Raw genomic sequence first — 132941 nt, forward strand, 5'->3', positions numbered from 1 at the left:
AATTACACTACAAGAACTCATACTCTAAAATAAGGGAAAGTCAGAAACTCTAGAAACAAGTTTTCTCACCATTTCATTCATGTGCGTCACATCCAATAACATGATGTGGAAGGTCAGTCAGTCCGTCCACTAGGAGGCATCCTGAGTCAACACTCAGACGTCACTTGATGTTTGAGATGTGTGAGAACAGGGCTGATATAATATCGGTTTATTCTGTGTGTGTGTGAGTTGTTCACTGTGGATACTTATGTTTTCCCTCCCCACGTACAAACAGCACTATATATCCTGGATGCCGTACCTGAGCATGGCCTGCATCTTCACCTACATCCTCAGCTTCGGCATGGGGCCAGGTCAGTGTCGCTGTTATCCCAGTTTCCATTCTTCACATAGTCTCATAAACATGTTCATCACTGTTTCTCTGTCTAATAGTTTATGTACTGTCATGTATTTACTGTGTGATTGTGATTTCATCCTTTCTTTTTGAAGTAACGTTGATACTTGTGTTGTGTGTCTGTGTCAGCTGGAGTGACCGGTGTTCTGCCCACTGAGCTCTTCAACCAGACGGCTCGGCCTGCAGCCTACATGATCGCCGGCTCCATGATGTGGCTCAACCTCTTCATCATCGGAATGATCTTCCCATTTCTGGTGGTCAGTCTCCCACACACCACCTATCAACATTCATTCATCCACCTGCTAACATTTACCAACAAACATGCTAATAATAACCAAAATATCATATACTTTGTTCCAAAAGTTTACACTCAACCTGGAACAAACTGAATATATACTTGGTATATAAATAGAACAAACCTCCACATTGTGCAAGTTGTATGATAGATACACTGAAGGCAAATTTGGAGCGTTAGCAACCAAACACAGAAATGAAGAATAATCTTCTCACAGCGTGGCTGCTGCTGGGTCGGTGACAAATAAGGGTTGGCAAGATGAGCAATTCAGAAATATCTTGTTAACATGTACATTTTGTATTCATGCTGTTTTTATGCAATTCAAAATGACATATGAACGTTTTCTAACAGAAGTTAGACTGAATGCCCCTAAAAATGTCAAATGGTGTAACCACAAAAGAATGATACATATTAAATATTTGATCAACCTACACTGGATTATACATTCCTCTGAAAAAATTAAATTGAAATAGATCTGTTTTGCTGTATTTCTATATATTTGAATGTATTTTGTCAACACTGGGCAGGACATATCCTATAAACACAATTTTCTTCTAAATAATGTGACAAATTATGTCAAATTTGTCAAGAAACATTTTGTTTGCATTGCAAAAGTGAATGACATTTATTCCACACTTGAGTCCAGATTATTCTGAAAAAATACCATTTTCACCACTTGACACTGGGTTGCATCGTGTCATTGACCCTTCTACAACCCACATCCACAATCTGACAAATCAGAATATGACATAAAACAACACAGAACACACCGGCCAGTTTTATAAGTCCTGTGTGGGACAGATGACGTAACATAACATAACATAATGTTTGTTAATGTTGTCTTCTATTGTATGTGGTGGGTCATGGGTGTATTGCTTCTATTTTATTTGAGTGTTGCTATATTGTTCATGTCACACAGATATATTATACTTACGAGTTTTAAACTTTATTGCCATTTGTGTATGTTTTGGGTCATGTGACCAGAAGGTAGCCTATATGAACACACCCAGCAATGCCAGAGGCGAACCTGACGACGCTATAAGCGAAATGCGTTGCATAGAGCATAGAGTTTATCAGTGTGCGGTGGTCGTTCTTCTCAATCTATAACATTATGTTTTTTCTGTTTTTATTGCACTGCTGTGAGTTGAAATTATCAAAAGCAATATCGTAGTATATTACGACACAGATTACAAAACCAGATTTAATTCGACACACCCCCACACAGTGTGACAGTAGACATACAAAACAGTCTGAAGGACTTCCTGTTTAAATCATAATGATTTACTGGGACCAGGGGTGAGGAAGCGCACAGTAACATGTAATAGAAGAATATTCAATTCAGTGAAAAATGCCATTACAAAAATGCTTAAAATATATTAGTGCATTTAATAAAGTTTTGTGATTTTTGTAAAATAATATCCAGCTTTATTCCTCACCTGGCTTAGACATGGTTTTCAGTCCAAAACACAGAAGCAGCAAGAACAAAAATCAAGACAGATGTGACATTCACAAAACAAAAGAGACCGGCGTGCTCGACTCTCAGTCTGAAAATACACCGGGTACAGACCCAGAAATCACAAAATGGAAAAGCACTCACACACTCAGCACTCAGCACTCACAAATCACTATTTCAGCTCTTGGCTTTCTTCAGCGTTAATGAGCAAAGTTGGTGTAACCCATATAGAAACGTTTCTATATCTATGGTCTAACCCACATAGCGGTCCTGCTAGGTGACTTTAGAATGCTAGGGTTGTCATGGTGACAATAGAGTAGACCAACGTTTCCTGGACCTAACAGCTGGTGTGTCTCTGATATTACGTCTTGACTTAGCTATAACGCTACAACAGTTTGGACTGGTGTGGATAAACTGACAGGCAGCTAAATGCAACATTAAATACTTTGAAATGAGCCTCAACCGGAGGAAAGGATCAGGTTTGTCTGGATTAGGGGTTAGGGGAGATAGGGTCATCTGATGTTGTTGATTTTGTTGTAATTTTATCAGCCATGATTTCAGCTGTCCTCTGCCTCTCCCTTACAGAGCGAGCTGAGTGAATACTGCTTCGTGCCTTTCGGAGCCGTCTGCCTGTTGTCTGCGCTCTACGTGGGACTGTTCCTGCCAGAGACCAAAGGCAAATCTCTGTCAGTCATCACAAGTGAATTCCACAAACTCAACTACAAAGGCCAAGACAAGCAGTGTCTGCCACACACTCAGGCCCAGTACCAGCTGGGTGAAGTGTGTCACTCCACGGCCTTGTAGACGTTTTCTCCTGAAACACACGCTCACGTACGTCTCACTTTGACCTGACCTGCTTGAACCGGTCACGTGCAGTCTGACAGTAATGGGGGAATGTTCGCGTTTATATTAGATCTACTACTATAACTCCTTTATCTGGAGTGTGTTTTCTATTGTCATTTAAAGGAATTGCCTTCACATGTAAACATGTTTTATGCTAATGTGTCACTGATTAATATGAAACAGGGGCTAATAAAAACCTGCAGCGTATTCAGCCAACAGAAATCAGATTAAAGTGAAAAATAAGCAGGTGGTCGACAGGGACACTTGCTCCTGCCATTTCTGAAAAGGCCTCTGAAAACACATCAGGCACTTATTTATACAGTTGTTTTTAAATACATGTAGAATAAATGTCAGCTCAGTAAATAAACAGTGATTTTTTTTTGTCAGATGTTTTAAATTTTTTCTTGTTTAAAAGAATATTTCAACATTTCTGCAAATTTTCCTATTGCCATAAATCCCTATAGTCTTAACAGTAGGTTCATCTTTAATTGTCGGTACAAGTTGTTTTTAGATTGGCAGGGCAGAGACGCAAGCTTTTGAAGTCACTCTGCCGAGCAGCCTGGAATGTAGTTCCGGCTACGCATTTGCCTCGAAAACAACTCTGTCTCGTAACGTTCCATTAGTACTGAGGAAAAGGCGAAAATACCGCCCGCCGTGCAGAGCTCGCGGCTCTGCCCCGCCAATCTAAAAACAGCTTGCACTAACAATTAAAGGTAATGAACCTACTCTTAAAACTATAGGGATTATGGCAATAGGCGAATTTCCCAAAATTGAAATATCCCTTTAACTAAGCTATATAAGGTTTGCTATTGCAACATAGCCAATAACAGTTGTGTACTTTTGCTGTGAAATTTTGCAAGTTAAACATCAAACTTTCTTCTTTTACTCAACAAGGACTCTCTCCAGTGGTGTAAAACATCCCTGCTTCTTTTTCTATCACTTCTATTCTTCTGATGTTGGCAATGTAGCAGAGGGAAAACTTATAGTATACTAATAGCTTACTGTTTGGTAGGTCAAAGGTCAGAATAAGCTACAGGGCTTTGTCCTGTGTGTCCAATGCTGCATTTTGTCAGTAAGAATTTATGTAAACTAAAACCATGTTCACTTGCACCTTATTAAATACAATGTGTACCTGCAGCATTGTGCACACCTCAATCAATAAAACTGCTACTGTGATATTGAGCATTAAGTGACAAGCTTTTTGCACATAAATGGGAAATGTTGACTATGAGAATCATTAGGGGTCCAGGCAGTGGATACTGCCAGGAACCCTATTGTGTTTGTGTTGGTCTTCTTATTTTTCTCTGTTAAAAGTGTTTGTTTGAAATTCTGTTCTCACAATCTAAGATCAAAGTGCATTAAATATGAGATCAAAGAGGAAAAAAATCACAACAACTCATGCACATGTCCTGTTGAGCTGAGATATTTCAGCACATCACTGTAACCCTTTCTCAACATGTGAGACTGAACTTTGAGGAAATGTGTATCAAATAATACACAAGAGAAGACATCAAGAATGCAGCAAGTCCAACAGTTTTATCTGATGTCATGAAATTATTAGAGCAGGGCAACTTGATTTTGAATATTTCACATTGTAAATAAAATGATCCATTCAGAAAATATGCATAAGTGTGACCATTATTATTTCAACTAGTGTAATCTTCAGTAAAATATCATGCTGTTAAAGTAAAACCCTGTGAATCCAAGATCCCATGTCATACTATGAGAAATGTTTTACAAACATGTGAAACTTGAATGAACTTGATTATATTAATAATATGCTACAGAGGAAATTGACAATATTTCTATGTAATGAAATGGTGCAGCCACAGGACTCTTGTGTGAATCTTGTGTTGGTCCCTTTTGCTACAATGTATCCTGACAGCTTTCTATCAGAAGCAGCATGAACTTGTTCAGCAGTCTGAGCAACAGTAGCTGGTCTGTTGGATGGGAGCACATGGGCCAGCCTTCTCTCCCCACGTGTATCAATCCGCTTCACCACTGTTCCTTCCTTGGACCACTTTTGATAGATCCTGACCAAACCGGACTTCTGCTCACCGAAGGTAACGCCATCATATTGACAGTTGTAGACAGATTATCCAAGATGGTGATAATCTTGGATTCAAAACTGGGGCCAGCTGCAGCTAGGACTGTAAACCCAAGTTTATTATAGCTTTAAAATTGTAATTAGTTTTTATTTTTATTTAGTTTTTCAGTTAGATTTTTTTATTATTATTTATTATATTTAGTTAGTTCAACAAGTGATGAAGCAGTTTTAGTTTAGTTTTTATTTTGAGGAATTTACTAGTTTTTATTTAGTCTTAGTTTGACTTTTAGTTTCCGAGGCATTAGGAGAAGCCTCTGTCAGACCTGAAATTTAGGTTATGGTTGTTAGGGTTGGACGTACTCCAAGTCATCCCATATTATGCTGTGGTGTTTTCTTCCTGCAATTTTAGTAATCTCTAAGAAAACTATAACTAAGCTAATGTTATCTGACATTCAGTTTAGTTTTTCATTGTTCATTGTAGTTTTTATTTTTATTTCATTTTACTAAATTATTTTTTCACTGCCAGTTTTAGTTTTAGTTGACTGTTATAACTCTGCTGTAGCCTCTGCATATTGGGCATCTGCTCAACCCACTGAGTTTATATGGTGCCCGAAGCACATTATTTTCTGTTGTGCAGTGTTATTGATTAGGATCTACAAGTCCCATTGTTGTGAGGGCATGATATGTGCATTAGTGTTTGTATAGTCGATTCACCAGTGGTCGCACAACACAGCGGCCCTAGTGAAGAGAGGACAACAGCTCCTGCATTTCTTGTGTCAGCTGAGGAAAGCTTGACTCCCCACTCGTATCCTCACCACATTCTACCGAGGAAACATTGAGTGCATGCTGACCAGCTGCATATACTATATATGTCTGGGCTGCAGGCTGTAAAGGCTGTGTATAACTAAATGACAATAAAGAACTATCTATCTATCTATCTATCTATCTATCTATCTATCTATCTATCTATCTATCTATCTATCTATCTATCTATCTATCTATCTATCTATCTATCTATCTATCTATCTATCTATCTATCTATCTATCTATCTATCACTGGTCTACCCTGATAGATATATTCTCAAACTTAGTAGTTCATCTGGAATGATGAGCAAGACTATTTGCCACACATCTTGGGTCAGATGCCTGAGGCATTAGTTTGAACTTACTGTAAGCATGACCTGAATAGGCCATAGGATGTCTGTAACAACATCTATTGCACGTCTGTCCGTCCTGGGTGAGGAATCCCCCCTCTGTTGCTCACCCTGAAGTTTCTCCAATTTTTCCCTGTTACAGTTAAAGGGTTCTCTATGGAGTTTTTCCTCAGTGGATGTGAGGGTCTAAGGGCAGAGGATGTTGTTATGATGTCATGTGAAGCCCTTTGAGACAAACTGTTTGTAAAAACGGACTATACAAATAAAATTGCCTTGCCTTGCCTTGCCCTTGCCATGACGCAGTTTACTTCTTTGTGCATTGAGAATTCTGGCTTTGAGTGAAATTGCAGTGTTTTAACCGAGAACTGCAGTGAGGGTGGTCGTCTGGACAAGATGAAAACGTGAAGTGCGTCTGCCATGGGCGTGTAGTCTGTCGCAGGTATCTCTTTGTATTTTCATAAGTTTTAGGGTGCCTATAGTAATCACTATGATGTCCTCGTCTCACTATTGTTTTTGTAATGGTCTAGCCATGCTGAGTTAATTACAGCTCCTTTATTAGCAGCTACTGGAAAGCCAGCATTGTCACTCACAACAGTCTTCCAATGTGGAGGTGTAGCATTTGTCTGAGTTCAGTTTTTATTTTAGACGTTTAATTTCTGCCTCTGTTGCTTTGCTTTTTCATAATGAAATGTGTCAATTTGTGCTCTTAGTTTTTTTCATTTCTTCTGATCATAGTCTTTCTAAACTTTAGATGTTCTCTAAAGTACATTCCTGCTTACCTGCTTATCTACCTCTACACCTGAACATCCCTGTCCTAGTGAGTTGTGAGCTGAAACTTTCCCTCCCATTGGATTTCTACGGTCTCAGATGGATGTCTTGATCCGTTCTATATTATGTGTCTATATGGGATGTTGTGTTACATAAAGGGGAACTATGCAAGTCCGGTCTCTTTTCTGCTATTTTGCTAACCCTCCTCTGGACAGTTGTTTTTACTGTAATGAAGCCATCAAGAAATCAATCCATGGAGCAGTACATAACGTTATTTATCATATACTATGTTACAGTGTGTATATTTGTGTAATCTTATTTGTTATAAACAAGAGGTCAAGTCAGGGTCACAAAACTGTAGAGGAGGAAATATGACCACATGTGTTGATTATCTCCACAATGTATTCTGTCGCTCTGGTGTTAAGATGAGTAAGTAATTATTTGTTCAATCTGACTCCATTTAAAAAGAACTTTTACCATTAAATATTGGTGAGAATTAATAGTTGAAGCCCTGTAGTGCCACATTATGTAATAATGCCGCATTTTGTAATAATGTAATACATTTGTTTTCAAATTTTGAGAAAAAGCATTCAATTAATGATCAGGTTGGAGATCCAATTCTGGAGCATTGTTTGAAATCCTCTTCACACCCCGATTGCAAACAATAAATTACTGTAAATGCTTTTTTACAAAAAAGTCAGTCACCCATGGGATGAACAATCCTGTAAAAACATCATCCAATCATCTTGAACGCGACGTTCAAGTCAATTGGATCGTGATGTGTCAATCAAGCTGCCTCCTCTGCTCTCTTCAACAAGTTATGACCACGGAAAAGACAGCGCCAGTGATCCAATGTACCACACTCCAGTCTGATAGGTGGCAATGTAGCTCTGAGCCTGATGCTGGAAGCTTTATTATGATGTCAGGTGTTTTCTTTCATGTAAATGAGCAATGAGAAAAAGCTGGAGTAAAGTTAGCGAGTGACCAGGACAGAAGGCCTATGGCGGAAAGCCGTGTCGCTCACATGGGGATCACATAAGAAGAATAAAAGTTTCAGTATAGCGACAGGGTCAAAATGTGTGTGAGACGCTGTAGCACTGGTCCTGCTGCATGCTGAGGCTGTGCAGCACAGCCAATACCATAGTCCCACAGCAAATGCAGTGCTACATTCAGCCGAGCCTGAGGCCAATGTAACAGTGTGGCTTTGTTGCCTTCTCTCTTTTTTTGGGAAATGCTTTATTTTGAAGTTTGAAAACATCTTAAACATGGACATTAATATTAATTTTGACAAACGAACCAGTTTAAGGGTTACAGAGAGTCCACAGCTGTTAGGGGTAATGTTTCTATGTAATTACATAAAAGGTTGCCAGATTTAAAAAAAAAAAAAAAAAAAAAAAAGTGTCATATCTATTTCTCATGACATATGTGATCTTCTCTAAGGGTAAGATAGGTCATCATTTCTGATATCCATTTCAATATAGAGAGGGAGGAATCTGACTTCCAGGTTACAGTAATGCGATGCATTTTCTGGAAACAGAATGTCATGTCAATGAGTTTCCTGGAACTCTGACTTAATTTCAAGTTTGTTGCATTTCCTAAAAGACAGAGTCCTGGAGGAACTGGTGTATCCATGACTTTAGTCAGCGTGTCACATATATCATACTAAAATGTAGTTACTTTAGTGCATTGCTACATGCAATGTAGCATGGTGCCTTCAGCAACATCTGAAACAGATATTTGAAATTGAGGGAGTGTACCGGTGTAATTTTTGAGGAGTGAGGTAAAGTTGGTGAAGAAAATTGTAGTTTGAATCTGGCATTTATAGTGGCAAATAAGATATTCTGGCACAGGTCCTCATGTATTGTAATGCCCAGGTCAGACTCCCAACTCTCTCTTGATCAGTTTTGTTTTGAATACTCCTCCATTATTGTTAAATACACCTGGCTAATGAAATGCTTTGGACCTTTGCTATTGTGAAATATTTCCTCCACCTGTTGCCTTCTCTTTTGACCAACAGCTCCACTCTCCCTTGTTTGCATGACACACAACTAGAGCATAACTGCAGTCTGTGTGTTACAAAATTGACTTTTATCTTATCAAATATAATTGTAAACACAATTAATCATTCAGTCCTATGTGCAAGTGACGCTTCACTCACCTTTCGTTTTAATGTCTACAGTCTTTTTTTCTCACGTCACACCCCCTGTTAAAAACTCTGGCGCCCCCCAGGGGAGGTGCGCCCCACAGTTTGAATGACGCTGCTTTAGACCAAAATGAATTGATTTGGATAATTACATGCTGATATTGGACATATTGGTACAATACTTAGAAGCCATCTTGAAAAATTGCCACCATGTTGAATTTTCTGACTGGCCAGCACCTTTTTTTTTTTACAAAAAGAGTGACCCTGTGCATCAGATTTAATGCTTGTATCACAGAGTGAACGATTCTGATGAAAAATGCCATTAATCTGCTGCACTATGTCTGATACCTTGGTCAAAGTTATCTGTCTCCTGTGTTTCCCATTCTTTTGCAGGCTGCTGCTTTGTTTCCCTTTTTCACTCTAAAATTATAGAAAACAACAATAATACACTGATATTAATTAAAATATTGCAAAAAAAAAAATGTGTTTCATGTTTAACTTTATGTCTTTTGGCAGTCATTCAACCTTCACTTGCTTAACTGTTACTGTTCACATTATTATTATAAAGCCAGACTTCAGAAAAGTCTTCAAATGCCTCACAGGAAGTTATATAACTGTTTTCTCAGGCTTAGTGGTACTCTGATGAATGAGTAAACTCATTGTTGTGCAAAGTCAGTGGCGTGCCTCTTTCATGTGCGTATGTGCTGCATTTACACAGGATTGTCTTTAATGAATGATGTACAATACAAGCTCCCCATGAGCTCACTTCCCTTTGCAAATGAGGATAATGTCTAACCAGCAGTCCTGGCAGGGAGTGCTGGAGGTTCTAACAACCACAAGAACCAACCAGACAGACCGGGTTTAATCAAGTGAAGGGTTTGGTCAACCTTATCACCGACGTCAAAACATAACATCTTGATCTATCTACATTAATGGACAACTAAAGTCTATTGATGTGTAACCTACAGGGACATCCTCCATATATGCTGGTCCTTGGCTCCTTCTGCACTCAGCATCCAGGTTCTCCGCCCAGACAATGGAAGGCGCATCAAAGAGGGTAGGTGACTGCTACATTACTGTATGCTACACTGCAGTGCTGTTTGTGGAAAAAGATTCTCACTTGTGTGATGCATAGTGTTTGAGTTCTTCCAGACAGATTTCAAAATCTTCATGCAATGAATAGTTTTATTGTGGTTCTTTTATAAAAAGCAGGCACTGAAAGAAGAGTTTTTGTGTATAGCATTTTGTGCACTCGCAGCTGGTTGCACATACAGATTACTTTGATTTCCTCAGCTCATTTTGATGAAAACTAGGTTATGGCTTATTGTCTTACAGGATTAAAAAAAAAAGGTCTAGAAGTTTTTCATTCAAGATGATTTGTCATCATCATGGTTGGTGCAGAGTATCTTGGCTGCATGTTACTCACAACTTGAGGTTGAGTCAAGACAGTTTCCTCCAGGCAGCTTGTTATATCAGGATAACAAGTCTTGTTATCTTGAGATAATGGTATAAAAAAAAAAAAGGGGATAAGGCATGTTTCAGCCTACCTGGATTGTTGAGGCTTTTTGCGAAATGCATTACAGGATATGATACATGTGACTATAAAGCATCTACTGAAAAAAAAACCCACAGAAAAAACACCAGAAAAAGGTGAAGAAAGAGGTGAATGAAATTTGTTTGGATTATTTTCACTGAAATTACTTAGCTCTACTAAGAAAAAAGAAACAAAAAGATTGCTTTTAAAATATATATTATATATATATATATATATATATATTTGTTTCTCATTGCATCAAAAGTGAAAATATGTTCTCTTCCACTGCATTCAGAGCTCAATTTAAAAACCTTGAAAAACAAAACCAAATCACCATCAGTGCAGGCAGTGGTGGAAGAAGTTCTCAGACCCATAAAAAATCCCCAAAATAAGTACAAGTTCTGCATTCAAATAGTTACTTGAATAAAAGTACATTGGCGTTATCATCAAAAATGCTGCTAAAGTAGAAGAAGTAAAAGTGTTCATTGTGCAGTGAGCTCACAAGATCCTGAAAGTTGATGGTTTGCACCATCTTCAATCTATAATACTTTTCTAAGTTTATTGAAGGTTTTGTATGTGATATAGGACGTAACTCTGGCCCAGGTCAACGTTGCAGAGTTAATATACTGTATATCAACCTCTAGAGTACACTGAGTTTTGGGAAATAACATGTTCAGCCATGCAGAGAAATTCACAAACATCATCTAAAAAAAAAATCAGCAATAAAAAGATTTGAAAAAGAAAAAGAAAATCTACTGCACAATTCTTGTACTCCTAAGAGTTCTATTTCATAACCTTTGAGTGACCTGCATTTCTAACAAGGTTTAGCTTAAACAACATTGTTTAGCCAGGAGGTTAAACAAACCACCAGGAGGTTGAACAAACATGTAAAAACAGAGCAGGGCCATCGAGTGCACCGTCTGACACTGTCCTTAACGTCACATGGGTTAAAATGTGTGGTGGTCACAGGTCAACCATTAAACGCACACAGACAATAGCAATTAGCTAATGTTGCTGCTGAAGACTGATGTGTAACTCCTGCTGTACTTTTCAGCTGCAGTACTGGAGGCTTTATGTGCTGTCGTTGGTGCTGGGAATCGGTGGGTCGTTTCAGTATGGGATCCAAGTGTCTGTCATTGCTTCTCCAGCTGTGGTAAGATCTCTAATGATGGGATGCAAAGTGTGCATTACAGTAATACAAATGTAGCATGTTGTGTTTTCTGGTGTTCTTGTAAAGTGAGACTGTGATGCCATATTGGCCAGAGCTAATGTTAGAGCTGATGTTAGCTCATCATAACCCACACGGAAAGAACCTATATGTTTTAATATAGGTTTGAATATGTGACATACATAAAATTGGCCATATTCATATATACGCATATAAGCTAATATATCTGCAGCATATATGCACAGATAAACTGCATATAGGTTTCATATATGCGCATATATCCTCATGAGGATATATAGGAGATATATGCGCATATATGAAACCTATGCAGTTTATCTGTGCATATATGCACCATGCACCATATACTATATTAGCATATATGTGTATATGAAAACGGCCAATTTTATGTCATATTCAAACCTATATTAAAACATTTAGGTTATTTCCATGTGGGAAGATAATGGTAAATCCAGACCAGGGGCAACTCATTCCAAAAGGGCTGCGGGTTTTTGTTCCAACCAATCAAGAGCACAAAGTTTGATCAATAAACTGTCTGAAGACTGAGATCAGTTGATTAAATGAGTCAAGTCTGATGTGCTGCTGCTTGGTTGGAACAAAACCCTGCAGCCACAGCGGCTGGCCCTTTGTGGAATGAGTTGGCCATCCCTGATCCAGACCTGTAGCAGCAAAACCTTTGAGAATTTTACTTTTGTTATTATTATTATTGTGGTACTATAGGCCTACCGACAGCCATAATTCATCAGTGACCTCTCCTCCTCTCTGCAGCACGTTCAGAGTTTTGTGAACTACACATGGATGTGGAGGTACGGCAGCCCAGTGGACGACTCTGCCAACCAGCTCATCTGGTCCTTAATTGTGGCTGTGTTAAGTCTTGGAGCCTGGGCCGGGGCCACTCACAGTGGCAGCCTGCCTGTCAAATATGGCCGGTAAGACACACACACACACACACACACACAAACACACACACATTTCATGTTAGATAGACAGACCTATGAATAAGTAGAAAACAGCCATTAATTATTTGCTAACTCGTGGTTTTTAGAGCGCTCTCTGGCCCCAAAGGTCAGTTCCTAAAAGATTAAGCTACAGATACAGTAGATGTTGCAGATTGACATCAAGCTGGTAAAACATCATTGCTAAGCCAAAAAACACACAATTGGTATCAGCAGCACATATAAGTTTCAATCATAAAATCTTCCCTGTATCTTTTGGTCTTTCAGAAAAAAGGCTCTGTTGTTCAACAACGTGGTGGCGGTCGTCGCTGCCGTGCTCATGCTCTTCAGCCGCACGGCCAAATCCTTTGAGATGATCTTGCTGGGAAGATTCCTCTATGGATATAATGTTGGTATGTTGTGACACTGTGTTTGTGTTCTCACCAGGCTCTTGTCAGCCCCCCCCCCTCCACCCGTGTCATCATGTTTCTCTCTCTCCACAGGTCTTGGCCTGAGTGTTCACCTCATGTATCTTGGGGAGAGTTCACCAAAGCAGCTCAGAGGTTTCCTGACTCTCACCACATCCATCTTCATCGGCTTTGGGAAAATTGCTGGACAAATCATTGGCATCAAGTAAGAACTGTCTGAAATTGGCATAAACATGAATCCATTCCATGTTCAAAACCTTGTTATGTTTTCTTAGGATAAATGGCACAAAGTCATGATCGGTCACTGTGGGTGTTGTAGTTTCTTTCCAACTCGTCTTCTTTTTGCTCTCTGTTAGGGAGATGATGGGGACAGAGGAGATGTGGCCTTTTCTGTTGGCTGCCAGTGCTGTGCCTGCTATCCTGCAGTTTGTGACCCTGCTCTTCTTTCCTGAGGCTCCTCGATATCTTTACATTGATAAAGGAGACGTTGAGGGCAGCAAAAAAGGTGAGTGCAAATTCAAATTCAAAACACTTTATTTGTCCCCCAAGGACAATTTAAAAGGCATGAAGAGCAGCATCATTAAAAAAAGGAATATCAACAACATAAAATCATATAAAGTGCTATAGTCAGTATTGATGTGTGCATTCCGTCAGTTGAGGGGCAGTGATGCTGGGACAGGGAGGGGTCGGAGTTCAGGAGCTGGACTGCTGTGGGCACAAAGGTGGCCCTGGCCCTCCTCCTTTGTGTGAACCCACTCTTTATACAAATGTTAAAGGAGACATATTCTGCCCCTTTTCCACAAATTAAAACAGTTCCCAGGTATCTTGAAGACATGTCTGTGACATGCTTCAGTCAAAATCCCCCAAGGATCAAACATCACAGCTCTTTTCATCCTCTCAAAACAGCCCTGTTCAGAACGGCTGGTTTCAGTGCCTGTCCCTTTAAATGCAAATGAACCACTGCTTGCTCCGCCCCATTAGAGCACTGGAATAAGAGAGTAACGACACGCATTGGTCCAATGGAAGCGCCTCCTGATGGCGGAATATGGGTATTGCAAAAGCGCCCAAGAACTGACAACTCTGCATTGTTGGTGAATGAGCCAGTGTGGTATTTTCAATAATTTAAGGGCATTTATACAGATCACCCACGTTAATAGCATCATTGAGGATCCTACAGATAAACATTAACACATAGGCGAGTAAAAAAAACCAACAGTTTTCTACATGGATGTTTTAATCTACATTTTATAATAAACAAATTATAAGTGTAATCTGATATGACCAAGACACCTAAAAACAAAAACACGGCCGTTTTCATCAATTTACAAGCAAGTGGGCAACACACATACATTGGAGTGAATGGGTTTTCTGGGGGCTTTTGCAACACCCATATCCTGCCACTCGGGGCGCAAAATGCTTACCACGGAAGTCAATGAAAGTGTCGTTATTCTCTTATTCCAGTGCTCTACTCCCCACCCCCCTCTATCGGTACTCACAGGTAGGGGTGGTATTATGCAAATTTGAAACATCATTGCCAGACAACTGAGGGAACAGCTCATAAAACCACATGGATTTCAACCTAGGGAGCCTGAACATTACGGATTTTTTTTGTCAATTCTCACATTTTAGGGATAAACACCTAAATATATGTTAAAGAACCTTCAAAAAATGATATTTCCATAATATGTCCCCTTTAAGGCTTTAAATCAGAAACTTTAATGACAATCACAAGAGGTATTTGACAAATGAAAATGAATCTGAATCAACAATCCCCAGACTGTGTGTATATACTCATGTGTTCTTCCGTCCGTGTGTTATGTGTAATAGCTCTGCAGTGGCTGTGGCAGGAGAACGACCTAAAGCTGGAGCTGGACGACATGCAGAAAGAGAGAGAGAGCTCACAGGGAGAGAAAGCCAAGACGGTGAAGGACGTGCTGAGCTCTCGCTGCGTGAGGTGGCAGCTCCTCACTCTGGCCATCCCCTGCGCCGGCGTCCAGTTCTGCGGCATCAACGCGGTACGTTTATGTCACGTAACACAAAAAATACACACGTGAGAGCTGTTCACACATTCATTGTCCCAGGTGTAATGAAGCGACCTCTCCTCTTCCATCCTCCCCTCCAGCTGTACTTCTATGCCTTCGACATCTTCCGTGAGTCCGGCGTGCCTGAAGGCCAGATGCATTACTTGGCTATTGGTCTCGGAGCGACGGAGCTCATCACTGTCACCCTGTGTGTAAGTATCTCAAACTAAACTGAATCATGAGATGATGCTGACAAGACCCTGGGTCCTCACAGGTGTGTTCCGTACATCAGAGGTCTTCAGTGTTTTTCAGGCAAAGTGTTACATACCAAGTCTAGGGGAAACGGACACATAACAGGATTTTTGAGCCCCCTCACTCCTCCCGTCCCCAAGAAGTCGGCCACGTCTTAGTTGAACCCAGACAACAAACAAAAGACAGGGATCTACCCTTATCCCTAACAGAAAAACTGAGAAAAAGGTTCACAAAACAAACAAGGGCTTCTCACTTCTACCCTTACAGAAAAACCACATGTGATTCACATGTGAAAAATTTTGCACATGTGAAACATTTTGCACATGGGAAACATGTGGTTTTGGCCCAATTTTATGTGAATCACTTATGGTTCTCATGTGAACCCATTTCCACATGTGGTAACAACAAGTGATCACATGTGTTAGTAGAGCGCCAAAACCACATGTTTCACATGTGCAAAATTTTCACATGTGAAATACCACATGCGAACCACATCAGTTTTTTCTGTAAGGGTACACTCTGCTACTTCTCAATATTTACAACAGTTACACAGAGCTATTGTTGGGGACGGGTAAGTGAGAGAGAGAGAGAGAGAGAGAGAGAGAGAGAGAGGGAGAGAGAGAGAAGGCCGACACTGGTCGGTTTAAAAACCCTCCAATCAGCTCGCAGCATAAATACAGTTAGTGCTTATTTATGATGAGTAAAACATTTTTAACTGTGTTTATAAACTACATACTAATGAGTATTCATGTGTTATAGATGATGAATTCAGTATTTAATGCTTAACTAATGCTTAATAGTGTGTACTTATCATAAAGTGTTACCGGAATATGAGAAAACATGGAAATGGTTAATAAGAGCTGATGAAAGCAGCTCCTGGTGGGCAGGAAAGGTAGTACTGGATGGCAGACTGGTTCATGAGCAGGAAGTGGGGGCCGTGCCACTGACATTTATAAACAGACTTTGTTAACTGATACTAATGTCAATGTGTACAATGTTTGTCAATTGCAAGGTAATCAATAGTTATTCAAATTTAAGTTTTTTTTATTTTAAACATAAATGAATGTGGACCCAAAAAAAAATTGTTTCATCATCCAAAAGTTTTGTGACACCCCCCCCCCCCTGCAGTCCCCCCTGTTGAAGACCTCTGCTGTACATCATTGTGAGGGTTTCCTCTGTAGCAGTGGTTTCAGTTAAAGTCTTGTGTGACCTGTAATAATGACATCACACTTGTGTGTCAGTCCTTCTTCATAGATCGCTATGGCAGGAAGAGGCTGATGGGCTATGGCTATCTACTGATGGGCGTCACCATGTCTGTGCTCACTGTCATGCTGACCATCAAGGTAACTGTACTCCATCACTGCAGCACACCAACCCTTCCTCTGCGTTTTGGAGCAAACACATGATTTACACTCATCTGTCCATGCAGGATATGAACCCAGTGATCCCATATGTGAACATCGGCCTGATCTTCTGTGTCATCGGCATTTATGGACTTGGACCTTGTGAGTTTTCTGTTGCTTATCTTCTTTTTTTCCACACATGGTGTCACTCAAACTTGAACTTGATCACACTTTTATTTTTATTTTGCTTGCCTTTTCTGTAGCCGGCGTGTCCATGGCTCTTCCCGCTGACCTCTTCCTTCAAGCCTGGCGTCCCTCTGCGTACGTGATCAGTGGGACCATCAGCTGGCTCAGCATGTTCCTCTTGGGGATGTTATTCGGCTACGTAGTGGTGAGTTTCTGTGCATCCTGTCGTCTCTCTCTCTCTGGATCTTTCCATCATGTTGGTGTTGATTTAACACAGCCTGTTGTTCTGTGTGTCCACACAGGAGGGACTCGGCCAGTTCTGCTTCCTGATCTTCGTGGTTTACTGCGTCTGCAGTGCAGCGTTTCTGATTTATTTCGTCCCTGAGACCAAAGGAAAAACCGTGGTTGAGATTATGGAAGACTTCAACAAACTGAACTACAAGAGCTCTGTAGCTGACATCGAAAAGACTGATGATAGTTTTACGACTAAATTTTAATTATTTATTTATTTATTTTTACTTTGCTTATTATTTATCTGTTGGAATTGTTGAATCTCAAATCCAATCTTTTTTGTGACTTGTACGCAAATAGTTTTGGTACTTAAGGTGATACGGAGGCCACTGTCCGGCTACTGTCGTGTGGTGGGGTAAAAGCAATGTAGATCAGGAGCTTCATCTTTTCATTCATTCATTTGTGTGGAAAAACATAATGACTTTGTGTATTTTATGAAACTGATTATCATGATTTTCATGCACAACATAGTCTCCAGAGTTTTTACTCTGAATGGTAACAGAAAAAAAAAACCTCCAGATGATGGAAAAGCTACTAACTCAGATAACCACTTCTTCTGACTGGTGAGCTGAGGGACGATAAAGCCCAGAGTCACAAAGCAAGTTTGAAATGCTATCATGAACGTTAATGGCTTCCCTATAGATGTCACAATTCAAGCCAATTCAACATGTTAGGGATGTGGTGGACAGCATTCTGTTGGCAGCATGAATGTGTAACAGTAACAGTCTGTTTCAAGAGCAAAGGTTTCTAATAAAGCGCTCAATGAGCGTGCAATGTGAACACTGTAAATATGTTAACATTTAAAATTAAATATTTTACACATATTCTGTCTCTGGTTTTGTAGTTTATTAACCCAGATCATTAAAGGCTGCAGTGAATCATCATTTGCAATTTGTGGTTACCGAGCCATCTATGCTCTTAATCACAATTCTAGTCTTCAGTTCTTTGGGTTGAAATTTGTATTTACTACTGTAAATAATACAGTTCAAGCAACAAAAACAGCATATTCAAAATCAGGATGGTATAATTTGTAAGAAAATTGTTTGCTTTGAAGGGATAATTCAACATTTTGGCAAATTCGCCTGTTGCCATAATCCCTATAGTCATAGCAGTAGGTTCATTACCTTTAATTGTCGGTGCATGCTGTTTTTAGATTGGCGGGCCAGAGACGTGAGCTCTGCATAGCGCACGGTATTTCCGGGTTTTCTCTCATCAAACTCATCAAATACACAATCCAACAACTCCAAAACACTCTCGTGGACAAGTTGCGACCTGCACATTCACCACGCTATGAGATAATAATGTAATGTTACGAGACAGAGTTGTTTTTGAGGCAAATGCGTAACCGGAACAACATTCCAGACATGGCTGCTCAGCAGAGTGACTTCAAAAGTGCAAGCAGTTTTGAGTATTTGCTTCATGCGTCGTAATGTTACATAATAATACATTATTATTTCATAGCATGATGAATGTGCAGGTCACAACTTGTCCACCAGAGTGTTTTGGAGTTGTTGGATTGTGTATTTAATTTGATGAGGGAAACGTGGAAATACAATGCGCCTCCACACTGCATTAGCTGAGCAGCTCACGTCTCTGCTCCGCCGATCTAAAAACAGCTTGCTCCGACAATTAAAGGTAATGAACCTATTCCTAAGATTATAGGTTTTATGGCAATAGGCCAATTTGCCAAAATGTTGAAATATCCCTTTACGTATTGGTGCATAGGCCTGAAGGTTTTTTGCAATTTGAGTACATCAGGGAGGCTCCTCATTTGCCCCGAGATCATTCTGCAGCACGACAATAACGTCAAACACCCCGACAGTCATGAAGAACCATCTTTGGTGAAACTAACAATGACATTAATACAGTATTATGACTAATTGACTTTTTAATATGCAATTGATTGTGACTATTGTTTTTACACAATATTTTGTGCTTTCTTGTCTTTTCTCTTTCTTGCCCTCTGTTTTTCACTTTTTCTTTTTGTTTCTCTTTCTTATATTATTGCTATTTATTAGAAACTGTTTTTCTGTACGTATTATTAGTGGTGGGGTCACTCCATAAGCCCCTTTGGGTTTCCGACCTTTCCCCGCACATTTTATTTCTACTTTATATGAATTGTTTACTGCTTACTACTCACAAAAATTTAGGGATGTTTGGCTTTTGGATTAAATTTCAGAATGCACCTAAAATGCACTATAACCTTTACAGGTGAACTTAATCTAACCTTCTCTAAACTTTTGAATGCACATGTCCAATGTTTCAGTACTTATTGAATAACATGCTGTTCTCTAACAAGGTGATTAACCACAAACATCACAAGCACCGTCTGATTTAGTGGTTCAATTGTCATTGAACCACTAAATGTTCTGGTTCAATGACAGTTTGTAGACAGTCCTTGTTCACATTTTGACATCACGAGACCAAGACAACACTTTGATCAAATTGATCAAGTTATTGAGACATTGAGATGTTTGTTGTGCTAGCCACCACTGTTGTTAGCTTTTGTTTGAGATAAAGAAATGACCATTGCATCCTTCTACTTAAAAGGCTTTCATGATAGAATATCACTGTAGCATAAACCTTTTATAGGGATATTCTTGTCAAATATCCCTATTTTTTGTGAGTAGTCTATGTGCAAATAAATAAAATAAAAAATGTTGTCTATAGTTTTTGGAAGATATGCAGACTGTGGTTCAGCTACTGCCAAAGCCCCCACCTGTCAGCAGAGTTGTTATGAATGAGACACGCCCACATCACACCCACTCAGGTGGGTCATACATGGGCTGGACTGGAGGAGGCGGGGACGTTTGCATTACAGTTTTTCTCTATTGGTTTGGCTCAATTCTTGAAACAGAAATTACATTCTCAAAATAACATGGACAAATCTCCAAACCACCTTGCAAATGTTCACAACAGAATGGCATTTCTCATTGATTTCATCAAATTGCAAATGTCTTAGTACATGTCTCAAGTGTCTTAGTGCATCTTTGCAAATGGTTATGTACAAGTACCCTAGAGTTGAGCATACATTGAGCATGAGCATACATTTAGCACATTTTCCAAATGAATAGATCTTGCTGATCTAAGCTGATTAGTTGATTCTCAGTCGAATGGTTGCTCTCTCCAAAACATGTCAGCATGATTTCACTGTGTAAATCATCATATGCACAATAGTCTGTTCAACTGTCAAAATTAGTCAACATACTGTAGGCTAATACCATGAAAACCATATGAATTTCTTGCAGCATTTCATAAATTCATGACAGTAATTGACAGTCAGGTGAAATTAGAACTTGACTAACGAAGGAGGAGTTCCTACATCTCAGATGACCAATCAATCAGCTGTTTAGCTACCTGACTGGTGCTGTCTAAGATTGTGAATGCTGCCAAACGCGTATATATAGAGCTTGGCTAGGGCCTGTACCTTTTGCAGTATAAACATGGAGGTACCTGGCCAAGAAAATTATCATGAGCAACTCCCTGCTCAAGGAAGAGGAAGAGGAGGAAGAAGAAGAAGAGGAGGAGGAGTGCGGATGCGTGGTGGAATAGGCGGAAGAGGCCGAGGAGCAAGAAGACACAGAGTTGTGCCTGATGAAATTCGGGCCACAATTATAGACCACGTCATCAATCACGGCCTCACAATGGCAGAGGCAGGTCGTAGAGTGAATGGTTACAATTTCCTTGGCAATATGAGTGCAGTGTGTGTGATGTCAAACTTTGGAGGCTGCTCTTACTGTAAAGTCCTTTTCTTAGGTTTTATACGTCTCTGCCATAGTGACAAAACATCTAAGCATTTTGACTTGCAGTGCTCACAGAATGCCACAGGGATGATGCATTTTGGGGGCACTGACTACTTACATGAGAAAGAAGTTTGGTTTTGACACATAAGTAAACTGTTTTGGGAGAGATATGAGGTTCTGCAGCTCATCCATGGTGTTATGCTAAACCATCCAGTTTATTTTTGGTAAAAGCACTAAGTGAATGCAAATGAGCCAAAAGCAATTGAGAAAGATCTTTGCCATTTTGATGGTACTGACACTTTACATAGATAGATAGATAGATAGATAGATAGATAGATAGATAGATAGATAGATAGATAGATAGATAGATAGATAGATAGATAGATAGATAGATAGATAGATAGATAGATAGATAGATAGATAGATAGAGAATACTTTATTCATCCCTAGCAGGGAAATTCACGTTAGTCCCGTAGCTCACACAACAATGACAAAAAGTGTATGTATTAAGTATGTAAGTGTATTGTATTAATTGGATTGAGATGATGTGTGATGATGATGACTAATTGACATGCCCGAAATGAACCAAATAAATAAATAAATAAATAAATAAAAAAGATGAACACAAAAATACATTTTAACAAGTGTTATATAAAACGATTGCAGCAGGAACAAATGATCTCTTAAATCTTTCTGTTCTGCAGGTCAGGGAGATGAGCCTTTTGCTTCGGCTGCTCCTCTGACCTGAGAGGGTTTTGTGTAGAGGGTGTTGGGGGTCACCCAGGATGGTCTTCAACTTACACCCCATCCTCCACTTAACCACAGCCTCTACCAGCTCCGCTCCCTCCCCCATCACAGAGCTACATTTTTTGATGAGCCTGTCTAGTCTGTTCCTGTCCCTGACCTTGATGTTGTTACCCCAGCAGACAATAGCAAAGAATGTAACACTTGCAATGACAGACTGATAAAACATACGCAGCATTACATTACATACATCAAAAGACCTGAGTCTTCTTAAAAAGAAGAGCCTGCTTTGTGTCTTTTTGTACACATAATTTGTGTGTACGGACCAGTCCAGCCTGTCATCAAGGTGTACTCCAAGGTACTTGTATGACTGAACCCTCTCAATGTCCACCCCATCCATAGTCACAGGCCGTAAGGATCTTTTGGACCTGCCAAAGTCAATAATCATTTCTTTGGTCTTTGATGTATTAAGCAACAAGTTGTTCTTGTTGCACCAGACTGTGAACGCCCCCACCAGGTCCCTGTATTCATCTTCCTGTCCCTTCTTCACACATGCCACTATGGCCGTGTCGTCAGAGTACTTCTGAACATGGCAAGATTCAGATGTGGATGTGAAATCTGCAGTGAAAAGTGTGAAGAGGTAAGGTGAGAGCACAGTACCTTGTGGTACTCCTACACTGCTCACCACTGTGTCTGACATGCAATTCCCCAGCCTCACATACTGTGGCCGCTCTGTAAGATAGTTATAGACCCACAAGATGATGGTTGGATCTACACCCATCTTCTCCAGCTTTCCTCTCAGAATACTAGGTTGAATTGTGTCAAAGGCACTGGAAAAGTCTAGAAACAGCAGTCTCACATATCGCCCAGGTTCATCCAGGTAAGAGTAAGTCCGATGCAACATGTAGATGATTGCATCGTCCACCCCAATGTTCTCCCGGTATGCAAACTGCAAGGGGTCCACAGAATGCTGTACTTGAGGTCGAAGGTGGTGAAGTAGTAGTCTCTCCAGAGTCTTCATAATATGAGAAGTCAGGGCTACTGGTCTGTAGTCACTGATTCCTGCTGGCCTCGCCACTTTGGGAACCATACATACATACCATACATGGTAAAGGAATCTAGTTTTGAAGCATGTGTGAACAGTTTTGGGAGAGATATGCGCTTTTGCTAGTGAGCTGTAATGTTGTGCAGAACTGTAAGACTGTTTGGCCAAATGGTCTTATAGTTTTAAGAATGTAATTTCTGTTTCAAGAAATGAGCCAAACCAACAGAGAAAAACTGTAAAGCAGAAGTAAGCGATCCGGTCCTTTTGGCTAACTTCCTGTCAGCAGATGGAGTTAGCAGTCCCCGCCCTCGTCCCTACGTCACCACATTCACGCACATCCCTTGGCTGCACACACAGAGAGGACTGCCCCTTTATGCCGTTCTCTCTCCTCATTGGATAAAGGTTGTAGGATACAAGGAAAGTTTTCTCCTCGGCTTACAGCAGAGCAGAGTGACTGACAGACCCGTGTTTCAGACCAAACACTCTATGTAAGTGATTGCTGTCGGAAGATATAACTATTTAAGACTTATATTAACACAAACATTCCGCTTACTTCTGCTTTAATCTAATTGGTGCACCTGGGAGGAAGGAGAAGAAGAAAAGAGAGAACAGAAGAAGTGGCGTCTCGTCCCCCTCTCTTCGTTTTGTGTAAGCGATTGTTCAGATACTCACCTACGCTCGACGAAAGAGACTTTTATTGTCTGCCAAACTGCATATAGCCCATCTTATATTTCCATATTTGAAATACTGCGTTGAAGTTTGGGGAAATATGTTACATAGACCCTATCAAACTTCAAAAAAGAGTCATTACAATAATAAACAGAGTGCGGGGCGGTGCGTGGCGCAGTGGGTAGAGCGGCCGCCCCATGTAGAGGCTACAGTCCTCGCCGCAGGCGTCCCCGGTTCAAATCCCGCATCGGGCAGACCTTTCCTGCGTGTCATTCCCCCTCTCTCTGCCTCCCCATTTCCTGTCTATCTCTACTGTCATCACTATCAAATAAAGGCAAAAAGCCGAAAAATATACTTAAAAAAAAAATAAATAAAATAAACAGAGTGCTATTGTGAACCTACCAACCCACTATTTATAAGATCTAATGCATTAAAATTTTCAGATATTGTGTTCCTAAAGACAATGGAAATCATTTTTCGAGTGAAGAACAACAGCCTTCCAGCTTGTATCCTTCAGTTATTTAAATTAAGAAAATGAAACTATAATTTAAGAGGGATATTGATTTTTGAAATGTGTAAAGTGAGAACTAATATAAAATACAAATGTGTTTCAGTCTTAAGGAGTTAAAATGTGGAATAAGCTCAGTGATGAGTTGAAGACATGTAGTTCTTTGTTGAGTTTTAAGAAAGCCTTGAAATGTAAAATAATGAAAAATTATAAAATACAGTAATGATTACTTTCATCTTATTATTTTGGACTGCTGACATTCTAGGTAATTTAATTTCATAGAGTGTAAAGGATAGGCAAATATAAGCCTTGGGCTTCAGCCTATTCCCTTTTCGGTCACTGTATGATATTTTCTTTGTGTGTGTGTGTGTGTGTGTGTGTGTATGGTTGCAATTGTGTATAATATGTATTGGCTAAACTGTTCACACAGAATGGTTGATTTTGATGTTGGTGTTGTATGACCGAAATAAACAAATTTCAATTCAAAAATTTTGGGGTGGCACCTGGAGTGGCCAATCAGATTTAATTTACTAAGAAAAATGTTGACGCGTTCAACACTACTTTCCCCACTGTATCTCAAGTGATACATGGTATTTAAATGCCATAACATGCATCTCATTTCAGCAAAACCTGTCAGTAAAAGTAGCTACATAAACCCCACTACACGTGTGTGTTGGTAATTCCACTAATAATTCTGAGACAAATATTAGGAGCTTTTTTTTAATTGCAATTTATTTGACGCTCACCTCTGTACCAACAAGAGATGAGACTCAATAACAGAGTACAAAAACAAATATCTATAGAAAAGTATGCTTATATTGAAATATGTCCAAAGACCTTATAACAAAACATGTAGCTCACATGTTTTAAGAGCAATCTTGTTGAGTACGATGATAAAATACCAAGTTAACATATTGTACATTTTCTGTGTGTTTTTATACAAAAGTGTCAATGCAAGTCACTCTGTACAATTATCAACCTTTAGAAAAGAGGACCTTTTTTAATCCACTGCTGTGCACAATCAGTATTTGGAAGGCACTTTGCAACAGACCAAAAGCAGAAAGCAAAGAAGAAGAAGAAAAAATCTGCCAAAAATCATCCATGAAAAAACGTTTACACACAAGTACCAACATGGGTGACACACACACACAAAAAAAATCAGACATCCCAGTGAAAAGAAAAACACTCCTTCCTTTCAGCTTCATCTTTCACTTGATTTCAAATTATAACAACAACATCAACAACAATACAACCCTTTTTACCTTTCAAAGAGGAAATACTAGTGCAGAGTGGATCAAAAAAGGAAAAACAAATACATAATATATATATATATTAAAAAAAAAAATTGGTCAAAGACGTGAGTCGTGCAGCTGGCAGTGTGAGTGCTACCAGAGCAGAGTGACAGTACGGTGAGCAGTGAACGCATCATTGCCACCAACCAGTGATCGACATTCAGTCCCCAGCTCAGCTCGCATGCCAGAACATGCAGTTTACACTTCCAATCCAAACGGCCATAACTTAACCCCCCTCCACAGAACAGACGAGAACAATAATCTATGTACAGGACCACCATCCACAAACACTGATCATATTGGTTCGCTCATATATATATATTCATATGTATATATATATTTATATATATAGATCTATATATCAATAGAATGTGTATATGAATGGTATATACACTTGTTACAATCACAATAAAACCATAAATAATATAGGAATGTACTGAATTTAACAGACTAAGTTAATCACAAATAATAATTCAAACATAAAGCAGGAAACACAGATCACACACAGAGACAAAAACACAGACGACACATGTACACACTCGCTTTTTTTTTTTTTTTTTTAACAGTCATCAACTCTCTCTCACACACACACACACACACACACACACACACACACACACACACACACACACACACACACACACACACACACACACACACACACACACACACACACACACACACACACACACATCACTAACCCTTCACTATGAGACGTTATTACAGCAAAATGAAACATCAACCTAGGAGCAACAGAGTTATCAGCTGATGAGTGTAAAACTTTAGATTGTGTACTTTGCAGTTGTGTTATTCCAACACAGTGGAGGTGTTGCATGCACGACACATACAGTACACATCCATGAGGGAGATCTGTGTGAAAATAATCTATTTCTTATGATTCTTCAAACTCGTACTCCCATTCTCACAATCAGATTAATGGGTACATATTTAGATAAATTCTTAAAATAATTTAACAAAAAAAACAGCAACAACAACAACAACATTGTCTGGTGTCAGCTTCTCTTTGTCATGATGACAGTTTGCTGTAAATCTTTGGGTTCTGGACTGTCGGGCAAACAAAGAAAAAAAGAACAAATGGCTTTTTTTGTTAATTGGATTTCATTTGATTTCCTTCCGCGTTACGAAATGCCAATTCAAAAACAACTTGCAGGTAAACTTCAGCTTTCAATTATATTTAACTCAAATCATCAATAACACTTAACACAAAAACCGTCTGAGGAATGTTTTGGATTCAACTCTACAGTCAGAGGACAGGGTGGGCAGCCGTTAGTGCAAACACAAGCAGGTCCGACTGTGTGGTGGTGGTGGTGGTGGTGGTGGTTGTGGTGGTGGAGGTGGTGTGATCAATACGAGACTTCAAGATGATGATGAGGAGGAGGAAGAGCGAACACTGGAGAATTAAAGTGAGCTTGATTTCTTGTCAAAGTTGCATTACATTTGGTTGGTCCAGAAGCTGGTGGGTGAAAGGTGGGAGTCCTTCCTCTAACCCCTTAACTGCTGCACAACACACACACGCATGCACGCGCGCGCGCACACACACACACACACAAAAAGAAACACACAACTCCACTGATCATAACTTAGAGTGAAAAATTATCAAAACGAGCAAATCACAAGATTTTTGTTGGACTATTAAAAAAACTGTACACAAAAAACCGAGGGCATGAATAAGTTAATAAAATATAATTTACATTTCTCAAAATATATACTGAAAATATACCTGACCTTGGTCCCTGTTTAATACCCAACAAACAATACTACTATTGTCATTGTAGGTGGGGGTGTGTGTGTGGGGGGGAGATACAAAGCTAATTCCCAACAGGCTCAGGGCATGTTTCAAGAGCACGTTTAAATCAAAATCAAAACCATGCACACAGTTTAGGTCACTATAATAAATGGCTTTCCTCTCCTTTCTTTTGCAGTTTTTCATATCAATAATCAATTCTACAAATCATCAAATCAAAAATTGATGACAAGCTTTTTTCTTTCTTACATCCAAATGAGCTGCCAGTAGATTTGCACATGTCGTCACATCAGTGTAGCCAAGCCCTCTGCTTCAGATTGAAAAAATGAATGGGAGACAATGGTTAGCTCTGTCAGTGTGACTGGATCTTATAAATTCTGAGCGGAAAACGAAAGCTTTGGTGCCATCGCGGCTTTTAGACAAGTTCTCATTCCTGAGCTATGTTGCACTATACGCTCTAATTCCATGGAAGTTAGCGGATGAATTAAACATGATTAAGCGATGATCAACAAAGCACTATGGTGTTCATGTCGTCTATGAGGTAGCTTAATTATCCGTTTGTCTTAAGTGAGATCATTTTAGCCTGTTTCTATGTCATGGATGTTGTATAACGATTCAAATTGTAAGTTAAAAAACGACGGTGATCCTCTCAATCCTACGTAACTCCTTATATTAAGCTCATCAGTGCTGCTCTGTGACCTTGGAACCCACTCTTGTACGATTTTGTTGCTTTTGATAAACGAGCGATGAAACGTGCCGTGTGCCCACTGGGAAGGTGATCAAATATTCACAATTAACAGATTCCCAGCGGAACCTGCTCTCAAAAATTGAGGCCAAATTTAAATCCCTGTCCTTAAGAAAATCAAAGTCCTCTGCAAAAGAACGTAAATACAGAACTCAGCCCTGGTGCTGCTCTGATGCGAAGACGTCCGTCTACAGCCTTGAGGGGAACGGGGAATAGGAAAGGTTAATAAAAACTGTTGCAATGGCCAAGGGGTTGATTGAAGTACATCAGAGCAGTTCAACTGGGCCGACAGACAACACACTTCTCTTTTTTAAGAAAGCAGTAAATAATTTGTTTTACATCAACGGCGCATGTGCAGCTACGAACGACACACGAGCTAAAAAAAACAACTGAAAGCCTGAAAGCCTATAGCGAAACAAAACTTCAACAGATCCACGTCAGATAAAGGAAATAAAAACCTTCATGTCATTTCTTTACAGAGCAAACGTCGACACAGTACCCTTTTCATACTCGGGGGTGGGGGGTGGGTGGGGGTAGAAAAAGTAGGAATCTTATGGCGGTCTTTGACAAAAATATCAGATACACATTAAGCAACGTAACAAACAGAATAAGTAGTCTTGAGGCAAAGATATTCCCAAATACAGAGCATCTTCTGTGGGGCAACTTGGCTTCATCCAACAAGAGAGAAGCTTTCTTCCAGCTCCGGGGATCACGTCACTTCCCTCCAAAGTCCAGTCCGCTCTGACCGGCCTCGGCGTCCACCAGTGAGGACGCGAAGGCCGACTGGACGATCTGAAAGCCGAAGGACTCGAGCAGAGACATGTTTTGCTGAGGGGAGAAGGGTGAAGTCAGGGAGGGGGCCAGCTCGCTCAGGCCCGACCCCGAGACCCCCTGGGCCTTCTGGGCTTTGTGGACTCTGTGCTGGTGCTTGTTGAGGTAGGACTTGGTGCGGAAGGCCTGGCCGCAGATCCCGCAGGTAAACTTCTTCTCAGGGTCCGTCTTGGCTTTGGATCCCTCCGGGGACCCCAGCGCCCCCGCGGGACCTCCGTTGCAGCCCAGGGAGGGCATCTCCAGCTCCGGCCGCTCGGGTTTGTGCGGAGACTTGAGCTCCTCGCCGTTGGGCAGTTCTCCGAACGAGGGATCCGACTCGTCCGATTCCAGGTGCGGACACTTCCCCGCGTTCTCCTGTCCGTCTGAGGGGAGCGTGACACCGAGAGGAAGAGGGGAGGAGTGAGGAAGGAGAGAAGAAGACAGACCGGAGGGAAGAGAGACATTAAGTATGATAAACAGATGATAGAGAACAGGTATTTTCAAATGCATCTTTACTCCAGAACCTGGCACCTGCAAAAACCTCACATTTAAACACAGATTGTTAAGTGACGAGGCAACAAGCACATTCAGACAAAGTCGTGACGACTGATTTTTACACATCAATATCTCAGTAGGGTTGGAAAAAAAGGAAATTCTTTCAAAAAAAAAAAAGTGGCTATAGCATTAAAGGGATAGTTCAACATTTTGGCAAATTCACCTATCGCCATAATCCCTATAGTCACAGCAGTAGGTTCATTACCTTTCATTATCGGTGCAAGCTGTTTTGAGATCCACGGTGCTCAGCTAACGCTACGGAGGCGAATGATACTTTGTGTATTTGATGAGAGAAAGGAGAATCTAACAACTCCAAAATGCTCTGGTGGACAAGTTGTGACCTGCACATTCACCACGCTATGAGATAATAACGGAACGTTACAAGACGGAGTTGTTTTTGAGGCAAATACATAGCCAAAACTTAATTCCAGACACGGCTGCTGGGGGGGAGTGATTTCAAAAGAACAAGTAGTTCAGAGTATTTGCTTCATGTGTTGTAATGTTACATAATTATACGTTATTATTTCATAGCGTGGTGAATGTGCAGGTCACAACTTCTCCATGAGAGCGTTTTGGAAATTGTATATTTGATGAGTTTTAGGGGACAGGGGACCTGTACCATTCACCTCCATTATGTTCGCTGAGCAGCTTGCGTCTCTGCCCCGCTGATCTCAAAACAACATGCACCGATAATTAAAGGTAATGAACCTACTGCTATGACTATAGGGATTATGGCAATAGGCGAATTTGCCAAAATGTTGAACTATCCCTTTAAACCATACAATGTTCTAGCTCAGTCCATTTGCCCAGTGTCCACTGAGAATCGTGCTGTGCTCATCCAACCAGTGGGCCATGCTGGCAACATGCCCCCCAACCCCCACCCCTCCTGCTGGACTGTACTGACCTGCAACAGGCCCATGGCCGGGGAAGCCAGGCACCCCGCCGGAGCGACACTCCCAGAAATACGGAGTCCCACCTGGCTTCCCCATGAGCAGCTCGGGCTGCAGGCCCAGGGCTGGAGGGCCGGGCTGGGGAAGAACTGGGTGTCCAGAGAGCCCATGAAAGCGACCCTCTGCCTCAGGCGAGGTGAGAAGCAGCTGGCGACTGGCGCACAGGTCTACACAGCACCCAGGCCAGGGGAGAAAGGGAGGGGGGAGGGACAGACATGACAGGCCGGCGGAAACCAATACGGACAGAATTACCTTCAATTCATCACTGACGGCTGAGATGCTGTCTGTAAACACAGTGTTCTAGACAGGTTCGCTGTATGAATGAATGGGGCTGGGGGCCCCATCTGAAGATGTCAATGCCAATGAATGAACTTTTTCCTTTTTCCTTTCAGCAAAGATCAAATCCCCTGAACTAAGTGATTGTAAACAAAGGTCAAAATATTGAACCAAAACTGTTTCATCTGTGTAAAATGTGGCTCCTCCAGGCTACTTTGATCAGATACAGTGGCAAGAACAAGTATGTGAACCCTTTGAAATTTCCTATTTCCTATTACTACTTGCTTTGCTTTCCATTGCAGGCCTGACGTTTTCTACTCCACAACACTAATGGGAAATGTTTTGTGGACTGATGAAACTAAGATTGTTTTTTTTTTGTATTTTTTCAAAATGTATTTTTTGTATGTATGGTGTAAAAATGGCTCTGTGTAAACATCATGTCAAGGTGAAGTACGGTGGAGGAGCATCATGGTTTGGGGCTCTGCTGCCTCAGGGCCTGGACAGTTTACATCAGTGGTTCCCAACCTTTTTCTTAAGGGACCCATATTTTTACCATTGTAAAATGGTACAAGTCGAGGGCCACATGGTTGTTTATTGAGAACTTATTGAAATGACCCTTTTGCACATATTGAACCTAAAACTAATAAAGCGTGTAAGTTATTGCATATAAAACAACAATAATCATTAAATTAAAAAAAAGTTCAGTTGCATTCATTTCTAATGGCTCTGTCTGCAGCTTTCCATAGTCGTTTCTAATTAGGGATGCACATGATTAACCATTAACCAAGGACAAGGCCCGACGTGCACTGGCAGTGCATTGTGGGATTTGTAGTTTTAGTGGTACGTGCAACATACCGGCGGGCCATAATTAGATATTATCATGCGGCAAAGATAATTGGACATAATTAAGCACTAGGGGCCACATAAAATGATGTGGCGGGCCACATCTGGCCTTGAGTTTGACACATGTGATCTAGATCATCTAGAGTAGCTTCAACAAAAGAAGATCCACCTTTGGGAGTGGCCCAGTCAGAGCCCAGACCTGAATCCAATATGGATGCTGTGGAATGACCTCCAGAGAGCCATTCACACCAGACATACCATAATAACATGGCTGACCAATGGTCCAGAATAAATTGTGTTGATCAGTTCTGATCTGCAGCTACAGGAAACGTTTTGGTTGAGGTTGTTGCTGCCAAATGAGATTCAACCACTTACTAAATCCTTTTTCCACCTGCACTGTGAATGTTTAATGGGTATGTTCAATAAAGACATGACATATTATAATTGTTTGTGTGGTATTAGGTTACCGGTAAGCACATTGTGTTTGTTTATACTTGTGACTTCGATTCATGCAGACAACTAAGAAATTCCAAAGGGTTCACATACTTTTTCTTGCCACTGTATAAATGACACAGACTGTGAGTCATTCCAGGACTCTCCCACAGTGGAGAATTTAAATTGCTAAAATCAGGTGCAATTAAAAAAAAAAAAACATCTAAAAAAAAAATGGCAGCACGTATTATTGCACGTGCTGGATCACTGACACACACAGGCTGGTTATGTAACACTGTGTCCATTTGTGACATGTCCCATCATCCCTCTGAGGGGAAAAAAACCCCACTGTGTAGAACAAAGTATTACGGTCACACACACATTTGGTTTCGTCTCACATACTGCATGACACTGAATGAGGACTACAGAAAAGTGCAGTAAATATAGTGACAGTACACATCTCTGGATATTTCCAAGAGGAAATCATAGCTGCAGCTTTTTCTGCTCATGTATTTGGTGAGCATCATCAATCAGAGGTGAATCGCTGTCGTCAAATGTTAGCATTTAGACATTCACCGTCTCTTTATGTGTCATTTATTATCTTTACAGGGACTTGGCTGTTCAGCAGCACTTTGTTTTTTTTGTTTTTTTGTGGCTTCACTCAGATCTGACAGATGACAGTTGACCTAGCGCTAGTCAAAACTGCTGGAGGAATACACTCCTTTGTTGATTTAGTGACACACTAAACTTTCCAAATGTGAAATAAGCTGAGAAATAGGGGGATGCTACATGAAGTAGAATGTGTGCAAGCAAATAAACCAAACCAACCATAAACTGCACTCATGAGGAGCACAGATGATAATTTGACACTGCGATAAAAAGCTCCCATTTCCTGCCTCCACTAGAAACATTCTTTTTGAAAGAAATGCTTCATCTGATTTTACAAATGGTGAATAAACACAGAGAGTCTGCTGCTGTTGCCTGTACAGCACTTGTTGACTTTATGTTCCAGTGACTCAACATCAAAAGCCACATTTCATGTCTTCATCATCAGATCTTGGGATAGATAGATAATGATGCGACTGGGTACTAATGCTAATACTACTGCTTCTACTACATTATACTAACCACTAGGGGGGGGTCAGTGTACCAGTGAGTGATTCTTTTTAAGAATCTTTTTCATCTTAAGAATGAACTGATGATTTATTTATCGTCTCTGACCAAGGGGGCAGTTGTCGGTCTGAGAAGTGAAGCTCACTTCCGCGTTCAAAAAACTGCAATCCCCTCGGATTCCTCTGGGGGCTGGTACCGGAAGGGAGCATTCTCCATAGACCCCCATGTTAAAATAGCCGACTTTACGTCCTCAATAAACATGTTAAAAGCCTGGTACCATTACGTTTTTTGGTCTCAACCGATAGTTTCTACCCCCGCACACACTCTGAGGGGGGTGAATTTTTTTTAAAACTCTACCGTTTTACTGTTATTAGGTTTAAAATTCTGGCCAATTAGGGCGCGGAAACGTTGAGTGACAGGTCCGGAGACCGCTGCTTCGAGGCCAGTGGGCAGGCCCTCGGCCGGCTAACGGCCGCACCGCTCCAAATATGGAAAGTCAAATCCAACATGGCGCGGTTCAAACCCCCGTAGTAGCGGCACAAAACAGACTCACCAAAACCAATGGGTGACGTCACGGACGCTACGTCCATTCTTTTTACAGTCTATGTCTCTGACACATTCCTGTCAATGTTTGCATGGTGAACTGTCCCCTTGGGACTTATAAAGTTGTCTGGGTCTGACTTAGAAATATGATAATGATCAAAATTAAAGGGCTAGTTCAACATTTTGGCAAAACTGCATTGCCATAATCCCTATAGTTTTAGGAGTAGGTTAGTTACCTTTAATTGTCGGTGCAAGCTATTTTTAGAATGGTGGAGCAGAGCCGCGAGCTGCTGAAAGCTACGCTACGGAGGCTAATGGAATTTTTTGGTTTCCCTCATCAAACTCATCAAATACACAATCCAACAACTCGAAAACGCTCTCATGGACAAGTTGTGACCTGCACATTCACCACGCTATGAGACAATAACGAAACGTTACGAGATGGAGTTGTTTTCGCGGCAAATGCGTATCCGGAAACCAAGAAATTCCATTAGCCTCCGTAGCGTAGCTCTGAGCAGCTAGCGGCTCTGCTCCGCTGTTCTAAAAATAGCTCACACCGACAAATAAAGGTAACGAACCTACTATGACTATAGGGATTATGGCAATGGGCCAATTTGCCAAAATGTTGAACTATCTCTTTAAAAATGTGCAGTTTTTATTGTATATATGTGATCAAGATCAGTAAATCTCTTCCCCTCAATTAAATCCTGGGCAGGACTACCTGGTTCTTTTGCCTGCTAATGAGAATATCTTAATCAGAGAAATCTTGGAATAGTAACATCTCAGAGGCAGAACAGCCACTGATGTAAGAGGCTCCAGCACATGACTCCTGCCATCTGCTGACTCCCTACTGGAACACATTGTGCCTGTTGAGAAGAGCCTTGGTGTTTGGTTTGATAAAAGCTTAAGCTCTGAGCAGCACGACAGAAAAGATGTGAAGATCTTAGCGATGTACCAAAAATATATGATCTATTATTGTATCTATATTCATCACATAATGATTATTGAAGAGGCCTTTTCACATCGCCTCAACCAGAAACCTATTCATCTGCTGCACAGCTGCCAGGCTTTTAACCAGATCCAAGACAAGTGCCCACATAGTGTCTGTTTCAGCCTCCTCACATCGGCTCCCCGTTTGTTTAAGAATTGATTTTAAGAGCTCGGTGCTGACATTTCAAGCTCTTCACGGCCTCGAAGTCAAACCATGTGATGAATCTGACGTGTGTGTTGGTCATCACCCAGGATGAAGCCTGAGGTCCTTTATCTGTTACTGAGGCACAGCTGAAAACTAGAGGTCACAGAGCATTCTGTGGAACTAGCTGCCTGAGGACAAGTCATCTAAATCTCTTCTTATACTGGAGAACGTCTTTGACTTGATTCTTAACAGCTGCTCTTTTGCTGTCAACACTAGATTTGCTTTTATTTCCTTATTACTAGGCCTGCACAATATGAGCAAAATGTGCGATGACACTGTTCAATATTGTGATAACGATATGAGCGAATAGTTCCTGAGTCTTTCTGCTTTAGGTACCATAGAAAATAAATATTCTGAGCATACTTTTATCAAACAAATTGCACATGAATAATCAATCAATTAAATAGAACTGTTGGCGGATGGATTGTGGACAGATCTAAGTTTCACTGTGTTGTTTTATCAGTTCAATGACAATAAAATACCGTGAATCTTGAGAATGTTAATTTAACCCTCTCCTGCCTCCTCTCCTTACTCGTCGCATTCCAGGCAACCTTTTGCAATGTGGTTATCGTGCATGTTCATATCGCGATGATGATGAAAATATGATTAATCAGCACTACTTATTACTCTATTGAAATTAGTTTTTTATGATCTGCTTGTTGTTGACTTGTGTGATGCACTAACATGTGTTTACTAGTGTTCTATTATTACAGCTCACAATTATACTATTACCACTGATAATAAAATAAATACAAATAATACTGTCTATTACCTTATGCAAATAGACTAATTGACTAATTGTTTCAGCATAAATGAGTCAGTGCCAATTATAAAATCAAGAGAAATTCCTTTTCTGCTGTCCAATTGTGGTTATTGCTCCCAGTTTGCTGTGCACTGTCTCTATGCTACTGGTTCTCCCACAAAGATGGCACATCTGTAAACGTTTCAATGAATCCAGGGCAAATGGAGCACATACTCAAGACCATCATGCAACACTGTGCATTGCTGAACAACTGCCGATGGAACCAGCCAAACAGAGACAGACGCTGTTAACCGTACGCTGCCATGGCCATGCTGGACAGACACGCACACAAACATATGCACACATACATAAAGCAAAGGTGACTCAGCACTCCACATTCTCACAGTTGTTATGAGTAAGAAGAGTCAACTACAAAGTCACTCTACAAATGTCAACACAATTACTGGATGCGGTGATCGGAAATGTAACCACATTGTAGTCCCAATCTTCAGCCTAATAACAGTTAAGTCTTCAATCTAAATAGCAATGTGGTGTTTAAAGGAATATTTCAACATTTTGGCAAATTCGCCCATAATCCCCATTGTCTTGGGGGTAGGTTTGTTACCTTTAATTGTCGGTGCAAGCTATTTTTAAGATCGGCGGGGCAGAGATATACGAGTTGCACCGTATTTCCACGTTTCCCTCATCAAACTAAATACACAATCCAACAACTCCAAAACACTCTCATGGACAAGTTGTGACCTGCACATTCACGATACTGTGAAATAATAACGTATAATTATGTAACATTACGACATATGAAGCAAATACTAGTTCCGGCTACACATTTGCCTTGAAAACAACTCCGTCTCGAAACGTTCCATTATTATCTCATAGCGTGGTGAATGTGCAGGTCACAACTTGTCCATGAGAGTGTTTTGGAGTTTGTGTATTTGATGAGTTTGATGAGGGAAATGTGGAAATACCATATGTCTCTGTAGCGTTAGCTGAGCAGCTCGCGTCTCTGCCCCGCCGATCTAAAAACAGCTTGCACTGACAATTAAAAGGTACCTACCCCTAAAACTATAGGAATTATGGCAAATTGGCAAATTTGCCAAAATGTTGAACTATCCCTTTAATAAGGACACAGAGGATCCCTGATTGTCACACCACCGAGAACGTCATGAATTCCACTGATGTAGACTGTATCTGGGTTTAAGAGCTGCCTTGCTTATTACCTTAAATGGTTTCCACCAGCCATGACCTCCAACAAGAGTCAGTGTAGCTACTACTGTGCTTCTTATGTTTCCAGCACATTTTCCTGCTTCTGGTTGAACCACCACTCTGTCAGTAAGGCCAAGTTTAGCTTAGACTGAACATGAGGGTTTCACAGGTAGTTTTATCCAACTGAAATGAAAAGAGTTTCACCACATTAACTATTTCCAGTGTAGAGGAACTAGTTATGTAAATAAATACTGGCACCCAGTAACTGCCAGGTGCAAGTGAACCACCTGCTAAAGGTAACAGCTTACTGATATAATCTGTGAACACAACAGTACTGTAAAAAAAGATCAAAATACAACATACCTCCAAATTGTTGCCAAATCTTACACCAGTGACATCTCACTAAACAATAATGTCACTTTTTCTAATCTGCCACTGACTCTGAAACACTTAGCAGACATAATTAAACAGTAAGATCTGGGCCTATATTGAGCCAGGGTTCAGTAATTGTAATTTTTTTGAAGGTCATTAGCTCATTATGCTAATTGCTTCTTGTTTGTACAGTGTTGTTAAAGGGATATTTTAACATTTGGGGAAAATCGACTAATGCCATAGTGCCTATAGTTTTAGGAATAGGTTCATTACCTTTAATTGTCGGTGCAAGCTGTTTTTAGATCGGCGGTGCAGAGACATGAGCTCTACACGGCTTTCCTTTCCCTATTTCCGGGCTTTCCTTCTTCAAACGCATCAAATACACAATCCAACGACGAGGCGGAGTTGTTTTGGAGGTAAATACGTAACTGGAACTACATTCCCGACACGGCTGCTTGGCAGAGTGACTTCAAAAGCAAAAGTAGTTCCGATCACAGTATTTGCTTCATGTGTCGTAATGTTACATGATTATAGGTTATTATTTTATAGCGTGTTGAATGTACAGGTCACAACTTGTCCACGAGAGCGTTTTGGAGTTGTTGGATTGTATATTTGATGAGTTTGATGAGGGAAACGTGGAAATACCGTGCAGCTCTTATCTCTGCCCTGCCGATCTAAAAACAGATTGCACCAACAATTAAAGGTAATGAACCTACTCCTAAAATTTTAGCGATTATGGCAATATGTGAATTTCCCAAAATGTTGAAATATCCCTTTAACTGAGTGAGTAAATCCTTAGTTCCAAACAATCTAGTGGTAACCAAACCATAATGAAAGAAAGAAACATCCTCAGTGTGGTTATGTAATACTTCAAGTTGTTTCCTGTACCCAAGTACCACAGAGGTTTTAAACATACCGCCCCCACTAATACAAGACCCTCACAGGTAGCGAACGGAAAGACAGCCAGCAGGTGAAAAAGCATGACAGTAAATGTTGGAGGGAGAAGCTTTGGCAGCGAAGGCTGATGTATGCTTGTGTTTTAAAAACATACACAGAGATGCAGCAGCATGTTTCTCCCAAAAAAAAAAAAAAAAAAGCAGCAGTGCACATGACAGTCGGATGGGGCGGGCGGCTGCTTGCCTTCCACTGAGCACTGGCGTCCCATGTGGTAAGGAGTGCCGTTGTGCATCTGCAGTCCCCCCCTTGGCTCAGGGAAGGTGTGCATTGTAGCAGAAGGGGGAAGTGGAGAGCCATGGTGTGTCTTTATATGCACCTTTAGGTAGGACGCAGTGGAGAAACCTGGGACCAGAAGAACAAAGAACAAGGCAGTAGTTTGACACACTGGAAGCCTTGGCTAGGAGACGGGCCCCCTGTCAACAGGGATGAGCAGCTGTCCACTGTCGGTCCTGCTTGGTTTGACATCACGATCCAAAGCGGTGAAGACTGATGTTTAATCAATCCCCCATTCTTTTGAATTGTAAACCACAACAGTGAACAGAATCACAGTATCTTTGTGAAAAGCAGCGCCACAAGTAAACAAACCAATTCCATTCAAAAACCCTCGGTCCTACTTCATCCACACAAGGAGCAGTACCACTAAACTGTCGAGGAGTGATCTTATGGAGCTAGTAACAATACTTCTGCCCCGTGTCACCCTCTGACTTCTAATTGATGCACCAACAGGTACAAAAAATAATCCAAGACCGCTAAATCTGTAGCTAATGCCAGGATCAGAGGACATGATTTTCATACTGGGCCTGTGCATATTCTCATTTGTCCAGGTCACAGTATCTCAAAGGAGGTTAAATCGAAAGCAACTGGACTTAGTTATTTGTCTAGGAATACGTTTCACCTCTCATCCAAGAGGCTTCATCAAATTTTTCATACTGTTTTGTCGAGGCCGACAAAGACAGATGCTGCTCTGAAGCATTGTTCACACACCGTGAAGCTACGTTAGCTCGCTTCATGTTGGTGATGTACGTCAATGATTTTGAGGTGAACACGTTTGTTTACATACTTCAAGTTCTCTCTGAAGGACAGACAGTCCATACTGTCCTCTGAACCAGACCCAGGAACGGCTCCACAACCGTTTTTTTTGTCCTTTTTCTTTTTCATGTCTGAGCTAAAGACCACTATCACACACAGCGCTACGGTAGCCATTATTGACAGTTTCTTGTCACATCTCCCTGATAACCTCTGAACTTGCGCAGGGTCGTGATTGCTGATTGGTTGGGGTCATACTTGTAAAATGGGAGTCTCCTGACCAAGACACAGCAAGAGTTTATGCCACTGAGTGTTCAATCTGGCATCAGGGTTGCTACACATTTGAAATTTCAAAATTCCATACTTTTTCCAGAACCTATTTTCCAGACTTCTCTGTAAAAAAATTCAAATAATTTGTGACATTTGAGTAAATAGATGTGTATCATGTAAATAAATTACGCAATTAATCGTTTGTTTTCATTATTCTGAATTTGTATGCCATTACGTCACCAAATAAAATCATTTCCAGGAGATTGTAGCTAATAGCATACAAAATAAAGAACCAAAATAAGACCAAACCCAAATAAGTATTAAGATAAATATATTTCCATACAATAGTTTCCATTTTCCATATGTATAAAATCAAATTCCATACTTTCTTACCACTTTTCCATACTGTGGCATGGTGACAAAACAATCATGTAGTCTGATCCTGGCACAACTCCCCATCTCTCTTTGAGAAATACTTCAAGAACAATGATTTGTTCATGGATAATACTTTGTAAAGCTACAGCTTCTGTAGCTCAGCAAAACCAACACAGACACATTATAACTGCTGTCAAACCTCAGCCCTGCCAGCCTGCCAGGCTGTCGTACTGCTGCATCGATGGAAGAGCATCAGAGGGCGCAAGGTGCTGGGAAGAAGATGAAATACGAACCAGCACCATTGATACTCCTTTGAGGGGGAATAGTGCTACTTTGTTGTGGCAGTAATGTCCCCCACCTCTTTGTCAAAACTTGTCCGGGAAACTGCACAACATATTCAATCATGGACTTTGCTTGGCACACACATGGAGGGTGTACATTGCCCAACATCAGGGCCAGCCAGAAGACAGACGGCAACCTGGGGGATATCTGAGAGGACAGGGCTCTCAGTGGGAATGTTAGAGGATGCTGATTTGTATTTCCTAAGATTACCTTTGTTGCAGATGCCACAGTAGTTGTGCGTTCCTTCGCTGTGTTTTTTGAGGTGGTCTGTCATGTAGGCGGCGCGCAGGAACTTGCCACAAACTTTGCAGGGGATTTTGTCCTCATGGCATGCAAGGTGTGACCGGAGGCGATCTCTTGTAGCAAAAGAGGCATTACAAATCTGTAACGACACAAACCAACTGCCTTATTTACACATGATCAATTCAAAATCCTCATGTATTATTAACTCTAATATATGGATCCTAAATGTTACCTGGCACTTGTGGGGTCTCTCTGTTGTGTGAACTTGTTTGATATGTCCATTCAGGTGGTCAGGTCTGGAAGGAAAGAAGGAAAACACCAATCGGTAATTAGGAATTTCTGGTACCTTTCCACACAGAGGTGGGTGTGGACCTTCCCCTGCAAACTATCCTGTGAATAGATACTCTCCATTATAATCACATGTCTGGGATTTTTTTTGTCAGGGGGTGAATTTGACAGGTGACAATCACACTTAAGACTTAACAAGAGATCAATAAAATATCATGGAAATAATAAAGTAAGTATTTAACTTTAGGGGAAGTAATTCAGTATTAAATTAATATAGTTAGTCAGTTAGTTTAAACTGTTACATTTTAAGATATCATACAAAAGTTAGGGGCTGGGGGAAACAACCTGTAAACAATGGCTGTTCTCAAGCACGTACTAACATAGCATGGTTAATTATAACAACAGTGCTTCAAGGAAATGATGTACCTATGTGGTAAATAAGACGTTTCTCACCCTCATACAAGCAACATTGTTCAAGCCACTCACATCTTAAAAGCACAATTGTTTTTAACAGATGGGATATTTTGGAAATATGAAGATGCTCAATATAAAGATCCTGAAACTGAAGCAGCTAAATGGGAATTTGGATAACAGATTCACAGATTTAAATCAGTGAAAACCTTCATTCTAAGACCCCTGGCAACTTTTTCTTGTATGAAGCAAAACTATTCATGGCATCAAATAATACTGAATGTCCCCACTCTACCCCCCCACTAGGTTTAAACCGGTTTAAACATGTGACTCCTTATTTATCTGTCCTGTGTGTGAACCTCCACAGCAGTAGGTGGTGACAGTGAGTTGGTAACAGGGCCTGAGAACACTGAGCCTGGGAAAACTGGTGTGTGTGTGTTTTTGTGTGGTGAGTGGATTCAGTGATGACAGTCACTGTAATACATCTGCAGAAACTGAAAGCTCTGTCAATGACAACACTTTACATTTACATTACAGTCTGTCACAATAAGAGCTGGAGAAAGTGGCCTTCTTAAATATATAATAGGCTATAAATATTGAAAAATATTACCCAGTTTATATTAACGGCATTAACTCAAATGGGTTTCATAAATTTGGACCTGATTCGATATTAGACTGATGGTGAAGAACCATTCAAACAAACAGACGAGGGACTGTTTACATGTAAGTGCCAATGATCATAGGAGGTAACATCCTACGCAGGGTGTGCTGGGAGATGTCCAGACGCACATCCATTGTTCCTCTCTGAACACAAACACACGTCAGACAGCAGAAAGCTCAGCTCACCTGGAGAAACCTTTCCCACAGCTTTGGCACACATACGGTTTTCCGACCGAGCCGTCGTGGGACCGCACATGGTACGACATCCTGTCCTTGCGTTTGAACCGCAGCCCGCACACATGGCAGGCGTACGGCTTCTCCCCGGAGTGGGAGAGCTTGTGTCGGTTCAGGTGATAGACGTCGCGAAATACTTTCCCGCAAATGTCACAGCCGACGTGTCGCCTGGTCCTCTCCCGTTTGCGACCGTTGTCCAGCGTCAGCCCGCCGTGCAGCTGCATGCCGTTCTCCACCAGCCCCGGGTGGGACATCAAAGACATGCCGCCCGCCGCTGACAGGCCGTCGCCGACGTTGTTGACGCCGCCGGTGGAGGCCCCGTGCTGCGCTTCGTGGTTCTTCAGGCGCGAGGCTTCCGTAAAGGCTTTACCGCAGGTCCCGCAGGGGAACAGCACGTTGTCCTTCTGGGCGCTGAGGTTGAAGTGCACAGCGGGAGCCTCCGCCACTCCACCTGCCTTCTTCGGCCTCCCCCTGCCCCTCTTTGACCCCAGGGAGCCCGCGTCGTGATGAAGCGTGTTCTCCGTTATTTCCGTTGTGGGGGACACCGGCAGTCCGTCGACAGGCTGCAGCAGGGGCACCGACGACTCTCCGCCGTCCTCCAGCAGCACGGCGGCGGCGGCGTCTTCGCTGCCGTCCACATGCATCTGCGCGTTGTTGGCGAACCCCTGACCGTTCACCAGCATCCCCGTGCCGTTCACCGCGTCCTGCTGAGCCACCTGGAAGCCCAGCTCCGTGGCGCCTGTGGCCTGGAACAGGCTGGCTTCTCCCCCCCGGGACGTCGGGACCAGGATCTGTACGTTGGACTGTTTGATCACCTCCTGACAGATCTCGATGACCGACCGCATCAGCAGAAACTTGGCAGCTGTCATTAACTCCGGGAAGCACTCCAGCCGCACCACGATCCTGGAGGTGTAGGCGAAGTCCAGGATGTCTTTGAAAACTTTGGGGCTGATGGTGTGCATCTCCAGCTCCTTGGCGTCGCCGTCGCCCTCCGTCTGGCGGCCGAAGACCGACTCGAAATACTCGCTGCAGGCGGCCAGCACCGCTTTGTGGGCAGGGAAGCTCTCCTCGCCGACGCGCAAGACCACATCGCAGAACCTGCCTCCATCTTTCCTCTGAACGTTGAGGTTGTGTAGCATCTCCGCACTGTGCTTGCTCACCTGGTAGGTGTACGAAGAAGTCCAAGACGGCTCCGCTACTTTCTCCATGCCGAATTCATCCAATAACGCTGGTTGTTCGCGACAGCGGCCGGAGGAATGGCGGATAGCGTGTGAGGAGTCCGTTCGGTTGATTCCAGCGAGCGACAAAACCCAAAGAACCAGCCGCCCCTCCCCGTCGGTTTTAGCATCTAACGTTAAACGTTAGCAATAGCAGAAGGGAAAAATGGCAGCCCCCCAGCTTCCTGTGAACTTTGACCCTGGTTTTCTTGAGGGGTGGGGGTCGCTCTTGTATTGTGGGGAAATGTTTATCTAGCGTTTCGGGTTGTGGTGTGTTTTTGAAACGGTTGTCTCACGTCAACGGCAGCCACTTCGAGGAGTAGAAGAGCACCGGCACCGCGGGGGTCTGTCATGTCTTTATGCCAAAATGTGAACACGCAGGTCTCTTCCTGCCTGGTCTGGTTGTAAAACCCCTCCCCCCACCGACCAAGCCGAAACAACCCCCCCTCCTTCCCTCCTCCTCTCTGTGAGCTCAGTTTGTTAGCACAGTGAAGACACATCTGAAACAATACTGTACTGATGGCTGCAGGTACAGTCCGGCTCCACCACAAGACCACACACAAGTGGTCCACTCGTGACAGTATGTAGCCTACACTAGAGTAAAAGCACCCACTATAATGTCAATTTATACTAAACTGTCAGTTTAGAGTTTTAAGATAACACATGACATTTTAGTGTCATTGTTGTTTTTTTCGTTTCTCAGTTTTTATAAGCCATTACCAAAAGTTAGTTAATTACCTTTAATTATAAATGGTATAATAAATCACGGGTACAATAATCAATCAAGTCTCGTTTTATGGTAATAAGCCGTCTGTAAATTGATCATTTGGCTGCACCAATGATAAACAATCCATTAGAAGGAGCCCCCAAATGAATAAATGGGCTTCTGATAAGAAAAGTGTTGTGCTGGAGGAGGATATCTAAATCTGGCAATCTATAAAGTTTTTAGCGTTTGCTTATTACTGATCAAATTACATTAGTAAATTATTAAACTCTAATAATACTAATTATCAAACTCTAATAAAGCCATTAATGAAACAAATGCAGCTTTTAAACCCATTATAAATGATGCCCAATCACAAACTTTAACCTGCTGTGTGGCATTACTTACAAACTTACAAACAGGGGCAGTGTTTGGCTCAGTTGGTAGAGCATCCGCCCTATATGTTGAGGTCGCTGCAGGCGGCACCAACAAATACATAAAACATGAATATTAAGAACGTTGACCAGATTTCAATTTTACATTTGTCAATAGTGTACCGTATTCAAACATTCAAATCTGTCCTTATTTGCCAGTGCTGCAATATCTATTCTGCAGGTATATTGGACCCATCACCAACTGCAAAACTGGATTCACTGTATTTTACTGCACCACCCTAAGAGTGCAGATTTTCCATGTAATGTATGCAGTTCAGTTGTAAATGTTTTGGTTGAGATCAGACACAATCTGCGAGTGACCTTTCAGCAACCAGCCCTGGTTAATGTAACCAATAGAGTAAGAAACACAGACATCTTTTACTTGTTTAACATGACTGCAGAGTTCAGACTTACACCTTTAGGACAGAACAGTATAATGCAATTCAAGACAACAGCTTATCATAAATTCAAACCTTACCAAACCATTTGTGGAGTTTAACATAATCAGTTCAGGTAATGTTACTGAGGTTAAGGTGGTGTTGTACTAAACTGCAATGTTAAAATGCCTTTAATAATCTGCCGCCCCCTCGTGCCAACTGGTGGACCCAAAATTGATAAGTAATTTCAACCCAATCCAGAGTTTGGTTGCAACTATATAGTTGATACAAAATCTAGTGCAGAGTTGTACCAGATAGCACTGTTGTTGTACCTATATAAATAAAATGCCCAATGCAAATATTCACACAGCCATCTATGATCATGGTAGCAATACAAAACCCATTTAAAGACAAATAAACAAGCTGTTTTACTGAAGATTTTATTTATTAATTCTATTTGTGCTTTTTATAACTTAATCGCACATAAACTGCATCCCCAAACACCCTCCAAAAACTGACAGTGAGCAGTGCTGTCCCTCATAGTGACAGAATGGATGGGAGAGGATACAGTTGGAGAAAAAAAAAAAAAAGGCACAGTCATCCCCTGGAGTTGTCTTGAAACGTTCCACGCCACTCACTCCTACAGAAAAAGGGGCCACTAGCGATGTCACAAAGGAAAGTTTGAGCAGACACTGAAGTTACTCATCACCCCAACAGCTATCTTAAGCAGTGACCCCCTCTCGGTGCGGGGTGGGGGAAATCACGGTGGACAAGACAGAGGAATGCTACCAACTCGTGGTGACAATGTCTCACAGTTTTCAGTTGAACTGCAGGATAAGTTCACCTTCCCCATACCAAGTTAAAGAAACCATACCTATATACAGGGAGAATACGATTCTTTCCCAAGGTCTGTACAATTATGCCTATACATTATTTACTGCACAGAATCTAATAGAAAAAAAAATTCACTCAGCTGCAAAAAACATCTCCATCATTTGCCTCTTCAAAAGCAGTGACTTCAAGATTGAAGACAAAGCATGGCATGGTTAGACTATCCAGTTCTGTGCACCGTCTTTCAAATTAAAGTTCACATTTTTCTGGTAACGAGGAGGTGGAGATGGGCAAAAGAGAAAAAAAAAAAAAATCCTGTTCGCCAGTGTTTATTTTCTTATGGCCGGAACTCCAGCTCATCTACACTTATGACCTTGGCTGGCATAGAGGGGAGTGGCTGTTCCAGCACGTCTGATCCAAACCACTTGGCGAGGCCTAGAGGGGGGCTGCCCCCATGTTGCTGGGAGCCGTTTGTCCGGTGGGGGCCTTGGCTCTGTGACTGGGGGCCTGGGTGTACTGAAATTTGAAGAAAAAAAGAAAGACATTTAATTTCAAGTTCTTACTGATAACCCAACTCTTCTCTTATGGCACCAATGAAATATATCACATGAGCAGTAATGTCTGAAATTTCTTCAACCTACTTGGTCTCTGTTGCTGAAGTTGCTGCTGCATAACTGCTAACTGCATCTGAGTGTTGGCTCTGGGAGGTAGAAGTGGATGAGCTGCTGCACTGAGGGGGTACAGCGGTTGTCCAAGAAGGGCTGGGGGCAAGCTCTGAAGCTGTGCAAGGTCAACATGTGGTGGAAATATACCTGCAAATACAAGTAAAGGCTTCCATTAGCTCAACGACTCGCATAACAGTTACATTTTCTAAAAAAAGGGGACAAAACGAGCACAAAGACACTAACCAGCTTGAACAAGAGCAGGGCCGAGCTGCTGGGGCTGGATGCCCTGTGCCAGCATTCGTTGAACCACATTAGGGTGGAGCTGGGGAGGAGGACGCACCATAGGCACGTGAGATAGCAGCGGTACCGGGTAGATGGGGCGAGGGAAAGATGAAGATGATGGTCCTGGAGGTACCATGGTGGGTGTATGGCGTCCAGAGGGGCCAGGCCTGAGACGCTCCTGATCCTTGCTTGGCAGGGTCTGTGAGCTGGCCTTCATCCCCCCAGACTGGGCAGCATTCCCATCCATCGCTTCCAGGTATAGATTTGGGGAGCTACCGTCTGTAATCACAGCCCAAATCTCAATGTTAGACTTGTAGTACTCGTCTGATGCAAACCAAGACATTTATGACAATGGTCTATGATCAGCATTTCATCCCTTGCCGTTTGTTTTAAGACAAACTGATGCTCCATACCATCTTGAGAATGTGCTGCTCCCTCCTCCTTGGTATCTGAACGACTTGATGGGTCATCTCTGCTTTTCTCTTTTGTGGCGTACATTTTGCGGATCACAGATGTGGGTGTAAATGAAGGGGACAACTGTAGTGGGTAAAAAAAAAAAAATCAATACCACCATTACCAAGAATTTACACTGCAAAGTTTAAAGATAGTGGGTCTCTGGGGGGAAAAGTCAATCAGGGAGAATAAAGGCCTGTTCATACTTCACAAGAACAGTGTTCATTTTCTCGAGGTGGCAAGAACAAGGACAAAGTTCATTTTGGCCAGGGCATTTCATACTTCATGAGAAACCCATGTGCAGGACTCCTGGAACATCCTCATAGGGGACAGGATGTGTTGATGTTCATATTTCCTCACCGTCCCGGCCAGCTGATCCTCAGAACTATCCATTCCTGTACAAATTTCCGCACCGGTGGAAAAGCGGGAATGACCCTGTTCAACCACGGCCACGTCAAATTTCTGACCAATCACACAATAGTTTTTGGACACCATACGAGAAAAAAAGTTCTGCCCAGCCAATGTGTCGAGAACAAGCTGCAAGAACTGAAGAATTGGAGCAGCCTTGACTTCCCTGGGAGCGAGAACAAATGTCTTTCTTCTTGCGAGTATGAACAGGCCTTCAGGTTCATACTCACCATGCTGGTGACAGCGTTGCCTGGAGAGCTTCTCCCAGCAGGCTGAGGACCTGGACCAGGGGAGCGATTCACACGCTGCGGCCTGTTGATCACAAGCACATCACGCGCACACACGTCAACTAGCAAATGGCAACCTTTATATATTGCCCTAGGAGCTTCAATTAGACCAATTAATGCATGCAAAATGAAAATGTCAACAGTGATCAAAGGCTTAAGTAAGAAAGGCTATCATGCAACACACATCACTAGGTGCGTTTCCATTACCCCTTGAAATGCGCAAAACCTAAATATCGAAATTAACTTGTAATGGAAACACCTACATTTCGAAAAAACTCTCAAATATCGCAAAAAAGTTTTTGCGCTCTCATGAGGTGGTTTTTGAGACGTATCGATACAAACGTGTATCGCAAAAGTGTAATGGAAACACTTTTCGCTTTTCTACACGTCACCGGAGTTGTGTGTGTCCACGCTGTGTTGGTTTATGTAACTTGAGGGGACAAATGAACCACATGTTTTTTGTCATGCATTGCTGACCTGGGCATTGCTTCTCATTAAATTAGAAAAACCTTTCCTATCATTCCCCTTTTCCGTGCATGGTTGAAGGAGACTGGCTCGCATCCAGGCTCCCACTCCCTCCTGCGCCGAAATGTCACCTTAAGTCACATAAACCAGTACGGGTGTGTGGACAGTACAACCACCTATATTGTTGTCAGCGCCTCATCACCGCTGGTGTTTAAAAAGCTCCGTTCTTTCTGCAGTCAGGTTAAAGCACACATCCGCCGTGTTGGTAAACAAATAGTCCCTCTATATCAACGGAGGCAACCGTGCTTGATCAGCTTGGGTTGGAGGTGGTGTGAGTGTGGGCCAGTGGGGGACAGGGGAGGGGGCATTAGAGCTTCAGCACGGTACAGAACAACTGGCCCTCGTGTGAGTGCGTCCTTATTTGTGGCCGCTGCCAGCGCCACACAGGCTTTGCCTTTCAGCAATCAAGCGCTGTTTTTGTCTTTGTTATCGCTGTGCCGTCACCATAGAAACGCAAGACGCATTGCGGCTCATTCGCAAAATACTTTTCAATGGAAACACCCGCAAATAGCAATTGCACTTTTTCGAAGTTTCAGAAATATCGCTTTTATTTTGTGAAAATCTGTAATGGAAACGCAGCTACTAACTACTACTAACAACTATATCACTGACATTATTTGTTGGTAAAATTAACCAAGACCTGAAGCCCAACACAAATGTGTTCCACAGAAGATAAAGACCATGTGTACTACGCAGGTGAGGCGAGGCTAGTTTATTTGTATAGCCTGTTTTTACAATTTGTCTCAAAGGGCTTTATGCAGCATCATAACATCCTCTGCCTTACACCCTCACATCCACTGAGGAAAAAACACCCAAGAAAACCAGGAGGAACCTAAGAGGAGGGATCCCTCAGGACGGACAGATGTGCAATAGATGTTGTGTACAGACAAGAATGGAATTGGAAGAACATTTGAAAAGGAAAATTTAAAAAACTAACCGATTTCGAAAGGACTTGTCCTGTGGTGGTTTATTGTAGTTGGACTGGAATGAGTGGTGGGCATGTAAAGCAAGGTCCTGTTGGAACGCCAGTGCTTCCAGGTCGGCCTGATTCACTGGCATGGACAGTGCCCTCATCTGGACAAAGACAAACAGAGACACCTCAACGATAGCTAAAGACACACTTTAATAGGACCTCTGTTTCAATGAAAACTCTAAGTGTATATTACAACTAGGTCTGTCAATCGCATTTTTTCCATAGTTAACTCACGATAAATCTCTATGATAAGAATTGCTTTGTGTCTTGGTTAGAATCAAATAAACACAATGATAAAATGTCTTTCATCTTTTTATTTCTTCTTTCAAATACAAAAGTGCAATTAAGACCCACTTAACATGTCTATTTAAAAAATACAGATCATAAAATGCTACAAAAATTTGGTCTTAAAACTGAAGAGGTAGTAGACAACTTCAGTGTTTTGCATACACTAATTCTGTCCATAACCATTCTGTTAACAGAAATATAGTGCTTATTCTGAGAGAAGCAATGTTTTTGGAAAAGATTACTCTGTACCACACTGAGAAATATGTAGAGTTGCATGTACAAAATGTGCAGCACATTCAAGTGCAGATCTCGGTCTCTTATGCTACTATAAAAAATAGTTCCATTAACTTTGTGTTGAACTGTAAACTGAGGAATGTGAGAATAACAACAGGAAACTCTGATGGGGGGGTGGTACAGTAGCGCGATTTGGCGCATATGTTTATTGCCGTCACAACGTGACCTGTCCATGTGCCTGTGAGTTTGTGTGTGCCAGCGCAGGAGAGTTGCGGCTGCCACAGTCTTGTTTAAACGCTGGATGCGCTGGTTCATAAGTTTTGTTTTTAACTCTCATTCTTCTTCTTGGGAGTTTAGTGGCGGTTGGCAAACAACTTGAAAGTGCCTTACCGCCACCTGCTGGACTGGAGGTCCCACACTCCAAATTTTTTTTAAAAAATTAATCGCATTGCAAATAACACATTAACTATGATAGCCATAATTACAACCTTTACATCTTGAGGTTACATGGAGCAGTACTCAACTATGCATTACGATATTATTATTATTATAATATATAAAGTCAGTCAGTCATTCAGTCAGTCAGTCAGTCTCATCCAAGCTTAAATATTGTTCACCTCTTGCCAATAACACCTAAAAACAAATGAAATAAAATGTAGCTTGAAGCCATTAATTCAAGTTAACTGTGTCCAGACATCAAGTTACCTGTTGCTGTGCAGCAGATCCAGGGCTGATGGACCGGTGAACATCAGCAAACTGTTCTGGCAGCATGGGCTGAGGGCCAACAGGATAACCTTGGATATGGGAGGGGGAGAGACTGGTTTAACACCATACAGATGCATCTTGTTTTTCAACAAGCACACAATGCTAAGCTTTTATCAACAGTAGCTTCTATGTGACAAAGGCAATAGGAGTGAAACCAATCTTGGAGACTTTTCCTGATCTGCTCCAAGCTGATAGGCCATTAAGGCAGTAACTCCTCAAGTTTTATCATAACATTTAAATATTTGTAACATATGTTTATCTTCATTAACTGCTCCATGTATTCCAATTTGAAATGAAATATTTGAAGCAGAAAAGCAAAAAACAAGCATCCCACATAGTAATCAAAAATGTGTGAGTGAAACATGCAAGTTATGATTTTAAGAGGAAGTTACCACGTGTAGGTGTTCCTTCTAGTTCCATGGTGTGGTTTAAAAATCTTTAAAAAAAAAAAAAGGCTGAAACTCGTCTTACCTGCTGAAGTTTGCAAACGGCTGTTGAAGTAGTCGGGTGAGGGTGCCCTCTGTGGAAAGAGAGGGGGGGAGGGGCCCTTGTGTAGTAGGCTATGAAGAGGGGCAGAGGTTGTTGGGCCCTCGGTGTTGCCCAACAGATTGCCAAGCAGCGTGGGGGAGCCACTACGGGCAGGACCGCCTAAGAGCTCCTACAATACAAACACATTTCTCATTAGCTCCCATTCATTATAATGTTATTGGTCCAAGTTGGATTCAATGAAGATGAATGTGGGATAGAGTATTTCTCCCTCATAAAATCAACCCAGGCCATCTGCCAACCTGGGAACTCACAACCATCCTAGATTGAAGCAACACTCTTGGATAAAGCATGCTACAGACTACAACACTCTAAATCAATGTGCAGCAGGAGTTTTTAAAACATCAGCGGTGCCAGTCTTGCTTCTCAAATACAATCTGTACCAGAGTTGAAGTTAAACAAGTACATGCACTGTTTTTAGTGAGCATTTCCCACAGTAGGCTGGGATAAAAAGGTGAATTAATATTTCAAATGTATTTTTTTCTCCAGCAGCGGAAGAACTTCACAACCATCTACTGAGGTTTTAACAAAACATTTTACATACAGTGTTTCCCACAGGTTTGCGTTATGCAAGAGTCTCGTGCACTACTACTGCATGCGCGCTTGTCTGTGTGTGAACGACAATAATGGAGAAAGAGAGCCATGTGGAGATGAATGAACAGAGCGATATTGCGTTGGTCGAACCAAAAGCTGGGCCGCCACGATTAAATGAATGTATGGGAAGCACTGCATTAAAACGACAAATTGAAGCGAGAAAACTTGCCCCAACCCAATACACAAATACTGGAAGGGCCATGGGGACAGAGAAGGAGGTTAAAAATCTACCTCATGGCTCAAATAGAAAGAACACTGGCAGCCATGGAAGCCAGTAAAGGCCTAATTCTCAAATCTTTTAAGATAATAACGATTGTTATTCTGAGATATTATCAGGATTTAGTGATTTGTTAATCCAAATGAAGATATTTAGAATGATTATCCCCATAAAAAAAATCCTAAAACAGGAAAAAGGACACCCAAAGTGTTGTAGTATAAACTATAACTCCAGGAAAAATTACACATGGCCATCAGCCCATCTCACTGATGATCGAATCGGTGGCAAAAAATAAAAAATAAAGTTTTATTCTGCAACAGTGATGCACTACCAGAGAGACATATGGTAAAAGTGTAAAAATACACACCTGGAATATGTTTTTCTGCTGCTGAGCAGGCACCTGAGCTTCAGACATTGTCACCACAGCTGGGTCTGAAGGTTGCTGTATTATACAGGGAGGCAGAGTTTTTAGCGGGTGCAGTTTGACCAAAAACAGTAGTAAAGCAGCAGTAAAGACCCACCCCAGTAAGCGTTTTGTAGACCGTGTTACAGGAGTTTTGAATTGCATCAAATCAACAACCAGAATACAAACTGGCTTTCAAATGGTGACAGTTTGGACATGCCAAACACTTGTCTGAATTCTCCTCCAACATGGTAACTTGCGAGCCCACTGAGGAGATTTTTACAAGCAAGTCAAAAGCAAAGTGTCGGTCATGCAAGTCAGTTATGCTTTTAGGTTTTGATGTGCTTTTGCTTGTTAAACATCCAATGACACGGTAGACACAGTAGAGACAGTTATTGCCCCTGTGTAAACAAGAACACCAATTCAAAAACAGTCTTGCATGAAAAAGACACTTGTAGCTTTCAAACAAAAACAATCTCATGAAGTTCAGAAGCAAATTTATGCCCATCGCTAGATTTGTTGTTTTAAGATAAAGAAAATGTCTTTTGGCTAAAAGCTTGCATGCAATGTTCAGACATCTCACTTTTAAAAAGGGTACCTGTTAAAAGTTCAACATGCAAAATGCTGATTATCATCCAGTGTGAACCCAGGTCAGTATAAAAAAACAAAGATATTGAGGTTCACTTACATTGTTTGTGTTGGTTTTGGGATGAGCTGATGGGAGAGTTCCACTTGCCTTCATGCTGCTGACCAGTTTATTAAAGGCAGACATGTCTGTGTCACGCGAACGTGGACGAGCACTGGGGCCACCCGTTAAAGCCTCCTCTAAATGTTCAGCCATGAAGGGTGTGCCATTACCTCTCTGTGGAGTCGGCACCTTTCGCACCTGTGGCTCTGAGTCCAGCTTCATCCCCTTCATCCCTCCCTCCACCTCCTCCAGTGAGAGCACCACTCCAGTGTGAGCTGGCACAGGAAAAACAAACAAAAGGTTTGAAGACAATAGAGACCCTCAGCAACAATTATAGGCTCAGCCAAACAGCAAACCCAGTGGCAATGAGCCTTTTTAAACCCAAGAGTCTTATGCGCACACTAGACACAAACACAGATTAATGATGTCAATAGATTACAATACTGAGAGAATCATTTTATCTTGTCTGATGACTAGATGAACAGAGGCTACGTCTGACACTATGACATGTGCATCTATTTAGGTCACTTTCACACCAGGGGCCTGTTGTTCGAAACCTAGATAAGGGATTAAGCCGGGATATGTTGGTTATCCTGGCCTAATTTAGCCTCAAGTCGGTTGTTCGAAAGCTGGATACCTTTATCCTGGTCAAGTTACTATGGTGATTTATTCTCTGCAGCTAGCCTGCTCCAGACCAGGCTAACAGCCAGGCTTAGTTGATTCTGTTGTCTTTATCTGTGAAGTCAGCAGTCACTCTGATCAGAAATCAATGTGTTTCATACATGTTCTTATGTATATTGGCCTGAATTATGTAAGGGATAATGTATAGTTCGGAGGTTGTTATGGAGAAATAAACCCCGACAGGTTGTATGGAACCCCGACGCGAAGGGGTTTCATACAACCTGAAGGGGTTTATTTCTCCATAACAACCGACCAACTATACATTATCCCGCTTAGAACACGGCCTACAACTAAATCATTCAATAATGTAACACAAAATAATGATAAAAAGAGATTTTATTAATGTAAAATTAGACCGTTGCTCGGGACGCCGCTCTGACCAGCGCAGCACAGAAAAGAGAAACTATGCAGGATATTTACTTTATGTTTCATTTTTACCGTCATTAAATAGCTTCGGACTAATAGTGATGTTAGATAAACGACTTGTAACCTGTTACAGGGAGAGTGGAGGCTCCTAAGTTATTTCCACATCGTGGCTGAAAAGTAAACTTGCATCAGAACCTCTGACCGTGTCACAGCTCCTCTCCTCTCTGTAGCTCTGCGACACAAACGCACCCCATAATCTCTTGTTTATGACAGATAGGACTACACAAACGTGTATGGTAATCCATCGATCCACTGTTTGATTATCAAAGGCTTCAAATGCACAAACGGGAGGAGGCTCAGCAAAACAGCGGCCGTGACCGGACATGCAGAGTCGGCCGTTGCTATGGAGTCCCTAGCAACGGTCCGCTCAGCGGTGGTCTATCGAGAAATAAACACCGCAGAATATTGGTGATCAGAATCGAGTATTCAAGAGAGCCGTGTTCTAAAAACAAATAAAAATGCATTAACAATTAAAAAACATGAAACATTTACAATATTTATTAGGCTTTTTTTTTCATAATTAGGCCTTCAAAATTATTTTCATAAAATGTTACGATTATATTGGCCTAAATATTGGTTGAGGTAAGAAAATAAGAATAAAATTGAGTGAGTGTGAGCACCTTCCAAATAATTTATAGACCTCGTCATCATTGTTATCGGCAATTTATTGAAGCACCAAACAGCATTTTGTTCTAATATTTAATTCATTTTCACCTGTTGCACATTTGGCCATGTGCTGTAAACTTTACTTCAGATTTGTGCAATTAATCATCTTCCACTGCTCATCATTAAGGCAAAGTGCACAACTGTTAATTTGTGAAAGGAATTTGAGTTGTGATTATAATTTTGGATTATTAAATTAGTCCGCAGTTGTCCGCCGTGCTCTCTCTGAGCTTTACGACAGCAGCGGTGCTTTTTTTAAGAGAGGTGTGTCCCCTGATGTCAGCATTAAGAGCCTGTTGATTGGAGGAAAGTAGCCACACCTGTCCTCTCATCAGTGAATCTGTGATCAATGTCTGTGGTCTACTGACGAGAGAATTAGTTACACCTGGCTTGACAAAGCCGCCCCTCCTCAGCCTGGCTCGGCGTTCCAACAACCAACTAAACCAGGATGGACTTATGAGACTTTGTCCAACCTGGCTTTTCCACTTATCCTGGATATCTTTATTCTACTTTCGAACAACAGGCCCCAGAGCTGTTTGGTTCGTTTCCTGGGATAGTCCGCTTGTTTGGTTCGGATGAGCTTTCACACCTGCCCAAATGAAGTGAACACTGGTCCACCTGAAAACATGGGTCACGGTTCGCTTGCAAGTGAACCGTGGTGTGGTTCGTCTGCAGTGTGAATGCTCACCGGACCAAACACAGGTCCAAAGCATAGACTATAAAAAGAATGGACGTAGCGTCCGTGACGTCACCCATTGGTTTTGGGGAGTCGTTTTTGTGACTCAAATATGGCGGCCTGAACAGCGCCATGTTGGATTGGCCGGCCGAGAACCCGCCCACTGGCCTCGAAGCAGCTGTCCACGGACCTGCTCGGACCTGTCACTCAACGTTTCCGCGCCCTAATTGGCCAGAGTTTTAACCTAATAACAGTAAAACGGTAGAGTTAAAGCAGAACTATGCAGGATTTGGGCTGTAATTATTGTGGCTCAGAGTCACTGTGATGGTTGAGTGACCTGTTATGAAGTGAATGGGGTCTAGGCCAATGCGCTCACCCCCCCCACTGGCTGAAAACCGCACTTGCAAGATCAGTCGTCCGTCTCGGTGTTACAAATCTCGTCAATGGATAGAAGTATCGCGAGAAACTGCTTTACGGCAGTACGAGATAAGAACGCATATGACGTCATGCATGTCACGAATCGTGATTGGTTTGAGTTCGGAAAGTCGGAGGAAACCATGGAAACATGAAACATGAAATAAGTTCAGCTTGTGGCTAACAGGGAGCTAATGCTAACACAGATACACACACCATGGGTCTTTTATAAGATAATGTAATACATCATGACACACACACATTCGCGTTTTGGAACCTTTATTCCTGTGTGTGTATGTCTGTGTCTTTGTGCCTGTGTGTGGCTGTATTAGCGTTAGCGCCGTGTTAGCATTAGCTCCGTGTTAGCATAGCGTTAGCTCGGTGTTAGCATTAGCTCCGTGTTAGCATTAGCGCCGTGTTAGCGTTAGCTCGGTGTTAGCAGGGCTTAGCAAACAGCAGTAAACACAAGCACGTGTAGGGGGGGTGGAGGAGGTGGCGGCGGCGAGTTTTTTTTTTTTTTTTTTTTTTACGACAGTGACATGTGCCTACCAGAACTGTGGGGGAGCTCCGGAGAGGGAAAAAAAGAGAAACCAACGAAGGAGCGAGCTATTTCCGGCCGAGCTGCATAGTTCTGCTTTAAAAAAAAATTCACCCCCCTCAGAGTGTGTGCGGGGGTAGAAACTATCGATTGAGCCGAAAAAACGTTCTGACACCAGGCTTTTAACATGTTTACTGAGGATGTAAAGTCGGCGATTTTAACATGGGGGTCTATGGGGAATGCTCCCTTCTGACACCAGCCCCCAGAGGAATTCGAGGGGATTGCAGTTTTTTGAACGCGGAAGTGAGCTTCACTTCTCAGACCGACAACTGCCCCCTTGGTCCAAAGTTAGAAAGTGTTGCAATACACAGCACATCGTAGTCCGTCATCAATGGTATTTTCCTTCCGTGCCGTTTTACAATGAGAAAATGAAAGGAAGAGTGAAATGCTCTCTGCCTTGCTGCCTGACCTGATGGTCATATTAAACGGCTTGCTGAGCCACCATTATTTGATAAGTTGGAAAAAAAAAAAAAAACTGTGGTTCCTTGAATGAATCCATGAAGCAGCTAATTAAAACATGCTGCTCCATGTTTGCCGTTTGTTTTTGTGGGTCAACTGCGTGACGTTATTCACAAAGTTTGGTGCACTTCAGAAATGGCAGTGTGAAGGCAAAACCGTGAAGTGATAAACGCAACAAAGTTACAACTTTCAGCTCCACAATCGAACAGAGTCCTCTTGGTCAGGTGTGAAAACAACCTTAAATAGAGTGTCCTGTGGAAGGGCCAAAACTTATTAAAATAATGAATGATCTTCAGTGGCATGGAACTAGGTTCATGTAATATCAATATGCAATACAGACAAAATATCTCTTGGCTGATTCTACCAGACCATTTCTTAAAATATCTGGCAATTGTAAGCAGTGATGTAAATCAGTTAGGTCAAAAGTTATTAGTTAGATATCTCTTCACTAGATTAGCCAGAAACATTTCCTGCCTGATGATTCCATCCATAAATGTGTTCCCAATGGAAATATATCAAGCCCAGAGTTTCATCCATATTGCAAAACCGTACCTAATCATCATATCAGTGCGTTATACAGTGAAATGTGATGTTCAAATGCAACATTTTGATGATCTGAAACTCACTACTTTCCCGTAGCCGAGCTTTGTTGACCGACAGAGTGGACAGAAGAGGCTTCAGGTCTATTTTGGCTTTGTGCAGCAGCTCCAGGATGTCCACCTTCTCTTTGCACTCTGATGATTGAATAGGTGTGAAGTACTGGACAGGGCCTTGGCCAGAGGATGTACAGCATGGATCAAACCCTTTAAAGGAACAGGAGAGAAGTCATTCAAGGTTTAGGACAATAAATATGTTTTGGGAGCATTAACAAAACAAGCGGGAGAATTCATGTCTTTTCTTCCAAAAAGACATTTAAGTGACATTGGGAAAAAAAACAACAACCTTCAGACAAACAGTGAGACAGCCAAAGGAATCAAATCAAATACCTGCTAGTTTTTCTAGCTCCTCGTGAGGAGTGGATCTCAGGCTGCTGGATCGGCTGCCTGAAGGGCTCAGGTTACTGGAGAACCACTGACTGAAGCGGCTGGCTGAGACGGGGCCCTCCCCCAAAACATCCTCTATCATCTGCAAGACAGACACAGACGCCTGTCAGAGAGTGGAAGACACAAACATCGGCAGACAGAAGGTGGAAGGTTGAGAGAAGAAAGGTGACACTTACGTTCAGAGTGCTTTCCATCGAGTTAGCACAAAATGTGCCAGAAGACTGAGCGCAATGCCAGTAAATGCATTTCGTTGATTTAGCACCACAACCTCATTTAGTTTGTAGGGAGGTTTCATAGTAACAAGCTATAAGTTGTCCCATTGGTAACAAGCTTTAATGATGGGCATAAATTTGGATTGTTGATGCATTTAATGTTTCTTTGACCCCGCGCACCATTTAGTGACATTACCCACCACCTCAGATCAGGTTCAGTGAGGTCAAGCTAGTGCAGCAGAGGTCATCTTGTATTACAAGTGTTCCATTAACCTAATGTTTTAGTTCAAAAGAGACCCACACTTGGATATAAACAGATTGCAAAATTTGTCAGGTCAAACTGTACCTCAAGTCACAATCTGAGATAGGCCTGGGACGATAATAAATTTTGCTTGGACGATATTTGTCCCACAAATTATTGACGATAAACGATATTATTGACACATTTTTTGAGAACAAATTAACCACTAATATAATAATAATATTTCATAATAATGCAAGTAGACCCTTTTAAATGCGATAAACTTTTATTTCTCATGAGTATTTTTTTTTAACCATTGTAATTGGAATGACAAGAACTTATAGCTACTATCCTAAATAAATAAAATAAACAAAAAATAATAAACAGTGCAGTGCTGCTCTTCTGTCCAATAACGTTACACACCTGAAGCTCCACTTTTCATTCAAACAAACTAATGTGACTTCCACAGATGTAAGATTTCATCAATGAGACCAGCATTTATCTCCTAAAAAGTATTAAACCAGCCGGTGGTAAACCTCTAAAAACCTGCTGATGAGTTTTCTTAGTCGTTTTCTCCCCCAATGACGGAGGTTGACCGGCCCGTGAGCTGCTGCAGACCATAATACATCCATGCTGCAGACTGTGGGAAGCCCCGCTCCTCCTGCTCGCTGCTACCACATTAGCTCCAAAAACGTCGGAGGAAATCTCCTAACAGGCGATATGTGGATAAACTGACCACAGACTGGGGATCTGAACTGTGACTTTCTGGCATGAAAAAATATTAAAACTTTAAAAAGTGACGTGTTAACAGCGCGGCAGCGAGAATTACGGTAAAATAGCTTTTAGCTGCTTAGCTTTACAGCTAGCGCTGCCCTGCTGCCAAATGCATTCTGGGAAACAAAGATCCTGGATGACTGAAGAGAGGGTTCACTCCGTTCATTCTGCAAAACAAACGGCCCAGGTGCTGAGACCGATGCGGAGTGAAGCCTCTTGTCATCCAGACTGGTTGGAGGAAAACAAATATGTGCGCATGCAGATGGCGATTTATCGAGGCCGGAAAAACTATCGAATTAATTTTCATTTATCGTGCGATTAATTGATTTATTGATTATCGTCCCAGGCCTAATCTGAGATTTGAAATGACTGTATGAATGGAGATAACCTCTACCACTGAGCTTACACCGTTTAGTACACAGCATAAGAGAAAAGGAAAAATGCTGAGAGAGGTTTAGGAGATAGAAATGCCACCCCCGTGATGTTGACACCTTTAAAAAACCACCAACAAAATAAAAGGTGCACCCCTGTACTTACAGAAGCCAGTCCTGGCATCGTCTTCTCCAGATTGAAAAACTCATTAAAGTCGAAGTCTCCGGCCGTCTGCTCCGGCAGAACGTCAGGGTGGGGGACCTCCTGATCCGCTGTAGACTGCAAACCCGCATCTTGCTCTTCTGCTTGCCCGCCGTTCACTTCCACAACTGCACATGAAAAATGTGACAGTAAAGATCACAATGTAATATCTCCCATTTAGCTGCCACACTAGTAACCCAGATAACACTTGGGTAACAAATTAAAAAACAAAAAACAACAGGACTTGTGATTTAAAAAAAAAAAAAAAAAGGCCCAAAACTTATTAACATGCCTTCTTTCATAGACTCTGTCCGCTTCCTTGACCGCTTGGACCTGCGTTTGTCATCTTCCAGGATTTTATCGTCAAATCCAATGAGTTCAATCGTCTCAGACTGGCTGGTGGGACCCCCAGAGAACCACTCTGGCTCCTCTTCTGCATAAGAGTCATTCCTTCTTCTTTCACTAAACACACGTTTGTCACCAAAATCTCTGTCTCTCTGCAAATGACGAAAAGACAAAGTAAACTCTAGTGCATGCATTTAAACAAATAAATGATATGTTGCTGCTATTTAGCACATCTTTTTAGGTAGGTACCATCAGTGCACCGACTGCTTCACCAGCTAAACCCTACAGGAAATAGTTCATGGAAGGACTGAAAACACCTACCCTGAATCTTTTATCTTTAAAGTCTCTCTCCCGCTCCCTCTCCTTCTCAGCTCGGGCTTCTCTCTCAAATGCTCGGGCAGCAATTATGCGTCCACTGCCGATTCTGCGTCCTGCCCCCAAACGAAGACTTTCATTCTCCTTATTTTCTAGGGGGCTGACGGGGCGACGGGTGTGGGGTGCAGGTGCAGCATTGCCTTGACATCCACCTCCAAAGCTGCGTCGCTGTGGGCTCAGTATGACATCCAGATCATCCTCCTTTAACCGCTCACGAGGATCTAAATAATGCAGAAAATAGGCTGGATTTAAGAGTATTCAATCTACACAATAGTTATGTTATAGCAAATCTGCTTTGAAGAAGATTCTATATACACACACACACACACACACACACACACACACACACACACATTTCTTAACTACATTAATACTTTCTCATCCCTCTTTAATACCAAAATATCTAAATATGTGAGTATACTAGCCACTGCTTATGTAATAGTAATGAAAATCACATTTACCGAAACTGATCTGACTACTAGCCTATGGCTGCCTGCCCCCTAGGATCCGTCTGGTCTGTAACAAACCATTTACCTGGGATTCTTCGTTTCAGAGTAACTCTGTCGTCCACATAGTCCTTTTTAAAACCTTCCACTGGAGAGCTACGCTCTGAAGTGGGATAGAGTGAGGCGTGCCACTTCTCAGGGTCCCAAACACCATCACTGTTACCAAAACACAATTTGAAAATCACAAATAAACACATTTTTCCCATTACAGAGAAGACAAAAAAATTGATTAAATGATTCCAAAACCAAAAACTATATTTTATAAAAACAAGCATGACCAACATTATTTAAAATTCCAGACAGCAAACACGGATTTAAAAACCACTACTTCTTGGCCACGTTAGCCAAAAAATGTTCTTTTAGTTTATACCATGTCATAGTCATTTTCATCCTCCCTAAATAAAATAATCCATTATATAACTGGAATGGAAAAACAGCATTGTTGCAATGAACTGGTAATCATTTCAACAGGAAACAAAAAAAAGAGTGACAAGAAAAATAGAATTCCATGTCAACACAATCTTTCAAACAGCTTGGCTGGGAGAGTCGTTAAAGAAGGTTAAAATGCAGAGTATTTGATTGATCAGGCAGCCCTGTCTGAATGTCCTGACAGTCAGGTGGTATTCATTCATGTTTTAGGTCTCGGTGCAACACATGTAAAATGTGTGTAAATGATGAAAGCTCTAGACTCAGCCAAAGATGGCTCCTGGGGAACAGGCTTTCTTCAATATGTTAGCAAACAGAGACTCATGTAAATATGCAGATAGGTGGTGCTTTCTCTTTATCATTTGACTCGATGCACAGAACAATCTCATCTCAAAAGCATTTGTTCCACACAAAGAACTCCAGCAGCACAAAATTAGATTGCACTTGCAAAGTGCCTCATCAACTGAAGCTTAAAGCAGATATCAGTGGAATGTTTTTGTTAATATAAGTCCTAAATAGTCCTATTTTCCGTCAGCAATCACTTACATGAAGTATTTCAGCCTAAACACGAGTCTCTCCGTCACTCTGCTCTGCTGTAACCCGAGGAGAAAATTTTCCTTGTGGGATACAAGTGTTATCCAATGAGGGGAGAGAACGGCATGAAGGGCTGTGTGTGCAGCCAAGGGATGCGCGTGAATGTGGTGACGTAGCACAAGGACCAATTGATGCCTGACAAGGGCGGGGGCTGCTAACTCATGGTGCGTTCAAGGAAACTCGTACTTTGTGTTTTCCCTTCCTGTGAAGTCATACCAGTTCGATCTGGTACGAGTTCACGGGTCGGAAGTTACGAGTGGCCGTTATAGGGAACTTTCACAGACAACAGGACGGTAAAAACACGAGCTACGGGTTACCTGGAACGCTACCAAGTCGTAGTTGTGACTTGAAGCTGTAACTTACGGTTTCAAAAGCCTGCCTTGAACACAGCATTAGCCGAAACGGCCGTGCCAATGATATCTGCTTTAAGTACATACATGCCTATAATCAGTGGATTACAATCAAAGGCAAACTATATTAGTAGCATTCAGTCAAGTACATGTCAGCCAAGGCCAGTCAAGTCCCTGGCTGACCCAGATAGTAATATTTTACATAAAATGTGGACATCTACATGGTATGAAATCAATCCTTACCTGTCATATTTATCAGACAGACATTCTGGCCTTTCATTGGAAACTGGCAGTTCTTTAATTTCCAGAAGCTCTTCCTATAGAATAACAACATTGAATTGTTAAGTAGGGTTGGGGAATACATCTTTATATAGTTAATAAATGACAATAAATACGATACTGTACTCACCTTACTGTATCTGTAAGGACTTGGGGCTGCAGGCTGTTGCTTAACTTGATCTACAGCAGCATCACCAGTCTTCGGCTCAACACAAGCATCGTTCTCCATGATTGACTGAAGACAAACAGCTCCGGACGCGATAATGCCTCTGATCCTGTTGAAAAACAAAATTAAGGTTGTCACTTTAATCATCCATAACAGTTGCTGCTCAATCGACTTCTTATAGAATTGTCCAGGGAAGACAGCGTTAAAAGATAACCGACTGTTGTTACAGCTGATGTTAATCAACTGATCAATAACAGGAGTTTTAACGTTTAGGCCAACAGTATCACTGTAGTTTGGATGAACATGCAGACATCAGAAAAGCGACCCGGCCTCAAACACGCACCATTCCTAATATTTCAAACAAAAGATTAACATTACCGAAACTCGGGCTAAATTAGATGGGGGCAGTTAAAACAAACCGTGCTCACCAATTAGCAACTTAATTGACAACAGCCAGTGACGCTGCGGTGAGACGTGACACGTCAATTACAATAAACGCTAATTGCCTGTAGCTTGTAGACTTTGAATGGTGCTGTTTAACTGTAAATAAATGTCCAGACAGCACTGACGTTGACGCCACTATGTCAGTTTTTATTCAAATTAATTCATTCTTCACTGAGTTTCATGCGAACATACGACAACAGTTAGCCCGGAGAATGGTGTAGCGTTAGCCAGGCTAACGTCCCAAATTCAAGTAAATCCGGGGCTCGTTCCTAACATAAAACATTCCCATAGAACTTGCGTAGCTTGTAACTTAATAAAACTTACTCTGTTTGAATGCTGTGTTGAAGACTGGCAGCCTTACGGTCGGGCAGCCTCGGCTCTCGATAGTTAGCTAGCTAGCTAACCTAGAGCTTTTAGCTAGCTAGCTAACTAGCTGGGGACTGGGGATAATGCCCACCCAGCGACTACCAAACGTAAAGCCGGCTAAGTTGTTGCAGAGCTTTCAGCAAACACACACTGTACTTGGGGCAACGTAATACAATAAAACAGGTCTAAATGATAAATTAAGTAACACGGAGACTGTGTAATCTAAATAACTGCCTTCTCTTTCTCTGTTTTCTAAGTCGCAGCACCAATTTTCCTCAGCTCGCCGCTTTAAGAAGGTCCTTGGAACGATTACATTGTGCCTACTGCGCCTTTGTAGAATTTTAACAGTCTGGTACGCGTAGGCCGTGATGCATTTCGCAATTTAAACAATAACACACAAATCACATGTTATCAGACAGACATTTAGGCGCAGATATATACATAGTTTAAAAATTATGCTTGATTTTTGGAGTAAAATGGCACAAAATTTCGAAACCTCATCAGGCAATAATTGGGGCAGCTATTCATTGTCTTGGGGTTTGTTCGATTTGTAAATCCGACATGGCGAGTCCCTTGCGGTATAGTGGAAATATTACACCCCGCCCTCACGGGCTGTTCAGAATTAATATGGCCTGTGTTTCTAACTTTTCACCGCACAGTGGGAATAAAGATGTCATTAACAGTTCAAGCTGTTTTATGCAGGGAAAGGGTCCCATAACAGCTACTAAACTGACAGCATTAAAGAGAGGAACGTTTCACGCCCACGACTCGGAGTCGTTGCAGCCTGTTGTTGCCGTTGGCAACTGAATCTCACAGCCACAGCTCTAATCACTGCGTCACACCCGCGGTCACGTGACAAGGAAAAACAAATGCGCGGCACTAGTTACCACTTGAACCGTTTCTACCCCGCTGGTAAAAGATGTTAAAATTGTTATATACATTGGTCTAAAAGTGTTGTACACTGTCGCTTTTCGTTCAGAACTGATGCCAGTGCTTCAGTTCCGTAACTCGTGCCACAATGCAGGGCAACAGTAGAAAGTTTGACTCAGGACGACCCAGACCAAACAGTGGTGACACAAAACAAATCCGCAAAGTTCATACTAGGAAGGTTCCTTACAAAGTTGGATACAGCTGGAACAAAGGAGGAAGACTCAAGGAGCTGAGGATAAGGTAAAATGGCATTACATTTATTTTATGACAATTTTTTTTTTTTTTTTTTATCATTTATAGCCTGACTTTTGTCAACCGTCACAGGCATTTAGCCAGAAAGTTCCTGAAGATATGGATGCACAACACCTTCGGCCGAGTTCTTCCTCAAAGAGCCAAGTAAAACATGTTCCATTCATTTTGCAAAATAAAGTTCTTGTAAGAAGTCGTGTGCACATGATTACAGATAAGGCATGGTATCTGGTTACAGGAAATATGTATTTTGCAGCTCTCACTATGACAGCGTGCTGCTGAGGCGAGCGCTTCAAGGATGGAGAGATGAGTGGTGGACATGCAGGCGGGAGTGGAGTCTTACAATGCGGGCAGAGTGTCACTACAGGTAAACCCCGAGCCCTGCAGTTTTCCTGATTGTTCTCATTGTATGGTCTCTGAGGGAACATTGTACTAACTCTACTGTTTTTTTTTATCTGTCTGGTGTAGTTACTTTTCACATACAAAAAACATATACAAAATAAAATGATAAAGATTAAACCTATGATTCCCAACCTGCTCTGGTGACACCTTACAATTATCTATTTGGAGCCCTTCATAATTCAGATGTATAAATTGTTAAATGTGAGACCTAAATTTAGTTGATGATACGTTTGTACTTTGTTTAAGCGATTCGGTCGTTTTGGCTAACTTTCTGTCAGCCGATGGAGTTAGCAGTCCCCGCCCTCGTCCCTACGTCACCACATTCACGCGCATCCCTTGGCTGCACACACAGAGAGGACCGCCCCTTTATGCCGTTCTCTCTCCTCATTGGATAAAGCTTGTAGGATACAAGGAAGTATACAAGAAGTTTTCTCCTCGGCTTACAGCAGAGCAGAGTGACTGACAGACCCGTGTTTCAGACCAAACACTCTATATAAGTGATTGCTGTTGGAAGATATAACTATTTAAGACTTATATTAACACAAATATTCCGCTTACTTCTGCTTTAAGTAGTTTTTATATTGTTTTACTAGAATCTACTAGATAATCTAAGCATTTCTTTTGTCACTCGATTTACCAGTCTTGTAGCCCAATGTTGATCAATTGTTTTGTGTTTCAGGTATTATCTGTATAACGTGACATTCCAAAGCTGGCGTACGTTTATGTCACTGCAGAGGGAAAAACAACGCAAATTACAAAAGGCTCAATCACATGGTATGATTCTGAAAACAAGAACATATACAGTCTCGTGTAATCCCTAATCTGGTCAGATGTGGTGTGATTAACCACTTTATTCCCTGAACCAGCTGATAGGCAACACATGCGTCTGGTTTGGGACAGGTGGGAGGTTTTCACCGAGATGAGGCGAATGAAGAAGAGAATGCTTGAATCGGCTTTAGAGCATAACAGACTCACAACTGCACAGTAAGTTCACTGTATTTACAAAGTGAAGTACAGCACCATACAGACACCGGTCTGACAAACTTACAAACAACTACGGTGTTTGTACAGTATTGTCAATCTCTGCATATGATCTTTAAATTATTAAATGTTTTCTTTCTTTTTTTTTTTTTTTACATCTGCAGTTCCACATGGAGGTTATGGCAGACTAGACTACAGCAACGACAAGTCCTTTACATCTTGGAGGACCAAGCCCTCAAACAGCAGGCGCTGGCTTTACAGAAGAGGGTAAACACTCATCAGTTCACTCATAACTCATTAGTTTTTCTTGTATGTAAATACAAATGGCCTCCATCACCCCCCTCTGCAATTACACACACACACCCAGCCCCTGAATACTGACTGAAGCACCTTTTGCACTTTTTCTGCACGGTACCTATCTTTCTGCTGGTTTCACATGAACTGAAGATTTTTTTTATATATTGCTCCTATTTATTTGTATCTGCTGGTATTTTTATATTTGTCTTATTTGTCTTGTTATGTTTTGTTTGTGTTTTATTAATTGTCTGTTTGACTGATTGCAAGCCTGAGAAGTGCCAACAGAAATTCGTTGTGCAATTGTACAATGACAATAAAGTCTTCTTGAATCTTGAATCTAGAATACTAATCTCTGTAGTATTTTCAGTGTTAACTGTGTGTGATGATGCATGTACTTCTCTCTTTTTTTGCAAAGACTTGGCTTCAGTGGAGAGAAAGGTACACAGCTGCCTGTTGCCAGAGAGAGAACGAATCCAAGGCTTCGCTTCATTTCGTTCTTAAACTGAAAAGAAAAATGTTGCATCAGTGGATGAGTTATGTGTCCTGCTGCCAAACCGAAAGAAAGTCTCGAGGTACTTTTAATGACTTGCCTGTATGGATGTTCACCTCTTTCTGAGCTGTGTTGCACACTTTTTGTTATTTTTTATTATTCACTTCCTGATTTTCTTTAGGTGCAGTTCAGCGTACCTGTCATCTCCACCTGGCAAGGGTGTGTTGGGGTATTTGGAGAAATGCATTGCATCGCAGGTGGAGTGAGGAGCACCGTTTACAAGCTGCAGGACAGTTAGCCACACAGAGCGTCCAACGCAGAGCACTGGAGCAGTGGAAAGCTTGTATCCTATTTTATTTATCCTATTTTCAAACCAGTTTCAGCATCAGAAGCAGTCCATTGTATGATAGTAAGTTCTCACAATTATCACTACAGCTGTTTGATTCTTGAGCTTGTCAGTAGATGTGAGACTGTGCAGAGATGAAGCCGAGGTAAACCAGATGGTGAGGCAACACTACCAACACCATCTACTGGTGAGGACCAATAAGGAAGCAACAGAAGTACAGGATGAGCTCATTGTATCTATTAACTTCCATGTGTTGCTGTTGCAGAGAGCTGGACTGCAGGGACTTTCTCTCAATGCCACCCAGAAGAAAACACAACGCATGAACAACAACATGGCTCTCCAGCATCATCATCAAACTGTAATAGAATATGAACCCATCCTGAAATGACATTATAAGTAAAATACTTCAATTAGAATTGTAAGTAGTGTTATGTTCTTGTTTCCTTTAGGTGACAAAGAAGTTTTGGAAGCTATGGCAGTACCATCTAGAGGAGGCTGAAGATAGGAGTTTTCAACTGCTAACAGACATGGCGCAGACTAACTACAGGTGCCTTTATTTACTTTTTATGCCTCTGCAACAGAGACAGCCAGGAGCCCTTCTCAATGTTCCTGTTCAACCATTCCAGTTAAAATACGGCCCAAACATTAATTAGAAATCCTAGGTGAAGGGTTATTGTAAAATCATAAGACAAGATTTTGGCCAGAACACAATTTAACATAAATGTCCATATGGACATTACAATATGAAGTGATGTAATTTTTTTTTATTCAGATGGTCAAAGGTCAATGTTATCCTGATAATCAGAATGTTTTGCAAAAACATCTGGTTTGTGGAGTTTTCATTTTGCTGTAGAGTCAAAGGATATATTGCTTAGAATAAAGACTTATATCTACAAACTTACACAAACACTACAAAGTTATTCCTGTGCAATTCGTTTTTGTAGGCTTTTTCTATAATTTCTAATGTTTTTCCTTTGGCAGCACGTCCCTGTTGAGCAGCTGTTTTCACTACTGGAAAGAGAGACTTGCTGAACAGAGACACATGCAGGTATTTAGAGCAATGTTTACAGAACAGACATGTGTTTCTTTGAATTAGAGGCACTTATCTGTCAAGAAGGACTTTGATTGAACTGATAGTATATCATTGAGTTAGTCACTCAAATATAGTTTGGATTACTCTGACAACAGATATTGTACAAATAACATGAGATCCTCATGGGTGTTACAGTTCAAATCTAAATATTCTTTTACACATACTATACATCAAGGTTTAATGTCATACTATTCAAAGTGCATACACAATCCATTTTTCCCAGGGTTCAGTACAGCGTTAAGTCGTAAAACAAAAGTAAGTCTTTCCACACAGTAAATTAGTTTAATGACCCACGCTACTAGTCCAATGTTGGAGGATCTAGTTGAAAGCATTTTCTGGTTATAGCTTTCCTACTACTTGCCAAAAGTATCTCCAATAAATATTCATCCTTCTGTAGGACTGTTTCTGGCATTTTACTGAGATATAAAGTAACAAAAGAGTAATCTAAATCCACCCCCATTATTGTATTTATCTCGGTAGCCACCTCCCTCCAGTGTGACTGGATTTTTGGACAGGTCTAAAAAACACGAACGTGATTAGCCTTAGAGGTTCCACATTGTCTCCAACAGAAGTCTGTGTGCCTGTTTGCAGTGCTGTTATTTTAGGAGTGTTAACAGATATTTATATTGCTATAGATAAAACATTTCTCTCTACACTGTAGAGATGATATGGTTAGTCAATAAAGTGATTAGTAATTAAACAGAAAATTGCTCCTCGCCTATTTTTTTTTTTAATGAACACATCTTTTTTTCCCTACATCTCTGCAAATTATGTCTGTTTTTTTTGTTCATTCTTCAAATTAATGGATAATGAAAATAATCTTCACTCACAATAAAAAATTTCCCCAATAAGTTTTTAACCCTCAATACTTTTCTGTAGAGATATGTGATATTAATCCCTGTTATGCATTTTTTGTCCATGCGTGTTTGCAGGAGCTGGAGCATCGTGCAGATGTTTGGTTTGCAGAGCGCACGCTGCCTCAGTGTTTGAGTTTGTGGGTAGAGTTCACTCTGCAGAGGAGACTCCAGTCACAGAGGAGATACAAGGCTCAAGTCTACAACCAGTGAGTTATTGTTGATTTCCCTCTAAACCTCTCACCCTAAACCAAGCAGAGGTGACCTGATTTGTTTGTACACTATGTTTTCAGGCAGCGCCAGTACTCTTGGGTGTTTTACACCTGGTGGGGACGGTCGGAGAAACACAAGGAGCAGATGCTTACTGAGCGGATGGTATGCCAGCTATAGATGGATATTATGTTATCAATAAAGAGCACAGCTGGGTGTCAGTAGTGTGTCACTCATGGATAACTCATCAACAGGCAATTCTTCATGAGGAGCGATGCCTGGCGCAGAGAGCCTGGACTCGCTGGAGGCAAAGGACAGAATGGCAGATCAATGAGGAAGAGAAACAGAAAGCTTCCGATCATCTTTACCTGCACCGACTCCTCCACAGGACCATGACGCAGTGGAAGGACAACAGCACTGAGATCAGAGACAGGTGAGACAGACTCAGTGCTGCAGGGGTGATTTATTGCCGACACTGCAGTCTGATCACAGGTTTATTTGTTTGTTTATTGGTTTGCATGTCAGAAGAGACCGTGAGCAGCAGGCCTGCCACCAGGGAGACCTGCTCTGCATGAAATGGGTTCTGGAAAGATGGAAAAAGGTGACTGTTGTACTTGTTGTCCCGTCCTGTGAGGAATCAATGCCTTTGGCTTAAGATTTAAAAAATTATTTTTAAAAACTAATTAGAATTTAGGGGAAAAAAATTCTGAAAACTGGTGTGGCCTTGTAAGCTGCTGGATGTGTCCCACAAACACCACTGTCTGCCTTCAGTTAGTACTGCACTGAACAAAAGCTATTTAAAAGCTCATCACAGGCACATCATTATTTCCAGTGTTTTGCAGATTATTATCTTGGTTAATAGTTCAATAGTTTTTGTCAACAAAAGGTAAAAAAAAAAAAAGATGCCTCTGCTAGTTGTGTCTTCATTTGCGTGTCCAAACAAACAATAGTTTAAAAGATTTCTGTGATGAATTAATTGATAATCACTCTGTTGTTCAATTAATTGATAAATCACTGTGCCTTTACATACTTTAAAGCAACATTGCGGAGTTTCAGCGCAGTGCTTCCACCATCAGGTTGAGAAGCGCTATCGTCTGGGGGGAAAAACGAAAACGAAACTTAACAGCGAGCGCATCCAGCGTTTATTCCCATTAATAAACGACAGTATTTCCCACATGTTTGCAAGGAGACTGTGTGGCGGGTGGTCGGGTGGTCGGGTGGTCGGGGGGGGGGGGCGACAACGGCGACGACGACCAGAAGAGAACCGTAGTTTCGCTTTTACCCACCACGTCTCTCCCTCGACGCAGAGGGGAGGGGGGGAGAAGGGGGGGGCAGTGTTTCGTACCTGTGCAGGGAAGTTACATAGTGCAGTTTCAGCCGACGCAACCTGGCTCAGGCTGCGGCGGCAGCACCATTCATCCTATTAACCATTTTTCTACCATTGCAATGAGTCTGGAAACATTATTTTAAGGCCGAAAAACTCCACAATGTTGCTTTAAAGAAAATCAAATGTGCACAGTTATTGGTGTCATGTCTCGATGTGTTGTTTATTTGTATGTGTTTTATCAGTTTGTTCAGAACCAGAGAGTGAGAAAAAGCAAATTGATGGAGATGCAGCGTTACCATGACACTAAACTTCTCAAATACACCTTTGTGGCCTGGAAGGTACAGTACATAATGTGTTGACATGATGTGATCTCATATGTTTGGGGGCAATAAAGACAGTGTGAGAGCTGAAACACCACGCCCTGCTCTGTTCACAGACACACCACCTGCAGATGGCTCAGATCTACAGTCGTACAGAGGAACGTTACAGACAGCAAACACAGCACTTTCTCAGGTATTAAACACAACGATAGATACTTTCTTCAAAATCCAATATTAAAGTTTTTTGTTTTTAAATGAGACACCACAGGTGTCTGTCAGCATCATCAGTTTCAGGTATGTCTCCCCAGGACTACTCTGTCAGTGTGGAGGGAGAACGCAGAGCTGCAGGCGGAGGTCCAGCTCCTGGAGCAGCAAGCACACCATCACTTTGACCACTCTCTTCAGTTGAAGGTAATAAAGCAGTCTGGTGGATAAGTGTTGAAAACCAATAAAGTTACTGCCTTTTCACTACTTGTCTGCACTGAATCTTTGAAGGTTTTTCTTGCTTGGAGAGAAGCAACAACACGTGCAGTGTCAAAGCGCCGGCAGCAGGAGGAGGCAGTCAGCAGAGCTCAGTGCTCCATAAACCAAGGTAACAGCCATGCACTGTGTAGAAGGTAACAACAGAACTCTGCAGGCAGCATAGTTTCAACCCTATTACATTATATATATATATATTTTTTTTTTTTTGGGGGGGGGGGAAAAAAAAAGGGATATGTGATCACTGTTTCATTGTGTGTTTTGTCAAAGTTCTTCATCTAGTAGGAGATGAATTCTTCTGAGAAAATGAGGAGCATGTTTTTCAAATGCTCTGCGCTTTGTTAGTGAATGTTTTCTCTCTTTAGTGCATCAGCTGCAGACTTTCAGACGGTGGAGGAAACACACCAGAGAGGCTCGGAAGGAGAGGATCTGTATGGAAAAAGCCAGACGGCACCATAACTCCAAACTCCTCTCTAAAGCACTGGAAATGTGGAATAAGTATCACCACCAATACCGGAAACATAAGGTTTATATTTCACTTTCCCTAAACTGTTACATAAAGCCCACATGCTATGACAGGAGTTCTTAAAAATGTGATTGTGTCATAGGTGATGAAACGACAAAGTATCTTGTTGCTGAGACTAAAGATGTACCAGAGCTACTTTGAGCTGTGGAAAATAAAGGTTTGTTAATGTTTGATGTCATGTCCCTCTAATGTTATGGAAATGTTAAATATTATAAAATCAAAGTTAGTATTAAAGACTAAAAAAGAGAATCAGCATGATTTTATTTGTCAGATGTTTCCTGTCCAGAGTCGATATCAAAGCTCTCAGACTCTCTGATTTATTGCAGTTATCTCACTGTTTACTTCCTTTTAACAGCTGCAGCACAGACGGAGAGACGTTGAGCAAAACGAGCGAGCGCTCTGGCATTGGTCCCTCACTCTTCAGGCCAAGGTAGCACTTTGTTTCCTCAGGAGGAAATGGAGCGCTAAAACTGTTGAACTGACAATCAGAGGCTTTAATGCATGTTGATAGTTGTGTGTAAACCGTCTACAGGTGCTGTACGGATGGAGGCTGTGCGTCACCGAGCAACGCAGGAGGCAGGAAGAGGCGGCCAGAGCTGCACAGGTCTACAGAGACGAGCTGCTGCGGGAGGGCGTGACGTGTATCCTCTCATACGCCGCTCACATGAATGATCTCACAGTGAGCCTCACACAACACCGACAGGAACACGTGAGTGTGTGTGTGTGCATGCACTGAATTTAGTGTCACGTCGGACATCGTGGGTACTTATCTCTTCAAGTCTCTGTGTCCCGCAGAAGTCCTGTCACATCCAAAGAGTGGTGCGACGCTGTGCTATGCGATGGAAATGGCGGACTTTCTGCAAACCACAAGGAGACCGAGCAGCCAAAGAGAAACCTCTAAAAAAGAGTGTGACCTTCTCTCTGTCCTCACCTGGACCGGAGAGAGTTCCCTCATATGAGGACGCTGAGGATGGAGCGCTTAGCAAGCTGTAAGTCTGAATCACCCACCGGCTGTGAATCTCTGTTCTATACACGGACTCGATCTTACACAGTTTATTCTCTTGCAGTCTTCCCACCCGTATGCCTCGACGCAAGCCACGTAGCCGTGGAGAGCTGTTTGAGTCTCAAATGGCGTTTTTTCCACTTAACAGGTAGAACATGTGTTCTGTTTCTGTTCTGTTCTGTCTTGAATTAAAACATCATGCTAATGGTATGATTTTTTTTATTTTTTCGAGTAACCAAAACCAGTCTGGCATCGCTGCCATGGAGCAGACATCCCATCCTGCTGTGTTGTCCCGCCCTCCTGTTGCCTCCACACATCAGAGCATCTCACCCCCCCACTCTGAGCCTCAGCTGTCTGTTGTGGACCAAGACCTGCTTTTACCTCCTTCTGCCTTCATGAACACTGGCTCTCACAATATGGTAACACTCAGCTGTTCAAACTGGACTGATATCAATATGTATTCAGCGCTAAGTTAAGTGATTGAAGCTGAGTTTTTATCATGTTGTTTGTTTTTTAGTTGGGGAAATCAAGCAGCCTTGTTGCTCCCAGGTTTCCAGGTATGGCTTCACTTTTCTTTCTTTTCTTCTGTCTTGAATTATTTAATTCATTATGTAAACATGATTTATTATAAAGGCCACCAGGAACAGCATAGTCAAAACAAGTTTGTCTTGGCTGTGTTTTAAAGAGAGACATCTGAGAGCATCCAGTGAAGAAACTGAGGCGCCTCAAGCTGGAGATACGTTAACTGATCCAGTGTCAGCTCTGACAAGAGAACTGCTCAGCATTCAGCTGGACATGAAGAGCTTCCAAGCAGACAGGAAACAGCTCCGGTAGGCAAGAAAGAAAGACCAGTTTTATCATTCTGCTTCTGTGGTTGTTGATATTGTCACCACAGAAAATAATGATTGTGTGTGTTTGTGTGTGTGTGTCCACTCAGGGCATGGCAAAAACTGAAAGGGGTTTTGCAAAATTGGCTGCAGACGAGTGGAGAGGATGAAGAAATGGAAAAAGATTCAGTTTGTCGGGAGCTGACGGAGGTAAGAAGATATAATGTTCACACTTTTTATGATACACATGTTAACAATTCAGTAGCACAAGGTTACTTTATGAGAAACTCCAAACTTGTGGAGTGAAGATACATGAGTGTCCAAGCATGGAAAGAGACAAGGTGGACTACTAGTGCCTTCTTAACCTGAAGCTGATTTCCTACAGTGCCTATAGAAAATCATCATACTCTCTTGAAGCTATAATATTGGTCATACAAGCTGAAATCAAATACTATTGAAAATAAACTTTTTTCAGCTTTTTTTTTATTTACAAATTGATCCCTGCAATATCAAACTAATGAAAAGAGACAATGACAGTTCTGCAAATTAATACTTTTTTTTTTTATATATATATAAAAAATAACAGGGTTGAAAAGTCATCAGTCCCCTGATGTAATACTTGGTAGAGTTACCTTTTTTTTACCTACAGCCATCAGTCTGTATAGCTTTGCACACCTAGATTAGGGAATGTTTACCTGTTCTTCTTTGCAGAAATGTTGGAGTTCAGTCAAAGGGCTCGGTCATCCAGTTTGGATAGACAGCCTGATCTAGGACAGGTGTCGGTGGTGCCAGACTCTTTGCACTCTGTAGTCTTCACCTAACGTGTTCCTTTTTACACCTTTATCTTGGAGGTCTTTTGAAAGCACTTTTCTAACCATGTTGAATCCTTTGCCACACCATGTACTGCACTACTAGTAGTGAAATCCCCAAGAAACAGCTGGTTTTATTATGAAGTTATCCAACCAAGACATTTGAGGTCAGGTGGGGTCAGGCAGTCTGGTGTTTGATGTGAAAGTTGATTGGTTGAGCCTGAGCAAGTTTGTAATGGTCCATTCTAGGGGCTGATGACCAAATTGTTTTCACAAATATTTTTATGAGGAGGGTTATATTGTTTACATCTTTAAAAAGTCAGATTGAATTCATTATAATTCCTAGGGTGTAATGTGAGGTAAACATTTTGGCAGGATGATGACTTTTTATAGGCACTGTAAATGACTCTGATGGCTTGAAACATTCTTCTGTTCGAAAAAAAAAAAGCAGCATTCAGAACTCATATATACGTAAATTATATCAATTCACTAATTTTGAATGTGAGTTCACTTGTGTCACAGTTGATGTTTTCTGATATTGACAGTTGGAGGAGCGCATCCACAGACTTTCCACAGACCTGGCCAAACGGAAGCCGGTGATGCTGCTGCACGCAGAGAGGATCCAGCACTTACAGACCGTCCTCCACACCTCCCTCCCTCAAAAATCTCAAGACATGGAAACTGACGGCTCTGTGTTTACAACGTGACAGGAAACTGTAAAGGTCCTCACGCGCACGTGATCACACCTGCTGAGCGTTTGAACCGCTGCTCATCTGCCATGATCTCATTTCTCAAAATAATGTGAAGACCAACTTGAGGAGAGGAGAGGAGAAAACTTCTGTTCTGCACATATTTTGCTATAAACTTGCTTCTTTTTTTTTAAAACTTTTATCCCTCTACTGCACTCAGCCACTGAGAGGGTATCTGAATGTACAGGTAATACTTTTATTATTGTTATGTGGATGTGAACAGTTTTAAACTTGCAGAAACATTGTATGTCGGTACCTTTACACAGCCTTCACCTCTGCACTTTAAATCTCCAAAACATTGGATAGGGGTCGTGCTTGTGACAGATGGTGCGAAATATTTTCCATATGTGTGCAGAAAGTGACTTTAGTGTTTTCAGAGTAGCAGCCCTTGCGCAATAGCTTTTCTTTTTCCCCGTTCGTACCAGCGCCTCTAACACTGTGGAAAATCTATGCAGGGAAATCAGGGATTTCAAACTAAGAGGAAGGACAGCTGTCCGCCGTGTGCTGCTCACTGCTTAAGCCTGGTTTGTCTCACCCTTTGATCTACAAAAGAGCAGAATGCGAGGAGTTTATGCTTTTTTGCTCTTCTTCATCTTTGTCTGCTGCGTCAGGGGTAAGTTCTGTGGCTAAAAGAGTTCATTTATTTACACAGATAAGTCATTTTTTGCCCATATTCAGTCTGTCTGTGTTGTTAAATGTGCTGTATTTGTTTTGTTTTTGGTTGTTGCTGGAACAGTTGTTGCCCTATTTGTCGAGCTCTTTGCCTTTCAGGACATTAAAACTGATTTTTACATCCATGTGGATATATTATTTATTTCACAGTTTACTGATATGTAAACCTGGATTTATATATTCTTCATTAATGAATGTACAAAGAACTATCTGCATCTTAAAACACCAATATGCATGAAACACAACTAAATTCTGCAGAAGATACACAGTGTGTTACTCCTCCGACTGACCTGTGTGGACTGTTGGAACTGTTCCTTGCCTGACAGCTAAGAAGATGCGGTGGTGCACGGTGTCGGACCCTGAGCAGAGGAAGTGTGCAGAACTCGCTAAAGCTCTGGTGGCGGCGCTGCCTCCAGCTGTCGTGGCGGCTTTTGCCAGACTTTCGTGCATACGAGCGTCCAGTACGAGTGACTGCATCGATAGGATCAGGGTGAGCCGTCCCTCACCTCACATGCAACATGATGTCAATGCGACGCTCTTCACTCAGGTTTCAATGATGTGTCAGGGACATAAGGAAATATCAGAATAGGACGCCAGGATGACTGATGAGTTTACTGGTTTCCTAAAGGCATCCTTCAGTAAATCCACAGCGCCTCCACAAGATGATGATAATATTTTGATCTGGGTTTTATTAGCATTATGTTTGCATCTATACACAACGGGCTGGAGTTACTCCTCTTTCCCTGGTTTGAGTTACCTCCCTTTCTGAAACGGAAAACCCAGAGTTTGCCTCATTTCAGGATTAACAAACTCAGAGTTTTCACTAAACCTGCTTTGTGAAACGGACCCCAAGTCTCCTGGGTTTCCCATTCTATTGCAGGCTGCTGCTTTGTTTCCCCTTTTCACTCTAAAACTGTAGAAAACTAAAATAATACACTGATATTGCTTAAAATATTGCAAAAGAGTGTTTTTATGTTTAACTTTATGCCTTTTGGTGATCATTTCCTCTTCCACTTGCTCAACTGTTTACATTAACAGACATTTTGACCATTATCGATTTTGGGTGAAGTATCCCTTTAAGATATCAACGTCAATATCAGAGTACATTTTAATATAAAAGCTGGAAAAGTGAAGTGGTGTGATTACCTTCTGCAGAGGTTGATATAGTAACACTGCCATGTTAAGGAGGTCAACTTTTTGATTCCTTGTTTCAGGGAAACCGTGCTGACATCGTGACATTAGATGCAGGAGAAGTTTATTCTGCTGTGAAGCAGTTTGGCCTCATCGCCATCGCCAAGGAGATATACAGTGATGGTGGGTTAACTGAACTTCAACTTTCTGAGATGCTTCAACATGTCTTATCACCACCACCGTCGTCTGAGCCTGTCTGTGATTCTCCATCTGCATCTATGCCGCAGGAGGCTGTATCCTGTCTGTGGCTGTGGTGAGGAACAGCAGCTTGGACATACGCTCCTTGCAGGGCACCAGGAGCTGTCACAGCGGGGTTCGATGGACGGCTGGGTGGAGTCTTCCTCTGGGCTTCCTGCTCTCCAGAAACTACCTGAGCTGGTCCAAGGAGCAGCCCCTCAGTCAGGGTAAGGAGGGTATTAACATCCGCACAGTGTGGAAGCGTCCTCTTTTCTATATTCTCCACTCACTCGGCTCCCTGACTGTTTCTCCTCCCGTCGAGCAGACGTCAGTACCTTCTTCAGTGCCAGCTGTATTCCTGGAGCTGCAGCCATGGCAGCTCCTCTGTGCGCTCTGTGTCAAGGCCAGAAGTCTTACATTCGCCAAAAGAATTACCACTGTGAAACGTCCCACAGTGAGCCCTACTACAACAGCCAGGGAGCCCTCAGGTCAGGCTTTACCAAAGATCACCAAGCATGTGTGTTTACTATATCCCAACCATCTAAGATAACAGTTAAAACATGAATGAATTTCTCCTGTTTCCTGTTTTGCTCTGTCACAGATGTCTCAGGAGCGGAGCAGGAGATGTTGCCTTTGTGGACCATTTAGCCCTTAAAAGTATAGAAGGTAAATAATATCTCCATGTCTCTAGTTTCTGTCCAGCCACAGCAGATCTTCCTCCATGTCCCTGTCTTTTAATTTCCTGTCAGCTTTGTACTGTTCATCCATCTACTGAAGACCAAATGCCCCAAAAGACGTTCCCTCCAGAGGGTTCATCTGCACCTTTAACCCTTTGGGCTCTATCTGGCTATTTGTCTCCAGTTTTCTTTCTTTTTATTTGGACCATTTTAGCTGTGTTAATGCAGATGGAATGAATTTTCCCAAGGGTCTGGATTTTTGTCTGATTATTTCATTTTCAACTTCAGCTCTTTAAATATATCAATAATGTACTGTATACATCTAATAGTACACTTTGGCTATATCATGACCACTTGTGGCCAAGTGAAACTCATGAAAACTACATTTTCTGTGTTATTTACAGTATGAAATCACACAATTTATGTAAAATTCTAATTCTCATTCTAAACTCAACACTTGATAATTGTAGTTTTTAATGTTTTCTACTAGATTATGTCATTGGTCCATTTTTGGCCAAAAGAGCAATTTCATGTAATATTCTAGTTTCCATTAGCGGTGCTTATGATGGTTCACTGCACTGAACTCCAATGGAGCAAATGACACAGTGTTGACATTGATGTGATCATATTATTAATACAAGAAAACCAGCAGCACAGAGAATACAGTAAATACCAATGGGCATTTTTTAAAGGGATATTTCAACATTTTGGCAAATTCACCTATTGCCATAATCCCTACAGTTTTAGGAGTAGGTTCATTACCTTTAATTGTGCAAGCTGTTTTTAGATCGGCGGGGCAGAGATGCGAGCTGCACGGTATTTCTATGTTTCCGTCATCAAATTAAATACACAATCCAACAACTCCAAAACACTCTCGTGGACAAGTTGTGACCTGCACATTCACCACGCATAAGCCTTCAGAGAACTCATTGGTTGGAACCTCAGCATGTTGCTGGGTGTCAGAGGTGTGGTCCCTGTGGTGTGAAACGTCCAGCTTCTGTCCAACCTGCTTCTTCTTCTTCATCCTGTCTGTTTTCTCAGAGAGTGAGAGCGATGAGTTCAGGTTACTGTGTACTGACGGCACACAGGCTCCTCTCAGCCACTTCAGGACCTGTAACCTGGGACGCGGCCCAGGGGGGGGCATGGTCACCAGAGTCAACTTTCGCAAGGTTGCTCGCAAATTTTTAATGGCCGTGCAGGTACTTTGTTTTTTTTGTTGTTGTTGTTCACTCCTTTGCCTTTCCACAAATATCACACATTTCTTTGTGCGCTCCATGTCTGTTTTTATCATTTAATCCTCATAGGAAAGATCTTTAAGGACTCTTTCTTATCATTCAGATGCTGTTTGGCCAACGAGGGCGAGAGAGGCAGCGCTTCCGACTCTTCAACTCATCTATTTTTGGGGAGAGTGATCTTCTCTTCAAAGATGTGACAGATAAACTAGCCATTCTCCCAGACGACATGGACGTCAGTCAGGTGCTGGGGCTGGATTATGTGGCTCTCCTCAAAGGTCTTGGACACGAAGGTGCTCACCGCTCCACTGACGTGTGCTTGCTCGTGTGTACATTGAAAAGAGACTGGCAGTGAGTGTGTGACATCACTGATCCTGTGTGTGTTGGCAGGGAGCTCCCTGGAGGACAGCGTTGTGCGATGGTGCTGCATCAGCCACGCAGAGCAGAAGAAGTGTGAACAGTGGGCTCTCAGTATTAAGTCGGACCCACTGGTGTGTGTTAGAGCCGCCTCGCTGCGCAACTGCATCGAGAAAATTAAGGTAAGTCATATAAATTACACAACATCTGGATTTTTTTTGTCACACTCTATAAAGTTATCATATGAAAACTTCAACCTGCACCTGTCCGACAGAGGGACGAGGTGGATGCCGTCTCGCTGGACGCAACTCACACATTCATTGCTGGCAGATGTGGTCTTGTCCCTGTAGTAACTGAATATTATGGTAAGAACAGAAATATTTAGTTTTTCTAAGGTCTCTCATCATAATACATTCAACAAGAAGGTTACACCAAAATCAGGTTCCTCAAAATCATGAACCATTTTTAATTATTGGTAAAACTAGTTGTTGAAAACTTTTTCTGTTTCTGTATCAGTGTAAATTGAATATCTTTGAGCTTTGGACAAAACAGCTTGCACCGACAATTAGGGCAAATTTGCCAAAAATGTTGAACTATCCCTTTAAACTGTGTTTGATTTTTTTTTTTTTTTTAGTTAGGGCTAAAAATGTGTTTTGTGTCCCAGTGATTTAACCTTTGAACTTCAACCACCACTCTCATCAGTTCCTCCTTGAGTGCAAGTCGATGTTTGTTGTGTTTTTGTCAAACGAGTGCAGAGACAGGAAAAAGAACCTTCCCTTGCGGACAATAAAAGCCAAAGTCAAGTCAATGTTGATGCCCAATTTGAAGACATCTCCAGAGGGCGATCCTGAGATTTCATGCTCACAACAAAGAGATGGACAGATGGACAACCTGAAGACTTTTTTTTTTTTTTCAATAGATTTCTATTGATTTTTATTGAACAAAACATCGACAACATACAAGTGCTCTCTGTATTCACATATCAATACGGAAAGAAAAACAAGCCACCATCCAAACCCAAATGTAAACTTAGCTCATGACTGTCCTTACCCCAAAAGTAAAAAAGGCATCAGAAAGGAAAAGACAAAGAAAAGAAAAATAAATAAATAAATAAATAAATAATAATAATTAAAAAGGAATTGATTTTTAAAAAAGTAAGTAAACGAAATACAGACAGATAAACAATAAAATTAAATTTAAAATACATAAAAAAATTACACAAGTAGATACAGTCGTATAAGATATAAACAAAAGCATTGAAGGGGAGAGTTAGAGACTGGCAATAACACATCTGATACCATAAATCATCTAGTGGAAGTATTCCAGTCTAAAGTATATCTCCCCTTATTTACAGTGTCCCGGAGGGGTGGGGGTAAGTACCTCAGAAAAGCCGACCATGTTACCTCAAACAGATTATCATCCCCTTTCATTCGCGCAGTAAGTCTTTCTAAGGGTAAAACTTTATACGTCTCTTGGTACCATTGTGTGACCGTTGGAGGTTTGTCACTTATCCACTGCTTTAAAATACATCTCCTAGCCAGAAACAGAAGTTTGTCACATAGTTTAAAATCTGTTCTACTCAAAGATAATGTTTTTGACGGCAAGCTTAATATGAAAGGGCCAGAATCCTTTGTAACTTTGCGTGAGAAAATTTTACTCAACTCCTGGGCTACATTACTCCAAAACCTTGCAATCAAACGACACTCCCAGAAACAGTGAATGTATGTCCCAACAGACATATTACATTTGATGCAGAGAGGGGAGATCTGGTTATCCATCTTGTTAAGAATGAATGGTGTTATGTGGGATCTATGGAGTATTTTAAATTGGGTTTCTCTCATTCGGTTGCAAATAAATGTGGTTTTGGCAGAGACTATTGCTTCATGCCAGTCATCTTCAATAAAATGCCCACCAAGATCTCGTTCCCACTTCTGTATCACCTTCCCTATATCTGATGAATCTAAGGAGTAGAGCAGTGAATAGGAATGAGAGAGAAAATGTCTTGTGTCTTTTCGGTTCAGTACAAATAACTCTATATCACTGGGAGAGGGAGTGTCTGTGTGGAGATTTTTCACAATTGACAGAATAAAACTACGGAGTTGAAGATACCCATAAAAGTGTTCAGGTGCAATGTTGTATTTTTGTTGAAGCTGTTGAAAGGACATCAGCGTATTGCCCTCGTATACATCCCCAATGAGCCTGATGCCTTTTTTATGCCAGCTATCAAACACTCTATTATTAATTCCTGGGGCGAACTCCTCATTTCTGGTCACAGGCGTTAATGCAAAGGATGAAATGTTTTCCCCAAAATATTTTGTAAGGTCTCGCCAGACTCTGATAGTGTTGTAAACAATAGGGTTGTGTTTAATGTATGGCAACCTCTTTTTCCCAAAACTAACAAGTTTACTCAGCAGAGAGTAGGGAGAGGAGAACCATTCATCGATACCCGCTTCAGATTTTAAATGAGACTGGAGCCAGTCCCAGACTATTCGGGTGTGGCAGGCCCAGTTATAAAATCTCAGATTGGGTAGGGCTAGGCCCCCTCGTTCCACTGGCAGTTGTAAAGTCTTAATTTTAATTCTGGGTCTTTTATTGTGCCAGATAAATCGTGAAAAGGCTTTTTCTAAATCTAAAATAACCTTCTTTGGTATCCATAATGGTAACATCTGCAAAGGATAAAGCAACCTGGGGAGTATGTTCATCTTTATAAGACTGATTCTGCCCATCCAGGAGAGGGGAAGGTCATGCCATCTCTCAAGGTCATTCTTAACTGTTCTGACAACCTGAAGACTTAATGTCTGCAACCAGGGTTGAAAAACACAACGTTGTAGAATCAGAACCTGGGATTTGGTTTGGATGTTATTCACAAATTCACCATGAAACAATTAAGGATGTTAAGTTTACATTTTCTTTCCTCCCCTGTTGGAATTTTATGTTTTAATCCGAAAATGTAATGTAATGAAAATGTAAACAGAAATGTAATTAAAATATATAATTACAATTCTGCCATTTGCCACTATCTGCCATGTTTTACAACTTTTCACCCTGCAGCACTTAAAATCTAAAGTAACTGGCTATAAAATATTTGAAGGTAGCTCATATGGATAACAGGCCTCCAATTTCAATGCAGTTTCTACTTAGTCTTTTTATTATTGTCTGATATTCTAAAATAACTTGAAGCTGCGGTCCCTCTGTCTGATCTATATCTGTGACCTTCTCTTGGTCTCTCTCAGGAGGAAAATGTGTGCCTGCAGAAGGATCAACTCACCTAGAGACAGACGGTAAGATCAAAACAAAACCCACCTACAAATGTCTGATTCACAGTGATGTGAAGCTTGTGTGACTGTCTGTCCTCCCAGAGTTGCCCTCCCTGGTGGGTGTAGCAGTGGCAAAGCGCTCCAGCAGAAACCTCTTCATTGGGAACCTGGGAGGGCGTCGCTCCTGTCAGAGCCACATGTACAGCCCCGCGGGCTGGCTGCTGCCACACACACACACACTGAGCCCCGAGCAGAACAGCAGCTCGCCCTGCGACCCAGACCAAGGTGCTGGCTCAAATCATTCATGTAACTTGTGCACTGTGCAGTCCTCAGAGACAGCGCTCTTGTCGTCAGCAGCCGGTCTTCTTGGCGTTTCCATTCCACCGACTCTGACGTGTAACTGTCGCCTGTCTCTTTGTGTGTCCTCAGTGTACAACAAGGTGTTTTGGAAAGGCTGTCTTCCTGGCACTCAGGGGAATTTGTGTAAAGTGTGTATGGGAGGGACTGGGGAGGCCGCAACCAAACGCTGTGCTGACAACCACAATGAGCGTTACTATGGCAACATGGGGGCTTTAAGGTACCAGTGGCTAAACTATGTCCGAGATTTTTGCTCAAATTATGAAAAAGCAGATTTTATCCCTTTCCTGCACGGTTATTCTGTGATTAAGGTAGATTATGTCTCATGTGTGTCCCTGTTTGAATGTGTTTAATACAATTGATGTGAATTGAATTTATTTAAACCTGAATTAAGACAACACTGACATACTATCACCTGTTAGGTTCACATATTTAAAATGCTTATTTATAGACACACACTTTTATTTGGAGTTGTGTTAATATCAACTGAACAAGTTAAAGTGCAATAGTTAGTGTGCATCAGTGCTTTTTCACAGAAAACAATGGTGCAGTACTACGAATAGTAGACATCTGAATCATTGTTATTTATAATAGTTTATTTAAGAAGAAGTGACATTTTGTAGATCTCAAATTTGTTTGGCTAAGTTCTACTGGAGCTACACGAGAGAGTATGTGCTGTATATACGTATATATATATTTATTTTTTCAATTATATCCATATATTTTATTGGATTATTTGGATCATATGAATAAAAAACAACAAATAAAAATTATAAACAACAACAATAAAAATCCCTCCACTTCTTAATTAACAACATTATTGGAAGATAAAGAATAAATAAATAAATAAATTAATTAATTACTGTAATTAATTACAGTAATAATAGATCTTTAGAAATGCACTGAATTATGAATTAGTTTGTACAAATACAAATTTATAAACAGAGAAATTATATATGTGTACACATACACATCTATACAGACATACTTATGATATAATTAATTAAACATATCAAAATATATCTAGTATTTACAGTATAGTTTGTTTGAGCTGGCCCTGAACTCCTTCTCTTGTCATTCATAGGTGTCTGGTGGGAGATCCCAGTGGAAAAAGCTATGGCGACGTGGCCTTCCTGGAGCAACACAACCTCCAGGCCAACATCCTCAGTGAGACATTGAACTGACTGGCTGATGCTTGCTTCAGTGATGTGTTCATTGTGTCACAGTGCGTCTTTGTCATGTTGTGCTTCAGGTCTGAGCTCCACCGGTTGGTCAGACGGGTGGACGTCATCAGAATTTGAGCTGCTGTGTGGGGACGGTCGCCGAGCCCCGCTGTCAGAGTGGGAGAGCTGCAACCTGGGGGTCGTCCCACCCAACACCATCATGACACGACCAGTGCTCACGGCACGAGTGTACGACTTTCTCATGAAGTCACAGGTCAGCTTATATTGACATGATCAATTTGTTTTAAACCAGGTTCTTTACACAAAATCCCTCCCACAATAAATGATTGATGGCAGCTCCACTTCTTCTGATGAATATAGGAAGAAATCTGAAATATGATTTTTGGCATTGCCGGTGGATATTCATTCTTAAGGGACAATTCCAGGCAAATTCAACCTGGAGCTATAGTTTCCTAATATTTTAGGTCTAATCTGAAGATTTTCCTTTGTATGTTTTGCAGTAGTTCTGTCTGTCCCCGCATCGCCACGGCAGCATATAATGGGAGCAGCGATCTTAGGCTGTTTACATCCCACAAAACTTTGTTTGCTTAAGACTTTGTATTACAGCTCCGTTGACAAACATGTCGGCTCTCTTGAAATAAACAAGCAAGTGCCCATCTGACGCTGTCTGTTGAAAAAAAAATTGCGGTTTTGTAGGATGTGAACAGCCTAAACAGTGTAAGATCGGTCTGCTCCCATTATACACTGCCGTGGTGATGCCGGAACAGACAGAACTACTGCAGAACAGGAGACATTAAAAAGAAAATCTTCAGATTGATTCTTTTAGAACTAAAATTTTAGGAAACTACAGCTCCAGGTTGAATTTGCCCGGAATTGTCCTTTAAATTAATAGTTCACCAAAAAATGAAAAATACTAATAAAGTATTCATCAGAATGAAGGTGAGTCAATAATGACTGAATTTCATTTTTGGTGAACTATTCGTTTAACATTTTAAATGCTTTTTTTTTTTTTTTTATCATAAAGGAAACTCTGGCAGCCAATCCAAACACAGAGTTCAAGCTCTTTGAGTCTCAACAATATGGAGAAAGTGACCTGCTGTTTAAAGATGCCACACAGTGTTTCGTCCACACAAGTCACATGGACTACCGCTCCATCCTCGGAGAGGAGTTTTACACTCGTGCAGAGACGGTCTTCAACTGCACGCATTCTGGTACGACCACAACCAAATACACTGATGGATTGTTGTTATGCCTGTCAGACATGTAACCAACTCTAATGCTGACCTTACTTTTTCCTGGTACAGACATCTTGGACTTTTGCAGTCAGGATGTGTGCAGCATATTCTAACGGACAGAGAGAAGGAAAGGACCCTTCCTGTGTTTCCTGGTTAAAACCATCACTTGTATCATCGCAGAAAATCTGGATGAGCTGCTTGGTGACTGCTTTTGCACAAAAACGGTGAATGAAGTGCAGGACTTTAAGTGTTGCTACTTGTGGTCAGTCACTGCCTTTGCTTTTACTATAAGTCAGTGATGTGTTATGTGTAATCTTTGTGTCTCTCAATGACAGGAAATGCTTTTGTATATAAAATATTTCCAATCCTGTCCAATTTCTCACATTATCTCTGCAAAATCTCAACACAAAGAGGCTGTTGTGATGCACTGCAGGAGTCATACTACACATTCAAATAAAGCTGTAAAATAATTATGTATAGAATATGGAAATAAAATCCATGTGTAAGTTTATCTAGGTGTCATTAAGATTTTTGCATTGCATCCCTCAATATTAAATAAGTGTGATTAACAGTGTTTCTTATAAACTGAATAAATAAATACATAAATAGAATTACTTACCAATAATAAATATTGAGGATTATTCACAATACTTGTAACACAATATGTACAGTAACATCAGCTGGTAAGACATGTCACGCCAACACCTAGTGACGCTTCTGAACAAGACTGTCGAAACATGTCTGGGTATGAAAAAGAAACTCTGATACTCTAGATTGCCAAACTATCAATAACTATTGTGTTTTCTTAAATTTATCTCCATTTCTAACAATGTGGTATGCAGTTCATCATGCAAACATTTTTTTCTGTATTTGCCTTCATACTAATGTATGTTCTTGTTTACAGATGTTGTTAAAAGTCTGGATGTACATGAAATGTACTTGTTTTATCTCCCCACCAAAATATAAAATACAAGAAATATTAGTATTTTAATTGCAGTGAATCACATAATTCAAGCAAAGATGGACGTGATCCTTGTCACGGGAGCAACAGCTAAATTCTCCCAGCGACTGTGTTTGGTGTTCCATAAAATTGGGTCATTTCCTGTTGGTGATAGTGCCGCAGTCCGACGAAGGTTCCTATCTTGTATTAGCCCGTGTACCTCTGACATGTCATTTAACACTGCAGCTTGTTAATAAACTGCTGTTGTGTTAGACACTACAACAACGTCGAAGTGTAGTTACCGCTGTGACTCAGACAAGGTACAGTAACAGTTAGCTCACTAACGTCCCTTAAAGTTAGCTAGCTAGCTGACATTGGAGCTAGAGTTAGCCAGCTGTGAGGAGCCGGTGTAGTAATGAAGAGCACTGAGGGAAAATAGATAAGTGACTGTGTTAGTGTTTTTTGTTCTCTGTTTTTTCCGCTACGTTTAGATTCTTCAAGCTTTAGCTGTTACAGAGGAACATAAAAGCAGGATGGGTAAGGTCATGTTAACATAGCATGTGGTTGTAAAACTTCCCGGTTAGAAACTGAAGTTAGAGTTATGGTTCCTACACTCGTTAAATCATGCCTAGTTACAACATCCATACTGATCGACCCAATTGCATGTTTCTTCTATGTAACATGTTTATGTCACAGTTTGAATTTAGAGTAAGGTGCTATATTGAATAGAATGAAATGATTTATTTCCACACACACTATATCATCATAAAAAAATCTTAAAGGTGTTGACATTCCTACAGTGGCTGGGTGTGTAAAAACAACAGGCTGCATTGACAAGGGCGACATCCATGAAAGGAAACACAGCTCTGGCACAGCGAGTCACCCACTCATATGACTTGATCAATGAAACATACGTTGACAGTAGTTGTTTCTTTAGGTTTTTCTTAAAGTGGACATGTTATGAAAATATCACTTCTTGAAGGCTCTTTATGGTGTTTGTCTTGCCTTCCCGCCCCCAAAATGTGAGAATTTACAAAAATGTCTGTAATGTGCAGGCTCCCTATGTTGAAATCCATGTGGTTTTATGAGCTGTTCCCTCAGTTGTCTTCCAGTGATGTTACTAGGATTCAAATTTGCATAATACCACCCCTACCTGGGACCGGTAGAAGGGGCGGGGCAAGCAGTGGTTCATTTGCATTTAAAGGGACAGGCACTGAAACCAGCTGTTCTGAACAGGGCTGTTTTGAGAGTATCAAAAGAGCTGTGATGTTTGATCCTTGGGGTATTTTGACCAAAGCATGTCACAGATTTGTCTTTAAGACACCTTGGAACTATTTTAATCTGTGGAAGGGGGGCATAATATGTCTCCTTTAAAGATTGAAATGCAGCGTGACATTTTTTGAGTGTCATCAAACTCGTTCCAAATCTGTGGTCCTCCACACACAACATTGAAACTGGTGCATTTTAGGTTTTGCCATTTTTCCTCTGATAAGGTATTTGTGCACAACTATACATCATCTTAGTGTTCTGTACCCAGTAAGCCTCAAAAGATTAAAGCGATGGAAGAGTGGGCTGAAGGGAGAATTATAGTCGGACCATGATAAGGCGCGTATGGTTTTCTTCTGGGGAATCTCTAGGTTTTTTAGTAGGAAATGTGACGAAAACCATAATTTAAAGGATGTTCAAATACGTTTTTTTGTATGTTGTATAGGGTGAAAAGAACAGAAAGTGGGATAAAATGCCTCAACTATTTATTAGAACATCAATGTGTTGTTTGAAATTGAGTAATTTGTCGATCAGGGTCCCTGGAAATGTTTGCCCCTCAGTGGAAGAAGGCAGGGTAACACCTGTCATCAAAGTGTGGTAACATCAGCATTGTCTTTGTCCCGATCCAGATGAGACTGCCCTGGTGGACCCTCACATTAAATTCAGCACCTGTAAGAAGGACATCCTCAGTCCCTGCGGGAATGTCCACCTTTGTCCCCGCCTGCAGCACCACCGATGCCCAGTCTGTGGACCAGCTGCAGGACTTTGTGTCTCGAGCCAGGCGCCTGTTTGTCATCACTGGAGCAGGTCTCTCCACAGAGTCGGGCATCCCTGATTATCGCTCAGAGGGCGTGGGGCTGTACGCCCGCACCGACAGACGACCCATGCAGCACGCCGAGTTTGTCCGCAGCGCAAAGTCCCGTCAGCGCTACTGGGCCAGGAACTTTGTGGGGTGGCCACAGTTCTCCTCACATCAGCCCAACTCTGCTCACAGGGTCCTGCAGAGGTGGGAGGAGAGGGGGAAGCTGCACTGGCTGGTCACGCAAAATGTGGACGCACTTCACTCGAAAGCAGGACAGAAAAGACTGACTGAGCTCCATGGCTGTGCTCACAGGTGAGGAAACCTGACACGTTCACCGTGGGCCCTCACTGGTAGAGATGAAGTTTAGACCCTTAGCTTGAGTAACAGCAGCAATAAAAGGTTGGTTCAACCTAAACAAAAAAAACATTTTTCTCTTAATGGTATTAAATGTATCAGGCTAAATGCTGTATGGAATATCCCAGCTGCTCTGGACTATCCAGAGGCCTCACTGTTCACTATCTATGGAAGAGGGTTAGAGCACTGTGAAAAAAAAAAAAGGGGGGGGGGGGTTTTCTAACTTTTTTCTCAGAATTCTGACTTTAAAATCAGAATTATGACTAATACATAATATAAGAAAAAAGTCAGAACTCACCTTTTCTTGGCCCTAATCCTCCTCTGTTACTATCAGACAGAAAGCTGAGACAACTTTTCTATACAGACACTCAGCACCCAAAGATTTTAAAAGTAAATGTACTTGCTGAGAGAATTCAAGAACAATTGAAAGGGCAGCACATCCCACTTGGTTTCCCTCATCAAACTCATCAAATACACAATCCAACAACTCCAAAACACTCTTGTGGACAAGTTGTGACCTGCACATTCACCACGCTATGGAATAATAACGGAACGTTGCGAGACAGAGTTGTTTTCGAGGTAAATGCAGAGACTGCTTGCCGAAAAACTGCCTCTGATGGGAACACGCATGAATTTACCTCGAAAACAACTCTGTCTCATAATGTTCAGTTATTATCTCATAGCGTGGTGAATGTGCAGGTCACAACTTGTCCACCAGAGTGTTTTGGAGTTGTTGGATTGTGTATTTGATGAGTTTGATGAAGGAAACCAAGAAATCCCGTTAGCCTCCGTAGCGTAGCTCTGAGCAGCTCACGGCTCTGCTCCGCCGTTCTAAAAATAGCTTGCACTGACAATTAAAGGTAACGAACCTACTCCTAAAACTATAGGGATTATGGCAATGGGCCAATTTGCCAAAATGGTGAACAATCCTTTAAGGAGTCCCCCAATCTACCGTAATCAATTTACATTGCAATGTTTCACAAAGATTGTTGTCATTGTTAAAATGTACTTGCTCTCAGCACCACAAATCACACCATTATTTGAGGTTAGTAGCAGTAGCAGCTCAGAAGCTGTGCAAATAAAAACCAAAACTGGCTGAACCATTATGACTTTAGAAACAATGCTTTTGTTACATGGCTGCGCTGACACCGTAAGTAGCTGATGAGTGAATGATGAAATCTGTGTGTTTACAGGGTGATGTGTCTGGGCTGTGGTGCCATCACGGCAAGGGAGGAGCTCCAGAGACGATTCACATTGTTAAACCCGGACTGGAGGGCTCAGGCCGGCGCTGTGGCTCCAGACGGGGATGTCTTCTTGGAGGACGAGCAGGTTCTCCACTTCAGAGTTCCCTCCTGTGATGAGTGTGGAGGAACACTGAAGCCTGAGGTCACATTTTTTGGAGACAGTGTGAGGAGAGGAACGGTTCAGTTTGTGCACGACAGGCTGGCAGAGTCGGACGCGGTGTTAGTCGTAGGGTCGTCATTACAGGTTGGTTCTGGAGCACTTTAGACATAATAACACAAAGTCACAGCACATTTATTTATGATCTTTTGCATTTAATTATTTTCCTTCTTAAAGGGATAATTCACCATTTGGGAAAATTGGCCCATTGCCATAATCCCTATAGTCATAGCAGTAGGTTCGTTACCTTTAATTGTCGGTGCAAACTATTTTTAGAACGGCTGAGCCAAGCCGCGAGCTGCTCAGAGCTACACTACGGTGGCTAATGGGATTTCTTGGTTTCCCTCATAAAACTCATCAAATACACAATCCAACAACTCCAAAACACTCTGGTGGACAAGTTGTGACCTGCACATTCACCACGCTATGAGATAATAACGGAACATTACTAGAAGGAGTTGTTTTCAAGGTAAATTCATGCAAAACAGCTGATGTGCCTTCAGGGGCAGTTTTTCAGCAAGCAGTCTCTGTACCTCTAGTTGTTGGATTTTGTATTTGATGAGTTTGATGAGGGAAACCAAGAAATCCCATAGCTCTATCCCGTAGCTCTGAGCAGCTCGCAGCTCTCCTCCGCCGTTCTAAAAATAGCTTGCACCGACAATTAAAATTAACGAACCTACTGCTATGACTATAGGGATTATGGCAATGGGCCAATTTGCCCAAATGTTGAACTATCTCTTTAATATTTCCCGAGGTATACTCAGGATACAGGTTCCTGCTAGCAGCCGGTGACAGGAAATTGCCAGTTGCCATCCTGAACATCGGACCCACGAGAGCTGACCACCTGGCTGAGCTGAGAGTGAGCGGCCGCTGTGGTGAAGTGATGTCGGCCATCCAACCGCTCTGACTGTCATGGACACAAAGTGTGAATAAGCTGCATTCACGTGACATAAAGGACGTGCAAACTACCTCAGTTTTAACAAGGTAACAACATAATCACTTTGAGGATGATGTTGTCAACTGTTGGACACATTTCATATTAAGCAAAAGGAGCCAGAATCCTCCACACGTCTCTGACAGGAGATGTTCCCGCTGCTGGTTTCAATGACTAAAGTTGACATGTCTGCTCTGCACTCACATGTTAAATTCAGAACAACAGAATGTTAATAATGTAAATGTCCGGCAGTGAGATAGTGTGTGCCTGTCTCAGAAATAACAAATCATTTTCAGGGGATCTACAGGATAATCAGCTTTAACTGCCCTGTCCTAATGGGGCGACATTACAACATGTGTGGATATGCAAGTTTCTATTGCATAAAGGCATGGAGTTACTGTATGTAGCAGGTCAAGGTTGATCATGTTTTTACACAATTATGTTGACATTAATAAGCAACAGTGAAGAGACTGGACAGTATCAGGCTTTTAGTGCCTATTCAACAAACTGTCAAACAGCAGCAAATCTTGTTTGACCTAAAGCTATGGCTAAAGTTGATATTTGAAATGTCACAATCAGAATGTGTTGTCTGTTTTATTTCTTTTAATAAAATATTTTAAAGCATTACAGCATACCTGGGTGTCTTCTGTCAAGTGAAGTGCAGAATTTCAAATCCTTTAATTTTATCCTGACACATCATCATTTCTCTCTATGAAATAAAACACCACTGATCAGCCGTCTCCTAATCAACACAGTAGTCATAATTCAGGTAAAGTGTTGTGAGGTAATTGTACTTAAAGGGATAGTTCAACGTTTTGGCAAATTCTCCTATTGCCATAATAGTCGTAGCAGTAGGTTCATTACCTTTAATTATCGGTGCATGCTGTTTTTGGAGTTGTTGGATTGTGTATTTGATGAGTTTGATGAGGGACAGGGGACTATGTACCATTCACTGAGCAGCTCGTGTCTCTGCCCTGCGGATCTCAAAACAACATGCACCAATATGAAAGGTAATAAACCTACTGCTATTACTATCCACAAGTTTCTGAACATGATCTATGATCAAAACCGGTAGCTGGTTTTGCATTTGCGGAAATTGTGGTGGAATTTTACATTTACGTTTCCATGGTTTCCAGTCGTCATAGTTTTTTTTGTGAAGAACTTTTTTTATTGAAGCATAGAGAAAACAGCAACATCCGTACAATTTTTTTTCTTTTTTGAGACATAATACCCCCCTCCCCAGTCGTCATAGTTGCGGTAAACGCATGGATCTATTAACGCTGGCTTTTAACGCGGATGTCAATTTGTGTGATATCCATTGTTAAAAGCTGATGTGTTCCATGCGTTTTACAGGTTTTAATTGGAAAAAAAAAAATCCATGCATTTACCAAGTAATACTTTTACGAGCTGCAGCAACAAAGAGCTCTGGAGTGGATATAGCTGTATCACACCACAAAACTGATACAGACAACTGTACCAAAATGTTACACACAAATAACTACAGTTTCTCAAGCACTAAATGCTTAGATGCAAAGTAGATATACGTCAGATCTTAATAAATTACCACCAAAACCATGGAAACGTAAACATAAAATTCCACTGGAAGCGCATCACCGGCACACGTTTTTGACGATCGGAAAAAGGTGGATAGGGATTGTGGCAATAGGTAAATTTGCCAAAATGTTGAACTTAACCCTTTAAAATTACAGTTTCCATTTCCTGCTACTTTATACACATTTTTATTAACATTCTTTGTAAATGCATTGTGGTGTGTTATGCATCTTGCATTAATATGATCTGGCTGCTATGACAAAAGTGTGTTATTTAAAAATAACCTTTAACATTAAATCTGCTCTATATGCAATATAAAAATATGGGACTACAAGGTACTTTAAAGACTAATTGACTTCACCTGATGAAATGCTGATGATTTCATGTAGCTTTACTTAATTTTATTGTTACACGTGGTGACTTGTGTCACGTTTTTCCTATTGAAGAACATTATTCTATATACCTACACAAAGCCGTCTGTATTATTACTTTCAAAACAGCAATGATATTGTGAGTTTTCTCCTTCCACGAGGGATTCTGAAATGTTTTCAGGCACCATCATCGGACACTTCTATCTGAATTCAGGTTTGGTACAGCAGCAGTTAAGGACAGGAATACCACTGCGCATTAAGAGATAAAAAGTAGATTTGACAAATTTAATGGAGTGATACATCCACATATTTAGGACCAGTTTATTATTAAGACAAAATGTATGTTAGCTTCACAAACAGACTGATGGCAGAGTTACTGTGGTTTGACATACGGCGAGATCCTTGAAAACATTTTGGTGCTCAAATTTTTCTCGTAAACAGAGCCCCCAGTCCTCCACATTGGACTTTGTCTCTGTAAGTAAAACAGCTGGGACACTGAAGGAGTACAGACAACATCTGTGAGCAGCAGCAGCAGCATCTGCCTGCCATGATGCTGCGGCTGTAGTTACCACCAGGGGGGTCATAGACAGACAGTTTTCAAAGCTTTTGGTTTGATTGAACCAGTAGGTGACGGGGTAGCCCAGTAAAAGACCAAAGACAGTGCACAGGTTCCACTCTTCACATTTCTCTCCAACATAAAGAGGTCTCTCCGTCTCTGTCAGTAGAAGCAGCAGATCTTCTATCACGCTCTTTAGCCCCACTTTGAGCAGGTGGGTGAGGGTGGGCTTCTCTAGTGAGTGGCAGACATCGACCGCAGCTACGCTCTCGCTGTCAAGTGCCTGCTCTATGTTTGATCGGACTGTAACTGGATTAACAATGAGGGTGTTTCCGTTTAAATCCAATGTGAGAAGTGATTTGGACAGGAGCTGGGAGGCCTGCAGAGAGCTCAGATACTGGTCTACCTGCTCCGAACTGGCGCCGTTGCTGTCGTACAGCAGAGCCGGTTTCAACCCCAGATCAACGGCTGAGACCTGAGCAGCCAGATCCAGGCTCTGAGCAGCGGAGAGACATTTCCTACCGGTGCGCAGACTTTTACGAGCTGCAGCAACAAAGAGCTCTGGAGTGGACATAGCTGTATCACACCACAAAACTGATACAGACAACTGTACCCAAATGTTACAAACAAATAACTACATAAGTTTCTCAAGCACTAAATGCTTAGATGCAAAGTAGATACATCAGATCTTATTAATAAATTATATAAGAATGCCATTTCAAAATCTATGAGTCGTAGACAACAAGAGCAGAGACACTGATGTGAATAAATGTTGTTATTTGTTTCTGCAATGAGATGTAAACAAAAAATAGAACAGAATAGAAAAATTAGGCATGTAGATGAACAAGTTGATTCATTTCCAAAGTAGAACTTGTCATAAAGGTTTCATGATCGTTTATGTGTATCCCTTGTTTCTTCTTCGTTGGTCCAAGATACCTGCAGGAACAGACACAAACAAGAACAATTATGTCTCAAATAAATGGAAATTTTGACACTGGGCAACATATGAGGAGATATTCACAATGAGATGATCTCACCATTATCCTGTTTTTTTTTTTTGGGGGGGGGGGGTGCTGTGTCTTTGACCAGGTTATGTAACAGGCTGAGGAGACATCAGGTCAAAATCGGAGAGATTTCTTGCAACCCAGACACCAGCTGCAAACAGACCCAGGTTGACCAGAAGATTCCTGAAAGAAGATTAACATCCTGAGTCACGTGATATTCGGAATAACGGCATTAGAAAATAACGGCGACACTAACAACACTACTTTTTCAGTAACAAATAATAACATTTTTTTACTGTTTCCCTGTTATAACGCCGTTACCGTTACTGACAATAAAATCCACCGTTACTTGACTTAAGATGTCCTTCCACAAAATAATACACCCGTTAAAGGGATAGTTCAACATTTTGGCAAATTGTGTATTTGATTAGTTTTGAGGGACAGGGGACCTGTACCATTCACCTCCATTGTGTGAGCTGAGCAGCAGATTGCGTCTCTGCCCCGCATCTCAAAACAACATGCACTGATAATTAAAGGTAATGAACCTACTGCTATGACTATAGGGATTATGGCAATAGGAGAATTTGCTAACTCTGTCTAATCTGTAACTAACCAACTCACACAGGGTGCTTTCAGATAGACCAGTTCTGGCTCTGGTTCTATTCTGAAGTATAACTAGCGAGTGTTGACAGCGTAATGAATGGAGTTGAGTTGCTCAAACTATCACAGTCAGCAAAGCGTGCGATTTTGGGCTGGGTGTCAGAAAACTGCTACGACCTACGTCTACTAATCAGCTGATGGACGTCTATCAGTTTTACTATGGTGGCGCAGATGACAGGGATGAGCAATTATTTCCGAGTAAATAGTCATTCAATTAGAAGAAAAACGAATAGTTTATGTCGTCTTGTCTGGAATAGTGTTTGTTCCCTTTCACTGTCGCAGAAGAAGGAGGAACATAGACTCATAGGCTACAGCCATCAGAAAAGTTGTGTGTGAAACTATGTCAAAAAAGGAAAAAAAAAGAAACCCATGTGCAGACTGTGATGAGAAGTGGCAGCCTACCGGAGAACGTTGATGTGTTTACGCCGGGAGAGGTGACTTCCTCCTCGTTTATTATGTGATGGTACCGCTGTGATGTTCTTCGGTACCAATACAGGCCGTGATTTCATTTTTAACATCCCTTTAAGCCCTAAAGGAGATTCATACAACTTGTTCTTCCTTGTACTGCTTTCTAGCTGTTCTTGAAATTCTGTTATGCCCAACATTTTGTTTCTTTAGCAGAAAACTGCAAATTTTTGTCCAGATTGTGGTGTAAAGTAACTTGTAACTATAACCAATTACATTTTAAAAAGTAACGTGCCAAACACTGTTTCTGACATTAAAACTTTTCACACAGAATAAATTATTACATCATCATCTCTGCAGAACGAAATCTAACGCAGTAACACATTTACTAACTTTGTGTTTTCATCTAAGGTCATTTTACGTCACGTCTTGTAAGCGGGTGTTCACGTGCTGACGTCCTGCTGTCCATTAACGATGCCGGTTTTTTCCACACCAACTACCCGCTGTATATTTATATTTAAAATGTTCCTTATCATTTAGTGACTTTCAAGAATTAAATTGTTGTTTACATGCTACTCGGGTCAACTGAATACTTTAGTTTATCGGTTTAGTCGACTAATAAGCTCGGTAATTACATCCAGGCGAAAGACTCAAGGGCAACCCTCCTCATGGAAACAGTGCTGTTAGCCGTGTGGCTAACGTTAGCAGCAGCACACAACACACGCTGCACATTATAATATCCACATTAACTCACCTTCTGAAGTCGTTTCTGTCTGTTGCGAATCGACAGGCTGTGCGGATCCAGTCACCCACACCGGGGGACGGACTCTTTTTACCGTCTGAACCGGGCATCGTTGCTAGCGTGCGGTGTGTAGACAACTGCCAACGAGCGGAACTAACGGAAGGCGACAGGAGGGGGAAGAGTTTGGATGCAACACCGTTACGGAGAGCGATAAAGCCCAAACCTCACACGTCTTTATCCAACTCGATAATTATCATTCCTCGTCCAGATATGTCCGCCACTCGGTACCGTCGGTTCTTGAAGCTGTGCGAGGAGTGGCCCCGGGATGAGACGAAGAAAGGCCGAGACTTGGGCACGTTCCTGCGGCAGAGAGTAGCCTCCGCCTTCCGCGAGGGGGAAAACACACAGGTACAGTTGCTAGCTGCGCTTCGCTAACAGACCGAGCTACTGTAAGCTGCGGGTCTGAGCCTCAGTCTGTGAGGAGGACTGACACACTGCGACCTTGTGTGCCCTGACCGTGTGTTGTTGTCCGGGGAGTCTCTTTGATACGAACAGTATACACGCAGCTGTAGAGGCTTAAACTGATAAATGTGTACTTACATCTGCGCGGTAAAGACAACATAGGAGGCCGAAAGTTTACTCGTGTAAACAGTGTTTCATAACTGTCATTGTCGGCGCACTGGTTCTCATTTTTATTCTGCAATATAGTTCAGTATTTGTAGTATTACACATCTTACTAAACTTGTCTTCTTCTTTTGTACTTAAACTTTTTATAATTGCTTTAAATTTGATTGTTATACTTTACAAGACTCAAATCAAAGCAGCTTTACAACATGGAGAAATGCCACATAAAATACACTGGAGTGCAATTACTTCTTGTTACCTGCATGATGCACAAATACTGATATCTGCAGACAACAGCAGCCTGCTGATGTGTAGGACTGCTTGGTTATAAAGATACTTTTATACATCTGAGATTATAAAGATTTCACTCAAAACATCTGGATGGATGAATGAATGAAATATAGAAAGTTGTTGTTATACATTTGGCTGCCCAAAAGTTGTATTGGTTTGTTGACAACTGTCCAGTTCTTTATATTTGAACTATTCAACCTTGAACTTTTTCATTTCAGATCTCAGATCCAGAGAAATGTGACCAGATGTATGAAAGTTTGGCCCGAATTAATGGAAACTTATACAGACAACGGGTAAGTTATATTCACATTTTAGGTGCTTCTTTGTAATGACTCAATCTAAATGAATGAAGGTCAGTTCTTCTTCCCTTTGAATGCAATATATAAAAGAAAGTCCATCTGTGGCATCCCCCTCCACAGCAGTCGAATGCATCACATAAGGAATAACTACTCCATGTTGTTCAAGACTATCAGGAAACATTATAACTATATCCTTGTGGCATCTATTCTGGGATTACTGATTAGAATAATAAATCGTTTTATAGGGATAGGGACCGAATGTGTGTGAAATCTAGTAAACTGTATAATAAGAATTGAATGAATTAAATTCTAACAACAATTTATATCTGTTCAGTTTCCTCGTGTAAGAGACACAAGCTTCACCGGCGTCACAGTGGAAGAATGCAAAGTGCTTTTGTCAGGTAACACAGCTGTTGTTTCCTCATAAATTAAAAAACACACTTCATTACAGTTGAATTGTGAAATTGTATGTATGACTGTCCATATTCATTTTAAAGGGAGCATGCAACAGATGGACGAGGAAAAAAAGGGTCTCTGGAAGATGTTAATGGCAAAGTTCTCCTCCAAATCACCAGAAGACGTCCCAGAAAAAGCTCCTGAAAAATAACTATTTTCTTTCCTCATTGTATGTACAGAAATAAAGCTTATTGTTATTATGCTTTTGGGCTGTTATTTTAATTATGGATTGAAAATAACTTGAACTCTGCAGATATCAGTCATGTAGCCTGTTGCTTTGGACATTTAAAGACACAACAAAAGGAAAAAGAGTGAGGGGGAAATGAATGAGACTGGAATGTGAATAATTATCAATAACAGTAATTGTCTGTTGATGCAGATCCAAATAGAAACATTTCGAAAATGTCACGGTGCATTTAACAGGTTTTGTGGCCTGAGTTGCTAATTAGTATTCTCATGAAGGAGTGCATAAATACTGAAAATAATACACATTCAAATAGTACATTGAACATAAATCTTTGATTTTGATAGATGGACTTTATTCATAATAAATGTACACACAGCAGTCTTCATTTAAAAATAACAACAATGCATTAATCTAAACACAACTACAAAAGCTCAAGTGTGAATTCATTTCAATCATGTTGCATGTTTGTGGTTAATATTGATCAATCATTTTTGATAAGAATTTCTAAGTGACTTGACCATGATTTTTTAAATGATATTTGGACATTGGCCATCATAAATGTAGACACTAACTGACCTTTGAGTTGATTTTACATGATCAATGCTCCAACACCAGTTGCACTGAGTTGTGACACTTCTGGAGGAAGAGTGATTTCAAAATGTTACAAATGAAGCAGTCTCAGTACACAGTACTGTCTCCTACTCCTCCTTCTCCTCCTTGTTGTCTCTCCAGATGCAGTAGTTCAGAGAGGTGGCAAGGCACAGCCAGGACAGGTAGGGCGCCATGAGCAGAGTTGCAGTGCGGCTGATGGGATACCAAGAAACCATGGTAGCTGCAACAGTCCCAGTAAGAACCACAATCTCCATGAGGGCCTGAATTGGTTGGAGGGAAGGTGTTAATATAACAGTTAGGAATATTGAGCTCTCACACTAAAAGGTCCAGTGTGTTATATTTGTCAAGTTTTATTGGTAAAAATCTGAATATACTACCAATTAATATATTTGTATAAGTGCAGAGTGGTGGACAGTAACGGAGTAAATTTACTTGAGTACTGTACTTAAGTACATATCCAGAGGATTTGTACTTTACTTGAATACATTTCCAAGACAAATATTTTTACTTTTACTCAAGTTAAAGCAGAAGTAAGTGGTCCGGTCGTTTTCGCTAATGCTGCGTTCCAGGCAGGCTTTTGAAATCGTAAATTACAGCTTCAAGTCACAACTTATGACTTTGTAGCGTTCCAGGCAACCCACTCGTGTTTTTCCGACCTGTTTTACCGGTGAAAGTCACTATAACGGCCACTCGTAACTTCCGACCGGTGAACTCGTACCAGATCGAACTGGTACCACTTCACGGTCGGAAAAATACGAGTTTCCTTGAACGCACCATAACAGTCCTCGTCCCTACGTCGCCACATTCACGGCGTTCCTTGGCTGCACACACAGCCCTGCATGCCGTTCTCTCTCCTCATTGGATAAAAACTGTAGGATACGATAAATGTTTTCTCTTCGGCTCAGAGCAGAGCAGAGTGACTGAGAGACCCGTGTTTCAGTCCAAACACTCTATGTAAGTGATTGCTGTCGGAAGATATAACTATTTAAAGGCCCCATGGCATGAAAAATGTGATTTTGGTTATTTTTTCATGCTTGGGGAGGTCTCTGGGCCACGTATATACTGTCCCATGCATCAAACTGGTCATAAACGGAGAAACACACACCGCCCATTTGTAGGAACATTCTCTTTAAGACGAGCAGATAGCACTTCCTCCTTTCTGTGATGTCACACACAAGGTAACTCCGCCCACCGTGACCAGTTGTTATTTTTCAATTTCTATGAATGCAGCTTAGGTTTCAGTTACTTGCCTGTGATTGGCCCGACCACATGCCACTCTAAAACAGTCAGCCAATCAGAGGAGAGGTTCTCATTCTCTCTTCTGATTGGCCAAATGACCTGTGCCTGTTAGAACTCCAGAAAGAGGCAACAGAAAGGGGCAATATAGACGATATTAAGCAGATCATAGGTACTCAAAACCAATGATACATCTTGTTAGGGATATCAGCAGGTAAATAAACCCAGAGAAAAGTGCACAGCATGGGGCCTTTAAGACTTATATGTGTGGCGGCCTGGGAAAACCCGTCGGATGTCGCGGACGTTCGATTGTGGCAAATAGCCAAAATAGGTGGAAAAGTACTATTTCCACGATTTTGATATTTTGTGTGATTCTGGTACTTTGAACTCCCTACTACATCGTGGTGAATAAATATTTTAAGAAAACAAAACGGAAAGTACTTATTTTTATGTTTTTGTGGCGAGTATAAGGCGTTTCGTTTCCAGCTGAGCTGCAGCACAGCTGAGCCGCAGCAGCAGCGCTAGAGGAGACAGGTCCGTTGTTGTTGTAGATGTAGCATTCAAGGACCCTCGGAAAGCAGAGAATCCCGCGATTCAGATGCTTTTTTACAGCTGATCTTTATCATAAACGGTTGTTGGTGTTTTGTAAAACTTGTGCAAGTGCCGATGATGAGTTCGGTTTAGCGCCGATGCTACGTTCTGTTTAGCATTGATGCTACGTTCGGATTAGCATCGATGCTACGCTAGGTTAGCGTCTGTTCCCGTACCACGTGATCACACGCACCCTATACGGTCCCTTCTTGTCACAGAGGCACCATTCAAGGACCCTCGGAAAGCAGAAAATCACACGATTCAGATACAGTTTACAGCTAATCTCTGTCATAAACGGTTCAGAAGCTGTTTAATGTTTTGTAAAACTCTCGTCTTTATAGGGTCAAAACAGCAACGTTCTAGTTAAAGCCATTTTTCTTACTTTTCAGTTTTTTGGTCATAATAGATTAAAATGCTCATAACTTTTGATCTGAGAGGGCTATCTCAGTCATTCAAACAGTCATGAATGGCTGAAAACGTCTAGTTTATGGAAATATCAAAACATGAAAATGTCAAAATCCCACCATGTGAAGGGTTTTCCCAGGCCACCACACATATTAACACAAATATATCACTTACTTCTGCTTTAATTTCTAGAAAGGCTGAAAAGTACTCATTACTTTCAGGTCTGCTCTTTTTTTTTCTCTTTCTAAAATCCTATTGGACACAAGCTGTGTTTGTCAAAGAAGGAAACCCTAACCCCTAAAAGCAGCACATCAGTGCAGTTGGTTTCAAAGAGTTAATTCTCAGAAACAAGAGTTAAAAGGTCCTTAAATTCATTTAGAAAAAATATAGTAATTCATTGATGTGAAAAATAAGAAATTTACTCTTACTCTTACTGAAAGTAAATTTAGAAGCATGTACTTTTGGATACTTAAGTACCTTTAGAAGCAAGTACTCTTGCTTTTTTACTCTTACTCGAGTAACATGTCGACTGAGCTACTTTTACTTGTAACGGAGTAAATTTTGACCAGTAGTATTCGTACTCTTACTCAAATACTGGGGTCGAGTACTCTGTCCATCTCTGTAAGTGAATAATCGCTATAAAATAAAATCTGTTTGGTCTTCATAACCTTATAATTCTTCTTTTATATACAAGGGTCGCCATCTTGCGCCGCCATGTTTGTACGGAATGGAAAATCCAGCCAACCAGAGAGCACGTATCAAGAGTTTCACGTTCATAAATAAACAATAGAATTATTTAACAGATAAATAATCGGATTGCTAGATAGTTTTCCCCTCATTTTACACACTGGACCTTTAACTCACACCCTATTTATGTGTTGTCCAAACACTCACCCATTTCAGCTTGTGTGCACCAAAGAAAATAGGAGTCCAGGCCCAGTTCAGAGCTAGTTGCAGCCCATAAAGTCCCAGAGGAACCAGTGCATCCTCAGTGAAACCTCCCAACTCTTTCCACACCAGATAGGAACCATACCTGCATGATGCAAATTCAAAACAGGATCAGATAAAGAAGGAGCTACAGAGAACAACCACACAGCAACTGGGGCTCTCCGAGACTGCAGGACTGGTTCTTACCCCATGCCTGTGTACAGACACGTCCACGCTATGGGGAACGCAGCATTTGGTGGGCGCCATGACGGTTTCTGCAGGGTTGGGTACCAGGTCTTCACCTCTTTGCGTGTGACGTAACCACCGTAGAGCCCACCCAGGTGTGGCAGGGCGGTCATCCCAATCATAGGCAGCCACATGTTCTGTGATAAGAGCAGGACACATTATACATGTTTCATTTCACTGTTTTTGAGAGATTATTCATTAAATTCATACCTGTAGCCAACTTTTTTTTTATGTTGAGACACTTGACAAGTATACTTAATCTTTGTTGTTTTTTGTGTCTGTATGAGATGCTGCTGTAGCACCACATTTTCCTTATATGGATGAATAAACTATCTTGAACTTGAAGTATATCCTACTGTCTGGGATGAATTTAGACACATACATTTTGGAGTAAAACACATTGATGTGTCTCAAGGTTTTGTATATTAGGCTACGGTATATAAAAACTTTTCTTCTTATGGTCAAACAGCCAAATGTTTTGTGCATCATGGGACTCTGGACAGCTGTGTCCTCGTCAGACTGGCGAGTTTGCAATGATTTCCTAAACATCCGGTTGAGTTAAGGTCTCTATCAACGCCTGAGAAAAACACATTTCTTAGCATCTGCACGTTTCATTATGTTCATTTACTATTACAGATAGATATACTGTCTGATTTGCTATTACATATATGGTGTATATATATACCATATATACTGTATACCATATATTATTAGACACTATGGTTTTCGCTGTGAACGTTTCCTGGAGTTGAAGTTCATGGTGACTTAACAGTTATATTCACCAACGGCTAGAGGGCTGCAGACTGTACGATAATGCAATCAGACTTCTAGTCTGGTTTAGAAACCAGTTGACAGACAGTCAACATCACAAACAGCGTCAAACTCGCTCTTACACAACAGCAACTCATGCTAATTGTGAGCAAATTGTTATATCACCGTTTGACGTGTAGGTTACAGACGTCTACTGGTATGTTACATAGACTGTGTATTAAACATTATACGCAGGTCATTCGGCGCCAAAATGCTCTAGGTCAAAGTTTCGTTTGCACGAAGTTACAGTTCATTTTTATCTGTCAACACTGTAACGTTAGTCAGGTTCAGCTGTAGGTTAAAACTCACCCCTCGCTCAGACGTCGGCTCCTCCGCGCAGTGTTTACAGTAATTGAGTCGTATAATGTCCAGTAAAGCTACACACCAACTGTTTAATCATCAGCCATGTTGCTGTTATGTGATAATATCATGATGAGTGATAGAAGTGTGGGGACCGTCTTATCGGAGCGGTCACCTCACACACACTCCCAGACACTCCCACACCCGCTGCCCATCACAGCCACAACACTGCGCGTGGCCGCGAGCCAACCAATCACCGGCCTCCTTCAACAGACATCGTTAGTGACGTCACGGAAGTTGCTTTCTAATTCTACGGCAACTATCGAGGAAAAAAGACTGAAAAAGACTTCTTTGTATTAGTTCCAAATAAACACATTAATCATATTGTTTTCTTCTTCTTCTAATTCTTCTTTTTTAACATATGAAAGTGTTTATTATTCATCTGGAACTGTTTAGACTAATAAACCAATTAAACTACTGATAAATTAGACTTTGGGTCAGGTAGAACTGAAATAGAAAATTGTAAAAATAAATTTAAATATATAAATAAAAAAATCCCTGATAAACTATAACTCAGACACATTGTAACATTGCACGTTTAATTATAATTATACAGTAATTATACTTTTGCTGTTTTCAGTTACCTTCTTCACACTTATTCCAACAAAACTTAAAATATTCTATTAAAAACAGTTAGGGGTCTTTTGAATAAAGTATTCTATATTTTGCCTTATCTTTAGTCAAAGCAGAATCTAATAAATGGGATGAATAGTTTTAAGTTGATGAGAAGCAGTGTCATTTTCAGCAGTTTGAAATAAACAGGAAGGTAAAGGGCCAGTCTGTCTCTTGTGAGTCAGAAGTGAACTTCTTCATCATCGGTTGTCGGAGTGTCTCGTGGTTAAATAAATACGTTGCAGGCGGTAACAACACAGTGGTCCAAAGGTCAAAAATTCAGAAGCAATCTTTACCTTTGCTTCCTGTTCGGCCAGTTATTCCGTGTTTCCTCGAAGCACACACAGTTGGCAGCAGTGCAATGTGACAGAAGGGTGGACGACAAAGATCACAAAACCCGGGAGATAGTGACTCCCCCACCCACCACCACCACCCCTTCTCAGTGACAGCTCTGTGTGTGAGCTTCTGAAGAAAAAAGCCTTTTGCAAACTAAAACTTAAAGAGCAGGCCCAGCTGTTCAGACTGGGAGGAGATAAATGGTCATCATATGTCATGAAAAGACTGAAGAAGAAATATTATACAAACACTCCCCGGAGCCCACAGATGGACCATGAGGGGGACAAGTTTAATGTCTAAAGTAGCAGTTGTTTCATCACTTTATGGTTAGGCTATTTCTTTATATATATAGTTGTCACACTGCTTCTTTTTGTGACTCTGGAGGCCTATGGGAAACACTGAGCCCTCTGCATGGTAGTTCCATCCAATGATTCCTCCACACTGTTGTCATTTTCCTTCATTAAACTGAATGCTGACACTGTGTTTTGTTTTGAGTCAATTCTCCCATTCATACATTCTCAAAGAAGCACCAAATGGTATTAATCCACCATGTAAAAATAAAATGCATGGCAAAGATGTCAGCTGTTGTCATACAGCAGGAAAGAACAGGTTTTTGTGGTATACTGTATGTCAGGTTAGTTTAAGTTTGGTTTAAATGTTGATACTTTCCAGGTTTAAGTTGTTGAGTAACCTTCAGATCAGAAGCAGCTTCCAGATTGTCTCTTTAAGTGATAATCATTGAAATTTTGCACCACCACATTGGACAGACCATCATGCACATATGAAACATGTTTTTTTTTTAAAGTTTAATATGTTTGTGAATTTTAGTGTGTATTGAACACACATTTTAGTGTGTTCAATAAATAAAGAAATAAAGAAATATGTTTGCTGATGATTGCATCAAGAACATGGGTGTTGTGGTCTGTCCTATTGAGTGTTTCATCTAGTATGTAGTGTTTGTGTCTGTTTGCCCAAAGAGACTTTACAACAAAGAAACACCATACTGCAGAAGGATATTTGACCACACCAGGAAAAAAAAAGGTTCACGTTAATCACGTTATAATATGAAAAGAATATTGTCCTAACCATATATTTTTCATGTTGTAACAATATATTTTCACATAAATACAAAATACAAGCTATAACAATATGATTTATATTGTAAAAACCTGAACATAAGTTATCATGTTATAACATGAAATAATTCCAATATAAATGGTTTACATGATGTGATCAGTTATATCAGTATGTTGTTCTAACTTAAATATCAATAGTTATAATAACAAAACACTTAGTTATTAGTTTATTATTCTAAGTGTCATATAGGCCTAGTATCTATCTATCTATCTATCTATCTATCTATCTATCTATCTATCTATCTATCTATCTATCTATCTATCTATCTATCTATCTATCTATCTATCTATCTATCTATCTATCTATCTATCCACACACTGCATATGTATATATGTATACATATACAGTGTATATACAGTGTGTATATAAAATTTATAATTTATATTTAATTTACCGTAAAACTACACTGTATACACTGCTGGTGATGCTCTTTCCTCCCAGTCCAGTGGGTTTTTCGCCCCTCCTCACCGTCTGGCAGGCGGGCACACACAGACACACACACCTTTTCCCCCTCTGTGGTCCTCCAGCGTTCCTTACCTTCTTGCCGCTCCTCTCAGCCTCGTTGTCTGGCGGTGAACTCTCACCCCAGCTGCTTGGGAAATGTCACAGAGGCAGAGAGGCCTGTGCTGCAGTAGGGGGGCGTAATAGGAGGGGAGGAAAAAATAACAACATTTTCCTGACTGCTCACTCTGCATCTTTTAATCGCGTCTCTGTCGTGCAACCGCCACATCCCGCTACCAGCAGCAGCAGCAGCAGCCGCCGCCGCCGCCGACAACTAATTGCAGTCTCAATGCTTATTCCTCGTTAGGGCTGATAGAGAGAGAGAAAAAAAAAATCCGTGCCAGACATGTGAGTAGCAAAAACCATCGCTGTCGTTCTCTCTCCACTTACCCTTTGACTGCTATGTGCTCAACACCAGAGGCAGAGGGGAATTGTCATTGAACCGTGTCGTTGTGCATTTAGTGTGTGTGAGTGTGCGGGTTGGACGGTAGCGTGGCTGAACCGGAGCCTGTGGACTCTGACGGGGCACATGAAGCCCCGGCCGTCGGCTTGTTGTGGGGCTCTGCGTCGGCTCGGCTCGGCTCGGGTAGCTGAGCCACAGGCTGCACACAGCAGCTCCGGTGGAGGGAAAGCCCGTCCACTCACTCACTCACTCACTCACTGTGTGTGCCAAGTGTTGTAATGTAGCTTTAGCTCTGTAGCCTGCTCGCATTCACTCAAGGTGTGTATGTGCGTCTGTGTGTGTGCGCGCGCGCGTGTGGATAATATACTGTATGTGTGAGTGTGTGCTTGCGCGCGCGTGTGTCTGTGTGTGAAAGAGAGAGGGGGGGGGCTGGTGTGGAGTCCAGCCTGGCATCTCCAGTCAGATGTGGAGGCCCAGGTTAGAGCTCACATACTGCGGCAGTGAGAGAGATGTGTTTGGAGCCTATGTGTGTGTGTGTGTGTGTGTGTGTGTGTGTGTGTGAGAGGCTGGATGGTGATCACAGGTGCAAGAGTGACAACAGATTAACACAAGATGCTGAGTGCTGTGTTCACTGGTGTGTGTTCCTCTAAAAGTCGCATCTATGTGTGTTTTTTCATGGCTACATTATTGTCAGAGTAACAGCAGTATCACTTACTTGCTTTTCACAGCTTTTATCCTTCTTTTTACAGTCTATGCTTTTATCTTGGATGCATCTCAACTCTTTATACCAAGTTCCACATTCAAACTCTGGGCACCACAGGGATCAATAGTAGCAACTGTAGCGTTTCATTTGCTGATTATTTTGTCAGTGAAGCCTTCTGTCTGTGTTGTGTGTCAGTGCTGTTTGCAGTGTGCAAACAAGGTCTCCTCAGATCCTCTTCTTGCTCTGACCATGTCAGACATTTAGGCAGTTTACTGTGGTCACTAATTGTAAACATAGAGAGGGTTTGCTTCCAATATATTACAATATCAAGTTTGTTGTTGTTGTTTAGCTAATCAATTGATCATTCATTGTTTTTTTGTTTAACAGTAACATGGAGTTTAACGTGAATTAAAGTAAAAAAAAAAAAGAAATATGAAGTGATATCTGAACCTCTAAGTGAGATTAGTGTTGGTCCTGATACAGATTTGGTGGATTTGATCTAAACCACATTTTACTGTTTTCATCTTATAGTCTTAGTATTCAGTATAACTAACTGCCACAAAAATAACATTTCAGGTTTCATCATAGGCTTAAATATCTTTATATGCCAGTTCAGTTGTATGCTTTAAAATTTTTAGACTCAAGTATTTTGTGTTTTCTATTGTTGCCAATTGAGGTTCAAGGGAAAGATGAAGGGCAGCCAGAGACAGACATTGTCTCTCTGTGGACTAGACATAGGTTATGGGACAGAGAATGAGAGGAAAGAGGAGAAATTATGTGCAACAGGTTCAGCCTTTTAAACCCTTCCGTCATATTACAGCTAAAAGGAGTAATATTTGCAAATTTCTCTGTGCGATCCTGAATGTGGTCCATGGTTTCAGGGGGGACAACATCGTGCATCTCCTGAAGATGTCAGTCCAACAAACTCAGTGGCTTGTGATGCTGATGCCCAGTAGAAGATCCTGGGATTGAGAAGTGAATCCCTTCACACTGATGGCCTGGACTAGGTGAGAGGTTCAAGTGTGAATGTTCCCTGAATGCAACACTCACCATTTGTTTTGTTTTTACATTGCATGAATAGCATTGCAAAGTCATTAGCTGACGGGGGACCAGTTGTTGATGAGATTTTGCTCTGTCTGCGACAGGTTTCAGCTGGCCTGCTGAAGCTATGGGGAGCTGTTGGAGCTGTCTGTACAGGGACCCCATCCGAGACAACCATCTTACTAAATTTAAGGTCAATAATCTTAAATATGGTTTTGTAGGCTATAACAATTATAACATGTCAGCACCGTTTGTTTCTTTGTGTCCTTAAACCAAAGTGTAATAATCTGTGGTTTCTAGGTCACCAATGTGGACGATGAGGGCAACGAGCTGGGCTCTGGTGTCATGGAGCTCACGCAGACCGAGCTCATTCTTCACACACGCAAGAGAGACGCCATCCGGTGGCCGTACCTCTGCCTGCGGCGCTACGGCTACGACTCCAACCTGTTTTCTTTTGAGAGCGGTCGCCGCTGTCAAACCGGGCAGGGTGAGAAAAGTTTACACCTGTTTGACTCTATTTAACAAATTGCTTACTAGGCATTCTGGAAATATTTAGACTTGTCACATTAGGGGAAACTCGGGTCTAAATGCATCCAAATCATGCTGATTAATGATGATTAATGAATTCTCTGCTGGGCTTATGTCATACTGCACATACATGAGCCTGACCCTCAGATGAGGTACAAAATGAACATAGTGGGCAACAGCTGCTTGTTTCATCCCATAAAGTGTGTCACAGTGAAAGATACATCATCTTGTCCATCTCGCAACATCAAAACAAAAAGAGCAGTGTGTCACTATTTCTTTTCCTTTTTCCTTTTTAAAGAGTTGTTTTTTTTAGAGTCTGGAGGTTTTTGCTCAAAAATAAACACTAGACTTATACAAATAAAATCTGTCTTAAACATCATCACCTGTGGGCTTCTAGTTCTGTGTGGTGGTGACTGTGTCTGCAGAGCCCCTTCCTCTCGCCTGTATTTGGTCTTTTGCTTTGGTTTGTTGTGTACAGGGATGCTTCTGGGTGGAGAGTTGTGTTTTCTCTCCAGCCAATAACAGAGCTCAGGTGAAGCTCCATGCAGCACAAGTAGGAGGGCTGCTAGCCCCGCTAGCTGTACTGAATGCTAGCGAGTGTTAGCGGTTGATGCTATCCACCACCGCTAACACCCGCTAGCTTGACGCTAACTTCCGCTAGTGGTGGCGGCTAGCATCCGCTTCCCAGCCAGTGTTGTTTTTGGCAGGCATTTTAGATTTAGTCTTAGTCTAGTCTTTTTGACGAAAAAAAAAAAAAAAAGTCTTAACAAATTAATTCAATAAAGTAATGGTTTTACACATAATGTTTCCACCCAATGGCAAATACTTTATGGTCTAAGGATTATGCATTAGCCTACACACAGATAAAGTGGTAACAGTAGTGCATTCAGTTTTTTTTCTGCTGGATTATATTTAAAATACGTCCATATATCTTCTGGTCGAGTGACGGCAGGTGTGTTGAGAATGCGCTGCATGTCAGGTGGTGGTGTGACCACACAAGGATGCAGCAGCGTTGCAGATACTTGTTGATTCTAATTGACAGGTTATACGCACAATAAGCAGAAATGTCATGCATTTTGAACGTCTGACCACCCGTCAGCGCCGCGGAGCGGCTGCACCGCGGTCACCGGAGCAGCTGATCACTGCCTACTGCTCTCTGCCGCTCTGATCACAAGCACCCGGCGGCGGGCGCACCGTGGCTCGTCTCAGCAGCGTTATTCTACTTTTAACGGAGCCGTTGCTAAATCGTGTAATGACAATCCATAATATGGAATTTAGAGGCGATCACAGCCCTACCACTAACATTTACGTCCGTTCTCGTCTCGTCAACGAAAACTCACACACGTCTCGTCATGTTTTCGTCATCAGAGAGCCATGTTTATCTCGTCACCGTCTCGTTATCGTCATGAAAAAAAGGGGCGTCGACGAAAATATTTCGTCATCGTCATCGTTAACGAAAACAACACTGTTCCCATCTCACCACAACAGCCCTCCTACTTGTTGCAGCATATTTCACGAGGCTCCCGTTGTTGGTGACGGCCGGGTATTTGCCAGCCGCTCCAGCGCTTCACTCAGACTGTATTTCCTGTTCTTTGCGGTCCTGACAACTGCTGCTGTCTGGTGCAGGAGGCTACACAGTTGAGCCAGAGAGGAGGGGCCCGGTTTAAATGTTTTGTTTACAAACTGCAACGAACAAACCTCCAGACTCTACCTTTAACATTATTAAAGGAACATTGTGTAACTTCTCCTTTCACGAAAATCGATTATTTCGTTCAAAAGTCTGTTTTTCATTAACCAGTAATCCTGCCCATCAACAAACTGAAGTGTTCCTTTCAGCTCTGAATTAGCTGTTCATATCATTCATATCTACATGGAGCGGGTAAGCTCGGTGCTGGCTGCCATGTGGTGTCTCCATGTTTTTACGTTCAGTGGCAGCGTGACCGTAGGAAACCACGGAAACTCAGCGGAGACACCGGAGCTGTCGGCTCAGGTCGAGGTAGCGTGTGTGAAATGTCACCGCGGTAACGCAGTGAGGAGGAATGGAGCGTTACACTGATGCTACATTCACGTGCAGTCGGGCAGACGGCCGTCGGTAACAAACCAGATGTCATTTTAGTCACAGAAGTCCAGAGAAAGCCGGTAAAACGTGAGTCAGGTAAACAATACGACATCGCCATGACAACATATTGTCACGTGTATTGTTTTGCCTCGTGCTGACAGACCACTTGTTTACATAGAGACTTGTTTATGCTGTTACGTGCAGCGGCTGTCGTCTGTCTGCCATCTGCCCAATTTCACGTGAATGCAGCATGAAAAATATGATTGAGTTGCTTGCGATATACAACCGCAACGCTAGATGAGAGTAATTCCTACACAATGTACCTTTAAGAAGAAGAAGCATCATCAGCATTATAACAGTTTATTTAATCACATGTCTGAGTATGAGCCTTTACACACATTCACTCACACAACAAAGCCCCCAGAGGTTCAAGGTTCAAGGTTGCTTTATTGTATATACCAAAGAAAAGAGTACATATGGGTCATTCTATGAAAATGGTAGCTTTTTGAACAGCAATTTCATGTTTCATTTGTATTATTTTTTTAACAACTTAAACATGGTCACATAACAGTTAACCACTTGCCATTATAAATCAACATAAATTACATCTTAATGTATTTTAATATTTCTATTATATTATATTAAAAAAAATGCTAATGGTGGTTGGTGTTAATGATCGTCACTGGTGTTACCCACTGGTCACTGGTGTTACTAACGAAAACTGGTGTTACTAACTAGAACAGTAACACCAGTGACAGTAACACCAGTGACAAATGGACAGACAAGATGGCCTATTCAAGATGGTGGACATTGCAGGCAAAACCACACTTCTTAACTTGTAAATATATCAGCTTATCATACAATTTTATCAATTATTTTAATAAAATTTCCTTTCCCCTTACTATAAACACTGTAACACCAGTGACGCATCTTAAGTCCTCACATGAAATTACTCGTTGAATCTTAACATTGTCAACATATGAAGAGAAGGTGCTGACTAACTATGTGCTCTTCAAAATGGACACCCCTCCAATTAACTCTTGACCCCAGAAGATGTTTGCAGAGATGAAGTAGTTTTTCAAAATAAAGGGTTTTACAAATAGTAACACCAGTGACATGAAATCAAGGGACAGCTATTTTTTGTAAATTATTTAAATTATTTATTGATATTTTCATTATTTTAAGTATTATACTAAATAGCTATAACACTTTCCTTTGTATTATCATCTTTAAAACAGGAGAAAAACATTTATTTAAATTCAAAATATGTCACTGAACCATGACTCTTTACCCGAGGGACAAGCCAAATTCATGTCACTAACAAGATTTTCAAGATATATTTTAAAATAAATGTGCATTATAACTGTCTTATGCATGGTTTAATAACAAGAAAACACTTTAATTACAAAAAAACATGTATATTTTGTGTCATTGTTGAACACTTTTGAGCGCTTTTCCTGGTGAATAATGTAGGGACAGGAAAGCGACCATTTCTATAGAATGACCCATATACAGTGAAATTCTATTTGCACTCACAGTGAAAAAGGGGTTAGCCGTAGAACAGTGATCAAATACAGGCTAACTCTAAAGGTACAATCGCATTCACACACACACTAACACACATCCATACACACTAGTCTATGTGAAATAAAAGAATAAAATAAATAGTGTACAGAGTGTTGTACCAGCAAAAAACAGTCACAGGGTTATTGCACATCACAGTTGTTGTTATTTTGTTTTTGGTTTTTAGTGCCGAGTAGGGCTGCACGATAAATCGAAATAAATAATTGGCAATTGACAGTTCTTCTGCATTTTATTTCACCAAATGCTGCTTCACAAACAAATGCTCTTTTTTCCTTCATGAGTTTCTCAAGTGCCCCCAAACCCGAACTGCTGCCTTCTCTCTCAACCTATGACAAAGCGCCTTTACGTCACGTGATTCAGTGCAGGAGGAAGCCTGTCGGCAGTTGAGAGACTTTTCAAAAGGGCTGCACAATACCATGCCCAATCAACAATAAACATTTTATTTTGGCAAAATAATTGTGCCAGATAATCGTGATCTCAATTCTATGCATGATTCACATTTTTTCTAGAATCATGCAGCCCGTGTGCAGAGTTGAGTGTAAGGGTTAATGCACATAGTGTCCAGGTGATATTTTCGTGCAGAGTTCAGTGTGTTGATGGCTCTGGGATAAAATCATCTCTATAACTAACCATCTTGCTGACAGTGTTGTTACTGTGCTCTTTTGGATCAGGGATCTTTGCATTCAAGTGTTCCCGGGCCGAGGAGATCTTCAATTTGCTCCAGGAGCTGATGCAGTGCAACAGCATCAACGTGGTGGAGGAGTCGATGATGATGAGTCGCAGTGGTCACACACCGGAGATGGACATGTCTCGCACGCCACAGACTCCCAACAGTGAGTCACACGACCATGCAGACACATGTCTATTGCCTGCATGCAGCACTAAAGCAGTACATTTAGCAGAATACAGATAGCTTTTAATAGGCACGGGTTCAGACTGAGTCAGAGACACAAAGGTGTCAGACTTACACCAGGTGAAACTCAGGCTCAGCACATCTGCATCAGCCTGCAGCTGCATGCTCCTCCTCACACAGCTGGTGCTCTGTGTCAAGATGATCAGGTTGAGATAACGTTGTGCATCGTGCAAGAGGTTAATTTATTGACCTAATCTGTGATTCTTTTGAGGGATTGAATTATTGCGATATTCATGTGCCAATATTTTCAGTTCAGATTACCAATATAAATACCAGTGGCGGCTGGTGACTGAAAAAATTGGGGTGGACAGGAAGAAAACCAGTCCACGGCATCATGTTATTTTCTAGCTGACTACTTATCCCTACTTTCTTATATTACCTTACAGGCCTAATGAAAAAGACAGAGCATTTATCAAGGATGTGAAAAAAAAGCAGGCCAGTGTTGAACACCTGTAAACGTCACAGTGGGAATTTTACACAACACCCTCCTTTAAAAAGGAAAAACAAAAACCATGAAAATCTGGACTTATTAACAACAAAGCAAAGTGTTCCACTCAATTACATACTTATACTTTAAAAGCTTTTAGCTGGGCTTTATGGCAAGGGATTCTCCAGACAGAGACTGTTTGCACTGACTGAAAGCGACGGGGAAAAAAACAAAACAAGCTGGATACGGATCAAAATCGCCCAAAACTTGTAGTTGGACAATGTGTCACTAAAAACTATGAATGATCTCTCTGACTGCTTCTCTCTATGTACCATTCCCCTCCATTGTGTTCACTGAGCAGCTCCCATCTCTGCTCCACGGATCTCAAAACAACATGCACCGATAATTAAAGATAATGAACCTACTGCTATTACTTTAGGGATTATAGCAATAGGTGACTTTGCCAAAATATTGAACTATCCCTTTAAAGTTATTTTACAGATGTTGTGCAGATAACATTGTGATTTCAGTCTAAAATGAATCACAATTTTCAACATGATATTTTGCAAACAATAGGCCTTGGTGTACATTGCTATGTATTGACAAGATTTAGCTCACAGTGATGAGTGTTCTTTGCCTATATCTGCAACTTCCATCAACTTACAATAAGTTTCAATCCATTGTTTTGATTTTCAGTGTCACAGTTTTACAGGTTGTGTTGCACTCTACTGTACATGCTCAGTAGCAGCTAGCTGGTGAACATACTGGAGCATTAAGCAGCTAAAGTGTCGCCTATTTCAATCAAACAGAGACAAAAGAAAGTGATAGCTCAGCTTGTATCAGCTGATGATGTGACAGAAAGACACAGTTCAGCTCCCTCTGCTCATGACTCATTTCCACTGCCCCCAAGTGGCCAAAGAAATCAGTGATTTCAGGTTTAAACACAGTATATGAGTGACACAGGTGCCTCATCTTTGGAAAAAAAGCACTCGAGGAACAGTGATTACTTTCTAGCGTTGAGCAACGTTCAGTTTGCTTGGCTTGTTTTCTGGAGCTAAATGTTGGAGGAAATGGATGATGTGAGTGAACAGCTCTATATTCTCCTGTGTAGAGCGAGGCTGTGTGTCAGCCGGCTCCTGTCACTGCTGGAAGGTGCTCGGCAGCACTTTTTTTCACTGGGATCTGATCGGGGAGTGTCATCGCAGTGTGGCAGGGTCACATCCCTGTTGAGTCTGTTCAGTCTGCCTGTCCTGCCAGTTAACAGACAGAGACATACAAACAGAGACTTGTGCATCGTCTCAAGTCTTTTATGAGAAATACAGCTATGATTATGATAATTCTCCCTTCGCTGTTTTCTCAAAGAGCAGTGGTTGAACCCTTGTGTTTTTACATCATCTCATTCATGACAAGATGAGTGAACATCACCATGATCATTAAAAAATAGTGTTCTATTTGCAAGGCAAGTCAAGGCAAATTTATTTGTATGGCACAATTGATACACCACGCTTTACAGAGGCATAGAAATACATAAAACCATAGATTAGATCATAGAAAAGAGAGAAATAAGCCAGTAAAAGAGGGTCTAAAAGACAAGAATTAGAGTTATTAAAATCATTAAAATTATGTATTGAAACCAATGTTAATGACTGAATGAACAAATGGTACCTGTTAGTTACCGAGACAATTAGTGAAAACATGAATCACTGTGACACAGACACTACCACTGAGTCTTTTAAGCCAAATCAGATTTTTTGCTACAGTTATGAACAAAAATGTTATGTTGAAATTTACATATAAATTATTTCAAAAGCTGTAAGAGAGAGCTGCAGGAAATCCGTTCCAGTTGAAACTTCTGACTCGGAACTCGGAAATTCCGACTTCTGAGTACAAATGGAACTCACCATGAATCCAAGCGAGGGAGCAGACAGCTTGTATGTGATAAGTATGGAGATTTTTATTGATCAAAACTTTAAATAGTGCCCCACAGGGGTCCAATATCATATTAAAAGCCCCTGAAATGAGCATAATAGGTCCTCTTTAAACTGAAAAAAGTATATATATATATATATATATATATATATAGTACATATACAGTATGAAGTATGAAGATAAAGTGTGTTTTGAACATGAACTTCATTTCCTCAGTGTTTAACATATTTGCGTCATGCTGAGCTCAGTGATTGATGATCTGTCTTTAACTCCATAACTATGTTTGCAGCTCCAGTGTTCCCTGTCCAGGCCTTTCCCAACGGATACCCTGGTTATCCAATCAGAGGCGACGCCTCCCAGCCCTCTCTCGCTGACGACCATGGACACAGCCTCATGGGTTTGGAGGATCAGGTACGACCTTTCCGTTCCCCTCTCAGCTCACGGCGTCTGTCACACTTCACGGTCTGACCCTGGTTTCTCTCTCTCTCCCCCGACAGACCCACACCTACGTCAACACTGTCAGCATGGAGGGGGATCCCTCCCTGCGTCACTGTGTGCACTCTCTTCCCGAGGTGCGGCCCAGCGCTTTTCCCGAAACCACCCGGGGGGCCATGCCCGTCGGGGGCCAAGGGAACCCGCAGCCCAACCTGCGCTGCTGTCCCCTGGAGGAGCATAAGGATCCTCAAGTGTTCTTACAGCCGTCCTCGCAGGAGGTCAAGTTCATGCTGGGGCCCACTCCGGCGCAGCGCCATCTGCTGGAGAGGGAGAGGGAGAGGGAGAGGGAGAGGGAGAGGGAGAGGGAGAGGCACGGCCACAACCCACACAGCCTTCAGCCAGTAGAGGGCGCCACCGGCTCAGAGACGGAGGGGGACGAACCCTCCATGCACCTGTGCAACTCCCACTCCTATCACCATTTCCATCACCACGCGCACCGCCACCCGGGCCACGAGCGGCCGGACGGCTGCCAGAGCGGCGAGCTCACCTACGAGAACATCAACGGCCTGAGGGGGGGCCGAAAGCAGCGGCTGAGCCCCAGCAGCGTGTCGCAGTCGGTGGGCTCCAGCAGCAGCAGCAGCACCGGGGACAGCCACTCCCACTCCCTCCTGCACCCGCACGCCCACGGCCCCGTGGCCCCGCCCCCGCCGGGCTACGGCTGCGAGAGGGGCATGGGGGGGGGCCACCGCCGGACGGCCCTGCTCAACTACGAGAACCTGCCGTCCCTGCCCCCGGTGTGGGAGTACAGAGCCCTGCAGAGGGACGACGAGCAGGACGAGGACGAGGACGAGCAGGACGAGGAGGAGTACGAGGAGGAGGAGGAAGACTTTGACGAGTACGAGTTCTCGGAGGGGCCCGGGACGCCCAACGGGTACCACCAGGACGGCCGGGGCATCCACCGGGATGCCCTGCAGAACTATGTCAACACAGAGCAGGTCCAGCCGCCACGGCTCCGGCACGCCTGCCCGCCCCCGCACCCGCGGCCGTGCCAGCCGGACAGAGGGGGCCGAATATTTAGCTTTGATTTCGGCCGGCGATCGAGGCCGGGGGTCGGAGGCTGCGAGCACGGCCACATGCCTCCGTCGCGGCAGCTGAATTACATCCAGGTGGACCTAGAGGGAGAGCCTCCCTGCCAAGCCCTCGGCGGCGGGGGTGTCCAGACCCAGCCACAGCACCAGCGCCTACCACCCAAAAAATGTGGCCCCCAGGCACCCCGGCGCAGCGAATGCTACGCAGTCATCGACATAAAGAAGACCGCTGCCATGTCCAATCTGCAGAAAGCTCTGCCCAGGGATGATGGGACTTCCAGAAAGACTCGCCACAACAGCACAGACCTGCCTCTGTAAAACGGTATTCAAACTGAAGAGGAGCGATGAAGACAGATGAAGGCTTATCCTCATCTTAGCACACTGGACCCTTCACTGTCATCCATCCATTCAACTGTCGGGCTGACTAATACGATACAGGTACCTAATTAGAAACTTAATGAAACTTATCTGTGCATATGAAAGGAAATAAGAAATCTCTGAGGAGAATTTGCCATTTTATTTTGTTATTTATAGTTATGTGGTGTGACGCTCTCTGGAGAAATCTGCAGTTCTCACTGCAAATACTGTCTGCTGGATATATGGATATTTATATATAAGCATCAAATCATACATATATATGAAAACATACATGTAGGATTTGATGCTTGGTTGTGACTTAGAGCAGTGACCTCTGTTCAGTGGAAACATTCATTTCCATAGCAAATTTAAATTCTTAAACTCATCTCCATTCATGAATATTATTGTCCCTATCATTTAGCCACGCTACACCCATGTTTTTTTTTATGTTTTCATTTTTTTAATTTTTTTTTTCAACTTTACCACAACGAGAGTCAGAAATACGACCCTCACTCCAGAAAGGCTGTGAGTTGTTGTTGGCGTGCAGGAAGGTTTATGGTTCCTCCAAGATACTGGCCAATGTTCATACCTCATCACAAGCACCTAAGTCTAACATTGTGGCTGGTGGAAGAGGCCATTCTTTGTTACTATATGCCTATAGAGCATTTTGCACACAATCCTATGGAATTGTATTTTATCATATTTTAGAAATAGTTTTGTCCAATTCAGAAAATGGCATAAAAAATATATATATATATATATTTGGTGGTATCTGGAGAATTAGACTTCAACTGAATGACGGTAAAAGTAGCACACATGGATCAGTCGAGCTGCGGCTCCCTCCAATCCACATGCAGCAGATGAAAAAGTAGCATATCATCTTTGATTACACCTCCCGCGCATCATCCCAGACCTGCGGGGGGTCCACAGCTGTTTACGCTTGTCACGTTGCACTTTTGACCCCGGGCCGCTGAAATGCTCTTTGTAACTACTTTGGGTTCGACCGTGTCCTTTTACCAAAAGCAGAAGGGGAGGGGCGGGGGTGGGGGGGGGGGCATTCACGGACAGTCAGCATCGTAGGTTAGGGTTCATTAGATGTTCTGATGGAGACATCGATAACCTCAGATAGTGGCATTAAGCTATAACCTCACTTAATATGTGCTATAATTTTCAGTGAGCGGGTGTGAGTGGTCTATTTAAAGGGTAATCCAGTGTGTTGCCAAGTCATGCAGTGAAGTTTTTTTTTTTTTGTGAGGCTATTGATTAACCTTCATGTCAGATATTTATTTATTTATTTACTTCATTATTTATTCATTCTTTTTTTTTTTTTCCTTTTTTTTAAAATTGCAATAATTTTGTTTTCCTTGTGATGACCACCGTTTTGTAATCCAGTTGGTAATACGGAGACCAAAGTTTCACCTCAAATTATCACTGGACACTGGTGTATTACTGTTATAACTGCGTAATTATGTTTGAAAAAAAAAAAGAGAGACTGTATTTATATTTTAAGTGCCAAAACTTAATTGCAAACTGTATGGTGAATAAAATCAAACGTGCCATTGGGATTTATAGGGCAGAAAGGCATAACATGAGAGCAGTTATGATATTAACAAAAAAAAAAAAAAACAACAACTGGTAAATAGAAATGAAAATAATAAAAACTGCACATTCCACCTCATCTGCATCGACAGCCATTTTAGAGGGAGGTATGAGTATGGTGATGTTGTAGTCTGATAATCACAGCTAGGGTGGTTTTATGCTGCTACGTGTACATACTAACAGTAGCCAATGTAAGCTACAGGTACTTGTCAAAGTGAAAAACCTTCACGATGTCAGATCTTTTACCATATTGTTAATAGAAGTAGCATTGTTGTGTTCTTCAGAGGTTTTTTCTATTGTGCCATTGCAGAGAATGTTTCATTTGGAGAAAAAAAAAAATTCAATTGCTGAGAGATTGTTGTGCCTGGTATGAGGGCGTACGGAAGCACAGGCCCCACTGATGCTGTCGATAAGCGCTCAATAAGTAGATTTCTACACATCTGTAGGCCTGGAAATGCAGATGTGCTGTGTTATTTGGCCGAGAAACACAAATACAAATTCTCAACTTCTGATATGGAGGGGCTTTTTTCTTGGCTTCTGTGCGACATCATCAAAAAACTGACTGAAAAAGAAAAAAAAATGCAAACATGAGTTACCAAGTGTTTTAACTTGAGTGTAGTCTATTTGTCAGGACATGATGAAGAGCCTCTATAACCTCCTTTAGGTGGCGTCTGGAACAGCCACAGGTGTTTCATTATGATGACACAACAGTAAAAGCATCACATTCAACTTCTATGGAGACAGAGATAGTGTATGTTTTGCTGTCTGTCTTTTCTATTACTTAAATTGACCAATATTAACTAGTATTTGGCATTTTTCTCAAATGATGATCAAAATTATAAGTCAAAAACCCCAAAATACTCACAACAATGTGAAAATGTGACTCTAAAATGAACAAGTTTGTTAATCATGTGTAATGTTAATCACTTTTTATTGTTCCTTATCTTACTTTAACCGCAGAAAAAGTTTACCTACAGGTACAATAAGAGGAACCTGAACCAGAAGCTCTTAACAAACCCCAAGTCAGAAGTTGCGTGTGTGTATTTTTGCTTGAGTGTCATATTCTAAAATGAGATAAAAACAAAAATGTCTCCTCTGTAACAAAAAGCCCAATCCCTAACTGTCCCAATACATTTTTGACTGTATTTGCAAAGAAATTGTCACGATACGTTGGAGGGATGTTTACATTTTTGCAATAATAGGTGAATTATTGTTTTGTTGATCGAAATCAGACCAATGTGTTCAAGTGTGAAATTTAAATAGTAGTCATTAGAGCTGTGGACTTAATGTATTTAATCACGTGTTCTTCTGTGAATCAGCCGTTTTATTATTATTATTTCAGGTACAATGTTTTCCTTTCAAACCTTCATAGTGTGATTCCAGCAGAAAGCAAAAAAAAAAAAAAAGAAGCCTGTTTTCTTGATTGTCAGACACTGTGTTTGCTTAAACTCACATGAACAGTGCCATATAGTAGGTGACCATTGCCAAGTAAGTTCATTTAAATTTAATTGTATTAAACTTTTCAAACCAGTGGCGATGTTTCATCCAGGAAGCAGCAAGTGTTTCATCTAATTCCTCAGAATATTGTTACATGTGGTTTTATGGTCAGTTTAAAAGAAAAAAAAAAAAAATTAAGAAAAAAAAGTCCATGTTTAAATGTGTCAACTATCTTTGTCATAACGCAGTGACCTCACCACCACCTACAACCCGTTAACAGTGATTGCAGCATCATTACCACATACTCCTGTGTTTACTATTTAAGAATAAAGAGAAAAAATTTCATAATGAAAAGAAAATAGATATGTTAACTAATTGTTTTTCAGCACTTCAGACCTCTTGTGTGATCTCACTGGAGTTGAAATGAAGTGCAACTCACACCCACATTACTGTGACTGGCTCCACGTCAATGCTATCTCAAGCATTTCATCCTCATAACCCTCGGTGTTTATGCTTGAGGCGTGATTCTCACAGGTGTCTGACAGGATTAAGCGCCGCCCGTAGGGTATGATTTGTTCTGCCGGTGTAACCTGTAGGGTAAGGAGCCCCGAGTGGAGATAACAACTCCTGTCACCAAGTTCCCCAAACTGAATTTATTGAATAGGTTGTTTAACAAAAGGGCTTGCTCTGTGTTCACTGTACAAACATGAACGCCTATATCTTAATGTCCATTTCAAGAAAATTTTTCTCACTGTGCCTTTCATGTTCAAGCGGTCTGTTGTTTGAAAAAAAAAAAGAAAAAGAAAAAAGGTCACTACCTGTAGACAGCTGTAAGTTTAAAAACGGGATTTGGAGAGAACATGCAGATAGTTTTACGCTGAACTGTATTTAAAAAAAACTAACATGTCTGTTAAAGGAATGTGTCAGGAAAGACACTGCTGTGATTTAGAGAAGATTGATACCACTCTCATGTCTCTAGGGGAAATACCAAGATTAGCCTAGCTTAGCATAAACACTGGAAACATAGGGAAACTGCTAGCCGGACTCTGCTCAGAAGTTAAAAAAAAAAAAAAAAAAATCAATTTACCAGCATCTTAAAAGTTCACTTGTTCCATATTATATCTCATTTGTTTAGTCAAAGTGTTGTTTCTTTCCACATAGGACAGGTTGATTTGAATGAATGATGATGAATTTCATACTGTGTTAATTAATCAGAGTCAGGTGGATTTCAGGAGAGCCAGAGCCAGAACCAGCTGTATTGAATTTTCCAGCTGAGCTCAGGTGAAACCGTCAGACAAGAGTGGTATCAGTCTTGTCATCAAAGCAGAAGGAATCATGATGACATGAGAGAAAAAAACACAACCTTGATCATCTAGTCGGGGGATTGTGAGATGCAGTGTAACGGCCAAACAAATGTTGGCGCATGACTCAGACATCCTGTAGCCTACAGTACAGTGTTACTACTGAGTAAAGACTTGTGAGATGTGGCTTTCGCTGCAACATCTCACCAGCTGCCATCTCTTCTCAGAGCTGAAGGACGTGGGAATAAGACGAGGTTTCAGTTGTTTTGTGTTCAGATTTACAACCAATCAAAGTGTGAGAGGAGAAAACAGAAAGATAGATAGACGTGCAGACCGGGTCTCAGCAGGAACAGAAAGAAAGGCGGTTTGCATCACAATGCTGCTCATAGTGGTTTTCACCGTCATCAACAACATCATCAGCAGCAGCAGCAGCAGCAGCAGCTCTTCAGTGATTTTGTACATCAGGTTCAAAAGAATATATCTCCCACCAAACAATCATAGTCTAAATGACATACTGTAAAACCTCAACTTCCTGTTCAAGCTACAAGGTAGATCTCTGTCAAAAATACTGAAAGTATCACAAAACTGTAATATCTCTTCTTCTTCTTCTTCTTCTACTTCTTCTTCTTATGATTAATATTGTTGTTTTTTTTTCTTTCTTTGAAATCTGGTTTGTTTTTGTCTGGTACGAGTGTAAATCGCCACCTGTGGGTGATGTACGTACATGTACGGGTCTGAGCTGTACATTTTTTTGTGACAGATTTGTGTATTTACATACAGGTTGCATTGGTCGAACTTTGTGACTATTATATCAATTTCTCAATCGAATGAGTGCCAAATAATGCTCGAGCATGACAAAACCTGGGACCTACAAGTGACTGCAGGTACTCTCTGACTCACCCAGTGAGACTCCACTGACTCGCTGCTGTTGTGGACTCTTAACTTGTGATACGAATGCACAGCCGAAGGTTTAACCATGCGAAATATTTTTGCTGAAAGAGGGAAAACTTTATGTTTTTGTCTGGGGTTTGGGGGTGGGAAAAACAAAACAAAACAAAAAAAAAAACTGTTTCTTCAGATATTTGTTGTATGTTTCCGTGTCCATCCATGGCATATAAATGAGTACGCAGTGAGGGTTCTTGTCACCGCTGCCATTAGACATGAATATAAAAAGCTGATTTTGCTTCATTTGTTGGACTGTCGGGGTCATTTTCCATTACTGAATCATTCCACACAGAGATGCATTGTATGTTATCTGACGTCCTGTTCATCCCCAAAACAAAGTGAGCCTGACATTTGGTGAATTTTACCCTGAATTTTATCAATTACAGAGTGTGGATTTGTGCAAAATGTAAAAGTAAATGAAATTCTAATATTAAAATGACGCTATGAAAATATCTTACCGCGCACTTAACAGTGTCCATTTTTTATTCTTTTAGTCAAAACCATTGAATGTCTCAGAGAATCAATGAATGCATTTGAGCAAACCAAGTGTCTCCCTCATGACATGTCGTCTTTTTTTTTTTTTACATTACAGCATTTACAAGATATTTTTAAGGTATTCCAAAAATATTTTTCTAAGATATACCAGAACAGACCGCTCAACAATCCTGAACAGTACAAGATTTTAAAAAGAAAAAAAAAAAGTGAAGACCAAATCTTTTTCAGGCTTGATCAAGTCTGATCACCTGGAGGGGAGACGCCTTGTTTGCTCTGGTCTGTTTATTATTTTGAAAGGAAATATTTCCGACAGACATGAAACGGGCCTGTTGAAATGTGTGTAACGTAATACCCAGACCGTTCATTCATCCTGGGAGCCAACAGCTGACAATAACTGTGCTGTGTCAGAGATGTGTGAACCGTGTGAGCACCACTCAGAGCAGATCTGCCTTCTTCTTGAGAACATACACAGCCTTCTGTGGCTCTACAACCTGCCTGGGAGAAACGGCTTCTTATCCAAGATAACATAATCATGTTTCCCATTTTTGCTTAAAACCAGAAATTAAATCGTGACTTTTATCCAACAATTGTTTTTGCAGCTGAATATGAACTTCTTTTGAGCATGTACTTAGTGTCTGCCTGTGTGTAAACAATTTGAATAATTTGATGTACAGAGAGCATGGTCCCTGTTAGCTCTAGAGATTTACAGCCAACTGTAAATATATGCCTTAAATAGTAGCTGTCTTTGTCTTGTGTCCGTATGTCTGTCTTGTTTTATGGTTATTGGATATCATTGTATCAAAAGAAGGAGCCTCACAAATAAAGCAGAGCTTTGTTTCTACTCTACTCGGCATCAGTAATGTTAAAGTCTGAGGAGGATGAAGCGCTCAATAATTCATTTTGCTGTAACGGAAGACAAGTAGAAAAACAATGCCTGTATATGACGTCATGAAACTTGCGCTACAGTTTGTCATTTGAGTGTTAGATTTCTGTCTGACCCTCAGAAATATGATCATCTCCAATTTCCAGTTTCCCAGTGGAGTTTTGACTACAAACAGGTCAGCTGCCTCGCTGGGCGACAAAACAGCCGTGGTGTTTTCCATATGTGCAGGGCTTCACTTTGAAAGGAGAGGAGATTTCAATTTACTCCTATTCTAGATGTAGTACATTTCAATTATGTGCCTTGTGGTATGTGAGTCAGACTCCTTTTGCTTAAATATTTCATTTTATTGAATGACTAAGTCAAAGGGATAGTTCAACATTTTGGCAAATTCACCTATTGCCATAATCCCTATGGTTTTAGGAGTAGGTTCATTACTTTTAATTGTCAGTGCAAGCTGTTTTTAGATCGGCAGGGCAGAGACGTGAGCTCTGCACGGTGCGCATTACTTTCGCCTTTCCCTCATCAAATACACAATCCAACAACTCCAAAACGCTCTGGTGGACAAGTTGTGACCTGCACATTCACCACGCTATGAAATAATCACGTAACATTACGAGACTGAGTTGTTTTCAAGGCAAATGTACCCTGGAACTGACTTCAAAAGCGCAAGTAGTTCTGAGTATTTGCTTCATGTGTCGTAAAGTTACATAATTATACGTTATTATAATTTCATAGCATGGCGAATGTGCAGGTCACAACTTGTCCATGAGAGCGTTTTGGAGTTGTTGGATTGTGTATGATGAGGGAAATGCAAAAGTACCGTGCAGCTCGCGTCTCTAAAAACAGCTTGCACCGACAATTAAAGGTAATGAACCTACTCCTAAAACTATTATATAGGGATTATGGCAATAGGCAAATTTACCAAAATGTTGAACTATTCCTTTAAACACTGTGACTGTGTAAAGGAGGTTGCTGAACCCTCAGAGAATCATCTGAATCTGCAGGTGGCCTTGGTTTTAAAGAGCTTTCATGAGAGCCTCTGCTCATTGATGTGTGTAAATCAACTGTTATGGTTCCCTCTCACTGTTCCAGCCACAGCAGGCAGCTGAAGCTCCAAATACCTTCTCTCCACTCTCTGCAGAGCAGCAAACAGCAGACAGCAAGTTGCAAATGGGAAACTGCTCGCTAACAACATCAGTCTGTCACACTAACGTGGTGATGATCTTTTTTTATTTTAGTGTTTTTGGGATTGGAATTTTTGGGGAGCAAAATAATCCAAAACCCTGCTCACACCAAACAGTTCACCGTTGGCCACTGCTGCAGGTACTGCTATTTCCAGTCATATGGATATGTTTCTCTTTCTGTTTCCTGGAGCCTGAAGTGAGATACACAAGGGAAATTCCAACTAATGGGCTGTCATTATAAACTCCATCCATCAGGAGCAGCAGTGAATCAGACCTGTAAGTCCATCGCTTTGTGAGGCTGCTCTTTGTTTGGACAGTTTTGACCTGTTGATCCATCTGTCAAGACCCTGTAACGCGCAGCCTTGGTCTGGGCTGAACATTAACTCTCCAAGGGGTTCATGGAAAAATAGATTTCATGTAAAAAATTAAACAAACGAAACGTCACCGTGGTGCAATTTAACGTAAAGACCCACGTCTCTTTTAATTTAGACGGGCTTTCCCAGCTCGGCCGCTCCGAGGGCAAAATGATCACCAAAATAAATTAATTACATACAAGGTACGAAAAGAACCCCGGTCTTTACACTTTGTAAATTAAGTAAATAACCCCCCCCCAAACGAAATATCACTTATTGAACCGAATGGTTCACGATAAATATGTCCACACAAGTCACAAACTTTCCGATACTCAGGAACAATACAACGCCGAGCGGCTCGTGCGCCGGAGGAAAAACAAACAAACAAAAAGAGTCGGTCTCACCCCGTTTACCCGCGGTCCTTTGTGTCAGTCCACCGGGAACAGAGTCAACCAGGAGGGAAACTCAACTGGCTTCCGCCAGACCAGGAGGGAAACTCGACTGGACTCCGCCGGACCAGGAGGGAAACTCAACTGGCGGCTCCGTTTGCTTAGTCCGTGTCTCGGCTCCGTCCGATACAACGCAGTCTAAGTTACACCGCTCTCCCCCATCTACCGCCAGCCGTCCACCATCTCCTCCGACCCTCACCAGGTGTTCTCCTTTTCCCGGTCCACGTCACATCCTCCCTTTATCCCCTCGGCCCATCAATTTTGCTATTATTATTTTTAATAATTTCAAGGCACCCACACTACCCATTTAGTTTACAGACTACATCACACATCAGGCAACCAAGTGCACTTTTCTTTTAAACCTTTGTCTGCACACTGTACATTTTATTTCATATCAAGGTGACGCTGTCACAGATCCCCCCCCCCCCAGCCGGAGGTATCGGAGGCTGAACCCCGAAAAAGGGTCTCAGGTTGACCACGTTGACTGTGTCTACCCTCTTACTCTGGTCGTTCGTCTGTATCAGGTAGTTTATGGGGCCTAACTTTCTCACCACTGTCGCTGGACCTGACCATTTAGGCGCAAGCTTGGATGAGAATCCGTCTGATGCTTTGGAAAGTGGGTGTGTGCGGACCCAGACCTGGTCTCCCAGGAGGAGTTGTACACCTCTCCTCCGGGTATTATAATACCTGGCTTGTCTGGCCTGACACACTCCCACTCGCCTTTTCACCTCCTCAGCCATCTCCTTTTGCCTCTCCAGGAGCTGGTAGGGCGACTGCTGGGGCGAAGGTGGTGAACCAATCAATCGCTCCAACGGGCCTTTGAGGGCTCTTCCCAGAGCCAGCTCTGCGGGAGATCTACCCGTAGTCTCATGCTGGGCGGCGTTGATGGCAAAGCGAAACTCTCGGATCCACTGATCCCATTTGTCATGATGGTCCCCAACATAAGAGGCAATCATGGTTTTGATGGTTCTATTAGAACGTTCTGTTAGATTGGCCTGAGGATGATAACTGGTAGTGAACTTCTGTGTCACCCCCCAGGTCTTACAGAGGTTAGCCATCTCATGGCCAATGAACTGAGGCCCCCGATCCGTCACCAGCTCCTGCGGAACTCCAAACCGGGTAAAAATCTCATCCTTGAGGATGGGGATGATGCGAGGGGATTTGCTGTCTTTGAGGGGAAACATTTCAACCCACTTTGTGAAGTAATCCACAATCACCAAAAGGAACTTATTGCCCTTCTTACTGCGAGGGAATGGTCCCATAAGGTCCATACCAAGCTTCTCCCATGGACCTTCGACTGTGGTGGGCTGCATGAATCCGGCTGGCTTTTGGTTGTCAGCCTTGTATAGCTGGCAGGTCTGGCAGTTCCTGACATGATTCCAGACATCTTTCCGAACCGTCGACCACCAAGCTACGTCAAGGACCCTAATCAGGGTCTTTAGTCTGCCCAGATGGCCGCTTAAGGGATGGCCATGAAAATACTCCAGGAAACTGGGTACGAGGGCTTTTGGTACCACTAGTTGGAATTTCTCACCTCCCTCTTTTACAGGCGACTTCCGGTACAGCAGGCCCTGTACCAATGTAAACCCCACCCTTCCGGGTCTACTCGTGGTGGACGTGACCTGCTTTACCCTCTCCAAGATCTCAGGATCCTTTTCCTGAGCTTCTCTTATCTCCGCCAGTGAAGTTGGGAGATCGGAGGGAGAAGGGGAAGTATTTAATGCCACCCAGGCTGCAGGGGCATTTTGCTCTGATACAGCCCTCGACAGGGCATCTGGGACAATATTTTGTAACCCTTTTCGATACTGGACCCTAAATTGAAACTGCTGGAGCCTCAAGATCCATCGTGTCAGCCTGGAGGATGTTTTAGGGCAGTTGAAAGCCCAGGTCAGAGCCGCATGATCTGTATAAACAGAGAACTCCTTTCCCTCCAAATAATGTCGCCATTTCTCAACCGCCCAGACAACGGCCAGGCACTCCTTCTCGGAGGTCGAATAGTTGCATTCCGCGCCTCGCAACCCCCTAGACGCGTAAGCAACCACCTTCTCCCCCTCCTCCGCGACTTGCACCAACACCGCCCCCAGCCCAACCTCACTGGCATCGGTGTGAACCTCAAACGGAAGTCCGTGGTCAGGCTGAGTAAGGATAGGAGCACTCACCAAGGCCTGCTTCAACTGTTCAAAGCTCTGCTGGCATTCTTCCGTCCAGGTCCACTCCACCTCCTTCCTCGTCAGACGATGCAGGGGAGCGGCAAGGTTAGCAAAATGGGATATAAATTTGTGATACCATCCGACGAGTCACAGGAAGCGTTGCAGGGCCTTGATGTTGGTAGGCGTCGGATAGGCGGTCACTGCCAACGTCTTTTCGGGATCCACCCGCACGCCTTTCTCCGAGACAACATGGCCGAGAAACTTAAGTTCACTACAGAGGAAATTGCACTTTTTGAGATTCAGGGTCAGATTGGCCTCACTTAGCTTCTCCATGACATCATTGAGATCCTTCAGGTGCTGTTCTGTTGTGGGAGAAAAAACGATGACATCGTCAATGTACACAAAACAGATTCTTCCTCTGAGGACCCCCAGCACCTTCTCCATAAGGCGCTGGAATGTAGCCCCGGCATTTTTCAATCCAAACGGCATGCACTTAAACTGGTAGAGGCCAATGGGGGTAATGACCGCCGTCTTGGCTTTACTCTCTTCCGCCATCGCCACCTGCCAGTATCTGGACTTTAAATCCAGGGTGCTGAAAATAGCAGCCCCGTGCATTGACTCCAACAAATCATGGATGATGGGCATGGGGTAGGCGTCCTGGTGCGTCTTGGCGTTCAGAGGCCGAAAATCCACACAGAACCTCATGGACTTGTCAGGCTTTGGAACCAGGACCACAGGTGAGGCCCAAGCGGACTGGGAGGGTTCTATGATGCCATCTTTGAGCAGATGCTCATCCGCAGGCTTCTTTGACGTCCACTTCTCTGGTGCCTTTTTTGCCATTCTCCCTTTTGCTTTCTGTTGGTCCACCTTTCCCCAATACTCCTTAGCAGCCGTGCAGTCCTTCTCCACCAACGTGCCCACGGAAACCAGCTGCTCCACGGTAGTGACGGTGCCCCGGAGGCACCCAGCAATTCTGGGGTTGCAGTTATTGAGGATTTTCCTCACTAACTCAGTTTCAGAGATTTCAGGCTTCCACCGTAAACAGAGTGCACGATAGTCATAGGCAAAATCTCTCACACACTGTTCAGGCAGCTGCACCATATCCCTGAGCTTCTCTTCGACCTCTGCGAGGTAGTCAGGAGGAAGGAAGGCGGCCTGAAACGCCTCCTTGAACTCCACCCAACTATGGACCTTACTTTTGGCTACACTCCACCAACTATGGGCCGGCCCTTTAAGCACACTGGATAAGGCACCAACTAGCTCTGCATCACTCAACGGCCGTACCGCAAGAAAGGTCTCACATTGATCAACGAAGTTTAGAGCATCGGCTACCTCCCGAGACCCGCAGAATGAGGGAAAGTCGATGTGAACAGCAGGTTTTGAATACACCACTGCCGCTCCAGTGACCTTGCTGGGGGACGCACTGAAAGGAGCAGTGATATCCATCCCCTCCAAGCCTGACTGAAACATGGCCGGTGGCGTTAGACCAGAGGTTGGGGCCTGAGACTGTGTCTCTGTCCCATTCGAGCTCCTAAGGGGCTCTAGTGGCTCACTGAGGGAGGCAGCACCGAAGGCTGGAGGAGACATAAGAGGAAGTCCGCTGTCAAAAGTGACATTAAGGGATGGAAGCTGACCATGATCGGCCACGTGGCGGGGCTGTTCATGGCTCAGAGAAGCTGCGTCGCTGGTGGTTGGAGCCCGCGACCCCCCAATGGCGTTGGGGTCTGGAGTGGAGCGTCCCGGGGCTGGTACGGGGCCCCTAGCTCCGAAGAGGGATGCGGGGACCACTGTGCGACTTAAGCGCTTCAACCGCTGAATCTCTGCACTCCACTTTTCATCCCTCCTCTGCAAACACTCCACTAGCTGGACCTCAAACTGCTTGAGAGTGCTCATCACCCGATGCTCCAAATGTTCAATGTTTGTGTCCACATAGCCCCTGATGCTGTCCTCTCTGTTCAACGTGCTAGTGACTGAGTCGCGAAAATCTTCTTCCAAAATGTGCACCTTATCAATTACTGTCTTTAGCTCCTCCCCAAGGGTAGAGATGGCAGGCAGACCAAGGTAAGAGGTGCTTTCTCCCTCCTCCACACCGTCTTCAGGGTCCGGCTCAGACAGATACAGTGAGCTAATCAGGGATGTTATCTCCCCCACAGGATTTCGCCTGGTAACCCACTCATCTCCCCTATTCTCATGGTGCTGATCCGAGGGTTCATGCACCGATGTGGGAGTAGACGCCCGTGTACCCTCACTGGCAGCCTGACTGCCGGCATCAATTTCAACCAGGGGCAGATTCTCTTCAGTAGCCATCAGTAAAATTTATCTTAAAGAACACACTTATTTATAAACAATTTTCGGCAAAAGTATGTCAACAGGATGTCACTAATTAACCAGCATGTATGAATATTTCACACCCCGTTACTCCCAAACACAAAAGCTTTTCATACACAGTTTACAATATTTCCCCAACGAAAGCGCTCCTTCATTTAATTCACTTCAAACACGTTATCTATTTCAATTCCCCGTACGGGCCACCATCTGTAACGCGCAGCCTTGTTCTGGGCTGAACATTAACTCTCCAAGGGGTTCATGGAAAAATAGATTTCATGTAAAAAATTAAACAAACGAAACGTCACCGTGGTGCAATTTAACGTAAAGACCCACGTCTCTTTTAATTTAGACGGGCTTTCCCAGCTCGGCCGCTCCGAGGGCAAAATGATCACCAAAATAAATTAATTACCTACAAGGTACGAAAAGAACCCCGGTCTTTACACTTTGTAAATTAAGTAAATAACCCCCCCCCAAACGAAATATCACTTATTGAACCGAATGGTTCACGATAAATATGTCCACACAAGTCACAAACTTTCCGATACTCAGGAACAATACAACGCCGAGCGGCTCGTGCGCCGGAGGAAAAACAAACAAACAAAAAGAGTCGGTCTCACCCCGTTTACCCGCGGTCCTTTGTGTCAGTCCACCGGGAACAGAGTCAACCAGGAGGGAAACTCAACTGGCTTCCGCCAGACCAGGAGGGAAACTCGACTGGACTCCGCCGGACCAGGAGGGAAACTCAACTGGCGGCTCCGTTTGCTTAGTCCGTGTCTCGGCTCCGTGCGATACAACGCAGTCTAAGTTACACCGCTCTCCCCCATCTACCGCCAGCCGTCCACCATCTCCTCCGACCCTCACCAGGTGTTCTCCTTTTCCCGGTCCACGTCACATCCTTTATCCCCTCGGCCCATCAATTTTGCTATTATTATTTTTAATAATTTCAAGGCACCCACACTACCCATTTAGTTTACAGACTACATCACACATCAGGCAACCAAGTACACTTTTCTTTTAAACCTTTGTCTGCACACTGTACATTTTATTTCATATCAAGGTGACGCTGTCACAACCCTAACCCTAATAGTGGAGCAGATTATGACAAGAATCGTTTGCTTGGTGATACAAGCATGGCATTTGGCACAAATACTCTCCAAGAGTCACTCTTTTGGAAAAAAAAAAGGCGCTGGCCACTCAAAAATTCAATATGGCAGCCATTTTTCAAGAAGGCTTCTGATCAAATTGACTTGAACGTCGCTCAAGATGATTGGATTCTGTTTTTACAGGATTGTCTGTCCAGCGTCCATCTGACTTTTTTCATTTTTGTGAAAAAGCATTCAATTAAAGATAAGTTTGGTGATCCTATTCTGGAGAATTTTTCACTAAATTGTTTGAAATCCTCCTCACACACCCCAAATTGCAACCAATTCATTGAATGCTATTTCACAATAAATGAAAAATGTCAGTCACCTGTGGAATGGACAATCCTGTAAAAACATCATCCAATCATCTTGAACGCGACGTTCAAGTCAATTGGATCGTGATGTGTCAATCAAACTGCCTCCTCTGCCCTCTTCAACAAGTTATGACCTTGGAAAAGACAGCGCCAGTGATCCAATGTACCACACTCCAGTCTGATAGGTGGCAATGTAGCTCTGAGCCTGATGCTGGAAGCTTTATTATAATGCCAGGCGTGTATGTACATCAGAAAAAGCTGGAGGAAAGCTAGTGATGCCACGCAGTGACACGCAACAATATCACAGAAAGCCATGTCGCTCACATTGGGATTACATTGGGTCACGCAGCGAGGGCGATACCTTTGCAGTTTTACCTCGATGTGAACCCAACGTTGAACAAAAGCGTGTTCCTGAGCTCTGAGGCTTCAGAGAGAAGTCTGAGGAAAGGGCTTGGACTTCTGACATGTGTATTTTCAAAATGTGGCCTGCTAGAACTATTTTTTCAGGATCTCCAACCCTACTTTTAAACATAAATTGGTCTTTCCTGTAGGATTTATTAGATTTACAAGCTTGTTTCTTAGCATATATTAATTATCATGACAACATAACAAAGCACTGACAAATAAGTCTGATGTAAACATTGATATAGAAGTCTTTGAGGTTGAAGTTTCTATAAATGAAATGCACCGATGAGACTGTGACAGGTCTCCACTGTAGGCTACGGCTTGACCACGTTAGCTGTTCAGCTGTAGTAGAGGAAAACGTGGCTGTTTTCAGCTCTGCCACGATATTCTGCAGGCATAAAAAAAAAAAAAAACAAGTTTTGGTACAGCATAGCGACCGGGCCAAAAAATATGTGAGACGCTGTACCACTGGTCCTGCTGCATACTTGAGGCTGTGCG

The 132941-nt window shown here is 41.9% G+C and overlaps 12 protein-coding genes across 18 annotated transcripts in view; 7 read left to right on the top strand and 5 right to left on the bottom strand.

Annotated features, from left to right (window-relative positions):
- LOC146987851 (solute carrier family 2, facilitated glucose transporter member 11-like) overlaps positions 1-3361 on the top strand; it is a 12365-nt gene extending 9004 nt beyond the window's left edge. Inside the window, exons 10-12 of the mRNA XM_085777260.1 lie at positions 275-350; positions 521-648; positions 2725-3361. Coding sequence (XP_085633386.1) covers positions 275-350; positions 521-648; positions 2725-2943 — 423 coding nt within the window. The 3' untranslated portion in view covers positions 2944-3361. The remainder of the gene's footprint in view (positions 1-274; positions 351-520; positions 649-2724) is intronic.
- A 6664-nt stretch (positions 3362-10025) lies between these two features.
- On the top strand, positions 10026-17783 carry LOC146987852 (solute carrier family 2, facilitated glucose transporter member 11-like). Its single transcript, XM_085777261.1, has 12 exons — positions 10026-10151; positions 11683-11781; positions 12583-12743; positions 13038-13162; positions 13253-13382; positions 13534-13682; positions 15005-15192; positions 15300-15410; positions 16692-16793; positions 16880-16955; positions 17057-17184; positions 17282-17783. Exons 1-12 carry the CDS (start codon positions 10131-10133, stop codon positions 17474-17476), a joined length of 1485 nt encoding a protein of 494 aa, XP_085633387.1. The 5' UTR covers positions 10026-10130; the 3' UTR covers positions 17477-17783.
- An 8604-nt stretch (positions 17784-26387) lies between these two features.
- patz1 (POZ/BTB and AT hook containing zinc finger 1) lies at positions 26388-43091 on the bottom strand. 4 transcript variants are annotated; one of them, XM_085777263.1, is made up of 6 exons: positions 41595-43091; positions 40282-40345; positions 40017-40188; positions 37977-38135; positions 30051-30263; positions 28255-28974 (listed from the first exon to the last, which is right to left on the bottom strand). In XM_085777263.1, the coding sequence occupies exons 1-6, from the start codon at positions 42848-42850 to the stop codon at positions 28496-28498; spliced, it is 2343 nt and encodes a 780-aa protein (XP_085633389.1). In that variant the 5' UTR covers positions 42851-43091; the 3' UTR covers positions 28255-28495. The 4 variants fall into 4 exon arrangements, with proteins under 4 accessions (XP_085633391.1, XP_085633392.1, XP_085633389.1 ...); XM_085777265.1 differs by lacking the exon at positions 30051-30263 and having other exon boundaries at positions 26388-28974; XM_085777264.1 differs by lacking the exon at positions 37977-38135.
- A 2244-nt stretch (positions 43092-45335) lies between these two features.
- eif4enif1 (eukaryotic translation initiation factor 4E nuclear import factor 1) lies at positions 45336-63433 on the bottom strand. Its single transcript, XM_085777271.1, has 19 exons — positions 63102-63433; positions 62298-62442; positions 62132-62205; positions 60547-60674; positions 59955-60233; positions 59585-59779; positions 59257-59420; positions 57436-57574; positions 57076-57252; positions 52533-52807; positions 51809-51883; positions 50556-50742; positions 50025-50113; positions 48762-48898; positions 47243-47324; positions 46565-46688; positions 46113-46430; positions 45846-46016; positions 45336-45720 (listed from the first exon to the last, which is right to left on the bottom strand). Exons 2-19 carry the CDS (start codon positions 62394-62396, stop codon positions 45542-45544), a joined length of 2892 nt encoding a protein of 963 aa, XP_085633397.1. The 5' UTR covers positions 62397-62442; positions 63102-63433; the 3' UTR covers positions 45336-45541.
- Positions 63434-63978: 545 nt separating this feature from the next.
- On the top strand, positions 63979-75223 carry sfi1 (SFI1 centrin binding protein). The gene is made up of 31 exons (XM_085777262.1): positions 63979-64313; positions 64398-64469; positions 64579-64689; positions 65404-65498; positions 65591-65708; positions 65870-65972; positions 66418-66574; positions 66674-66835; positions 66955-67025; positions 67104-67196; positions 67288-67385; positions 67820-67886; positions 68864-68994; positions 69079-69160; positions 69250-69428; positions 69521-69596; positions 70565-70660; positions 70759-70835; positions 70951-71053; positions 71138-71234; positions 71488-71648; positions 71731-71805; positions 72004-72078; positions 72181-72357; positions 72444-72637; positions 72716-72799; positions 72884-73070; positions 73169-73208; positions 73337-73481; positions 73589-73688; positions 74833-75223. The coding sequence occupies exons 1-31, from the start codon at positions 64162-64164 to the stop codon at positions 74992-74994; spliced, it is 3540 nt and encodes a 1179-aa protein (XP_085633388.1). The 5' UTR covers positions 63979-64161; the 3' UTR covers positions 74995-75223.
- Positions 75073-85581, top strand: sxph (saxiphilin). 2 transcript variants are annotated; one of them, XM_085777269.1, is made up of 18 exons: positions 75073-75223; positions 75492-75649; positions 76035-76198; positions 76923-77022; positions 77127-77303; positions 77402-77564; positions 77678-77742; positions 78795-78952; positions 79092-79278; positions 79376-79524; positions 79617-79707; positions 82576-82623; positions 82702-82884; positions 83029-83176; positions 84041-84123; positions 84209-84393; positions 85165-85351; positions 85445-85581. In XM_085777269.1, the coding sequence occupies exons 2-18, from the start codon at positions 75595-75597 to the stop codon at positions 85486-85488; spliced, it is 2187 nt and encodes a 728-aa protein (XP_085633395.1). In that variant the 5' UTR covers positions 75073-75223; positions 75492-75594; the 3' UTR covers positions 85489-85581. The 2 variants fall into 2 exon arrangements, with proteins under 2 accessions (XP_085633395.1, XP_085633394.1); XM_085777268.1 differs by lacking the exon at positions 75073-75223 and having other exon boundaries at positions 75366-75649.
- Positions 85581-91245, top strand: sirt4 (sirtuin 4). Its single transcript, XM_085777270.1, has 4 exons — positions 85581-85599; positions 88211-88695; positions 89931-90225; positions 90893-91245. The coding sequence occupies exons 2-4, from the start codon at positions 88211-88213 to the stop codon at positions 91043-91045; spliced, it is 933 nt and encodes a 310-aa protein (XP_085633396.1). The 5' UTR covers positions 85581-85599; the 3' UTR covers positions 91046-91245.
- A 2054-nt stretch (positions 91246-93299) lies between these two features.
- c5h1orf74 (chromosome 5 C1orf74 homolog) lies at positions 93300-94124 on the bottom strand. Its single transcript, XM_085777273.1, has one exon. The coding sequence runs from the start codon at positions 94122-94124 to the stop codon at positions 93345-93347; it is 780 nt and encodes a 259-aa protein (XP_085633399.1). The 3' UTR covers positions 93300-93344.
- On the bottom strand, positions 93300-96516 carry tomm6 (translocase of outer mitochondrial membrane 6 homolog (yeast)). The gene is made up of 3 exons (XM_085777278.1): positions 96374-96516; positions 94588-94737; positions 93300-94486 (listed from the first exon to the last, which is right to left on the bottom strand). Exons 1-2 carry the CDS (start codon positions 96469-96471, stop codon positions 94641-94643), a joined length of 195 nt encoding a protein of 64 aa, XP_085633404.1. The 5' UTR covers positions 96472-96516; the 3' UTR covers positions 93300-94486; positions 94588-94640.
- Positions 96517-96528: 12 nt separating this feature from the next.
- Positions 96529-98233, top strand: uqcc2 (ubiquinol-cytochrome c reductase complex assembly factor 2). Its single transcript, XM_085777277.1, has 4 exons — positions 96529-96769; positions 97495-97569; positions 97910-97976; positions 98073-98233. Exons 1-4 carry the CDS (start codon positions 96632-96634, stop codon positions 98180-98182), a joined length of 390 nt encoding a protein of 129 aa, XP_085633403.1. The 5' UTR covers positions 96529-96631; the 3' UTR covers positions 98183-98233.
- Positions 98234-98534: 301 nt separating this feature from the next.
- Positions 98535-105972, bottom strand: tspo (translocator protein). 3 transcript variants are annotated; one of them, XM_085777276.1, is made up of 4 exons: positions 105885-105972; positions 102197-102372; positions 101957-102095; positions 98535-99090 (listed from the first exon to the last, which is right to left on the bottom strand). In XM_085777276.1, the coding sequence occupies exons 2-4, from the start codon at positions 102367-102369 to the stop codon at positions 98917-98919; spliced, it is 486 nt and encodes a 161-aa protein (XP_085633402.1). In that variant the 5' UTR covers positions 102370-102372; positions 105885-105972; the 3' UTR covers positions 98535-98916. The 3 variants fall into 3 exon arrangements, with proteins under 3 accessions (XP_085633402.1, XP_085633401.1, XP_085633400.1); XM_085777275.1 differs by lacking the exon at positions 105885-105972 and adding an exon at positions 104314-104380; XM_085777274.1 differs by lacking the exon at positions 105885-105972 and adding an exon at positions 103355-103535.
- A 100-nt stretch (positions 105973-106072) lies between these two features.
- frs3 (fibroblast growth factor receptor substrate 3) lies at positions 106073-118427 on the top strand. The gene is made up of 7 exons (XM_085777272.1): positions 106073-106339; positions 107979-108104; positions 108243-108331; positions 108439-108625; positions 112981-113142; positions 115868-115989; positions 116076-118427. The coding sequence occupies exons 3-7, from the start codon at positions 108266-108268 to the stop codon at positions 117417-117419; spliced, it is 1881 nt and encodes a 626-aa protein (XP_085633398.1). The 5' UTR covers positions 106073-106339; positions 107979-108104; positions 108243-108265; the 3' UTR covers positions 117420-118427.
- Positions 118428-132941: the final 14514 nt, after the last annotated feature.

Source organism: Trachurus japonicus, chromosome 5 (genome assembly GCF_045865225.1).
Source record: "Trachurus japonicus isolate A0001 chromosome 5, Traja_1.0".
NCBI lineage: Eukaryota > Metazoa > Chordata > Actinopteri > Carangiformes > Carangidae > Trachurus > Trachurus japonicus.

Coding starts and splice junctions, on each gene's coding strand:
- LOC146987852 (XM_085777261.1), top strand. CDS start 10,131: ATGGAAGGCGCATCAAAGAGG. Junction 11,782..12,582: donor TCATTGCTTCTCCAGCTGTG/GTAAGATCTCTA, acceptor TCCTCTCTGCAG/CACGTTCAGAGTTTTGTGAA. Junction 15,193..15,299: donor AGTTCTGCGGCATCAACGCG/GTACGTTTATGT, acceptor CCTCCCCTCCAG/CTGTACTTCTATGCCTTCGA.
- patz1 (XM_085777263.1), bottom strand. CDS start 42,850: ATGGAGAAAGTAGCGGAGCCGTCTTGGACTTCTTCGTACACCTACCAG. Junction 40,346..41,594: donor TGTGGGAAAGGTTTCTCCAG/GTGAGCTGAGCT, acceptor CTTTCCTTCCAG/ACCTGACCACCTGAATGGAC. Junction 38,136..40,016: donor CTGTGGCATCTGCAACAAAG/GTAATCTTAGGA, acceptor TTCTGGTCCCAG/GTTTCTCCACTGCGTCCTAC.
- eif4enif1 (XM_085777271.1), bottom strand. CDS start 62,396: ATGGAGAACGATGCTTGTGTTGAGCCGAAGACTGGTGATGCTGCTGTA. Junction 48,899..50,024: donor GATCTGCTGCACAGCAACAG/GTAACTTGATGT, acceptor GTCTTTGTCCAG/ATGAGGGCACTGTCCATGCC. Junction 46,689..47,242: donor GCAACGCTGTCACCAGCATG/GTGAGTATGAAC, acceptor TACCCACTACAG/TTGTCCCCTTCATTTACACC.
- sfi1 (XM_085777262.1), top strand. CDS start 64,162: ATGCAGGGCAACAGTAGAAAGTTTGACTCAGGACGACCCAGACCAAAC. Junction 71,054..71,137: donor ACCACTCTCTTCAGTTGAAG/GTAATAAAGCAG, acceptor GAATCTTTGAAG/GTTTTTCTTGCTTGGAGAGA. Junction 72,638..72,715: donor GATGGAGCGCTTAGCAAGCT/GTAAGTCTGAAT, acceptor ATTCTCTTGCAG/TCTTCCCACCCGTATGCCTC.
- sxph (XM_085777269.1), top strand. CDS start 75,595: ATGCGAGGAGTTTATGCTTTTTTGCTCTTCTTCATCTTTGTCTGCTGC. Junction 79,525..79,616: donor ACTGCATCGAGAAAATTAAG/GTAAGTCATATA, acceptor CCTGTCCGACAG/AGGGACGAGGTGGATGCCGT. Junction 85,352..85,444: donor CTTCAACTGCACGCATTCTG/GTACGACCACAA, acceptor TTCCTGGTACAG/ACATCTTGGACTTTTGCAGT.
- sirt4 (XM_085777270.1), top strand. CDS start 88,211: ATGAGACTGCCCTGGTGGACCCTCACATTAAATTCAGCACCTGTAAGA. Junction 88,696..89,930: donor CTCCATGGCTGTGCTCACAG/GTGAGGAAACCT, acceptor GTGTGTTTACAG/GGTGATGTGTCTGGGCTGTG. Junction 90,226..90,892: donor TCGTAGGGTCGTCATTACAG/GTTGGTTCTGGA, acceptor ATATTTCCCGAG/GTATACTCAGGATACAGGTT.
- c5h1orf74 (XM_085777273.1), bottom strand. CDS start 94,124: ATGTCCACTCCAGAGCTCTTTGTTGCTGCAGCTCGTAAAAGTCTGCGC.
- tomm6 (XM_085777278.1), bottom strand. CDS start 96,471: ATGCCCGGTTCAGACGGTAAAAAGAGTCCGTCCCCCGGTGTGGGTGAC. Junction 94,738..96,373: donor GACAGAAACGACTTCAGAAG/GTGAGTTAATGT, acceptor ATCTTCTTTCAG/GAATCTTCTGGTCAACCTGG.
- uqcc2 (XM_085777277.1), top strand. CDS start 96,632: ATGTCCGCCACTCGGTACCGTCGGTTCTTGAAGCTGTGCGAGGAGTGG. Junction 96,770..97,494: donor GCGAGGGGGAAAACACACAG/GTACAGTTGCTA, acceptor TTTTCATTTCAG/ATCTCAGATCCAGAGAAATG. Junction 97,977..98,072: donor ATGCAAAGTGCTTTTGTCAG/GTAACACAGCTG, acceptor TTCATTTTAAAG/GGAGCATGCAACAGATGGAC.
- tspo (XM_085777276.1), bottom strand. CDS start 102,369: ATGTGGCTGCCTATGATTGGGATGACCGCCCTGCCACACCTGGGTGGG. Junction 102,096..102,196: donor TGTCTGTACACAGGCATGGG/GTAAGAACCAGT, acceptor TGCATCATGCAG/GTATGGTTCCTATCTGGTGT. Junction 99,091..101,956: donor GTGCACACAAGCTGAAATGG/GTGAGTGTTTGG, acceptor CAACCAATTCAG/GCCCTCATGGAGATTGTGGT.
- frs3 (XM_085777272.1), top strand. CDS start 108,266: ATGGGGAGCTGTTGGAGCTGTCTGTACAGGGACCCCATCCGAGACAAC. Junction 113,143..115,867: donor CACGCCACAGACTCCCAACA/GTGAGTCACACG, acceptor CTATGTTTGCAG/CTCCAGTGTTCCCTGTCCAG. Junction 115,990..116,075: donor TCATGGGTTTGGAGGATCAG/GTACGACCTTTC, acceptor CTCCCCCGACAG/ACCCACACCTACGTCAACAC.